Below are 117,001 nucleotides of genomic sequence, written 5' to 3' on the forward strand. Positions count from 1 at the left end.
CTCAATAGTTCTAGGCCTATAAATGGTTTCAAAGTTTCGTTGACGTGACTCATGATTCAATTTGTTGTCTTCTCAAAATCCCATTACAGAAGGGTTTTTGGCACTTTGCCAATTTCTCAAAATGGCAAAACTTTTGAAAACAAAGATTGTACTTACTTGTAGGCCCTAGACCTATATAAACTTTTAGGTTTCATTTTCTGCCATATCATAGAATAAATTATACAAACCCAAAGTTGCGACCAAATTCATTGGATCGTCTAATAGGCCTATTCCATGATGAAAACTAGTCTGATACGGTACACTATGATGACGGCACCAACAAAATACTCCACAACTTGAGGTCATCAATGAGGGTTAGCATGAACTTTAGCAGCTTTACCGAGCGCGAGATGGTGAACGGTACCGTACCAATGATGAATGTACAATAGGCCTATCTGGGACACCAAAGCCCCGGGGGGGGGTTCTTCGAAAAATTTTATACGGGGGTGTGCCACGCAGACTTTCGGATGCTGACTTTCTCTATACCTACTTTTTACTGTTTTTGCTACCCATCAGTATACCAATTTTCAAGAAAAAGCACCCAAAAAGCACCCACTAATTGGGCGCTTTAAAGGCACTTTTTCCAAAATGCGCCCAATTGGGCGCATTGGTCTCCACTCAAAACCCACCCATCGATATACCAAAATCGCTGAAAAGGTACCCCAAAACCGTGGCACATCCCCGTGTACCTTCAACCAGGAAGAACCCCCCCGGTACCAAAGTAGGCCTACCGGGTACGGTACCGTAGGCCCTATAGCATTTTGGTAGATAACTTCCGCTAATGATCAAATGTGATTACACTTTAGAGGTCATGAAGATGTCAAAATTAAAGCAGAGCGAGAGGCGCGTACGCTTCTCGCCGCCCCCCCAAAAAAACCCAGCTGGTATTTGTATTCAAGGTACTAGTAAGTCACGTACCCTTAATCTTGGACTGCCCCGGAGAAATGACGCCACCTGTCGCTCATTGAGCCACAGGATCTTCGCTCTATGTAATATGATAAACACTGACCTCGAAGCGTCCGTCAATCAATAGTGTTTTTATTTTAGTATTTGAGTTGTGTGACTCTGATTGTCTTTTCGTATTTTGTTATTGAAAGTTATATAACACTATATAAGTAATATGATATTATAAAAGCAGCATTAAACGTAATTATATCAACTTTCAATAACGACAATGGTATTTTAGCACTATCAAAGGTAAACATTTAGCAGGGGAACTAGAAACAATGAATGGACATTGCAGACGCCGGAAGTCTTATCTTGGCAGATTATTTTCAGGGATTGCCCATTCTGTACCTTCCACTACACAGTAGACTTTGAAAGCTTTGAAGTAGTGAAGTTGCACTGACTTCGGACAGTAAATTGACTTTAAGCCTGGACTTTGAGTGTCAATTCACTCGGACTCAGCTGCTGTGAGCCTGTGAACATATCGGCACCGGTCTGGAGCCTAGACATCATATATGATTCTCCATTCATCTGATTACTCTCTCTCGCCAGTGCCAGCCCAGACTCTGGACGCACTCACTCAGTCTCAGCTGAGACAAGATCTTGCTTTTTTTTTCTTGGGCAAAATATAAATTTGGTAAGCTGCTATTTTTAATATAGTGCTCTTTCATTTTTTTCTCGTATAAATCATGATAAATATCATATTTAGTTCCAGTAACTGCTCAGTATACTTATCTTCATAAGGCCAAGTAAAAAATAAAACATGTTTCACGTCCGGGTTTTCTAAAAAAAGGAGGAAGAGGGGGCTTTTTATTTTCTATTTTTTATCGCAAAATTGGTGTAAATACCCATACTTAGGGCTGTTTTAGCGTAAAATCCGTACATACAATAATGCCTGGAAAAAGGAGGAGGCCCTTTTTTATTTGTTGTTCTGAGAGTTACACCCCCTCTAATGATCACAAAACCTTCCTAAAATGTTTCTTGTATCTTAACAAGGCTATAGAAAGCATCCCAACTTCCTAGACATATTTTTTGAAAAGTTATAACTGAATTTAAAAAAATAAAAATTTATTTGAGAAAACCTCAAAAAAGGAAGCGGGAGGGGACGTGAAACATGTTTATTTTTTTATTTGGCCTAATATTGTTATTTCTTTATTAATCGCTTAATATCCAGGGGTGGGCCTGGGGGGGGGGGGGGGGTACTTCAGGTTATATAGCCTAGACTTAATCATTATGATAAAGACTCCTGTGATTCTGAAGTCTGGACAAACCCCAAGTACCAGATGGATTTTCAGGAAATGGATATGTTGCCAATTAACCTGATTTACATCCCTGCACGTATGTGACATATGTTTATGAATATCATGTACATGTTGACTAATATTTCCGTGAGCAGTAATTCATTGGTAGAGCACCAGCGCAGTCACCTTCGGAGCCTTATTTCACTCTTACAACTCTTACAGATGAGCACTCCATTATAATATACCGTAAGGCCCTTCGCACTTGATTATTAGTTTCCTGTTTAAGATTTTGAAGGGACGAGGTGACTTTTAATTATTAATTATCTTTTATTTTCTTTATTTAGTTTGAACTATTACAAGCAACTATTGACTCGTTTTGACTAGGGCGGGCATTTAATTATTTCACAACAATATTTGATTTTATAAATAAGTGAAGGTGGAGTTGTACTCTTTGTTCATTCATCATTATTGTTGCTATTAATTTAAAGTCAGAAAATGGCAAGTAGAAGTAGTTGAAAGTTATTTTAAAGGAGAAAATTAGAAATAAAAATAAAATAATTAATTATTTTGAGATTTTCAATTTTGGACGCGGGCGGTAAACAGGAAACTAATAATCAAGTGCGAAGGGCCTAACGGCGTAATGCCTCTTTGGTGTCTAGTTGGAAAGTATTTTTTGAGCTGCATATCTCCTTGTCTACTTGGGTAGGCATCAAACAATTCTCATGAATCACAATACGATGCGCCACCAGCGGATACTCTTGGCAGTCAAATTTTTGAATCAGAGTCGACATTGCCATTCTCGCTGCCATTGGATTTTCACAAGAGTGTGATATGAAAATGTTGAAAACAGCTCCACAAAGGATTCCCTGTCATCAATAGATAGAAAATGGATCTACTGTAATTGTAAGTTGCTGTTTTGGTGTGTATTTGCATGTATTTTTATATCGGTAATGACATTTAAACCCTACAATGACGTATGTTCCTGTGTTGTATTTGTATTTATATGCTGGGTTTGGATGTCGACATTTTCCCATGATGCACTGCGTATTTTGGCTGCCGCAGTGACCACTGGGGGCGCATCGTATTGTGAATCGACCGAATTCTCTGAGGTCTCTTAGGACCAGACTCTGATGGGTTAAACTGGATAAGGGGACCCAACCATCCCGCTTCCCTCGGAGGTAGATTTAACTAGAGCTAATTGCGCATACACATAATACGCGACCTTAGCAATAGCTATAATTAACTAAGCCTATAGCCAGTTAGCCCAGTTTTCTGGCATGCATGTAAGCATGCATGTTACAAATATTTTCCATAGTATTACGCTCTGTATGTGAAATCATTTTGTTTTACCAAAAATTATTCAATATTCATGTAAATATTTCTGTACAACTTTGGTCATGTGCTAATATAATTTGACTTAAGGTATTTTGCTTCATACTGGTACCAGAAGTAATCCCTACTTGACCTTTGACACCAATGACCTTTGACACCAATGGATGTATGCAAGTAATGTCATCATGCTCTATTATAATTTGTGGAATGACTTAGCATTTTTAGTAACAGAACTGAAAATCACATCAGCCATAATGACCTTCATTTGACCTTTGACCTCATGGCTAATGCATGTGATTTAAGTGACGTCATGCTCAGTGTTCGAAATATGCCTCAAAAAGTTACAGGCCAGTCAGAAAAGTTACCGGTGAGCAGGGGTGCAAATTGTGAATTCTTCCTCAGGAGCAAGGTTTTTAGGCTCAAGATTTCCTCAATCATACCATGCATAAAATAGGTTTATTCTGCACTTCAAAAGATGAGAATGTTAACATAGCCTTTATTTTAGAACAACTATATGTTAAGTCTTCGAGCTTCCAAAAAAAGGCTAGCGCGCAAAAAATTGTATTTTACACTAGTTTGGTGTCAATTTTGGTGGGATAAAGGCTCCTTTCCCTCAAGATTTCCTCAATCATACCATGCATAAAATAGGTTTATTCTGCACTTCAAAAGATGAGAATGTTAACATAGCCTTTATTTTAGAGCAACTCTGTTAAGTCTTCGAGCTTCCAAAAAAGGCTATAGTATGAGGACAATGTGCGCGCGTAGCTCGCAAAAAAATTGGTATTTTACACTAGTTTGGTGTCAATTTTGGTGGGACAGAGGCTCCTTTCCCCTTTTATTTTCCTTTACCCCCATTTCCTCTTTCATAGGGAGCACAACTTGTTCAGTGCTTTATGGTTCTTCTTTTTAAATTTCCTCAATATTTTCCAATTTGGCCTATTCTCAGTCTCATTAGTATTGATACACTGAATTCCTTCACGACTTATGTTCCCATAAAATCCTCATTGCTGCCTCTCTATAAATTTCCTCAGATATGATTGCCTCCTCTCTGTAAATTTCCTCATATATGTGCCCTGTTTCCACCTGCCTTCATCCAACTTCTTTTTTTCCTGTTAAATTACATTGAATACCTCCTATGGTGATGAATTGTAAATTTCCTCATATCCCATTACCACTGAATTCTAACACCAACACCTTCCTCTTTTTGTTCTTATTTCTTGAACAATAATGTGAATTCCTCCAAATTTTGCACAACCAGTGTCTTTAAAGATTTCCTCTCTTCCATTCAGTAGCTTCACTGCCTCACATCACAGCCCTCCCCTATTATCTTGTACCTCACTCCTCTTCTTTTTCTTTCCTCTTTTCCCCCTTCCTCTCCCCTTCTTTTCTTTTCTTCTCTCTCCCTCTTTTTTCCTCTCTCTCTTTTTTCTTCCCATGGCATTATTTCCTCAATTTTGACTTCAAAAGATGAGAATGTTAACATAGCCTTTATTTTAGAACAACTATATGTTAAGTCTTCGAGCTTCCAAAAAAAGGCTAGCGCGCAAAAAAATTGGTATTTTACACTAGTTTGGTGTCAATTTTGGTGGGACAGAGGCTCCTTTCCCCTTTTATTTTCCTTTACCCCCATTTCCTCTTTCATAGGGAGCACAACTTGTTCAGTGCTTTATGGTTCTTCTTTTTAAATTTCCTCAATATTTTCCAGTTTGGCCTATTCTCAGTGGCATTAGTATTGATACACTGAATTCCTTCACGACTTATGTTCCCATAAAATCCTCATTGCTGCCTCTCTATAAATTTCCTCAGATATGATTGCCGCCTCTCTGTAAATTTCCTCATATATGTGCCCTGTTTCTACCTGCCTTCATCCAACTTCTTTTTTTCCTGTTAAATTACATTGAATACCTCCTATGGTGATGAATTGTAAATTTCCTCATATCCCATTACCACTGAATTCTAACACCAACACCTTCCTCTTTTTGTTCTTATTTCTTGAACAATAATGTGAATTCCTCCAAATTTTGCACAACCAGTGTCTTTAAAGATTTCCTCTCTTCCATTCAGTAGCTTCACTGCCTCACATCACAGCCCTCCCCTATTATCTTGTACCTGGCCGTGTGTCCTGAACTCGCCACCCTTAGCGTTACATGACAAATATTATGAATGTTTACACTAACCGGGTTTCTAATTAGATTATCTTGACAATCATCAACCCTAAACTAGCAAAAGCATACATTTTTGGAAAGCTGAAGGCATAAGCAATTCAAATATATACATTTCAACTCATTATACAGGGTGACCTGCAAGTTATACAGGGTGGAATAAAAAAGATTTTGATAAAAAATGGGTCACTCAATGCATTGCTTATTACCAACTTACAGTAATAAACTGGAAGTAAACAACATTCATTTGGTTAGAGGATATGGAGAGCCAACTGACTTTGGAAGAAACCAAAATCACAGCTGTTTGGTAATCTAGGAATATAGGGTGTCCCAAAGTATGTTAGATTTTTTTACAATTCAACATATTTTGAACCTAAACAGTTTCCCCCTAACCCAAAAAAAAAAAAATATGTCCATATTTAGATTCCTCGTCAAATTTCCCTTCAGAAAATCTATACTTTGACTGTGATAGGATAAGTAATTACAAATTTACAGTAACTTTTAGATTTTGAAGACATCTGCATTACTTACTACAGTGTTTAATATGACAACGGGTAGTTTTGTATGGAAAAGTTTGTATTTTCTAGACTAAACCAATCATAAATTATTAAAAACAATTAGTAGAATTGTTTAGCTATAAGGCCATGAGTGTTTTAGATGCTAAATAGAGTCCAAATCCAATTTACAGCCTTTACAGAAGCAGATTACGCACTAAAAATACCAATCCCATAGAGTTTGTGTGTACCACATCCCCCACCACCACATCCCCCACCACCGCCACCCTGCCCATTCTGAATTCTATGAAGCACAGTGTCAGTATTAAAAAGGTTCAAGTATTTCTTTTTACAGGGTTGAAAGTGCATTTTATTTAGCAATAAAATGAGACCACAAGCATAACAATACCTTCTTGCTTGACAGAGATATCATCATTTGTTTTGAGTCGACTTTGGCAAAATGTAACGTCGCCACCTTTTTTTGGTGGCGAGCTCAAGACACACGACCACCTCACTCCTGTTCTTTTTCTTTCCTCTTTTCCCCCTTCCTCTCCCATTCTTTTCTTTTCTTCTCTCTCCCTCTTTTTTCCTGTCTCTCTTTTTTCTTCCCATGGCATTATTTCCTCAATTTTGACTCTCATTTCCTAGGAGCGGTGCTCCCCGCTCCCGCACAATTTGCATCCCTGCCGGCGAGGCCAAAAAGTTACAGGCCAATGGCCGGCTGACCGGCCCTATTTCGAACGCTGGTCATGCTATGTAATTTACGTAAGGAGTAGCAGGTTTAGTAAAAATAACAGGAAATCACATTTTTGGCCATGACATTTCCATGACCTTTGACCTTGTGTTGGTCACGTGACATTTGTGCCAGCATTCGAAATTTTGGTTGTCCGGTTGCCCGGGACAACTAAAAAAGTCGCCGGACAACCAAAAATACTGATTCGGTTGTCCGCCGGACAACCATAAATCTAGCCAAAAGTCACATTTGTAGGCCTACGGACAACCAAAAATTTAGACGGACAACCAGAAATTGTAATCTGGTTGTCCGTGGGACAACCATTTATTTTTCCCAAATTCGAACACTGATTTGTGCCACCAGCCATTGGTTCTGGTGACCAAGTAACATTGTTGTACTATATTTGCAACAGCAGCAGCATTTTAGGGTATTTGGTCATATACCGGAAGTATCCCTTTAAGGTTATACAATGGATTTTTCAAGGCTTGATTCCAGAGGGGCGTAAGTTAATAATAGAAACAGCCATGCAGAAAAAATGAAGCGTACTTGGTGTATCAATCCACATGCACAATGACTACGAACCTATGAAACCGTGGCACATGAGTCATCCTACATGTTGCAGGGATAGGGAAGGGGCAACCATGATAGGGGCTGCTGGGAGGCAGTTGGTTTTCTGCAATTTTCCTATGGTATTTTGACCGGAAGTGGTTGACCTTTGACCTGAAGTTGATCATGTTTCATTTGTCCCCCCCACCCAGTGGTCCTAATGACCATATGCTTTGAGCCATGTTGACCATAGTTGGTCATTAGGACCACTGGGTGGGGGGACAAATGAAACATGATCAACTTCAGGTCAAAGGTCAACCACTTCCGGTCAAAATACCATAGGAAAATTGCAGAAAACCAACTGCCTCCCGGCAGCCCCTATCATGGTTGCCCTTCCCTATCCCTGCAACATGTAGGATGACTCATGTGCCATTGTTTCATAGGTTCAGAGTCATTGTGCATGTGGATTGATACACCAAGCACGTCATTTTTTCTGCATGGCTGTTTCTATTATTAACTTACTCACACTCCAACTGATAGTAAGACTAGGTTCCTGTGACATTATCCTTAATGACATTGCACATTCCAGTTCCAGCAATGCAAGCTCTGCTCGGCTAACTAGCTCAAGGGTCTGCTGGGTAATATAGGGGCATTGACTTGGCACGATGGTTTATGCTACTCATACCAGCTGTTCCTAACCTGAAAGTAGGATGGAGTGCCCAATCTCTGATGATGTAATAATTTAGTTAAGAAAGAAAGAAAGAAAGAAAGGAAGGAAGGAAGGAAGGAAGGAAGGAAGGAAGGAAGGAAGGAAGGAAGGAAGGAAGGAAGGAAGGAAGGAAGGAAGGAAGGAAGGAAGGAAGGAAGGAAGGAAGGAAGGAAGGAAGGAAGGAAGGAAGGAAGAAAGGAAGGAAGGAAGGAATTAAACCATTAAATTATTACATCATCAGAGATTGGGCACTCCATCCTACTTTCAGGTTAGGAACAGCTGGTATGAGTAGCATAAACCATCGTGCCAAGTCAATGCCCCTATATTACCCAGCAGACCCTTGAGCTAGTTAGCCGAGCAGAGCTTGCATTGCTGGAACTGGAATGTGCAATGTCATTAAGGATAATGTCACAGGAACCTAGTCTTACTATCAGTTGGAGTGTGAGTGTCACAAGTAAGTTAATAATAGAAACAGCCATGCAGAAAAAATGAAGCGTACTTGGTGTATCAATCCACATGCACAATGACTACGAACCTATGAAACCGTGGCACATGAGTCATCCTACATGTTGCAGGGATAGGGAAGGGGCAACCATGATAGGGGCTGCCGGGAGGCAGTTGGTTTTCTGCAATTTTCCTATGGTATTTTGACCGGAAGTGGTTCACCTTTGACCTGAAGTTGATCATGTTTCATTTGTCCCCCCACCCAGTGGTCCTAATGACCAACTATGGTCAACATGGCTCAAAGCATATGGCTACTGTGGCTTGTTATAGGATTTACAGAAAGAAAGAAAGGAAGGAAGGAAGGAAGGAAGGAAGGAAGAAAGGAAGAAAGAAAGAAAGAAAGAAAGAAAGAAAGAAAGAAAGAAAGAAAGAAAGAAAGAAAGAAAGAAAGAAAAAGAAAGAAAGAAAGAAAGAAAGAAAGAAAGGAAGGAAGGAAGGAAGGAAGGAAGGAAGGAAGGAAGGAAGGAAGGAAGAAGAAAGAAAGAAAGAAAGAAAGAAAGAAAGAAAGAAAGAAAGAAAGAAAGAAAGAAAGAAAGAAAGAAAGAAAGAAAGAAAGAAAGAAAGAAAGGAAGAAAGGAAGGAAGGAAGAAAGGAAGGAAGGAAGGAAGGAAGGAAGGAAGGAAGGAAGGAAGGAAGGAAGGAAGGAAGGAAGGAAGGAAGGAAGGAAGGAAGGAAGGAAGGAAGGAAGGAAGGAAGAAAGAAAGAAAGAAAGAAAGAAAGAAAGAAAGAAAGAAAGAAAGAAAGAAAGAAAGAAAGAAAGAAAGAAAGAAAGAAAGAAAGAAAGAAAGAAAGAAAGAAAGAAAGAAAGAAAGAAAGAAAGAAAGAAAGAAAGAAAGAAAGAAAGAAAGAAAGAAAGAAAGAAAGAAAGAAAGAAAGAAAGAAAGAAAGAAAGAAAGAAAGAAAGAAAGAAAGAAAGAAAGAAAGAAAGAAAGAAAGAAAGAAAGAAAGAAAGAAAGAAAGAAAGAAAGAAAGAAAGAAAGAAAGAAAGAAAGAAAGAAAGAAAGAAAGAAAGAAAGAAAGAAAGAAAGAAAGAAAGAAAGAAAGAAAGAAAGAAAGAAAGAAAGAAAGAAAGAAAGAAAGAAAGAAAGAAAGAAAGAAAGAAAGAAAGAAAGAAAGAAAGAAAGAAAGAAAGAAAGAAAGAAAGAAAGAAAGAAAGAAAGAAAGAAAGAAAGAAAGAAAGAAAGAAAGAAAAAGAAAGAAAGAAAGAAAGAAAGAAAGAAAGAAAAAAGAAAGAAAGAAAGAAAGAAAGGGCACTCCATCCTACTTTCAGGTTAGGAACAGCTGGTATGAGTAGCATAAACCATCGTGCCAAGTCAATGCCCCTATATTACCCAGCAGACCCTTGAGCTAGTTAGCCGAGCAGAGCTTGCATTGCTGGAACTGGAATGTGCAATGTCATTAAGGATAATGTCACAGGAACCTAGTCTTACTATCAGTTGGAGTGTGAGTGTCACTTGGCATATTTAGGTCTGAGTGTCTTTACATAATTAAACATCTTGTTCAGCACCGGTAGTTTTATTCCAAATTTTGGATTTTGACAAAACTACACAATACTGTACCTAAAGTCTTGATTTTTTGCAGGGTAAGGTACATGTATATGTTAATGATTAAAGAGTTTAACTTCAACACTACACTATTTTTCGCTCACCTGGAGCGTTTTCACTAGTTCGACTAGCGTCTTCAGCAGATGGTGATGCTGTGATGATATCTTGTCTACAATCGGGATATCTCTCACTGATGACGTCATATGATTGACAGGATGACGTCATAGGATGTTACGATGTAGCGCCGCCCCCTGGGCATCAGCAAGTTATCCCAGATGGGGTCTATTTCTAGACCTTTGTCACGATTCAGTCTTGGTTTCTGAGTCCTTATGTTTATTGCTTCCAGAACTCTACGGGAATATTCCTTTTGCTCCCGTTCAAGAACTTTTACATTTTCCCAGTCAATCTGGTGTCCTTTTGATCTTACAACGTGCTCCCTGACAGCTGATTTGGAGCTGCCAGCGGTGGATTTATGTTCACTGATCCTTTCTCGAGCTTCCTGGCTGACTCGCCTATATAACTAGCATCACAATCAGCGCAAGTGATCTCGTACACAATACCAGACTGTTTAATGGGTTCTGTCTTGTCTTTAGGGGCTACTAAAGCACTCCTAAGCGTATTCTGAGGTTTGAAGCTGGTAGATACTCCTGCGGTCCTAAACGCTCGGCGTAGTTTCTCAGAAAGGCCTTCTATGTAAGGCAAGGTGACAAAACCTTTATTGGCCGTCTCCGAGTCCGGGTTCTGAGAAGCACTGTCTTTCTCTTTGGAAAAAAAAAAAAAAAAAGTCCAGTCTTTATAGCCACAGTTTTTAAGAGCGTTTTTCACATGTGCGATCTCCTCCTCCTTATCTACCGGGTCTGTGACAACCGTTTCTGCGCGATGGAGTAGCGTTCTTACCACACTGAGTTTGTGTTCAAGTGGGTGGTGAGAGGAGAAATTCAGGTACTGCTCTGTGTGTGTTGGTTTTCGGTACACTTTAAGTTTAACTTTCAGAGTTCCATCCTGTTGACGACAGACCAGGGTATCCAGGAAGGGAAGTTTGCCGTCTTCTTCTTCCTCACGCGTAAACTTGATGTTCGGATCAATGTTATTAATATGATCAGTGAAATCTTCGATATGAGCAGTTTTTATGACCACGAATGTATCATCCACATATCTTTTCCAAACACGCGGTGGGTGGGTGGCTGATGTTAATGCCTGACTCTCAAAGTATTCCCTGTACGCGTCTGCAGAAAGCGGACTACACGAACTGCCCATCGCACATCCATATCGTTGAAGGTAGAAGGTGTCCCGGAACACACAATAAGAAGTGTCTAAACAAAAGCTCAAACAATCCAACACTTGCTCAGGCTCAAGGTTTTCCGCCTCGCCTTTCTTCCAGCTAGAATCACTCTTCAATAGCTCACCGACAACTTCAAGTGTTTTGTCTACGGGGATTGAAGTAAACAGAGCAGATACATCAAATGACACGAGTGACTCATCCGATTCCAATTTCAAATCGCGAATGTCCTCCACGAAGGATTGTGTGTTGGTAATGTGATGTTCAGTGTTGCCAATAAGAGGAGATATAATCCCTGACACAAACCGCGCAAGTTAGAGGTGACCGATCCGATGCTTGATATAATCGGTCTAAGCGGGGCACCGGCTTTATGGATTTTTATCAACCCATAAAATTTCGGTACATCACAGACAGTAGGATATAATTTCCAATAAGTTCTTGAGTCAATGGCACCTTTATCCTTCAGATCTTTAAGTAATTTGATGAGTTTAGTCTGATACTTCTGCGTAGGATCTTTCTTAAGCCGTTCATAAACATTCACATCCTGAAGAAGTGCGTTAGCTTTCTCTTCATAAACAGCCGAGTCGATAACACATATTCAGCCGATTGTAGACAAGATATCATCACAGCATCACCATCTGCTGAAGACGCTAGTCGAACTAGTGAAAACGTTCCAGGTGAGCGAAAAATAGTGTAGTGTTGAAGTTAAACTCTTTAATCATTTTATCTACCACTACGTATGAATATCCACTCGTATATGTATATGTTAGTTTACTAAAGTACATTAGGCGACTGTTTAAATAAACATTTTAAACAAGCATTACAACTCGGACTCCTCCTCAGCAAATGTTACAATATAGCTTTAAAAGTCGATGTTGTGCTAAATCTGAATCTGTTTCATTTGTTCTTCACCACATAAAAGGCTGTGCAATATTTTGACCCCGAGATTATCTCATGTGGCAAGGCAAAGGGTACATATTATTATGGGAACACCTTTTTTTAAAAACATAAAATGCTTATGATTGAGCCCTATGTTTATGTGTGCATACATGCATGAGATAAACTACGAAAGTGGTTGTCACCATTTGAGGAATGAATTTTTTCATAGTACTGTAACAATAACATTGCTATCTTTTGCTGTAAGCAAGATTGGTATTTTCTGTTAGTGACATTGCTATCTCCTTAGCAATATTGGCATATCATCTGATAGCGATGTTGCTATCTCCTACTGATAGCAATATTAGCATATCATCTGATAGCGATGTTGCTATCTCCTACTGATAGCAATATTGGCATATCATCTGATAGCGATGTTGCTATCTTCTACTGATAGCAATATTAGCATATCATCTGATAGCGATGTTGCTATCTTCTACTGATAGCAATATTGGCATATCATCTGATAGCGATGTTGCTATCTTCTACTGATAGCAATATTAGCATATCATCTGATAGCGATGTTGCTATCTTCTACTGATAGCAATATTGGCATATCATCTGATAGCGATGTTGCTATCTCCTACTGATAGCAATATTGGCATATCATCTGATAGCGATGTTGCTATCTCCTACTGATAGCAATATTGGCATATCATCTGATAGCGATGTTGCTATCTCCTACTGATAGCAATATTGGCATATCATCTGATAGCGATGTTGCTATCTCCTACTGATAGCAATATTGGCATATCATCTGATAGCGATGTTGCTATCTCCTACTGATAGCAATATTGGCATATCATCTGATAGCGATGTTGCTATCTCCTACTGATAGCAATATTGGCATATCATCTGATAGCGATGTTGCTATCTCCTACTGATAGCAATATTGGCATATCATCTGATAGCGATGTTGCTATCTCCTACTGATAGCAATATTGTCATATCATCTGATAGCGATGTTGCTATCTTCTACTGATAGCAATATTGGCATATCATCTGATAGCGATGTTGCTATCTCCTACTGATAGCAATATTGGCATATCCTACTTGCTATCTCCTACTGATAGCAATATTGGCATATCATCTGATAGCGATGTTGCTATCTCCTACTGATAGCAATCTTGGCATATCATCTGATAGCGATGTTGCTATCTCCTACTGATAGCAATATTGGCATATCATCTGATAGCGATGTTGCTATCTCTCCTACTGATATGTTGCAACTATTGGCATATCATCTGATAGCGATGTTGCTATCTCCTACTGATAGCAATATTGGCATATCATCTGATAGCGATGTTGCTATCTCCTACTGATAGCAATATTGGCATATCATCTGATAGCGATGTTGCTATCTCCTACTGATAGCAATATTGGCATATCATCTGATAGCGATGTTGCTATCTCCTACTGATAGCAATATTAGCATATCATCTGATAGCGATGTTGCTATCTCCTACTGATAGCAATATTGGCATATCATCTGATAGCGATGTTGCTATCTTCTACTGATAGCAATATTAGCATATCATCTGATAGCGATGTTGCTATCTTCTACTGATAGCAATATTGGCATATCATCTGATAGCGATGTTGCTATCTCCTACTGATAGCAATATTGGCATATCATCTGATAGCGATGTTGCTATCTCCTACAGATAGCAATATTGGCATATCATCTGATAGCGATGTTGCTATCTCCTACTGATAGCAATATTAGCATATCATCTGATAGCGTTGTTGCTATCTCCTACTGATAGCAATATTGGCATATCATCTGATAGCGATGTTGCTATCTCCTACTGATAGTAATATTAGCATATCATCTGATAGCGATGTTGCTATCTCCTACTGATAGCAATATTGGCATATCATCTGATAGCGATGTTGCTATCTCCGACTGATAGCAATATTAGCATATCATCTGATAGCGATGTTGCTATCTCCTACTGATACCAATATTGGCATATCATCTGATAGCAGTGTTGCTATCTTCTACTGATAGCAATATTAGCATATCATCTGATAGCGATGTTGCTATCTTCTACTGATAGCAATATTGGCATATCATCTGATAGCGATGTTGCTATCTCCTACTGATAGCAATATTGGCATATCATCTGATAGCGATGTTGCTATCTTGTACTGATAGCAACATTGCTCTCTAATGCTGATAGCAAGTTAGCAACATTGGCATTTCCTCCTGATAGCAACATTGCTATCTTTTGCTGATAACAACATTGCTATATATACTGCAGCAACTTTGACATCTTCTGATAGTGTCATTGCTGTCATTTGATTGCAACAGCTGTCTACTGCTGAGAGCAACTTGTGCATCTTCCACAGTATCATTGCTATATCTTTTGATAGCAACAGCTGTCTACTGCTGATAGCTACTTTGGTATCTTATGCTGATAGTGTCATCAATGGTCATCATTGCTGTCAGCTGTCTACTGCTGATAGCAACTTTGGCATCTTATGCTGATAGTATCAATATTGCTGTCAGCTGTCTACTGCTGATATCAACTTTGGCATCTTATGCTGATAGTATCATCATTGCTGTCAGATGTCTACTGCTGATAGCAACTTTGGCATCTTATGCTGATAGTATCATTATTGCTGTCAGCTGTCTACTGCTGATAGCAACTTTGGCATTTTATGCTGATAGTATCAATATTGCTGTCAGCTGTCTACTGCTGATATCAACTTTGGCATCTTATGCTGATAGTATCAATATTGCTGTCAGCTGTCTACTGCTGATATCAACTTTGGCATCTTATGCTGATAGTATCATCATTGCTGTCAGATGTCTACTGCTGATAGCAACTTTGGCATCTTATGCTGATAGTATCATCATTGCTGTCAGCTGTCTACTGCTGATAGCAACTTTGGCATCTTATGCTGATTGTATCATCATTGCTGTCAGCTGTCTACTGCTGATATCAACTTTGGCATCTTCTGCTGATAGTATCATCATTGCTGTCAGCTGTCTACTGCTGATATCAACTTTGGCATCTTATGCTGATAGTATCATCATTGCTGTCAGCTGTCTACTGTATCAACTTTGGCATCTTCTGCTGATAGTATCATCATTGCTATCAGCTGTCTACTGCTGATATCAACTTTGGCATCTTATGCTGATAGTATCATTATTGCTGTCAGCTGTCTACTGCTGATAGCAACTTTGGCATCTTCTGCTGATAGTATCATCATTGCTGTCAGATGTCTACTGCTGATAGCAACTTTGGCATCTTCTGCTGATAGTATCATAATTGCTGTCAGCTGTCTACTGCAGATATCAACTTTGGCATCTTCTGCTGATAGTGTCATTACTATCTCCTAATAGCAACAGATGACTACTGCTGATAGCAACTTTAGAATCTTTTGATAGTGGCATTGTTATCTTCTGATAGCAATAGATGTCTACTGCCGGTAGCAATGTTAGCATCTTCTGTGGATAGTGTCATCAATTGCTACCTTCTGATAGCAACAGATGACTACTGCTGATAGCAACGTTAGCATCTTTTGATAGTGGCATTGTTATCTTCTGATAGCAATAGATGTGTACTGCCGGTAGCAACGTTAGCATCTTCTGTGGATAGTGTCATCAATTGCTACCTTCTGGTAGCAACTTATAGTGCCATTGTTATCTTCTGATAGCAACAGCTGTCTACTTCTGATAGCAACTTTGGCATCTTTTGCTGATAGTGTCATTGCTATCTTTTGATAACAACAGATGTCTACTGCTGATATCAACTTTGGCATCTTCTACTGATAGCAATGGCGGCACCAGGAATCTTTTTTTTTTGGGGGGGGGGTGAGGGCAAAATTGTTGCAAGAAGTGGAAATTTACTTAATTTTGGGTGTTTTGCCTCAAAAGTGGCAGGGGGGGTAAGAAAAAATTGGGGGAAAATGCGAGGGGTCGGGGGAAGGGGAGGGGGCATCTTTTGATAGCAACAGCTGTCATTGTTACCTGATAGCAACAGCTGTCTACTGCTGATAGCAACTTTTGTATCTTCTGCTGATAATGTCATTGTTACCTGATAGCAACAGCTGCCTACTGCTGATAGCAACTTTTGTATCTTCTGCTGATAATGTCATTGTTACCTGATAGCAACAGCTGTCTACTGCTGATAGCAACTTTTGTATCTTCTGCTGATGTCATTGTTACCTGATAGCAACAGCTGCCTTCTGCTGATAGCAACTTTTGTATCTTCTGCTGATAATGTCATTGTTACCTGATAGCAACAGCTGTCTACTGCTGATAGCAACTTTTGTATCTTCTGCTGATAATGTCATTGTTACCTGATAGCAACAGCTGCCTACTGCTGATAGCAACTTTTGTATCATCTGCTGATAATGTCATTGTTACCTGATAGCAACAGCTGTCTACTGCTGATAGCAACTTTTGTATCTTCTGCTGATAATGTCATTGTTACCTGATAGCAACAGCTGCCTACTGCTGATAGCAACTCTTGTATCTTCTGCTGATAATGTCATTGTTACCTGATAGCAACAGCTGTCTACTGTTGATAGCAACTTTTGTATCTTCTGCTGATGATGTCATTGTTACCTGATAGCAACAGCTGTCTACTGCTGATAGCAACTTTTGCATCTTCTGCTGATAATGTCATTGTTACCTGATAGCAACAGCTGCCTACTGCTGATAGCAACTCTTGTATCTTCTGCTGATAATGTCATTGTTACCTGATAGCAACAGCTGTCTACTGCTGATAGCAACTTTTGTATCTTCTGCTGATAATGTCATTGTTACCTGATAGCAACAGCTGCCTGCTGCTGATAGCAACTTTTGTATCTTCTGCTGATAATGTCATTGTTACCTGATAGCAACAGCTGCCTACTGCTGATAGCAACTTTTGTATCTTCTGCTGATAATGTCATTGTTACCTGATAGCAACAGCTGCCTACTGCTGATAGCAACTTTTGTATCTTCTGCTGATAATGTCATTGTTACCTGATAGCAACAGCTGCCTACTGCTGATAGCAACTTTTGTATCTTCTGCTGATAATGTCATTGTTACCTGATAGCAACAGCTATCAGGTTTCATTGCTGTCTTTTGATGGCAACAGCTGTCTTACTGCTGATAGTGACTTCAACATATTCTGCTGATATTTTTATATCATGCCTTAGGACAGGGTTGTCAACTTTTCGGAATTGCTTGGCATGAGACAGAGTCGTACCGGGATTTGCCGACTCCAATGTTCATTTTGAACCATGATTATTTGAGCCACGGCGCTCGAGAATGTGAAAAGCGGGGTAGGACCAACAAATTATTCATGATAATGTGTGAGATTTTACTCATTTTCCGGCTTTTTGCGTGAGATTTACTACCTAGGCGTGAGATTATACTACCTTGGCGTGAGACCGTGAGAAAGTGACCCAATGCGTGAGAGTTGACAGCCCTGTCCCGTACCATTCTCCTTGTGTGTCAGCTTTAGTTCTTTCAATATTTGAGTGCAAACATTGCTATGCCATATGATTCTAAAAGTCAACACAAACATTTGTTTTGGCCTAAGGTACTTGGGGAACATATCCCCTGATCTCCTCGCTTTAAACAAGTGTCTTAATACACTGTAATACTTGACTCTACATGGAATTGGAAAAACAAATTGGTATGAAAAGAAGGAGTAGTTTTGTTGCCGTTCTTCAGGCCTGTAAGTACTTAAAACTTAAAGTTGGTCTTAACCGTGGAATTATGGAACATTTTGGGCCCCATAACCATGATAACTGCCAAATTGTTTGTGTAAAGTCTGTAAATGTATACATATTTGGAATGGCAAAGACTTGACAAATCCATATATGTGAGACAAAAATGCTCAGTTTTTTCGAAAATCCCCCAAAATGTTTTTTTTTTACCCAATTTTTTTTTTTAGGAAATGTAACAAAATAATTCTTGAGTAAAAAGGACTTTTTTATTTTAGATATAAATACCTAGGACCTGTTTTTTTTAATTTTTTAATTTTGATCAACTTCGCCAAAACTTTGTGAAATTTGGGATTTTTAATGATTTTTTAAACAAATTTAGCATTTTTTAACCATATTTGGTGATTTTTTTAGTTGGTCAAGAATATTTTTGTAACTTTTCCGGAAAAAAATTGGGTAAATTGAAAACTGAGAATTTTTGCCAGAAGACAGCTGACAACAATGATGATACTATCAGCATAAGATGCCAAAGTTGCTATCAGCAGTAGACAGCTGACAGCAATGATGATACTATCAGCATAAGATGCCAAAGTTGCTATCAGCAGTAGACACCTGACAGCAACAATGATACTATCAGCATAACAAAGTTGCTATCAGCAGTAGACAGCTGACAGCAATGATGACACAATCAGCATAAGATGCCAAAGTTGCTATCAGCAGTAGACAGCTGACAGGAATGATACTACTATCAGCATAAGATGCCAAAGTTGCTATCAGCAGTAGACAGCTGACAGCAATAATGATACTATCAGCATAACAGCATAAGATACCAAAGTTACTATCAGCAGTAGACAGCTGTTGCTATCTGAAGGTAACAGTGATAAAACTTGTTCATTTGCAATGCGAATGTGCGATACTGACATTTTGACCAATTATATTTTAATATTAAAAAAATGACTTGACTTACTTACTTGACTTAAATGCACAGGCCGGTGTGGTCCTTTGCTCTCTGCCGAGTAAGCCTCCTCCATTCAGTTCTGTCTGTTGCTTGCATCTTTGCTTCATGTGGGGTCATTCCCAAGTCCCTCTGAATTTGGTCCTTCCATCTGGTTGGTGGACGACTTGGTGGTCTTTTCTTGCTGAAGTCATTAATGTAGGCTTGTTGGGGAAGCCGATGTAGAGGCATCCTGAAGATGTGCCCAGCCCATTTCAAACTTCTCCGGCAGATAACATCATTGATGGAGCAAGTGATGTTGAGACTCTGTCTGATGGAATTGTTGCGTATTTTGTCAAGTAGGGAAACCCCAAGCATTGCCCTAAGGCATCGCATTTCAAAAACATCCAGTCTGTGACGATCGGATTCACATAACCCCCAAGATTCTGACCCATAGGTGGCAATAGGGAGGATGAGCGACTGATAGATCCTTACTTTCAGCGATCTGGTGATGTCATGGTTAGACCAGATGGTATTTTTCAATCTACTAAATGCCCAGGCTGCCAACTTTGTGCGACGTTTAATATCCTCTTCTACTGAGGGCACACTGCTACCCAGAAAGACAAAGTTATTTACTTTGTCAATGGGCATTCGGTTCAGCATGATATCTCTTGGATCGTCAGACATGATCTTGCATTTTGTTGGGTTAATTTTCATTCCCCAGCTGCTGCAGGCTTTTTCCAGTTCATTAGTGGAGATTTGCAGGTTCTCAAAGTCCATGTCCATGAGTGTGGTGTCATCTGCATATCAGATGTTGTTAATGCACATGTCACCCATCTGCACACCTGAGCCTAGATTTTGGATGTCCTTCATATTTAAAAAAATGTTTAATATAATTTTAAAAAAGGTGAAAGAAAGAGACCCCCATTTTTTGTTGTCGTTGCTTTATAGTGGACATTGGCCAACAAAGGTGAGGAAGATTGTCATATATATATATATAATAATTTCTGATGGGAGTAGATTTCATCCTATATTTTATTGTGTATTGGACTTGACTCATTGACTGTCTGAATTGATAACTACATAATATGGTCATGACCTAGTAATTTGACCTGTGTGCATCTCTGAAAGCTCCATTATGCAATTATTATGTGCTGCAGTTTTTGAGTGCTCTTTAATAAATGGGTTTGACAGAATTAATTTAAGATAGCTCATTAAGTTTCCTCTGGCTCTAGTTTGTTTCACATATAATTGCAATGTTTATTATTACTTTTTATTTGGAAATACCCACAATACATAATTAATTATTGATAAGTACTGAAAAAAGAAGGAAATAAAAAATAAAGAGAATATAAGAAAGATTATACTTACTCATACTGCTAAAATTGTATTTTAAAATATCTAGACCTGATAGTGTAAATTTATGAAATTATATTTGATTTCTTGAACCATGTGAATCTCTTTGCTGTTAACCAGATTGCTACTGGCAATAATTATAAAGATATTCCTAACATTTGAAGTAACATTGTAAGTAAATATATGTGCTTAAGTATTATTTCGGATTGAAATGACAGTGAGTCAGTGATTTCAGCATCAGAATGTTTATAGCCCACATGGAGCTGACGTAGTTGTGTGTTGCATATTGATTTCTTGTCTAGAGCTGTGTCCCTTCAAGAGACAGCCAGGCTTTAGATGCATATTTGAATGGTTAGAAATTGCTAATAGCTGCCTTTATAAGGTTTGGCATTTTTGTGAAGAAACATTGAAGCTTTGTGACCTGTAAGCTGCCTTAACGGTTGTGTTGTGTTCTTTAAAAAATCAAACTCTGATGCAAGAATATTGTGTGACCATAAAGATGAACTGAAGCTGGCCTCAAGGAGTCAAGGTTTACTGTTGAAGAATCATTGCATATTTGCCTGTAAACAGTCTGGGGATATTATATGCAACTTTTGGTGTTTTCAGAAATCCTTTGAGGACCCCCTAAAAATCTGTGCAATTTTCTGAAGTCACTTAAAAATGGTTGATAAATTGAACAAAAAAAAAAACCTTAAGGGGTCAGTCACCCACTTTTGCACAGTAATGTTTGTATGGCCTGAGAGCATAGCAGAATTCTGCATACAAGGAATGCCCTTCCAATATCAAATAGTTTTTGATTTTTTGAAATTCATGATATAATACAAATTTTATGGCAAATAATTAAAAATTTATATTTTTAATATAAAACAAAAAGACCAAAAAAATTTAGGTCTTTTGGGGAAAAAACAGTATATATTTTCAATATGAAATGTCAAAATTTTCGTATGATGGACGGTCTTTCATCCCAGCTTCACATACTTTTAAGTATATTACATATCTTGTTTTATTTTCTTAACATTTCATAAAATTTGTATTGTATCGCGAAAGAAATGGTTAAAAAATAAAGAAATAAAGCAAAATAAAACCACATTCCATATTAACATTTAAATATCTGAAGAGTTTTGAGACTTGTTTTAAAAGTAGTTCAGCTAAAAGTAGTTCAGCATAATCAGTGTAATAATAAAACGTGTTTGCTAAACCACAACACCCACACAATATGGTGCATTGACATTTTACAGGCTAATTAAACTAGTGTTTTCAGCTCAAAAATATGATTTATCCAACGGATGAGCGGCATTAGTCATTTGAAAAACCTGAAATTAAATAAGAAAGAAACAGCAAAAATAAAAAACATTTTTTTTACAAATAAAAAATATGACTCTTTTTGGGAAAAACATTTAGCGTTTCTTCGAAGTTGAAACTTTCTTCTTTCAAACAACTCACCCCACATACACCTAGATGTGTAAACATGTGCTGCTTAAACCAGGTTCCATCATGACCCAAGTGTGTTGCTGAATGAAGCGAATGTTTAAATAAACCATGGATGCCAACCCAGTGCCTACCATAGTTTTTATTATCCAACTTTACTATACTTTGTAACCATAGACCTGTGTTAAGTTTTACAATCACCAAACATGTGAGACCTAACCCTACTGCCCTGGCAATAGTCTTATTCTTATGCGTTTTTACCCCAGGGGGGCCACTGAAGTTTCACAGTGTACACATTTGTGACCAGAGATTTTCAAAACACACTCTAAACAGGATTTGCCCTTTTGAAACACACCCCTAAACAGGAATTTAGCACTATTTCGTAACAAATTTTCGGAAACTTTTACCCCCTAAACAGGATAGGATTGTACCTAAACGATACCCCTAAGCAGGATTTTATCTGAAAGATACCATCCAGGCCCGTACGCAGGATTTTTTTTGGGGGGTGCTGATTTTGAAAAAGTGGACTTTTTTCCAAGGAGGGGGGGGCAATTTTGTGAAAAGTGGACTTTTCCCCCAAATGTGGACCTTTTTTGACCAAAAAACGTAAAAAACCTGATTTTTTTGCTTGCTACGCTCGCAAATTCTTAAATTTTGAGACTTTTTGTATACTTTTGCAAATTTGGGGAGGTGCGGTCGCACCCCCCGCACCCCCCCCCTGCGTACGGGCCTGATACCATCATTACAGGTTTTTGATAAAAGAAATCCTTACAGTACATGTTTTTGTTTATAATTTTCTAATATTTATGTTTGGGTGAGGTGATGGTGTTGATGCAAAACATGCCAAGGAAACAAGCTTTGTGAAATAGCGGGATCATTAAAATGACCCCTAAATGCACCAACTGGAGGTTTAAAAACAACTTTATCTTGAAAACAGGCGTTTTTTACCTCTAAACGAGATTTGTGTGATTCACATTCTTTCTCTGAAAAGGGCTCTTAATTCATGTTTTTCTGGTCACGGATGTGTACACTGTCGAAACTTGAGTGGGATCCCCAGGATTTTTACATTGTTTGCAATACACTGGAGAAGAAGAGGAACTGAGGATGTACATGATTGCTGGGTATCCATTGTTATCTGGTCAATGTCCTTGATTGAAGGTGTTTACCAATGCAAAGGCACATCCCTACTTGTAAAGACTTGCAAACAAGGGCCTATACTGTGGACCCATCAGACTTTTTGCCATTTGACTGAGACACTGGCATATGAGACTGTCATGGTCTTATAATGCATATTTATGTTGCTTGCAACATGCTGGTAGATAAAAGGAACTATGGATGTCCTCAGTTGCTCTGCTATTTTTCATGTGTGCATCCTCATTTGCAGATCCTTAGAAAGCACACACGCTCATCCCTCGCATGCACACACAGCCTTTCTCTTCCATCACTACACTCATTCCACACTATAAAAAAAACGAGGAAAAAAGGAGGACCTATACCGTGGACCCATCAGACTTTTCACCATCCGGCTGAGACATAATCCTGCACTGGCAAATGAGACATGGTCTTATATTTATATTTACTTTGCTTGCAACATGCTGGTAGATAGAGAGAACTGTGGATGTCCTCAGTTGCAGGGTGTCCTCAGTTGCTTTGTTATTTGTTATGTGTGCATCCTCAGTTGCAGATATTATAGAAAGCACACATGCTCACCCCTCACACACACACACAGCCTTTCTCCTCCATCACTATCACTCATTCCACACTACATTAACTCACACACAATTTTTCTCAGCTTTATTACATGTAGTATATTAGCTAGTTGACATTCAACTGTTTATGCAGACACATTACAAGCCAAGGCAAGTGTGCCCTTGTCACCATCGTCTTTCATATCCATCTCCCTGAATGAGCGAGCAAACTTGCTCTTGGCTCAACCACACAGCAAGCCAACTTAGCTACCTGCATATATGCACCATTCTATGTGATTATTTATCCCTTGCCACCTGTATGTAACAGGCTATGCAACTGAGGTGTGTTTTTTAACAGAGCACAGAATAAAATGTGAGTATTTTTGTAACCGATTGCATTTTGGTGTGTTAATTTTCTTGACACATTGCATAGCTTGCTTGAAGTTAATTTGAGTATAGCAAAAGAGGCATGTATGGTTAGGTTTGGTTGAAAAAATCCAGTGCATTCAGTGGGCTTGGCTTGGCAACAGCTGTGCTGTGAGTCAGTGTATAGTCTAGCGCAGTGCCGCAGTGTGTCTATGATGTGTTGCAGGCTTTATTGTATAACATATGGAACATATGTAGACGGTAGTCATTAGCTTACTGTTGCTTGAGAGGAATAATTCATTGATAAATTTGTTACTTGTCATCATGCTATTCCTTTCGGAAGTTATACAGTGAATCTGTGTTTAGAATCTGTGCGTGTAGGGTAAGTGGTTCTATTGGATTATATCTTGGTAATGCAATTTGTTATCAATCTTGTAATACCAATATATACTGCTAGGCAATAATATTAATATGTGGATGTGTGGGTGCTTTGCTATGTATGTATGATATCATTGCTCATCTAAATACTGTCAAAGTAGACATTTTCGTGCGATCAATTTTTTTTGCGGTTTAACAATTTTGAACCGTTTCACTTGATGTTTTGATTTTTGATTCTAAGCTTCCTTACATTGGCCTTTACACAAAAGGAATGTTGGTATTTTTGCGGTAGATGCTTGTCATTATAACATTAAAAGCACAAATATAAATGTAGCTTGCTCAAAAATTGCCACTCTTACAGTACCATCCCAATGTCAAAAAGGGATTGAAACATCAATTGATGAATTGTCAAATTTTCTGATATAATTCCAAAGGATGTTCAATTTTAGATACCATATATTCGTTCCATTAACCGCCCACAGTGCTTAACAAAATCAAGGTGGGTGCTTATTTTTTATATTGTCTACACAATTGCATGTTACATGCAATTGTGTAGACAATATTCACAGCATGTACATAAAAAAGGGCAAAAGTGTGGATTTTATGTGTAGATGAATCATGCACATATTAATGATGGAGGATCATTGTGTAGTTGGATCCTGTTCATAATGATGGAGAATCATGCGTATAGTCGCTGGGTAACCATGGGCACTTATAGGGGCATTGGCAGTAAATTGTAAATGTGGTACCAGAAATTCCATCCATGCATCTATTTCATATTTCTGCCTGTGATTATTTGGTGAATAGTTTAATTTTGCCCATTTTGGAAGTAGGGTTAATTTTAAATTAATAGTAGTAGGATTAATTTGAAATTCATAAAATAATCCGTAAAATATGTGTATAATCAGGCCCGTACGCGCGGGGGGTGCGACCGCACCTCCCCAAATTTGCAAAAGTGTACAAAAAGTCCCAAAATTGAAGAATTTGCGAGCGAAGCGAGCAAAAAAAATCAGGTTTTTACGTTTTTTTGGTCAAAAAAGGTCTAAATTTGGGAGGAAAAGTCCACTTTTCACAAAATCGCCCCCCCTTTGGAAAAAAAAGTCCACTTTTTCAAAATCAGCACCCCCCAAAAAAAATCCTGCATGCACGGGCCTGTGTATAATAATAATAAAAATAATAGTGTAAAATATATCTACAATACAAACATATTTCAAAGGATTTGTGAATCTTTCACATGCATAAAATGGTATATTTATAAATATTTTAAAAAGTTTATAAGTACAATGGTAAGAATATTTTCATGAGGTGAAATGGATGTTCCATGCAACAAGGCTTTGCCGAGTTGAATGGAATAGTTCATATTTCACAGACTGAATATCTGACACGATCTGATCCATGGAGGCCAACGGAGGCATTTTTGAAAATTGAGTTACTAATAATTATTACCTTTTACATTAGTCTATCATATACTGAAAACTCCAAAGGTCTAGCTTACTTGGTTCTAAAATTAGGGTAGGTCGGTCGGCAATTTTTTTTTACACACACATTTTAAGCTTTACATTGCGTACGATAAATGCCATGGAACTTTTTCTTCTTATTTTTCTAATTTCAATTTTTTTTTTTATTTTTGAACAATAAGAAAGAAAGTCTTGGATCAGGCCTTTTTTAGGGTCGGTCGGGTTAAAGCCAATCAAACAATTTTATTTTTTAGGCCTGAGTTATAAAACAAAATAAAAAGTTTTCCAAAGAACAATGTTTAGCAGATCTATATCACATCTTTGCTTTTATGCCATTTTCCCCTAAATATTTGGGGGGTGGGGGTGGGGAGGGGGGCTATTCACCCCTAGCTCCCCCTAGTTATGCCACTGGTTACTTTGCAACTGAATACAAAATTCCACACTAATAGTGACACAAAAAGCATATGGAGGTGTTTGCATTAGCTTTAACTCAGATCAATATTAGAAACCAAAGATGTTGGTTTCATCTCATATGATGCTACTTGTAAGGCAGAGGGATTGTCAAGTTGATCTTGACCAGAGGGCTGCAAATACTGTTGAGAGGCTCCTAGCTCTGACCGCAGACTGTCTTACTGACCCGTACTGACCATCAGAGACAGGTAATAATATATGTGGCTAGAGTTTGTGACTCGATTCTTATCTCGCAAAAACAAAATCTTGCAGAAAGATACATATAAAGTTGACCCAAAGTGATGTAGAGTGTTATGTTGTCAAATAACCTTTTTTTTTTAAGTTTAACATTTTCAAATTTATTGTTATAAAATGTAAAACACACAAATATCTAGAAGGAGAATTACAAAGAGAATGTGTCTGGAATTTCAGGAGATGTGTGTGGTTCTTAAAATTGGTTCAAAAACCTTAAATATACTGTATAAGGGTACTTGGTACTATAGTATTTCATCTGTAATATTTTGACATGTAACTAAGAACCTTGGGACTTAAGGGCTGGGGTATGAACGTTTGGACAGTATTTATTGTGGGACATTAGAGCACATCAGACATATCAATTGCATTCTGAATACTGAAGAATGGCCTTCTGATATCAAATAATTTTGATTTTTGAAATTGCAATGTAATACACATTTTATGGCAAATGATTAAAAATTGATATTTTTGATATTTAACAGTACTAAAGTAAACTTTATAAATCTGATGATTTATACTTAAAGTGTATGTAGGTGGGATGAAAAGCCGACGATCAATTGAAAATGTTGACCTTTTCATTATTGAAGATATGGATTTTTTTCCCAAAACACCAAAAAAAAATTGGGTCTTTTGGGAAAAAAATCCATATCTTCAATATGAAAGGTCAAAATTTTCAATTGATCGTCGGCTTTTCCTCCCAGCTACATACACTTTAAGAATATATCATTAGATTTATAAAATTACTTCGAGGACTGTTATATATCAAAAATGTGAAAAACATCAAATTTTAATCATTTGTCATAAAATTTGTACTATATCGTGAATTTCAAAAATGAAAATTATTTGATATCAGAAAGACATTCTTCGTATTCAGAATGCAATTCGATATGTCTGATGTGCTCTCATGTCCCACAAAAATACTGTCGAAATGCTCAAAACGCTCATTCCAGATCCCTTAACTGGATTAAAAAATTTATATATGAACATTTTACTTTCATGAGGTGTTCATCAGAATTTTTGAACATCATTTGTAACTTGACTTTCATATGGGCATTAATCTGTTCCCCACTCTGTGGCTGAGTGAGCCACATTTTATTCTTTTCATCCCCTTTTTGGCAATACAGATTATGTCCCTCACCTCCTGTATTTTCAAGATAAATTAAAGCTGCTGGTTATGGGTGTCCTTTTCATGAGAATTAGATGAAAATGTAAGCTAAAAATGTGTCTTAGAATACCAAAATGTCTCAATATATCCTGATGGTGTTTTGATCATTTTGCATGAACAACAACAACTGCACAACTCGTAAAGATCTCTTTAGCTGTATGAGAATTTTGCAAGAAAGAAACATGTAGAAGAAAGTCCCAAACTTTTTTCTGCATCCACAAAATTAATAACAGATTAATTGATTTTTCTCACTCTCTCTCTCTCTCTCTCTCTCTCTCTTTCTCTCTCTGCTTCTTTCTAGTATTTTGATGTGTAGACGGACTAGACAAACTACTCAGCTGTAACCATGGCAACCTTCCCTGGTGATGCGTTTGTTGCACTGCCTCCATCTTCAGTGAGAGGACATACTATTTTTGGTAAAAATTCTGGTCGACCAGCCAATGAAGTGCAGGAAGTGGTTTATATAGCAGCATCAGAATATCCATCTGGTAGCAAAGTTAAGGTATGTAGGATGTACTTCGATGGTGACATGTAAAAAAAATAATGCAAGGTGTAGCTAGAACTGCCCACCCAGGGGAGCACTTAACACAAATGGCCATACGTTTCATGTTCCTGCGGAAAGACCCCCCTCCCCCTTTTTTTTGTTGGATTTTGCGACTCCAAAAGGCCTGCTAAATTTGACCAAAATAAATCTCTGATTAAGACCCTTGATTGTGATAAATCAGCTTTAAAGGACCCTTAAATTGTTCATTCCTTTTTCTGGGGTTTTTTTTCAGGCAATTTTCAACCAAAAAGTCAAGAAAGACTCAAGTGGTGTTTCGGTTTATAGTACATGATTTTATCAGTTTCAGGATGTGAACAGTTATTGTGTTGAATCACAGTTCTTGTTTCTGCATGTTGTAGTTTTTGTGAATTTAAATGACCCTTTTATCACGGATATTATTTCTTGTCAGAGATGTTTTGTGTATTTTATTGCTGAATAGTGCAATTGAATAGTAAATGATACATGCATCTGTTACTTTAACTGCACATTCAACAAGACCAGGTGTTTTTTAAATGTCAATTCCATTATTTAGACAGTAAATGGCATGGGATTTAAAAACTACAACAACAAACATGCAAACAAAAAAACATACTTATGTAGCTTTAAAATCACGAGGTAGTCATCAGCAAATATTTTTCATTATCATAATCTGATAATCTGATAAAGGTCTTTTTTGATGTTGTTGTTTTTGCAACATGCTTTGCAATGTCAAAAGAAATTGTTGGCGATTATTGTGCGAATATAATAAAACCAAAGGAGAAAAAGATTTCGGGGAAAAGAGAAGAGGACATGCAAAATTATTTTAATAATTTGTTTGTAAAATTAAATTGAAATTTTAAATCGAATTGAATGTTTGGGATCTTTGTGTTCTACCTGGCTAAACAAGAGCTAACAAGTAACAATTGGAAATTAAAAAAAGAATCAATTCTCCATTGATTTCCTGCAATTTTCTGGACATGGGACTAAGGTATTGTACATGATCTTGCATTTTATTTCCCCCATCAATACAACTAGCTTTTCCCTTGAGTCAAATGTACACAAAAGATGTATTAAAATTCAGCATATGAAGCCATTAAGTCCATTCAATTGTAAAGAATAAATTATCATGTATAAATTCTGGGATTAATTTTACCTATAATTTTTTGTCCTCCATAGACTTGTTGTATTTAAAAAAAATAAATAAAATAGTGCTTAAAATATAAATATTGCTGCAGCTTTTTAACTTATCTTCATAAGGCCAAAAAAAAGTTTTGTTTCCTGTAGCGCGCATTACGTTTTTGACAGCTTATTTTGCGCATTAGAATTAGAAGTGAAAAAGAAAAAAAAACAGAAAAATCACAAAAAATAATATCAAACTTACTGGAGTAAACATTTACACATTACACATTAGGCCATATAAAATTAATATTTTGGTTCTCGTCCAGAGGATTTTCATGAATTGATGAGGGAGGGAGGTGTTTTTTTTGTTTTTTTTTTTCAATGTAAAATCAGCACTGTCAGTAGTTTTCGGTCTTTTCCAACAGTGCTCGAGGAAACGATGCGGTTTTTTTTTTTTTTCAAATGTGAGATTTTAAGGGATAAACCCCCTAGAGTACCACAAAAAGACTTGGAAGTGATCCTTGTTCTCTAATAAACTTATTTATATGTATGAAAAATTCATAAATCATCCCAAAGTCTAAAATAATTTAAAAATCTTAAAAAAGAAAAAATCTGACAAAGCCCAGAAATTGAGGAGGGAGGGGATGAGAACCAAAACATTAACTTTATACGGCCCAACAAACGAACATAGTAAAAAACTACTGGAGAAAACTTCGCACATTTTTTAAATACCTTTTTAATCTACATGTTGAAAGGAGATCATTGATATTTTTGAATATGTAGAAATGTGATTTTTTGTGTGTGTGTGTCAGAGAGACCCATTGTAAATTCCCATTCCAATTTGCCGCAAAAAATTTCATTTGAAGACATGGATTATAAAAAAAATAAATATACCGGTAAATAAAAAATTGCATTTGACTTTTTTGACCTGCTACAGGAAACAAACATGTTTTTTTTCCTTATAAATACTTTGTTCATTTAATTCCACTAAACAAAACAAATAATGAACATTGTGAAAATTGATCCGAAAGAGAGCATGAACAGCTGAATAATGCTGCACTCTAATGAGAATATTTGAATAAATTTACACCAAATTATTTTGCTGGCTTGCTCCTCATTTTCCTCTTGAATAATATTTTATAATGTTGTAAATTCACATTATGATTTTTTTCAGGGACTCTCTGTATTTTTTTATCCTCCCTATACTTTTAGACTTGATGCATTTTTAGAAACAATAAAATAGTGCTCATATAATTTAGTTAACATTTTTTTGCATGTTCCTCTTAATTTATATATTAATGTTCTGATGGCATAACTGTCGATATGTAGAGTTGTAGACACAATATTTTTGTGTTAGTGCAAAAATGTTGAATCAGCATTTTTTGCCATTTTACAGGAGAAGCATTTTTGCGTTTCAATTTGCTTACCTATAAATTGATTGTTTGTCACATCTTAATTATACAAATTTAATTAATTGCTTCTAACACTTGTAATTAAAATGTGTGCATTTTTTCCTATTTTTTCATAATTCATTTAAAACAACTCAATTTTGCCCAAAATGTCACTTACAATGCTTATGCACTGACCCGACCAGAGCTGTTTGCAAAAGTATACAAAAGGTCCCAAAATCTTTTTTAAAGCTTTTTCCAAATCAGCACCCCCGCCCCCCACAAAAAATCCTGACTACGGGCCTAGACCTGACAATTACTTAGTTTACTTAATTCAAGGCTTTGTTTTCTATTTCAATTGTTTAGACCCCAGGTAGCTCTACATTTTATTAGCGTGTTAGCGTGTATTGTAATTTGTTCAGTTAAGGAGAGTGGGGTAGCAGGAATCCACATGTTTCCTGTTTTAGCCATTTAACTCTAAAAGTGCTGTGCATCCGTAAATGTTATTACGTTGCATATAAAGGAAATTAGTCAAGGAAACCAATAATTGCACACAAATATTTCCTTAGGCCTTAGGCCTGAATTATAAACGCCAATAATATGTCCAAACAAATGCTTTAAGCTTTTTCCTCCTGAGAAAAAACATGCACATGAGGGCGGAAATGACACCCCTTATATCAAGCTTTGGGATCTCCTTTAATAGATCCCATACACTTCCTTGTGTGACAGCTTTATTTGTCTCAATGAATAGGTGAGTGCAAAAAACCAATAGGTCATGCTACCCTCTGACCTGCCTTAAATCATATCTTCTGCAAATTAAGTAGGAAAGCAATTAGTCATTCTCCTGACTGGTAATTGAGAGAAAATTAATTCTCAGTACCATATTGAATGGACATATTTTTGCTGTAAGAGCACATTGAACCCTGTAAGGAAGTAAATGTGGAATATTTTACACAAGCATGTATAATAATATACCGTATCTTAGATATTTAATTCATATTCAGACACATAAATGAATAGTCCCTGAGAGCCTTTCTTACATGGTTTCTGATTGGTCATTCAATTATCCAATATATTCATCTGAGTGGCAGATTGAAATACAGCTTCTAAATAGGCTCTATAGATATCCTTTTCAGCGTTACCAGTCTACCACCATTCTTACCATGTTGCTGATTGGCTCAATAAATCATAATAATCTTCCTGTAACCAATCAGCAGGTAGTATGTATTTCTTAGATATATCTAATTCATCTTCAGACACACAAGTGAACAACCCCTGAGAGGATTTCTTACATGGTTTCTGATTGGTCAATTATCTAATATATATCTTAGTAGCTGATTGAAATACAGCTTCTACAAGCTAACATTTTTAACCCTACCACCATTCTCAGTGGCGTGTCGGGGGGGGGGGGGGCCTTTAGGGGCTGAAGCCCCCCCCACTTTGTTAAAAATCATTTAAATCGTCCGTTTTGGGGTGATTTTAGCCATTAAGCCCCCCGCATAACTCTGAAAGCCCCTCTGACCCCCCTGCAGGAACAGATCCTGGACATGTCGGTGATTCTTATCATTTTGCTGATTGGCTCAATAAATCATAATAATCTTCCTGTAACCAATCAGCAGGTAAATATGTGCATCTCATCTGTTCATGATTTTAAACTGCGATTGAGACATATCACATTGAATAGTCTCTTTCATCTCAATTGGTTTGTTATCAATACTGAGACATAATTGAATTACCAGATGTAGACATTCACCCTGGATTGATTCTGTGTACGGTATGGATAATTAATGCTGGATCTGTGTTATCTGCATGTATCAATTACGAGTAGTTAAAACAATTAAAACCTCTTGAGGTTAATCAATATTTCATATAGTCAGCGATAACTATATTATAGGGTCTGTGGACTATATTAAGGCAGATATTTCCTTGCGGGATGGCTTCCAGCTCGTAAATTATTCATGTTTCCTGCCAACAATAATACGGCGTGTTAACAATTTAGACAAGCAGTTTTCAGCCATTTTGTGTCAAAATTAGCAATTGAAGTTCTTGAGGATAATCTTTTTAGTGGATGGCTTCTTGGACTCCTGCAAAACCAATTGCCCTCTCGTCCAAAATTTGAACCCTGTCCGAATCTGTGCAGTGGGTGGAGCTTGTGGCATGTTCCTTAATGGGGACGATGAAATTTCCTGGGTTCAACCAGCAATATTATATTTATATTTTCAAAATTCAAAATTACAATGATATGTCTGTGGTGTCCAGTCCAGTATTGATAGCATCATATACTACATGATACTTATACATGTAGCAACAACAATCTTCAGAGCAGTAACATCCGCTGAAGACGCCGGTTGACCCGGTGAAAGAGCTCCGGTGAGTGTACCAAATTTGAGTAGCATAGAAGTATTATTTTGCGTTCTATCATATAACACGTCTTGCTGACTCTGGTGTCAGAATTGTCGCGGGCTATCATTTTAGTGGCTGTGATGGTGATTTGGCCTAAGGGCTCACCTTCCATTTTCTAGCATTACTTGGATACAATGCATGTCGGCATAGGTTTCTGTATCATGTATTATTCATTATTTTCAGTGATTAGTGTGTGTTGCTTCATTTGCTTGGGTCGTTGCTTTTTACATGTACACGGGTGAAATTTACTGAAACAGGTGATCAATTTGAAACTAATTAATCATTCATTATCAATTAATTATCAGATTCAGTTCTTGTCAGCAGGTTTCCCCCATCATTGGCGATCAAAATTTTGATCGCTGCGACCATTTTTTGATTGTTACAATCATTATTTGATTGTTGCTTTTTCATAAGGGCTGTATGTATTAGTCATTATTTTTAGTGATTTAGTGTGTGTTGCCTTACTTGCATGGGTAATTCTATTAAATTAAATGAGTGATTGAAACAAGTGAACAATTGGAGAATAATTATTAATCATTCATTAGCCAGCAATATACAGTCCTTGTTAGCAGGTTTCTTTATGTATTATTCATTATTATATGTGCTGTCTTATTTACATGGGTAACTCTACTGAACAATTTGAGACTAATTAATCCTTCATTATACAATTATCAGATACAGTAATTGTCAGCAAGTTTCTCTATGTACATGTATTATTCATTATTTTTAGTGATTTAGTGTGTTTTGTATTATTTGCCTGGCTAATAATTCTAATTTACATGTAAACTGGTGATTGAAACAAGTGAACAATTGAGACTAATTAATCATTCATTAGACAATTCTTGGTAGGAAGGTTTCTGTCTCATGTATTATTCATTTATAATAAATTGATGATTTGTAACCTGGTGGTCCGTTCAGAATGAGTGTCTGATAGAAATTGTCATTTTCTTAGTGATAGGCTCTAATTGGGAGATGTTTTTGATATAAATTGGGTCATCTTAATTTGACTCAAAGCTCGACCTTCAGAAATGCATTTTCCTTTTTTGTTCCCTTAATATATTTATTTTTTTAATTTATCTGGACTCACTTTGGGCCAAGTTTGCCAGAAAAGCATGTACATTGAAAATTGTATATTGCCACAAAACTTAGCTACATACATGTACAAAGAAATTGACCTCAACCTTTTTTGTTTGTTTTGAAAAAATAAGCAATGTGAATTAGACTTGCGATGTTTTTCTTTTCAACAAATCATAAATGTGCACAATTTTACTTGATGCGAGCACAAGATTTGAGTCAATCTTATTTTTATTAAAATGCCCTCTCCTGCTTAGCCATTTATTTAGCAGTTAAAGCCATATTATAACATTTCTTTAAAAATAGATTAGTATTAATTTTCAATAAAATATTAGCATTTACTGTCAGATATGTCCCTTTTAATTTTGAGCCGAACAAGTGAGGTAAAGCAAAGAAAATCAGAATTTACAACTAGCGCCAATGCATGTCACACGGCGGTTGTAATATGGCACGCCCTCTGGGTGTGTGTGTGTGTCCCATGCGCCGTGTAAACGTAGTACTGTGTTGACATTGCATACGCGTTCGACTAATATTTCTATCGTAATAATAAAACGCTGATTCAGGCGGTTTATTCAAAATCTCGGATTTTGACAAAACTACAGCACCTAAAGTCTTGATTTTTGCAGAGAATCTTTGTTTACTAAAGTACATTACAATCGTGTAAAAACCTGAATTAAAAATTTTTTTGAGGGCGTTCTCCTCAGCAAATGTTATAATATGGCTTTAAGCGAACATATCAAAAGACCTCCCTCTCCCCATCTTGAAAAAAAACAAAAACAGAAGTGGGTCAAAAATATATTTCAAGTGCACACAAGAAATATAATCAACATTTTTATCTCCTCCTTCTCTAACGATACCAGTTTGTTTGTTTTACTTAGGGCATCATTGATTCTTTGGTTTATTCTTTAAATGCATAATTAGTTTTATCAATTGAAGGTCAGTAGCTGTGGTTTTGTAAATTAATAATAAGCGGGAGAATTTCTCTTTGGATAATTTCTGCATTGGTAGTTCATGTACTAATCATTTTATAGCATGCACTGTGCAGCAATCACATCAGTTCATATGGTTAGTTGCATGAGATAATAATATGAAGTAGTGATATGCCGATATCTCTTAGGAGTTGTGTTTGTTTGCGTTGATGAGAGCTGTATCTATGTTAATCTGCGAGTAAAGTGGGAATCAATTGCATAATCTTGATTTATTATAATTGTAAATAACAGATATTTTCTGTGATAAATACATCAATGATACAATGATTGCAACTACCGTATTCATTCCAATAAGCGCCCAGGGCGCTTAACAAAGTCATTTTGGGTGGGCGCTTATTTTCTTACCTGGCTTACCTAATTTTTTGTGAGGGGCGATTATTAGAGATGAATTTATGTATGTTATAAAAGGGTCCTGAGACATTCTAGTAGCTTTTCTGATGTCGAAAATGTATTGCAAGTTTACACCGGATGTGTAGTCCTCCAGCTATTTCACTATATCAACATCTATCCGTCACTTCAACATTAATGGTACCCTTTAGCAAATTGAATATACCCTGGGTGGGCGCTTATTGGGGCTTGGGCGCTTATTGGAATGAATACGGTATTTTTCAAAGAAGATTTTGAGCAGACAAGACTGAAAAATCAAAAATGCGACATAAAATTCATCTAATTTTTGTGTTCGTGTCTTAATTTTACAGATGTAAACATACAAGTTCTGGACAATTTTTAATCAGGGTTTATTTGTTGTATTTGGAAGAAGCAGGTTTATTTGTTGTATTTGGAAGAAGCAGGCTTTTCAATAAACATCAAAACTGATGGGTACCCATCATTTTGATCATATGTGATGCAATCAAGCAAAATCAGTCAGAACTCGGAAATATTGATTTTGAGATATCATAAATATAGCCAAACAAAGGAAATATTTCTTTTTGTTTCCTATTGTTTTGGTAACTCTTTAATTGCTCATATCTTTGGAATTGGTTGTTTAATTTCAATGGGGTTTTCTGCAAAATGTAGCTTTGTAAATGTTTGTTACTATCCATAAAAGAAACTGAAAATTTAATATTTCTTGAGTTCCGACTGATTTTGCTTGATCGCGTCACATATATAATGTGCATAGATTTGTCTGCAAGAACATTTTAAACATCTGCAAAACATACTAGTACATGTTTTGGCATCAATATACATCATTTAGGAGAGACTCGTCCACACATTCACATGAAAATCGTTTGTCCAAAACTAGAAGCTCCTTGCCTTGTTCCCAGGTATGTGCATATGTGTGGGTGGCCAAGGCACCTGTGTTATGCCAAACTTATAATCTTCAGGTGAGAATTATATTCCTCTTTTAAGACCCATGGGTTTGGTACTGTGATCAGAACCTCATTTCATTTCAACCCTTAGATATGTTCAAGTGAGCTTGAACTTCCAGAAAGGATAAAGCTTTAGATTAAGAATTGAAACTTGTGGTTGATCACAAAATGTTTTGCTTGTGTGAGTGCCAGGTGGCACCCCTCCCCGGCACTTGAGCTTCACATTGTACACATGCGTGACTAGAGTATAGAGGTTTTAGAATCACCCTTACATCAGGTTTTGATAAAATAAACCCTTAAAGTCCATTTTTTTGTTTTATAAGTTTCTAATATTTATGTTTTGGTGATGTTCCCGATGCAAAATATGCCAGGAAAACATGCGTTGTGAAATAGTGGGATCATTAAAATGACCCTTAAATGCATTAACTAGAAGTTTAAAACAACCTGTTTTCTTGAAAACAGGGGTTTGTGACCCCAAAACGAGATTCGGGCGATTCACATTCATTCTCTGAAAAGGACCCTTAATTTGTGTTTTTTCTGGTCACGCATATGTACACTGTGAAACTCGAGTGACACCTACCACTCTCTACATGTCAGATTTATAACACTACTTGATGTGTAGCCTTCACAGCAAGCCCACTACCTCGGCCCATGGAGGTAGTAGAGACTACCTCCATGCTCGGCCTACCGCCACACAATAAATGTGATCACAAAGTGAAACATGGCTGCTCTACACAAAAATCTTAAGGCTGTTTTTTTTGTAAGGGTAACCCCACAGCATGAATCACCTTTACTGACCCTCTAAGGTTTCAAACAACAGCAATATGAACATGGCTTGTTTAATTCAAAACTTGAAATTCCTTGCCCTGTTGCCAGGTATGTTTGAGTGTGGATGGCCAGGGCATGTGTGCTGTAAACTAATGCATATAATATAGGTGAGAATGATATAAATTTTAGCACCCGGCCATAGAAGTCTATTATATAGATGTATTACAAAATCCCAGTCTATTAAAACCAGAGAGATACAAAGAAGTGCACCTTTGAAGTAAAAATATCACAAAAAGTCAAGTTCTTTGCTTTTCAAAGGCAACTCAAACATTTGAGAATGTGTATTTTAATATAGGCCTATATAGAAAAATATGTTAAAAAAGACAGAAAGAAAATATGCCTTCAGTCCTTTTTATCAATTATTCTATTTAAATACATGTAATATGTTAATGTATGGTGCATAATATTCACAGGCGATATTTACAGCTGTTATTCTGAATTAATTTTTCTCAGTAAAAGCAATTTTACTGTGACATTTCATTCAAGCACTCCCTTATGCACTAAAATCCTCCTCGCAACTGCTTCCTCAATAAAGCTATTTTAATAGATGTACAACTAGTAAAAAGACATAGTTAATTAGTGTGTACACCCAAGGTCAAATTTTGGACTATAAATGTTAAGTATGGTAATGTAAGGTTCAAATTTTGATGTTGATATCAAATCATGGCAAGAAGTTGTTTGTAATCAGCAGAAGATAGCTGAGTTGTTTCCTCTCCAAAGCCCTTCACGGATTGGCCCCTGAGTTTATTACTGACCTTGTCCACCAATACGTACCCACCAGAGCGCTAAGATCTGCTTCTGAATGTCGTTTGGTAACAACGAATCCATCTACGAAATCGTATGGTGCTAGGTCCTTCTCATTCGCTGCTGCTAATTTATGGAACCAGATTCCAAAAGCAATCCGTCAATCTTCATCTGTCGGCGTTTTCAAGTCCAAGCTCAAGACGCATCTTTTTACCATGTATTTTCATCAGGATCAGTAATGCTGTATTTTTGTGTATCTATTCGCTTTGTGCAATTATTTAAACCCAGCCCACTTACCATCTTTGGGAGCAAAATGCTGTTGCCTTGATCTTGCTGAAGAGTGCACGTGCTAGTAACCTCTCCTCTCCTGGGTTATTTCTCGCCTCATGTGCCGGTCACATTCGCTTAAACCCCATGCTTTATATTATTGTTTATTTGTTACTTTATAATGTGCAATTAACACCCAGCCCAACTTACCATTCAATGGGAGCAAGATGCTGTTGCCTTTATCTTGCTGAGAGTGCACGTGCTAGTAACCTCTCCTCTCCTGGGTTATTTCTCGCCTCATGTGCCGGTCACATTTCGCTTACTTCCATACTTTGTATTATTGTTCATGTATAATGTTATATTGTGCATTTAATAACACCCAGCCCAACTTTTTTTGAGGTTGCTGCTCCTGTACTATTACCATTCAATGGGAGCAAGATGCTGTTGATCTTCGCTGAGAGTGCAAGTGCTGGTAACCTCTCCTCTCCTGGGTTATCATGCTTTTTCATTTGCCGGTCACATCACCAAATGTGTTTTGTATGATATCATATTTTGTATTTTAATTTGTACATTTTATATTACTTGCTACTTGTATTGATTTTAAAAACAATTTGCCTATTCTCATGTTATAGTAATATTATTGTATTTTGTATATATTATCATGTTGTATCATGTGTAAGTTTAAGTTATTTTTGGTAGTTTTTAAGGTTTTGCATTGTTTTATCTGTAAAGCGCCCTGAGGCTTTTCTGCATAGGGCGCTATATTAAATATTTGTTTATTATTATTATTATTATTAACAGTAGTATATAGCAGATGTATTAATGTGCTGTCAGTAGCAGTAGTTAAGCATGTTTAGCTTATACTTATAGAGTTATAAGAGATCAGCAGTTGACAACTGATGAAGTTAAATAATGAGTTATCAGCAGTAGATAGCTGATGAAGTATTATTAGTTATTAGGTGAAGCGGAGGTATGGTACGGGAAATTATCGTGCGCGAAGTGTCATACTGGGTGAAGCCGAAAGCTGAACCCAGTATGACACTGAGCGCACGATAATTTCCCGTACCATACCGACGCTGAACCTAATAACGAATTTATCATACCACTAAGTCATTCTAAATATTGAAATAATTACGTTATTAAACATGTTAATTCCTGCTAAATAGGAAAAATATTACAAAAATAGATGACTGTTCCGCGTATTACAGGTTGCGTGCATTTTACGCGCCCGGTTTGCGCGATTCGCCTTTATACGCGTACCTTGCCGTACATGCGTATCGGCTTGCGAAATACGCTCTCACTGACTAGATATAAAGCGTAAAATACGCACTCACTGACTAGATACGAAAATATATCAAGTTAGCGGTGTTCTTTGATGTTTACCTTTGTGGTATGATAAAATGAGATATTAGACAGCTTGTGAAGTATCAGCATAATCAGTATAATAGCTGATGAAGTAGGGAGATATCAGCCAGCAGTATACAGTTGGTGATGTAATGAGCTATCAGTACCATAGCTGATGAAGTGATGAGATATCAATATAGCTGATTAAGTAATTAGCTATGCAGTAGACAGCTGATGAAGTAAAGATATATCAGTACTATATAGCTGATGAAGTAATGCGCTATCAGCAGTAGGTAGCTGATGAGGTAAAGATTTATCAGCAGTAGACAGCTGATGAAGTAATGATTTATCAGCAGTAGAAACTGTTGAAGTAATGAGTTATCAGCCGTAAACAGCTGTTGAAGTAATGATATATCAGTACTCTAGCTGATGAAGTAATGAGCTATCAGCAGTAGACAGCTGATGAGGTAAAGATTTATCAGCAGTAGAAACTGTTGAAGTAATGAGTTATCAGCCGTAAACAGCTGTTGAAGTAATGATATATCAGTACTCTAGCTGATGAAGTAATGAGCTATCAGCAGTAGACAGCTGATGAGGTAAAGATTTATCAGCAGTAGAAAGCTGTTGAAGTAATGAGCTATCAGCCGTAAACAGCTGATGAAGTAATGATATATCAGTACGGTACTCTAGCTGATGAAGTAATGAGGCAAATGTTTATCACAACTGATGAAGTAAAGGTGTATCAGCAGTAGAAAGCTGATGAAGTAATGAGATATCAGTTGTAAATAGCAGATCAAGTAGTGAGCTAAAAGTATAAGCAGTAAATAGCAGGTACATTAAATACCCTCTGAACACTGAGTATTAGCAATGCAGTGAATGCACCTATAATATGCCTTTGGCAAGCCAATGAAGTAATATTTATAGTCATCTTTTGAATACTATGGTATTAACAAAATGCCTACTTCTTTAGCAATATACCAGTTACAAACAGACTTGTGTGTAGAGTATCAGAAAGCTCATGCTCAAGGTTTTCCATTTTATGAAATGCCACAAGCAGGAGAGAAAAGGTATAAGTTTAACAAATCTGATCAATCTAACATGGAATAGAAACGGCATATAAAATGGCTGTCAATTCAAACTAACTGACCGGAGATTTATTTGCTCATTCATGTTTTCCCAGATCAATATTTTTAACACTATAGGTGACCTCTGCTTGAATGTTTTACCGAGCAGCAGATTTAATTTGGTAAATTTCTCATCATGATGTGAATAGACGAACATTCATCCATTTTTGTTATAGAATTAAAAACACACCTTTCAAAGATTTCAGAAAGATGTAAAAGCAAAAAAAAATCTTGATGCAAAAAATAATTTCTTGCGGTGCTTTTACAATATTCAGTCCCAGAACAACGCCAAATATGGATTAAAAGACCTTTGACCTTGGATGTACAACAGCATGTTATGATCTAATGGGAAACTGTGCACATCAACAAACACCATTTCTATCAAAAGGCAACGTCTGATATAATTTGAAACCACATAAATTACTAGAGTTGGTTCTTCTCTTGGATTTGGACCAAGCTTTAGAATATCGAATGTTGCGTTTTGAAATAAAACAAAGCAGAAATTTATCACCCATTGTAAAAGATATGGCACATGTACCGAATACATGTACATACATTGGCTGACCTTGTGGATTTCCTGGCCCAGCCATGCTAACCACATAAGGAGATTATACGATAAACCTAGTGCAGCTATTGTCATAGCAGGGTATTATTATGTAATACTCCTGATCCATATTTGGCGTTCTCTTGGACTGATATTCCCAGTTTGTTAACCTTTCTAGATGTGAATGACAAGTCTGTTTTATATAAATTAACTGTTCCATGCTATTTTGTTTTTGTACTTTATTAGACATTGAAACAAGTCATTATTATTATTATTATTTTAAAGATATTTTTTTTAATAAAAGAGTTCACCATCGAATTTTAGAACTTGTCACTAGATCCCGAAAGGTATAACTTATAATATTCAAATGCCAATACATTCATTCTGATTAAAAATTGATTTTGTTACCAAATCCCACCAAGTATTATGCACTGCCAAATACTGCATGCATTACAGATGTGTCATTTTGTTTCATGAAAAAAATTAAATATATTTTGATTTAAATCAATGTGATTGTTTTGTGGCAATGTGCAATGTAAAGTAATGGGGAATATGAACCTTTTTATATATATAATTACCTCTGTGGAGAACTATTTATTCAGGTGGTGGTCGCCGTGCATTCTCTAAATTCAGTAAATTTTCATCGCCAACCGTGTAATTGAATGGGATTATTTTGAAATTTTAAAATGCTTGAAATATCACAAACAAATAGGCCTATGTTAATAAATAATATAAATACAAGCTAAAACCATTGGGGTTCGATAATGAAGGCCACAAAACTAACCGAGTATATGGAAAATGCCATACGGCCAGGCAGTTTCACACATTGGCGGCTCTATCATGCCACTCTCCGCCTGTATTTATTTTAAAAAGAAGAAAAAAAATTACAAAATTAATTTAAGAAATTCAAAAGGCAGGTCTTGGATATATCATATTTTGCATCTGAACTTTCATTTTGATATTAAAAAGAAAAATCTGCAGCATATTATGAATAATTGACATTTAAAGAATCAGTCAAGAATGGAAAAAAATTAAAATGTGTGACTTGGAATTGATATTTTTTACAATGAGTAGTAAGGCGACGAAAAAAAATCTGTTTTATGAGCAGATGGACTTTTCAATATATGGTCAGTCGGTCAGGAATTTTTTTTTTTTGAGGCTAAAATGACCCCAAAAGGTTGAAAATTTTGAAAATATTCTGAATTTTTTTCAAAAATTTTCAGTTGAAATCAATAAATTTTGGCCCAAAAATGGCTTATTTTACATGATATTAGCAACAAGAAAAAAATTCTCCCAAAATGCATATTCTGGGTCAGTTGGGCCTGTAAAACAACAGAGTGGTGTTTTTTTTTTGTCGTCTAAGGGGTGAGTTCACATTTATGTACAGTTTAAGATATTGTATTGCGTATTTCTCAACTTTCTAAAGGACAAAAGTCATGCCTCTTTCTTTTTTCATTAAAATATGTTACTTCCCCAGGTTCCATTAAAAAAAACCCTGTATATACAAGGATTCTATGGTCACATTTCTCATGTGGCTACTAATATAAATGGGTGGCAATTTATAATTATGACTGCAAGGCACCAGATGACTAATTGTTGATTACCATGCAACATCAATGTCTACATATTGTGTTTTGTGAAAGCCAATGCCAGGTTTGACATACAATGTTTATTTATAGACATCACATTAACATCAGACTATGTTGTACTGAATGTTTAGTTCAACATTTATGTTAAACTAGCAGGCTTTTATAGGCTTTTTAGATTTATTTTAGTTCAAAAGGATACATTATCTCTATGGAGTGTGTTATTCTTCAAATTACAATATAATGGAACTTGGAAGTAAACTTAAATTTTGTTTTAAACCAAATACTCATTAGATTTTTTTCCTCCTATATTATATGAAAATACTTTTGAACAAGTCACCATACATGTTTTTGAGTTGAAGCCTTTAAAGTTGATATTCCCATTAAAAAAATTAAAAAATTTGGGAATTCTTAATTTCATGGTATTTGACTGTGGGACGAAGTGGACTTTCAAATCATTGAAAGTACTTGTTAAAAAGAGGTTTATTTTTATCAATAAATGACAGTTAAACTATGATAGTCCCTATTCAATCCTGTGTACAGAAGCAAACTAATTGGCACATTACTCAGAATAGCAATTTGACAAAAATATCAAGGTATCATTTTCAAAATTATCCATATCTTGGAAAATATAATTATAAATATAATTTTGGTATCATTTTAAAGCTTATTGTTTAGTGCTTACATTTGTATTCAAATCATGAAATGTCAAAAAATGTGACTTGTTCCTGGTTTTGTCGGAGCGGGTAATATATATTAGCATGTAGGTATTATGGCATTAACTATTATATACACACTACACATTTAAATAATTTTACAAAATATTACATTAATTACTATCTACTTTTGAAGCGTAAATTTATATGTTAAAATTCATATTTACATTCTATAGATAGTGTCAAAATATATACTGGTTATGTGATTGTTAGGAGTACACGTTCATAATGATTTCAGTTACAAATATTTTGTCAATAATGCTGTCTAATGTAGCATTAATATTTGGTGCTGGTACACATGCTGTCTACCGGTGATAGCATATGATGCTATAAAATGTAATTTAATGCTCTCTACTGGTTTTTAGCATTTATGTTATGTTATATAATTATATTTTATTTTAAATAGAATTAAAACAGTCATCAATGTGTGTCGAGCATAGCATCAATATGGAAGTTTATTTGCCTTTGGGCTACTAGCTGCAATGAACCCTAAGGCTCATTGCAGCGAAAAAAAATGTTGGCTGTTGTTTTAGATTTTTAGAGCTAATTTTGTATGTTTTGACAGATTTATAGGTCTGCAGACCTTGATTTTCAATGGAAAAACAACAATAACCGAGGTTTGCAGACTTTCAGGGGTTATCGACCATAAAAAGACAACAACTTCAAATAATTTGCTAAAGAACATCTATGTCAATCCAAAACAATAACCAGTAACAAATTAATATCAAATTAATTGTGTAAGTTTCATTTAAAGCATGTTAAAATGCTTTTCTTATGGGGGAGGAACAGACTTATGACACACGGTATATAACCTTATTTGTGTGCTATCTACTGCTGTATAGCTTGGCTAACTTATCACTATACCTATGAATCAAGATGATTGGAAGCATTACAGATATTTCTGGGAAGCATAAATAATGCAGGTATATTAACTGAAGAAATCATATAAAGAATCTTATGAGATTTTCTTAAAAGCATCCTTTAAATTGATTTTTGATATATAATAATATTAAATCTTCTTCCTAATTGTTGTCAACGACCTTCAGGCGCGGGAAAAAGACGGCATTTGCTTGCAGTCTATATTGAGTTTGTCAAATCACACAAGAACAAAATTATCATATCTTATCAAATTTCATGTGTTTTTTATTTGTGTCTTGCAGTGCACTTACATAGAAATAGACCAAGTTGCTCACACATGTGCTGTGTTACTAAGCAAGCCGGCATGGATGTGGGGAGGCGAGATGGGTGCCAATGAAAAGGGTGTTTGTATTGGAAACACAGGGGTTGTAACAAAATTATGTGGACCTGATGATGCCAAAGAAAAATTGTTAGGACAAGACTTGGTAAGGTAAGTATAATATATATACACAGAAACTGAATTTTGAAGTGTTAGTGCAAAAATGTCCTATTAAAACCATAGTGTAATGTTGCAAGGGTTCACCATAGTTTGAGGTCACAATGCAGATTATCATAGTGATGTCACAATGGTTCACCATAGTGTGACGTCACAAATAATTCGGGTAAACATAGTGTGACGTCACAATGGTTCACCATAGTCATATCGAAACCTTTGGGGAACTAAGATTTTCCGAGCTATTCCACGCTTGAACTCCTATAGAAACACGGGCTAAAATCGGGTCTTTTTTTACATCTCTTGCCACCGAAACATAATTTGTGGTGATATAACCTGGATCTGCTAGTTACATGGAACTAATACTGTGATCTTTTGATTTTTAAAAAATAAACATGCACAAAACTTGTTTAGACTCGCGTATCTAGGGGTAAACTTTTTATTTTTAGTCAAATATCGTGAAAATTTCAGTGTAAATTTCGCGTTTCTTGAAAAACCGGGAGCTTCTAGTCAGCTTCTATTCACCAGAAAAATAAACAGCGCCATCTAATCACTTGGATCTCTTGAGTAAAATTTCTTCAAAGTGACCGCTTTCCATTGATGTAACATTCATTTTGGTGGCTTCAGATTAAGACTCGCGTGTGTTCAAGAAAGAAAACATCGTGAATTCAAGTCTGACTGAAATCTAGTCATCAGGCCGTCATATCCTAGTCTTTTGCACAGACCTAAACATTTCGACGCACTGAATGCATAAAGCCAATCGATCAGAAAGTAAACAAACAATCCGCTGAAGAGGTTAAGTGAGCTATTGTGCATAACGTGGACAAGCTTCTTCGCAAAGTTCGTGTAGATTCTATCATATTTGTGGCCAAATTGTAATTAAATTTTTTATTATTCTGTAACCACAGTGTTGTAAAATAAGTAATACAGAATAAAGGTGTGTATTTGTTTGCAATAAAACACAATATAAAATGGTTAAAATAGCGATAAACGAGTCGTATGTCAAAATAAAAAATTCGACCGATAGTATCATAGGTTTCAGTGCTTCGTTGACAGTATCGATCTGTGTTCACTATGCGTGACCTGTGCGTTCAGGCCAATTTTGATAGGGCCCTTTTCACTAAAAAGGTTTCCATATGGTAACGTCACAATGGATCACCATAGTGTGACGTCACAATGGTTCACCATAGTGTGACATCACAATGGATCACCATAGTGTGACGTCACAATGGTTCACCATAGTGTGACATCACAATGCGGGTAATCATAGTGTGACGTCACAATGGTTCACCATAGTGTGACATCACAATGGATCACCATAGTGTGACGTCACAATGGATCACCATAGTGTGACATCACAATGCGGGTAATCATAGTGTGATGTCACAATGGTTCACCATAGTGTGACATCACAATGGATCACCATAGTGTGACGTCACAATGGATCACCATAGTGTGACATCACAATGCGGGTAATCATAGTGTGACATCACAATGGATCACCATAGTGTGATGTCACAATGGTTCACCATAGTGTGACATCACAGTGGTTCACCATAGTGTGACATCACAATGGATCACCATAGTGTGACATCACAATGGTTCACCACAGTGTGACATCACAATGGATCACCATATTGTGACATCACAATGCGGGTAATCATAGTGACGTCACAATGGTTCACCATAGTGTGACGTCACAATTCGGGTAATCATAGTGTCCCAGCAAACACAAAAACGTTTTAAAAACGTTTTAAATAAGTTACATTTTGGCTTTTGGTTTAGGTAAAAGCGTTTTAATAACATTAAAATGTCGGGTTATATAAAGGTCATGATAACGTTTTAAAAGCGTTTTGTATGAAAACACACTACAACAATATTTTAAATGTTTTCAAAAAATGTTATTGTAAACTATTTTTGCAAACATTTTTTGCCAAATATTGTGTCAATACTTAAATAACATTATGTTAAAATGTTTGAACCCAGCAAACACAGAAATGTTCTTAAAATGTTTTTATCAAAACCTTTTAATAACATTTAAATGTCGGGTTATATAAAGGTCATGAAAACGCTTTTGACACGTTATTGAAAATATTTTGGGCAAACATTTTTCGCAAAATATTTTTTTCAACCCCAAAATAACATTCTGTTTAGAATGTTTTTGTATCAAGTTTTCAAGAATGTTTTTAGAATGTTATTAAAACGTTTTTATACCCTTTATATAACCCGACATTTAAACGTTTTCTGTAAAACATTTTTGTTTGCTGAGCAGTAGATTATCAAAACATGTTTTTAAGGTTATGAAAACGTTTTATACTCTTAATATACCCTTTATATAACCCGACATTTAAGCGTTTTCTGACAACCTTTTATAACCTTTTGCGAATGATGTCGAAAACGTTTTGTGTTTGCTGGGGTGACATCACAATGGTTCACCATAGTGTGACGTCACAATGCAGATAATCATTGTGACGGCATCACAATGGTTCACCATAGTGTGACATCACAATGCGGGTAATCATAGTGTGACATCACAATGGTTCACCATAGTGTGACATCACAATGGTTCACCACAGTGTGACATCACAATGGTTCACCATAGTGGACATCACAATGGATCACCATAGTAGTGTAACGTCACAATGGTTCACCATAGTGTGACATCACAATGGATCACCATAGTGTGATGTCACAATGGTTCACATAGTGTGACATTACAATGGTTCACCATAGTGTGACGTCACAATGGTTCACCATAGTGTGACATCACAATGGATCACCATAGTAGTGTGACGTCACAATGGTTCACCATAGTGTGACGTCACAATGGTTCACCATAGTGTGACATCACAATGGTTCACCACAGTGTGACATCACAATGGATCACCATAGTGTGACGTCACAATGGATCACCATATTGTGACATCACAATGCGGGTAATCATAGTGTGACGTCACAATGGTTCACCATAGTGTGACATCACAATGGTTCACCACAGTGTGACATCACAATGGTTCACCATAGTGCATATTCACAGTGGTTCACATAGTGTGACATCACAATGGTTCACCATAGTGTGACGTCACAGTGGTACAATGGTTCACCATAGTGTGATGTCACAATGGTTCATAGTGTGACGTCACAATGGTTCACCATAGTGTGACGTCACAATGGTTCACCATAGTGTGACCTCACAATGGTTCACCATAGTGTGACCTCACAATGGTTCATAGTGTGACATCACAATGGTTCATAGTGTGACATCACAATGGTTCATAGTGTGATGTCACAATGGTTCACCATAGTGTGATGTCACAATGGTGAAAGAGTGTGGGATTTCACAATGGTTCACCATAGTTCACCATAATGAAAGACAGAGATAAAAAGTATTTATCGTGTCTAACGTCATCTGTCAACAAACTCGAGGTTTGTTTACAAGTGTCGTGATGATGACTTGCTGAACGTGGCGGTATAACCGGGCGCCTTATTATTAATTTTGCACCTTTTGACATGCAAACCATGTGTGTGTGTCATCACAATGGGTCACCATTTGGTGATGTCACAATGGTTCACCTGAGTGTGACATCATAATTGTGAACCATAGTGTGTGATACCATGGTGGTTCATCACAGTGTAATGTCACAATGGTTCACGACAGTATGGTATCACAATGGTTCACTATAGTGTGATGTTACAATGGTTTAATATGACTTCCTTGTACTAGCAGAGCAATAATAATAATAATAATAATAAAATGCATTTATAAAGCGCATAAAACTAAAAGGTCACTATGCGCTGAACAACTTAATTACACTTAACTTACACTACAAAAAGCATGAAAGAGCAAAATATAAAACAGCAAACAAAATAAACGAAAATGATTTTAAAACCAACAGCCTCAGGAAACGAGCAAATGACACAGGAGGAATGAAGCAGTGGATTAAAAGCATTAACAGCATGGCAAGATTTAAAAAACAGCAACAATAATTTAAAAAACAGCAATTTTTGATTAAAAAAATTGGTAAGCAATATATACAACCAATATAATAATATACACAATTAAATCAAGTTCAAAAAACAGGAGCTGCAACAGACAAGCGGAAGACATCGGCAAGAGTTGTTATTAAGTGTCATACACAGATTTAAAAAGGTGAGTCTTCATGCGCGATTTGAGTTGTGCTGTAGTGGCAGAGTTTCGGACGGAATCGGGGAGGGAATTCCAGAACTTGGGCGCTACAACCGAGAAGCACCTTCCGTATGTTACAGTCTTGCTGGGAATTTCAAACAGCTCTCAAGGTCCTTGATGGAATGTAGCGCGACACAAGATTAGAGAGATATGCGGGAGCTTCACCGTTGAGTATCTTGAATGTCAACAGAAGAATTTTATAAACAATCCTTTCTCTTACTGGAAGCCAGTGGAGTTTGTACAAGACAGGGGTTATATGGTTTGATTTCCTGGTGAGGGTTACTACACGGGCAGCCATGTTTTGGACACGCTGTAGTTTGGCGATATCCTTATCGGGTAGACCAACAAGAATACTATTACAGTTGTCTAACCTGGAAGTGACGAACGCATGCACTAATTTCTCTGTATTGTCTGAATCGAGGTAACGCCGAAGTTTGCTGATCCTGTGAATTGCATATGATGCACGGCGACAAATGTCATTTACGTGGCTGACCATTTTGAGATTTTCGTCGAAAACAACACGCCTAAGTCGCGAACTTCCGGAGATGAAGCAATAGTTGCATTGCCGATGGTAATGGAGATATCCTCAGGCACAGATCTTGCATAGCGTGATTTGACATGCAGAAGTTCTGTTTTAGAGTCATTCATCATGAGCTTGTTCTCAGTCAGCCATGAGTGGATGTCACGTATACAGTCCTCTAGCTTCGATAACATGCTAGTGCGATCACTGGGCTTGATTAGCACATACAACTGCGTGTCATCGGCGATGACATGCTGCAAAGATTATGGCCATTAATAATGTCTTCAATTGGAGCAGAGTATGCAATAAACATCTCGGGGCCAACGACAGAGCCTTGCGGCATGCCCCAATCGATGGTCATAGGATCAGATTGTTCGCCGTCGATAAGCACAGATTGCTGTCTATATAATTGTCCAGATAGGAAGCAAACCATTTATGTACAGGACCTTTGACACCGTATCTCTCATGTAGTCGATGCAGCAAGATGTTGTGATCGACAGTGTCGAAAGTCGCGGACATATCCAATAAGACTAATACAGCCTCACCGTGGGTATCAACAGCTTGGAGCAAGTCATTGTTGACTCTGACAAGGGCAGTTTCAACGCTGTGATACTTTCGATATGCCGATTGATTTTTGGTGTACAAGTTATTGTTCATCATGTATGACTGGAATTGAGAAATAGCCGCACGCTCGACGATCTTTCCCAGAAAAGGCAAATTTGAGACAGGTCGAAAGTTTTCATTTCTTCAACATCAAGACCTGCTTTCTTAAGCAGTGGCGTGACAAGGGCTCGTTTTAGGCAATCTGGGAAAACCCCTGACTGCAGCGATTCGTTGACAATGGTGGTAATATGAGGAAGCAATTCAGCAAGAACATCCTTGGTAAGGCACGCTGGTAACGGATCTAGAGAGCATGTCTTAATCTGCGAACACTTGATGATCTTTAGTACTTCCTCACATGTAAGCGGTTGGAAATCGCTCAAATAGCTCTCACAATGACGCATATCGCTGATATTGACTGAAATTGTAGATGGAGTAGCCAAGTCCAGTGCAAAACGGATTTTTTTTGATCTTTTCATCAAAAACTTGCAGAATGTATTGGCAAGATCCTTCTTAGAAGTATGCGATGGAAGGGCATTAGATGGTTTGTAAACCGACAATCTGTTCACCAGACGAAACATTTGTTTGGTGTCACAACCAGATATTTGATCACAATAGTAATCCCGCTTGGCACTGTGGAGGTCATTCTTATATTGGCGACACTTTTCGCGATGGATTTCTTTGTCAACAGTCAATCGCGATTTCAGCCACTTGCGTTCCGCTTGTCTTTTCTCTGTCTTAGCCCTACGTAGAGACTCAGTGTACCACAGTGCCTTTGGTCTTAGAGACACTTCACGCGTTTTCTCAGGAGCATGAGCATCAATTAGTGCACGAAGCGTAGAGTCGTAAGATAAAACCATGGCATTCACGTCACTTGATTGATCTAAATCCAAGCAGTCGGAAACTTCTTTACGGAGAGTTTCCATGTTGATTTCACGAAGTTTCCGGATTTGAAAACACGTTTAGATGTTTCAGGTCGCGAAATCATGACATCAGATATCACCGCAGCGTGGTCAGATGGAAGTCCCCACTGAACATACGTATTGAATACATAATCATAGTGAAGGTCACGGGTAATCAGAAGATCGAGCATGTGTCCTTTGATGTGTGTTGGTTCTGTAACATGCTGAGTTAAACCCGCGGACTGTAAGATGTCATTCATTGTTCTGGTCCCAAGATCATCTGGGACATCCATATGAATGTTGAAATCGCCTGTGATTATCAGATGTTGGGAGGCACCAGCAGTAGATTCAAGTAGACAAGAAAAGTCACTGAAAAACTGCTTTGTAAGATTGGCTGATCCAGAACGATATATAACAATCAAGTTAACGACATCTTTTAGGCCGTTAGAGATGGATAACTCAAGGCATTCAAACGAACTGTACTTGTGTGGTGTAGTTTTGACGCCATACCCTTTGCGTAAGATGACACATATACCACCACCGCTCTTTCCAGATCTGGGCAAATAGTGGATTTGATGGTCAGGAATAGTATTTGTAATATCAGCAAGAAATGTATGATCACGCTCATCACCCTTCCACCATGCTTCAGTTATGGCAAGGATGTCCAACTTCTCATTTAAGATAAAATCACACACATCTGCAGCTTTTTCGATAACCGATTGAACATTCCATGTCGCAATGTCGACTTTTTAGAACAGGTTTTGATTTACTTATTTGAGCGCCCGTTTCAAGTTTAATAGTGACCAACTCCTTAGGACGATATTGTTCAGATTGAAATTGCTTGACCGGACGATTATTAATACACACAGGAATAGATCGTTGTTTTCCTTTACCGGCTCTACATCCTCTACGAGTTTGTTTGGCAATTTTCAGTTCTTTCAATAGATCCCATACTGGTTGCTTTATTCTACAACTTTTGTTCTTAATCACCGTCTTGCGTTCAATGAGTAGAGTGATTCTCTACCATACATGAAAGGTCTCATAATGTCAGTGAACTGAGATCAATTTTGATCGATGATTTCATTCACACACAGTTCAGCGTTGTACAGAATACTATAGCATAACATACCATATGAAAAATGAATTCAAGTCGAAAAACGATTTTACCACGCAATTTTGTAGCTTTCACAATATAAAATGGAGCATTATAACGACTATTACTCACATAAGTCCATATGAAAAATGTACACAAGAAAAGTTCGACGGAAACAGTTAAAATTCGTAACAATTCACGGAGAACGATGTGGAGTGCAGCCACTAGTGACGGGCGCTCAATAATTTAAAGTGGAGATACAACATTTCGTTGTAGAGCAAATTACAATGGAGATACAACATTTCGTTGTTGTTGTTTTTTTAATTTTTAAAGGCTTTTTTTTTTGTTATTCAAATTGTTGCTCAAGATTTTCTTATTTTATATCTTGTTTTGGTAGAAAATGCCATATTGCAAAATTATCTATGCCCGTGTAACGGGGCATAGATATTGTATTTGTTGTGTTTAGTTTTCGACTTCTCCTCCTCCTTCTTCTCACGCTTCCTTTGCACTCCTCTAGCTCAAGAACCAAAGTAGCCTCGGGGCCCATACTTGGTATAATGATGGCCCATGACCCCTAAAAATTTCCTGGGGTAGCCTCGACCCCAGAGGTCAAAGGTCATGGGCTACAGGGGGCAATATGTGTAAAATTTGAAGCATCTCTAGCTCAAGAACTATAGCGCCCTCAGGGTTCATACTTAGTATAATGATGACCCATGACCCCTAAATGTAACCTATGGTAGCCACGACCCCAGAGGTCAAAGGTCATAGGCTACAGGGAGCAATATGTGTAAACTTTTAAAACAGCTTTAGCTCAAGAACTATAGCGCCCTCAGGGGTCATACTTGGTACAACGATGGCCCATGACCCTTAGATATTTTCTGCAGTAACATCGACCCCAGAGGTCAAAGGTCATGGGCTACAGGGGGCAATATGTGTAAAATTTCAAACAGCTCTAGCTCAGGAACTACAGCGCCCTCAGGGTTCATACTTGGTACAGTGATGACCCATGCCCCTAGATGTATTCTATGTTAACCGCATCCCTAGAGGTCAAAGTCTAAAGGCTTTAAAAGGCACACTAGGTACGACATATTAACACAGTGTAGCGCAATAGGTAGTATTTTGTTAGCTACCTGTGTTTGCAATGATAAGGTCCGAATCGTACGTCAAGGAAATTGATCACTTGACAAAAACTCCCTTAAAAGGGAATGTGTAGGCATTTAGGGAATGTGTAGGCATTTTGTTTTTGGTTTCTTGGACCACCTCAAAAGGTTGTCATGATGGGACAAGGGGTGTGGTTGGTTAAGGGGTGGGGTATTACTATTAAAGAGAGAGTGTGGTCCAGTCTGGTGGTGTTTTAGAGAGAGTGAAGATCTGATGGGGGTAAAGAGAGAGTGTGGTCCAGTCTGGTGGTGTTTTAGAGAGAGTGAAGATCTGATGGGGGTATAAGAGCGAGTGAAGGCTTGGTAGGGTATTAGAGAGAGTGTGGGCCAGTCTGGTGGTGATTTAGAGCGAGTGAGTGTCTAGTGGAGCATAAGAGAGAGTGAGAGTCTGGTGGGGTATTAGAGAGAGTGTGGTCCAGTCTGGTGGTGTTTTAGAGAGAGTGTGTGTATAGTGGAGTATAAGAGAGAGTGAAGGCTAGGTGGGGTATTAGAGAGAGAGAGTATGGGCCAGTCTGGTGATGTTTTAGAGAGAGTGATGGTCTGATGGTGGTATAAAAGAGAGTGAAGGCTTGGTAGGGTATTAGAGAGAGTGTGGGCCAGTCCAGTGTTATGAGCATTACACGTATATCAAATGAAAGCTTAAAAAAAGTGCTTTCACATAGTGATCACCAAGTTTTCGTTTGTGAATAGGGGAAGGGGGTTAGGTGTGGTCACGGGCATAGATATTCGTGTTTGGTAAAACACATTACTGTGGCATCTAGTTCTAATTGTACCAATGACGTTCTTGCATTAATGTCTTGCAACATTTGAAATTTGACATCTTATTTATGTAGGCCTAATTGAAAGAAATAATTGACTGCTTTTCAGACCAGTAATATAGCTTAAAATTTGCGATAAATTATTAAAACTAAAATAATAAATCTAGTGAAATATGCCACATATTTGGAAATGATCTAGCTGGTAACAGCTGTTTTTGATCAATGCAATTGTTAGAGTTAATGATCAGTGAACATGAACACAGCTGATGTTTTTCTGCCGAAAGCAGTATGTATTCGAATTGGAACATGAAAAACGACTATTGGGCGAAATAATGGCCGGATTGCCATGACAAATCATTCTGTCAAGTACATTTGGGCTACGTTTTCCATGTTGCCACGAAGTTCTTACAGTACAAAATGCTCAATGAGTCTGCATTTCGGGCTAATGAATTATGCATTAGAAAAAAAAATGACAGGGACGGTCATAAATTCTTTATACTGGGTTGTAGTAAAATGTTTGCCTTGAAGAGTGATTATAAAATGTTTGACTTGATTCTGGACTTTGAAAAGAATATAAAGCTTTGAATGTGTAAAGTTTTTATTGTTTTAAAGAAGTTAATCTGAAATAAGGTATCTGTGAAGGATTTTAGGGATATTTAAAGGGCCTGCACCCCGTCTTACAAAAATGTCGAATTTTTTGTGAACGGTAGCTAAATAGTTCAGCCTGAGACGAATATTTAGGGAGATCGGGGCAAAGTGGAACACGGGCAAAGCGGAATCATCAGTCGGCTGCGGAGCAGGTGACTACAAGCTCCTATCTTTGGCTGCATCCTTTTTTGTACTTTGTGTACTTAACCTCTATCTTTTTAACCAAATATCCCACAGAGTCGCATGCGATATGTCAAACTTTTCCTCTGGTCATAAAGAACAAAAAAGTCAGTGGTCACATCTCTGTAGGATCATTGGTTGATGAGATATAGTCACTTTTTTCTACTTTGTGCATTTAACCCTCTATCTTGTTAACCAAATATACCACAGAGTCGTGCGATATGTCATACTTTTCCTCTGGTCATAAGGAACAAAAAAGTCAGTGGTCGCATATCTGTAGGATCATTGGTTAACGAGATATAGTCACTTTTTCTACTTTGTGCATTTAACCCTCTATCTTTTTAACCAAATATACCACAGAATCGCATGCGATATGTCAAACTTTTCCTCTGGTCATAAGGAACAAAAAGTCAGTGGTCGCATTTCTGTAGGATCATTGGTTTATGAGATATAGTCACTTTTTTCTACTTTGTGCATTTAGCCCTCTATCTTTTTAACCAAATATACCACAGAGTAAATGCGATATGTCATACTTTTCCTCTGGTCATAAGGAACAAAAAAGTCAGTGGTCGCATATCTGTAGGATCATTGGTTAACGAGATATAGTCACTTTTTCTACTTTGTGCATTTAACCTCTATCTTTTTAACCAAATATACCACAGAGTCATGCGATATGTCAAACTTTTCCTCTGGTCATAAGGAACAAGAAAGTCAGTGGTCGCATTTCTGTAGGATCATTGGTTTATGAGATATAGTCACTTTTTTCTACTTTGTGCATTTAGCCCTCTATCTTTTTAACCAAATATACCACAGAGTCGTATGCGATATGTCATACTTTTCCTCTGGTCATAAGGAACAAAAAAGTCAGTGGTCGCATATCTGTAGGATCATTGGTTAACGAGATATAGTCACTTTTTCTACTTTGTGCATTTAACCTCTATCTTTTTAACCAAATATACCACAGAGTAAATGCGATATGTCAAACTTTTCCTCTGGTCATAAGGAACAAAAAAGTCAGTGGTCGCATTTCTGTAGGATCATTGGTTTATGAGATATAGTCACTTTTTTTTCTTTTGTGCATTTAGCCCTCTATCTTTTTAACCAAATATACCACAGAGTCGATGCGATATGTCATACTTTTCCTCTGGTCATAAGGAACAAAAAGTCAGTGGTCGATATCTGTAGGATTATTGGTTAATGAGATATAGTCACTTTTTTCTTTTTTGTGCATTTAACCCTCTATCTTGTTAACCAAATATACCACAGAGTTGTGCGATATGTCAAACTTTTCCTCTGGTCATAAGGAACAAAAAAAGTCAGTGGTCGCATATCTATAGGATCATTGTTAATGAGATATAGTTACTTTTTTGTACTTTGTGCACTTAACCCTCTATCCTTTTAACCAAATATCCCAGAGTCGATGCGATATGTCAAACTTTACCTCTGGTGCGTGAAGACGTCTGGCCCGATTGGCGAGAGTTCATATTGGTGCGTATGCACCAAATATGTATCTTGTAAACCTTAAATTTTGCCTTGCCTTCCTTCGTAATCCTGATTGGGCCACAAAAAAAATGTGTTCCACTTTGCCCCGGTCTCCCCTATACTAGGTATATTCGTCTCGGGCTGTCTCCGGTTTTAAAGCATCGCTCGATGGGTTAAGCTTTACTGATTTTCTTTATTTTAATACTAGTATATTGTAAAAACCAAGTAGCTGTGGTGTTAGCTCAATATGCTAGGAAAATATTATAACCGATGACTTCATGTTCACTTTGGCTAAATCAGCTGTATTTTTGCTGATAAGGGTGCATAAATTGGCATTCGACATGTTGGAGAAATTCGCGTCAACTGTTTCACTATTGAAGTAGTAGCACTCACAACCCGGGGGTTCTTCCTGGTTGAAGGTATACGGGGATGTGCCACGGTTTTGGGGTACCTTTTCAGCGATTTTGGTATATCGATGGGTGGGTTTTCAGTGGATACCAATGCGCCCAATTGGGCGCATTTGGGCAAAAATGCCATTAAAGCGCCCAATTATGTCAAATTTGGGTGCTTTTTGGGTGCTTTTTCTTAAAAATTGGTATACTGATGGGTAGCAAAAACAGTAAAAAGTAGGTATAGAGAAAGTCAGCATCCGAAAGTTTGCGTGGCACACCCTCATTACAAAATTTTCAAGAACCCCCGGCTCACAACGTTCTTCTTCTTCTTCTACCGGTGAGTACATTCCTCTCTCGAGAGTATCGCGGTATACTACGATTTAAATGATTGCAAATTTACACATTTGTAATCATTTTGACCACAAAATATGATGTGAAAATACCGGGAAAATACAGGTACCCCGGTAGGCCTAAGCAATGAGAACAAGTGTAACTTTACTATGGAAAGTGCTATGAAAAAAAGGTTTCCAGTTTTGGCTTTCTTTACTCAAGGGCTTTAATTTGATATATAAAATGATGCAGGTTGATGGCAAATTTGAATTCACCTGGCATACCTACTTACTACAACCGGAGGCTGAGACTTTTGAATGAATTAGGGGTTCATTCATATATTTTCATGACTAAACGATTGTTTATGCCCGAGGGCTTTAGCTCGAGGGCATAAACAACGCTTAGTCATGAAAATATATGAATGAACCCCGCTCATACATATCGCAACATTCTGCTTGCTGTTATTTCCTCCAAAACTAAAAATACCATCATTTTAAACTAAAAACTACCAGTTCCTTATCATTTTTAACAGTTTCTCCATCGCTAATTGTAAGAAAACGTTTTCTTGCTCAGTCCATCGTGCTTGGACGCCGCACGAACATCGCGTACATCACTCGCGCTTTATGCGTAAATAGCTCGCTGAACATAGACGCGTAATATCCTGCTCGCGAAGCGCCCATCAGTTCTCGCTACGCTTGTTTATGACCGAACGCCGGGCATAAACGTTGTTTATGCCCGCCTATCGACCAATCACGCATGCTGTTATATAGCGAGTATGTATGAACGCAGGTTTCAACAGCTGCACTCGATCCAACCGCGATCGTATATCGCGTATTTCAAACTACAACGCGAACGCACGACCTTGGATACAATGCTAACCAATCACGAGTGCATTCCCAGACAAACGAGCACCTAGACCGGTGACTTTGACTCGCGTAGTGAAGCGGACACTGCTTAGCAACGACTTTGACACGGACGCATACCTGGGCGCAAGCAAGCAGATATGTTCGCGTCTACGGAACATGTTGTATTTGATGCGAGCGATAATGGCGCTGGAATCACACAAACCAGCGCGCCTTTCTCTCCAGTCGCGTGTACAGAACATGTTGCATTTGACACAAGTGATAATGGCGCAGCAATCACGCAAAGCGTCTTTCTCTCCAGATATGAACGCTTTTTTCTCCGCGTCCAACCAACCGACCAAAATCACCTTGGATACGTGGCTTCACCTACTGCCCTGGTTAGGGATGGGCACTCATAGGTAGGCTAGCACACATCACACACTAAAGGTGGCGCTGTTCGTCCATAGGGAAGTGGAATGTGCATGTACGGTCAAAAAATGTCTACTGTGGGGCTCAATGAGAAAATCACTAAAAATTTATTTTGACAACCAAAACCTAAGTGATGTTGACTTATGTTGGTACTGGCATGATACTGGATTCATAAACTATCACATAGTGCAATCCATGTTCCACCAAGTCGACGCTTTCGATTTAGCTCAAAAGCAATTTGTGTGTAAATCAAGACCATCCAACACAGCTTTCTTACAGTAAAGAATAGGAGGTCATCTGGGGTCACATACATTAGTGTGCATTGTACATGTGCCTGCTGTCACAATTTCACACACAAAATTTTGGGCAATTTGATGTCACTATTTTTGTCTGTAACTTCAAAAGTATACCGGTATGCACTAGAAACATGATTGACCCCTTATTGTTTAGGTAATTTAATTCTCTTTCAAATGAAAGAACTTTCAGCTAAAAATATTGAACTTCAAAATTTTATGAACATCCCTATCATAGGTCTAGGTGGTATGTCTATGAGTGCGTTGGCATGGTTGGATTCACTTCCGCGATACTCACACACAATCGCTGCGCTGGCGTATATCGCGCAGTGTACGCATAAAAAATTGGCCACGCTATTGAAAGTTCATTCAATTGGAATTCCCTCAGCGAATTCCTACTGAAGACATAAATCATCTACACATGTCAGATGTATATATTGTATTAGCAAATATCCACAAAAGCATTCATTATAAATTTATTTTGATGATTAGTCATAATTTATGCCATATATTATATACTTAAAACTAACCAGTGGATTTGCGAACAATTTGTCGACATAAATGACGTTATTTTTAGTAATATGCAGACGAATGGCCAAATTACCTGTTGTGATAAATTTATCTGTACAAATTGTCGCACTCTGAGTGACATATGGTGGTATATTTGCAACCCTGCTGTGGATATGTGAACAATTTGTCGACATAAATGGCTTATGGAGAAATTATTAGAAAAAAAGGTTTTTTTGCCTAGGCCTGTCCTAGGCCTATGCTAGGTATGATCATCAAATTTCGAAGTAGCCTTTTTAGTACTTTTTTGGTCCTGGTGACAACCCTGCAAGTAGGATATTTCACATTGAAATTGTTTTGTTTAGAAAGGTGATTATTTAACTTGGGCAAATGTATTTTTCCCAATTCTGTGACCATCATTGATGGTACCTTACAATGAATACCTGTACAAAAAAGCAAGTACCCATTATGCAACATTTTTCAGCACAGCAATCAATTTTACAGAAAGGAGATTTTATTTGAAAAAATCTTACTATCACTGTATGATAACTTCTGCTGTATAAAGGTGTACCAATTGACACTTTTTGACTTTCAACCTTAAGTTTCTGGTGTCCAAATTTCAATTTTTTTTTTTTTCCTACACAGTTATTAAGCTATTTCTGTGGTCACAAGTTGGGAGTTGAAGGAGGCCCTCTATTATATATAAGCATCCGGGGCTCATGATACGTGATTATAGCCTAGTTTCCTTGTGTGTAGCCTCAGTACGAAGGCTACAGCATCAATGTATTGAAAAATGCAGGGTCCATCGATCATGTCAGTAAATGAATAGGGCCTAGGCCTATTTTGTTTTGGGACTGATTATTCGGACTACCACCCGGCATGCAGGTATTCCTACATTAAATACAATAGAATTATTACCATTGCAAGATGGCTTAAAGCTAGCATTTCAAGTATCTCTTATAAGCTAATAACAAATGGTGCCCGCTGGAATCTCTTGAGGCATTGTCTTTTTTAAAGACATTTCTTGTTTGGTTTGGTTCAATCAGTTGATGGTCAAAACCAATGTTCAATGCCAATATTAAACAACCTAACTGATATTTGTGTGTTTTAATCAGTGTATGTGAACAAAATGTGCTGGTTGCATCAGAAGCATTGGTGACACCAGAATTTTTTTTTTCCAGGGGGAAAAGGGGAGGGAGTAGAGTGGAATTGGAGGATGAGGGGTTCTGAAAATTTGCTAAAAAGTTGGCATTTTCTGCCCCAAATAATGGGTTTTTTGGTGATTTCTTATTCTACTTGGGAAATTGTGGTGATGTAATGCCCAAGTTTAGGGGGCAATTCCCCTTGCTCAAAAGAAAAATGGCAAATAAGATGTATGATATACAGTTGTTTTCAGTTCCAGAAATGGCTTTACACATTTTTGTTGCAATCTGAACTTTTAGAGAAAAAAGGCTTTTTTTTTGCCTATTTTTAAAGGTTTACAAAGTTCAAAGGTCTGTGACCTGATCATTGTGTCAAACATCAAGAATGTTTAATCAGGTCATTTTGTTGAAGAAGACTGTTATTTTGCATTGAGATCAACATTTAATTTTCTATAATGGATTACCAATGCTAATAATTTGTTGTATATTTGTTTATTTTTCAGACTTGGTTTAGAAAGATCATCGTCAGCCAAAGAAGCTCTAGATATTATAACCGGCCTTTTAGAGACCCATGGACAAGGGGGTAACTGTCAAGAAGCCCCTTCACCATCAGTCACACATCATAATAATTTCCTTATTGTGGACCATAAAGAAGCATGGGTGTTGGAGACGGCTGGCAACCTCTGGGCTGCTGAACAGGTTACAGGTTAGTGTCATGAGGTGTGAAATTAGTAATGGTAGGGTCACAGAAATGGGTTATTCCTGTTGAAATCCACACTACCCCTGTGGAAGATTTTGGAAATATCTTCCACAGTGTGTATGTTTTTCAAATGTAATTGGTCAGGGCTAATCATTTTCTAGCTTTACCTATATATTCCACAACTGGTGTGAGTATTTCAAATGGAAGTTACCCAATTGTCTATTGTATTCAAAACTCATACTCCTTCTGTGGAATCTGTGGAAGACTTCAGTTAACTCATACCCCTTCTGTGAAAGACTTTAGCTAAATCTTCCACAGGGGTAGTGTGGATTTTAAATGGAATAGCCCAATTATGATTGGTCTTACAGGGATGTAAGTTTTCAGGATTTTTACAGAATTCAGGTTTTTTTGTAGTCCAGATTTACACAATTTCAGCCTGTTTTGGGGCTTTTTAGCTTGAATTTACACGCTTTTTCCTAATTTTCAGGGTTTTTTCTTCTGGCTTACTTACATCCCTGGTCTTACCTTTGAATATCAGGTAAATATTACTAATTATTCAATGGCCTCAGATCAACCAGAAACTTTAACATTTAATAGAAACAGTGTTGGTGCTATAATATTCTGCTAGGTGACAATATCGTAAAAAAATATTAATTATCGCAATTACTGCTTCACCAATGACCCCATGATAATTTCAAACTAGACTCGACAATTCCCAAATGAAAGCAGAATAAAGTCACCAATTTGGCAATAATATTCCAAGTTTGTAGTCAGATTTTACCTTTCTATATCTGATGAAGCATTTGCGATTGGAAATAATGTAATTGAAACTTATTTATATAGAATTATTTTAAGCTTAATAGCTTATACTACAATTTGTTTGAGTCTTAAAATTTATCGCAATATAATCATTATTGTAATAAATTTTGCTGCAATATCGTGACATGGAACACCCTGGCGATGCCATTTCAATATTGTGTACTGATTCTAGTACTGCATACATCCAGATCTTGCAAAATAAGTTTATTTCTTGACTATCGACCCATTATAGCCAGTCTATTCTTAAAATGAAAACAAATGGCACCTTTACAAAGTAATGGGAGTGTCATTTGCTGTAATAAGGAGATGTGGTCACACTTGCACTTTTTTTCTCAATTTAATCAGCTCCCGCAATAATGCATTGTTTGTATAACTGAAATGGGTAACTTGTTACTATGTAACTTGTGAGAAGTGTAAACAGTGCATGCGGTTGTCATGGTGTATTAAAAGTGGATCATCAAGTTAACCTTTTGACAACCAATTGGGTGCCTTTTGATGATTTTCCTGTGACTTTTGCCCGTTTCCTGTAACATAGAAACCAATGCATAAGGAAAAGAATTGGGTGACTTTTCAACATTTGTTCCCACGACTTTTCGGTAGTTTCCTGTTCCATAGAAACCAATGATTAAGTGAAAAATTGGGCTACTTTTTGATGATTTGACTTGCAACCCTGTAACTGCATACTATATAGTTCAACACAGATTGTAGCTGTTTAACAGTTACTGTTTAGAAATTTAAAGGACTAATTCAGCTGTAAAGACCTCTGGCAAGACCTCTGGCAAGCTGTTGATGCCGGTGAGCAAGTCGTAAAACACAGCCAACTCAATCAAGTTGTCAACTGGTCCAAGCTGAAACAGCAGGCCAGTTAATGAAATAAGAAGCCTCGAATTATCTATCTGAAAAAATGCACTTACAGAAAATATGTTTGATGAGTATTCACAACTTCATCTTAACCCTAAACCACACATGACTCACAAGTTGGTTGCACCTTTAAGGTGGTACTACCCCCCGATAAATTTTGTGACTAATTTTGCATTTTTCTCAAAAAAATAACTGCACACTGGTAACAAAAGTTATATGTCTTATAGGGGCATGGAATCCAATTGTATTTCACTGAAATTTCAGTGATTAAAGACAAGTGGTTCATTATATATGTTAAGAAATGAGGTACAATCTAGCGGTACCTCTTTTCTTATCATATATAACATACCACTTGTCTTGACCCAGCAAACACAAAAACGTTTTAAAAACGTTTTAAAGAAGTTATATTTTGGCTTTTGGTTTAGAGAAAAACGTTTTAATAACATTAAAATGTCGGGTTATATAATGGTCATGATAACGTTTTAAACAGTGGCTTAGCTGCAGGGGGCAATTGCCCCCCCTGGCAAAAATTGCCTATTTGGGCCCCCGCCCCTAGTGCAAGGAAAAAAGAGGGAAAAGGAGAGAGAAAGAGGAAAAAGAGAGAGAGAGAGGGAGAGGAGGGCAGAGAGATGGGGAATCCATACGATATGCAATACTGCGTCGATTATTATCAATAAGCCTGGCAAAATTGTCTATTTGGGCCCCCCCCTCTCACCCCCCCAAGTGCAGGGAAATTTGGTGGATTTGGGTCCCATACAGGCTTGCCCCCCCTGGAAAAAATCCCAGCTACGCCGCTGGTTTTAAAACGTTTTATATGAAAACACACTACTGTAAACTACAACAATATTTTTAAATGTTTTCAAAAAATGTTATTATAAACTATTTTTGCAAACATTTTGCCAAATATTGTGTCAATACTTAAATAACATTATGTTAAAATATTTGAACCCAGCAAACACAGAAATGTTCTTAAAATGTTTTTTCAAAACATTTTAATGACATTTAAAAATGTCGGGTTATATAAAGGTCATGAAAACATTTTAAAACGTTATTGAAAATATTTTGGGCAAACATTTTTCGCAAAATATTTTTTCAACCCCAAAATAACATTCTGTTTACAATGTTTTGTATCAAGAATGTTTTTGGAATGTTATTAAAACGTTTTTATACCCTTTACATAACCCGACATTTAAATGTTTTCTGTAAAACATTTTTGTTTGCTGAGCAGTAGATTATTATTATTATTATATGTTATTATTTTTTGAGAAAAATGCAAAAATAGTCACAAATTTACCAAGGGGTGTAGTACCACCTTAAACTATGAGTAGGTGAGATAGTGTGGACATGCACAAAATGCAGACTATCCTACCACAACACAAGGGCACAACTGCGCATATTGACTATTTTGAGATGATGACCAAAAACTGCTAAGCTAGCAGCTTCTATTTTATAGAATCTATAGACGAATCCAACGAGCCAAGTGATGGTCAGAATTCAGTCGGCCATTACTGGGTCCCGTCTGCACCAAACTGGTGTTGTTACTGCCCAATTGAGTGGATTAAATCCGCTTAAAAATCGATGTTGAATTGTATTGTGTTGTAAACTTCCATCATTCTTTTGTCTACGTGTAACAAGGGTGATGGAATGCAGTTTAATATCCTCGCCAAGGCCACATCATTTCACATTTTAGGTGGGATAGACCTAAGGGGGGACCCAGCTATGGCTGTCATTGAGGTGTAGGAATGCGTGAAAATGGATTCGTCTATAATTGACTTGTAATCAATTTGAAGGTGTTTCATCTGGGTTTGAACTTTGGCATGTAGCAATTACAAACAACCAAAAGGAGTAGCCAAGAGGGAAGGGGGCAGCTGCCCCATGTGAGAAGTCTGCCCACTGTGGGGTGCTGGCTGCCCTGATATTTAAGATTTTAGGCCTGTTATGTACATTTGAAATTTTAGTCCATTGATGACAATTTTCATCAAATATTACCCCCTATTGAAAGTTGCCTTAAATCCCCCCCCGCGAAAAAGTCACTGCCACTACAACAACCTGAAATCGTCGAAGGAGAAAACTAAAACAAAGAAAGATGTTGGTTATTCCCTTTTCTTGTGTATAATATATACCATACTGCATACATTCAGGAGCATCTGCAATAAAATACATGCTCACATAGGGTTAATTATGGAAGAGTCTATTCAGTAAAACTGGAGGTTATAAGTTTTACCAGCCATTTGCATACAAAGAACGCCAATGCATATGCTAAACCTGACCTGAAATTATTTACCAGGCTTCAGTAACCAACTGGGTTGCAATGACTTCCAATATGCATTGCTTTTGATAAAGATATTAAATGCATTACTTTGCCCGTCAATGTTTAATTTGAAGTGCTCCAGTTCAATAAATCCTTTTCATCTGCTAGCGCTTTGATGAAAATTTAGCATGTACATGTCTACATTTAGCCAGTCCCTGGAGTAAACTATCTGCATCTCTTCTTTTCTTTTTTTGTCTGCATAGGCTGACTGATTCTGCTGTTGCATCAGTCTTTTTGTTGTGGTGGATTTTGATAGAATTTCTGATGTCTTTATCAATTTGAATCTATCAGCATCTTTGCTCAGTGGCGTAGCATTATAGGGGCAAGTGGGGGGCACATGCCCCCAATCGATCTGAAATTTAAAAAAATGGCTTGTGCCCCCCCTCAGACCCGGTGCCCCAATCCCGGTGCCCCCCCAATCATGGTTGGTGCCCCCAATGTGATGACCCACGCTACACCACTGTCTTTGCTGGCTTGTAAAACAGACAACTTTTAAGATAGGGGAAATGCTGCCAAAGTGGTAATTAAAGCTCCCACAGCTCTGGATACTCAATTGGTTTACAACATCATAATTTAATATGAAACTGTTATTCTTTCAGCTGGAGAACGCAACATTTCCAACTGTCTTAGTATTGGATCTAAGATGGATGCCTCTGCTTCCGGATTAAGCGAGTCAGACTTTTCCCAAGCTTATTCAACAGATTCATGCAAAAGCAGATTTGATGCAATTAAGAGCACTTTATCTGGAGATTCAGGTTAGTAAAACAAACCACATTTTATGCATGTAAACAGTCAACATTAATGGGTATATTTTCACAGGAAAATTTTCTGGACACATGACCAATGCGTATCACTGTGAGTGTGACCTCGAGCCTGATCTCTGACCCCCGGCGGTGACCTCGCTATTCAAGTCTTAGTAATTTTGAATTGGAATGCTGCAATTTCGATAGAAATTTGTGTATTGCAAATTTATTGAATATCATGCAATCTTAATTTCTTCACAATATCATCAAAACGTAATTTCAAAAATATCTACCTACGAAAAAAAAATATTTATCTACGGAAACTCTTACCATAATATTATTAACTTGCGACAAGTCACTTATTTTGCATCAAAGGAGGAATTCTTCCTATTCAAATACATTGGTAGACCACCTGCTGTGCTTGGGTCACATTCCATAATGCTAATATGTCTGCGCCCATGGGTGTCACATGTCCAGAACATTTTCCCTGTGAAAATTTACCTATTAATTCTGACTGGTAAAGATGTTATCAGTGATCCCTAGAGGAGGAATGGACAATTCTTACTTACTTGGCTTATTTCCAGTGGTTTTTCCCTCACCACAACAGCTCTCCAAAGCTCTTCAGATATCAGTGTCCAAATATGTCAGTGTGCTTGAGCACATCTATACATATGCAAGGGGTTGTGCAAGGGTTGGTGTACCTGAGAACTCATCATTTCTGTGCGCAGTAACGATGTTCGATAAACGATGTGCGCATCGGCATAGATTGGCGTGACGTAAAATGACGAGTTCTCAGGTGTACTCGCAAAGGCTTATGGGATTTACCAAAAAGGTCAATTACTGACAAGTTCCTTCTTACACCTGACCCATTGTCCAACAAAGTGTGTCCTTCTTTCTTTGAGAGTGTAGGAAGGTATTCATACAGCTCTTTGGAACTTAAATGCTGTTTCCAGTGGATACTCTCCTAAGCATTTAATTGCATGAACCATCCAGTCCTCCATAAGTCAATAAAATTAATATGAAAATAATTGGAAAAAAGGAAGAAAATGGCAGTGCTGATAAGACTTTGATATGAAGCTCCGTTTAGTTGTGTGTACTTACAAGTATCCATACAAACATTCCTCCAACATTGTCTAAGGTATTATCTATTACCCTTATTAGGTCATGTTTGGTCCATCAACTGTATGGTATCCTAGCACACCTTTACTCCTCACCAAAATGCAAAAATCTGATTTTCAATGATATTTCAGATTGTCTGATTTGCAGCAAATAACTGATAGTGTCTTCAACACTTACTACTACTACTACTAATCTCTCCAGTATAATAGAGAACCTCTGTAACTTAAGTAAAATCAACTAGCTGCTTAGTGTTTATAATTTCCAGTCTCTTTCAAAAAGCATTAAAGAGTGTACATAGCTTGGGGTTAGAGTTAGTGAGCTTTAGTGGTTGAACAAGACCTACTTCCTAGAGCTTTATCAACACTGCCTGGTAACTGCTGGCAATGCCTTGTTTAGCCTTGACATAAAAGAATAATAATTCAAGTACATCAAACTCTTGAGAACAACTTGCTACAAAGTGACTTGTGTGCAAGGGGAAATGTAGATAAAAGAGCAGTAACTGATGAGTGTCCTAACTATCCTAAAGCATCAGTGCTTGAAATGTGGGGGGACAATCAGCCTGAACTGTCAACAAGTGGCTGAAAAGAACCAGAAATGGGTTATTTTGCCAAAAGGTGTATGTTAGGGGGGTCACACTCCCCTGGGATTGACGCCCCATGTCCTAAAGTACAAGTACTATAGAATCATTGAGTTTGTTAATTCAATTAACCAAATATTTGTGTGTGTTTGTTACCTCTCTTATACCACAGGATCAGTAGATGTTGGACTGGCAATGAAGTGTCTAAGAGAGGAATCTACCGGAATCAATCAAGGCGCTGAAACAACAGCAAGTATGATATCTATCTTGACATCACCAGATTCTAACGTCCCGTGCGTACATTTCATCACTGCCACACCCAACCCGAGGCACTCAGTCTTCAAACCGTTCATCTTCACCAAAACCATGGAAAAGTTTCCGGAGCACACCGTGTCGCCGTCCGGAAATGACCGCAAGCATAAACTCTATATAGCCCACGAGAGGGCGCTTGTCACTTTTGCCGCAGGTGGCGAGAAGGCTCGGCAGCTGAAGGAGATCATGACGTCTTTAGAAGACGAAGCCATCATGGGTATAGAAGATATTTTACAAGGGGAAGATATCCCTGATACTGAAGTGGATGAGTTATTCCTAGATTGTGCAGAAACAGAGATTAAATTTTATAATTGATGTTAATGAAATTGTAAAATGCAATATTAATTTAATTGTTTGTCTCAAAGCTCTTCAGCAATCAAAACGTTAATGTGGAATGCGGTTTTTATTTACTTTAATTTTTTATATATAATATTATTTTGACTGTAGAGGCAACGTGTGGGTATGAAAAAATGATTTTTCAGTTTTCCAGTTATATAACACGCATGATTTTTAAACGTGTTTAGCTTTGAGACCAACAATTGAATTAGTATGGCCTTACACATGTCTAATTTATGGTGTATACAGTCAGTCAAAACTACCACAAGTATATAATGTTCACATGTAGCACTACTAAAGTAAAAACTCAGAATATTATTTACATCTAGTCATCTACAATATTAATATTTTGTTTTACCAATATTAAGTTTAACCAATGTAGCATTATCTTGGGCAACAAGGTACAAGGTACAACTCATAGGTCCTGTGTTCAAATCTAGAACTTTCAACATGCAATGTCGTATAAAGTGCAGGTCATATCAAAATAGCTTCATTTGTATTACTGTAAATTTCAGAAATTCAAAATTGATTGGTCCACATAATGCAGCTAGTGCTAGCTGCATGTGTTGTACCCAGTGGTGGTGCCAAGGAGACAGTGGCATTTGCCCCCCCCCCTAAAAAACTACTTTCTGGGCTAATATTTTTCATATTTTCGCTACCCCAGATTTCACCCCCACCCCAGAAAAAACTCCTGGTGCCACCACTGATTGTGCCATTTCATACAAAACTGCCAGAAAGCAGTGAAATTGGTGTTTCAATTGTGTAATACGATTTGAGTTTGAAATTCTGTATTTTGTTGACTTGCACAATTAATTTCACACTGAAAATTGATAACTTGCACAATGATTCTTGATGTTATTGTGGTATTTCAGTTGAAATTCTTCCACCCCAATGGAAGATGTGACCTTAATCTCCCACACAGTGGGTGTAGATTTCAAATGGAGTCACCCATTCAGCTGACCCCATTTAAAACTCACACTCCCTGTGCATGTGTGGGAGGTGGTGTCTTCCATAGGAGTGCATAGATTTCAACTGGAATAGTCCATTGCTTTGGTGTCCTAACATACTCCAAAAAGATCATAAAATAATGAAAAGTTGTTAGTTGTCTGAGAACCATGTATAAATAAGGTAAATTTTCCAATATGCAATTATTGTAGCTATCATGTGTGTGCGATGTGCAAATACATGTACATTATGTTTACCAAACGTGACCATAATGTGTTTAAACATTGCAGCTTTTACTCAATGGACTATAGCTCTCTCTATGTAAGACCAGGATACATAAGCATGATGTGTACATATTCTAGTTTATTCTGAAGTACATACTCTATGAAAATTATCATCAATTAAGATTGTGGTATACATGGCAACGGTTGCCATGGAAATCTAAATCTCTATAGTAACAGAGCACAGTGTGGTAACAGAGTATGAAATAAAGCTGTATATTTAAAACATAGTTCATGAAAAAGTATGTCAGTGAGATTAAAGCAAATATGTTAGTGCCTGCACATACAATATGGATAAGAAAATTTATATGTACATATTAGATGTATAAAATATGTATAAATAAGAAGTAATGAATATGGATATGCAGAGAAAATACAACAAACGCTCTCAGAAGGATCCTCGACTCAATTAAAGCCATATTGTAATATTTCCATAAGAAATAGAATTGTAGGTTTTGTTCATCAAATGGTAGTTTTCACTGCCAGATATGTCCTCTTTAATTTGAGCCCAAACAGATGAGGCAATACAAAGAAAATCGCTATATAAATATCAGCGCATACGATGCCAAAGCGAGCCACTCCGTCGAACGTAACTCGGTCAGTTCTTTTGATAGGTTACGACTGTCCCGCATGCCATGTAAGTACTGTGTTATGAACATCACGTCTTGTTCAGACGGTTTATTCAAAATCTCACAAATAAACTACAGTACCTAAAGTCTTGGTTTTTGCAGGGTATGTAAGTTTACTAAAGTACATTATAAAAAAAAAAAAAAAAAAAGAATTTTGAAAATTATTGAGGGCGTTCTCCTCAGCAAATGTTACAGTATGGCTTTAAGAGAGAAGGAACTAAACTGGCCTCAAAAAGAAACTTATAATTTTTCACAAGGTCATATCTTAAAATCCTCTCCATAAAAATGAACAAAAATTGCACACAGGATTACTTCAATACTCTACTCTAAACACATGTCAGTAACCAAGCAGTTGTCCAACTGACACAACAGCAAAATGCACTGACATGGAACACCTTTCTGGACCAAAATTCACATCCCAACAGATTTCCTTTGTTTGTTTTTCCAGCAACTGAGCAACTTAACCTAATAACGGCATGGCAAATGAGATGGGCACTTTGGCTCATGGCCAGTGATCATTGATTGCTTCAGCGTGACCTTATATCCTGGGGAGGGGGTACTCAAGTTTGGTTTGGGTAGGAGTGTGCCACTGAGAATTACCCATCAGTATACCAATTTTTACCCTCAACTCAATATACCAATAGTCAAAATTGTTAGCCAAATTTAATACAAATTGCCTTATACTTTTTACAACTTTTTCCCCAAATTTTTGGGGAAATATCCAAAATTTTGGTTACAATAATGCAAATTGGGATATTTTCCAATCAAAATTGCAAATATTTTGAAAGAAGGTCCCAAAATTGGTCTAGAAAAGGAGGTCATTGATATAACAAAAGGCCAAAAATGCTACCCATGTTTGTGGAACATCCCTGTATGGTAATTTTACAGAGTATCCCCCTCTGCCTTATATGCCTAATAATTATGTGAAATTAGATATCAGATAGAGAAGTGTTTGTTGGAAAGTAAAATGGATTCCCAATACTAATGTTTGTTTTAATTTCTCTGCAAATATGGTATGCTGTTTATATATACCGCTATATGTGTAAAATGAGTGCCTCAGCACTATGTACAGGTCTTTTTAGCAGCAGACTGGTAGGCAAATTGATTACAGTCTATGTTAGACCCAGTCCACACTAGTATATTTTCGTCATCGTGTCGTAATTACCCGATTATGACACGATTATGATACATGAATGATGAGAGCGTCCACACGATCAGCACCTCGTCATCGTGTCGTAATAAATTCACGCTACGGTAGTTACGAAGCCCATTGAGTAAACATAAATACAATGACAAAATGCGTACACACGTGTAATTTTCATCATTAATTACGACACGATCATGCTAGAAACCAGCCCAATGATGGAAATTTTCATCATTTGCGAATGATGACACGATTGTAGTAGAGATGAGGGAAACTATATCTTAGCGAATATTTTCGACCAGCTTCTTGCCCAGCCAATGGCAGCAACTTCAGGAAAGAAGAAGCAAGGTTGCCAATCTGATGAAGTGCTGCGTAGCAGCATGAAACTGTAAATCATGTCACCAAAAAATGGATTTGATGTTATCAATTCCCATCAAACAGTTATACCTGTGTTGTTAATTATTTATTTAGTTTTAGCCAAAATGTCAATAGAGGCACTTAGACTTACCAATGTATGATTACAGAAAATTATTATATTATGTATAAACCAAAACTGGTGACCAAAAACTGACATTCCAATCTGAATAGTTCTAAATAAAACTCTTATATACAACTAAGAATGTTACTATGTATGTTGCTAACATAACTTGTAACAAATATATAAATATTGTATATAATGCAGTCTATATATTTTTTCAGTTTCATTTGGTGCAATATTTAAGTTTTAGCATAGCATAACATACATTACTAGCTTTGTATAATATATGGGTACCGGGTCCCAACTCGTTGATGTCCTACCCGGGCCTGAATTCACTTTAATGGGCTACCTGAGGGTCATTATTTAATATGTTTACGAACCTTGCCCTTGTTCTGTGTAAGCTTGTGTGAAAAATGCAATGGCACCAATGAGGTGCAGGGTGGTACCTAGCCACAAAATCCAATTCAAAGAGACCAGAGTTCAATTCCTGTGATAGATAAACTATAATTTAAAGATCAAACCATGTCAAACAATATCTTTACTAGCTGTAATATTTTGTAGGTATATATTTTCACTAAATACTATTGCTACTCGCTCACATCTGTTTGGAAGCAATTTCATTATAAAAATAAATTTGAGTGCAAATTTCTCATTTCACTTTGACTTGATCCATCAATTTCACTGTACCCATCCAAAAATTACATAGGGTACCCAGGCACACAATTACCTGTGAAGTCACACCCCTACCATCTACACATGTTTTAAGGATCAATGATGAGTATGACTGAATTTAAAGATATTTTATGACATTTTCATATAAATTATCAAGGACCAATTGAAAATAAGAAATGGGAGTCTGAAGAACTCAAGTTATATGTCTGATACTCACTGCCTTTCGTATCAAAATTTCACAGGTCATTTAGGCTCATCATGCTCACAGGATGACATTTTAATCCCCTGAGCACTAACTCCCAATCTAACGTTGCCTCTGATTGGTCAATTACATGATACCTTCACTGTAATCACCATTTTATTGTGTGGTGAAATTATTCTAACAATGTTGCTGATTGGGCCAATTTATAATGAAAACTTTTTTTGGCCAATCGGTAGGTAGTTCTCAAGGGGTTAAGTGAGGACACAGGGATTTTTATTTTTAGTCTGAGGGCCAGCCTTTGCAAGCAGAGAGAGTGAGCACATTCTGTGCTTTTAAGGGGGTACTACACCCCTGCCCAATTTTGTGCCTAATTTTGCATTTTTCTCAAAAATTATAGCGCATTGGTGACAAGTAAGATATGTATATTATAGGGGCAAGGAATACAACTACTGCACTGGAAATTTTATTTCAGCCCAGACAACAGTTGTGGAGTTACAGTCAAAAATGAGGGAAAACCAATATTTGATCAATAAATCAATAACTACTTGCCATGAGTTGCTGAATTTTCAGTGCAGTAGTTGTAGTCCTTGCCCCTATAATATACATATCTTACTTGTCACCAATGCGCTTATAATTTTTGAGAAAAATGCAAAAATAGGCACAAAATTGGGCAGGTGTAGTACTTCTTAAGCACATGGTGCTTGTTTAAAGTAAAACCTGCTTATTAGGCTATAAGTTCATTTGAAAAAAAAAAAACACACACAGTGAGGATGATTTTGGAATTCCTACCGAATTCAACAGTGGAATGTTTTGGCTATTCAAGATCAAGGGAGGTGGGTACTTTGTACAAATGTATTGTCTATACACAGGAATATGACGCGAACATGGGTAGCAGTTTCGGCCATTTGGTATATCAATACATTTAGGCCAGATTTGGTCATAAAATGCCCGAAAATTTCTACTTGGATTGAACATTATAGTGAGGCTAGAATTGCAATAGTAGTATCATCTTCTCCACAGGGGGTGTGGATTTCAAATGGAATAGTACATTTTGAGGTTATTGCCCAGAACTATGATTGATATATCAGTATTGTATCAGTGGACTTTGCGCACAAGCCATGCATTAGGCCACATAAAATTGAATACCTGAGTGGAAGAAGGGCCCAACTCCATCAAAACTGTTTTGAGATATTAAGAAAAAACTTAATATTTGGAAAAGTTTTATAGACAGAATGTTTTTGTCTTCAGGGGACCTTTAATACATTAACATACAATATTACATACATTTGAAATTATATATGATGTCTCCATGGCAACGGTACAGGTCTTAATACGAGCTGGAGTTGGGCCCTTCTTCCACTAATATACTGCAAGTGCCAGTTCCGTAAGCAGATGTGTTATAAATAGCTACATAAATTTGATATTTATCCGTTAATTGCACAAGTAGAAGCATGTAATTATGTTCTAGCAAGAAATTTTATTTTAATGAAAAACAGATTTCATAGATGAACAAAATTCCTCTTTTATCCAATATTTGTGGAAGAAGGGCCAAACTCCATGGAGTTGGGCCTTTCTTCCATGAAAATCATGATTAAGTGTGCGTGGAAGACTATTTAGAGAGTGGTTTTTGGCTCATCTTTCACACACAAGGAAGAACAATCTGCTGGCAATAAATTTCTGGGTCTAACTCATTTTTGTAAAAAATTGCAGTTCGGCCTTCTTCCACTCAGGTATTCAATAAAGAATTTGTTTCACATCCCTACCTTTTTGGAAAAGTGAGGAGGGAGGGAATTGTTTTTGTGATAAAATGACAGCAGTTGTCATGTAAAATTGACATTGCTAGCAGTTTTCAGCATCTACCAGGCAAACGGTGAGGTCTTCTTTTTAATTTAAGATTATGAAGGGTTATACCCTTAGGGCGAATTTCTCGACGGGTGGCTTATTAATTGGCTTGTCTAGCCTCAAGGCTTAAGAGGTCGTAAGACCAGGCTTAACTGAAAATGTATTTCCCAAGCACGGCTACCATAGCCTCGAGGCTTCAGTTAGCCCGTGGGCCAGGCTTGTAGGATTAGCCCCAGGCTTCAGTAAAATTTGCATTTCTCGAAATCAGTCTTCTGTAGCCGTAGTCTCATAAGCCTGTTAGACCAGGCTTACAGCGCCTTTTCTTGGCCCTGCCTCAGAGCAGGTCTTAGGTCGTAAGCCTTGGTCTATTTCAATTTACAAATTATTTAAATTGTAACGCAAAGTTTATCTTTCATATTTTTGACGGTCTTTCAATTAACATGAATAAGCAGTCGCGTAACTAGGGGGGTGGGAAGCGGGGGAGCTATTGCCTGGTTATGAATTAACCTCATATTTGGTCATTTTAACCTTAAAAACTCAATTTTTAAGGTTAAATAAATTGCATTTATCCCATTTTTGTACCATTGGCCTATATGTCACCAGCTTTAATAGCTTAAATATGGCATTTGTACCATATTTTTTTTTCAATCCCACCCCCCCATGTCAAAAAGAAATCACGCCAATGTTCGGGACACATTCCAAGCAGATCCCATAACTCCTCAGACCCACTCCACCCCTTACAAACCCAAACAGCATGAACGATGCCTGCCCCTCATTTATTATGTTTGCATCCGCTTTCCACCACCCCACCCACAAATGAAAATGTCTATAGTTACGCCACTGTGGGTAGGTAATTGTTCGATTTAGTCGAACATTTCAGCATTTTATTTTAGTGTTCATTTGAGTTAGTTGAATTTTTTTAAGTAGCTGTTGCTATCATAAGACCTACTCATTTTGAATGATGATTTTTTTTAACAACGGATATAATTTAAAAAAAATTCTTTCATGATCATCATGATCATCATGATCATCATCATCATCATCATCATGATCATCATCATCATCATGATCATCATCATCATCATGATCATGATCATCATCATCATCATCATCATCATCATCATCATCATCATCATTAAGACCTAACCACCTGTCCCTATCCAAGCCTTAATAGTTTGATACTCGTACTTTTCATAAGTAGGCCTATTACAATATTATTTTGGAGTGCCTATATTATACCAGGTTGGACATCAATTTAATACAATAGAAGAAGGACAAAATTGGTAAAGATATAGTAAATATTTGACACGAAACAATAATGCATGCAGTATTAAAACTGAATTTACGGATAAGATGCATATAATATTGCTATATCTTCTACTTAAATAATTATAAATATTGTACCAACAGATAACTTCATGTGAGATCTAAGAAGACTGGTGATATCAGCAGTAGATAGCACGTTGGTTGCTTTCCTTTTCATTAGGCTTACAGTTTTACCCTTTTTGGGATGCAAAGAAAAAATCACGAGTATAAAGCATAGACGTATCATTCATACAAGTTGGACTCATAAAAAGTCAAGTGGAAATAAAATAATACATAAAAGACACATAAACAGACACAATATTCTTGCATCAAGTTGTGTACGGTATAAGCCCAAGCACAAGACCGCTGGTCCAGGCTAGGCTAGGCGCCCGGAACATCACGATAATGAGACGGCAACCTTGTTAGTACGGTAAACCGTGAGGACCACAGCTTATGTACATCTACCTCCAACAGCCTATACAATTAAGTCGCTGGTTGAAAGGGACGAGGTTGTCAAGCGTTAAGCCTGCAAGGCCACTAAGACTAGGTTGAATTTGCGTTGAAGAAATCCGCTAGAGTTAAGACTCGGGCTTCGAGAGCGGGCTAGGCTTAGTAGCCTCAAGGCCACCTTAAGACTACGGCTTAATAAGACTCCTGTCGAGAAACTCGCCCTTACAGGCTTACAGATCCATAAAAACACTTGCAAGTGGTTCATACTCACTAATAAACTTCTTATCAGCATTAACATTTTTAAGTATTAAAAACTTAATATGAAAATTGAAAAAAAAAGATCGACTGATCCCAGAAAGTGAGGAGGGAGGTGGAAACAAATTTTTTTATTTGGCCTTACAATGTAATCTATTATAGCCTGAGTTGGGAGCACTAGCTACATGTAACCTCAGATCATGCATTGTCTAATAGTTTATTTTACATGTATGATACACTAAATGTACTTGTTAATGTGATTTGAAATGTCTGGTGTCTTCCGCTGAATGTATTTTTCCCATGCAGCTTTAATCTATGTACCAAGCAATGACAATTAAGTTGTATTATGTCTGTTCAACAAAACAACGATGAAACATTGTTTATTCAATGTTCATTTCACAGTGTGAAATCATCACACTACCAGTCAGTAACTTTTGTAATTTATTAAAGGTATTATTATAGTAATGATCTTTGTGATATCATAAAAATGTTCATAACATTTTTATGAGTAGCTTTAAAGTGAATGACAAGTCTATCAAATGTTTTGTCAATTTTTGTCTGGTGAAAAATTAACAACAACAAAAACAGCAATGCTGTAAAGGTTGTGGAAGCATCATTCAATTATTGTCAATCACATTACATACAGACCTACAAGTTTAATACCATTTTAAACAAAATCATTTCACATACAGAGCTATAACTTTAATACCATGTTATACAATGTTACTTGAAAGATTGGCATGTAGAATTCACCAAAATTAAAACTTTCAAGAGTCTTCTTTAGACTCTTTATCATTACTGTTATCTGGCCTTCCCCCCTCTGACCATGGGAGCACCATCTGTCCTGTTCTGAGCTAACAGCTAAATCTTCAACGTTGATGGCTCACTTTGAGAACTGCACCTGCTCCCCGGTTCTCGGAGGGAGCGTTTTGGAGTGAGCCACCAACGTTGAAGATTAATAGCTGTTGGATCAGAATAGGATAGATAGCATTTCCCATGGACAGAGGGGGAATGCAAGATAACAGTGATGATAAATTAAAAAGGGTCTACTAAAGTATACTACTCCAACATTAGTTCAGGCTCAGATTCTAATTCTAGAATCTAAGGTTCAGGAGGGTGAGGATTTGAAATAGGTTGAAATCCTACACATGACATATCATTAAACAAACTTCACATGGGTGGATTAATTTAATTCTGTGCATAATTTTGAGCTAAGAGTTCAGTCAGCACCAGATAAAATGGTATGATAAATGTATTTGGGTCAGTATGATAAATGGAAATTAAAGATAATGATTTCATATGGGCACTGCTTTGGAGATTGTACGTAGCCTCTATAGATTGGAATTATTTTGACATGCATGTGACCCGAGGTCCAGCTTTATTTTTAAATCCTGACGGGAAATCTATACTATAATAATAGTTAAGTTAATAAAAGTACTTATTTTACATTTTGTCACAACTATAATAATATTTAAAAGTTAGCCTAAATTAAGGTTTAATTCTTTAAGGGAAATAGGGGTCTTGGTAATTTACAATTGGGATATTTATATACAAATTGTCATCACTATTTTGTATCAGCTTTTAGAAAACCAAATATAACATTTGCAAAGAGTTATTTATTTATCTAATATTTATCTTTGTATATTTTTTTCAAAAATATGAAACATTTTAGAGTCTGAGGGAAAACTATATTTGGGTGTTTTCCTTTGCTTTATTTGGGCTAATACTGGATCACAGTGCAATGAGTATATGTCGCATGTAAATTAACCCACAACTCGATTAAGCCATATCACATTTTTGCATGAGATAACACTATGGTATATATAGTAACCAACTTGTGATGTAATACTTGATATTGTATATGTGCAATATGAAATAAACCTGCATGCTTGCCCAGACATGTGTACAATGCAAACTTGATTGAAATGTTGATTCTGTTTAAAAATAATATAGTCGGCACAGTATATATATATATATATCATACAGCGTTTTTCTATTGAACATGTATAATAAAGAATCATTCCGGTTAGAGATTAAACCGGAATATTCCTGCTCACCTTGATTTTCTACTGCGCTAAATATCGGGTAAATACCCAATGTCACTGATGTGCCGGTTGTAAGCCCCCACATCGTGATAAAACCTTTCAAAGCTTCAGTACTCCACTGTGGCGAACCAGAATACAGAGGCTGTGGTTTTCTACTGACGAAAACCGGCTCTTATCTCTGGGGAAAATCCTAGTTTTAGAAGGATAAATGCCAACGAAATAGCGGAGAAAATTTAGCCGGCATTCGCGGCCACATACCGGAGAACAGCATTTTCTACTGGTAATTTTTAGCTCATTGTGTTAGCACAATGAACTCTAGGCATGATCCATTTTTCTGTATGTTTTTTTCTTTCTCTTGCTACATCGTTTGAGCAATGGATCTGGTAATTTGAGGCGGCGATCTTTGCATGATGGTTCATGATTGTTACTTATTTAGCTAAAAAAATTCGGACGGAAAGTATCATTTTTGGAGCATTTTCTTACGAAAAGTTTTACCTAGTTTCATGGAATAGTCTCCTATGCAGACTGTTTGTGGTGCTTTTCATATTACAAACACTGTACAAACTCCTTGATCGTGCGAATTTGTAAAAGAGATGGTTGAACTTTACTATTTCAGTGCGGCTACAATGTCTGCTTTTCAGTGTTGCTTTTAGCACCAATTGGGTTTGTGCAGTCTATAGGCCCTTACTTCTGTGCACGAGCCATGAGCAAATAGTGTCTCAAATTCTCCCAAATCAGAACTAATTGGGCTACCAAATTGTTGGTTGCCAACCCTGATTATGAACAAACATCTCACTCATTTACACTTTATATCACACATCTTGACCCAATTAGTTATGTAAACATTTACTCAAGGACACAGGTGAAATGTCCTTTTGACTGGCACTGGCCTAGTATATCAGTATATGGGACCATGACAACCCCTCTCTGACATTACAAAACAGACAGCCAGAAAGTCTGAACAGGGAAGTGCTTGGGTAAACACTAGACTAGTGGCCTTTCCCTGTTCTGAAGATTGAAGGGAGCACTTGTCGCCAGCCCATTCGGGCTGGTACCTGTTTCAGGTTTGGGGTCAGTTTACTCAAGAGATTATATTTTAGTGGTATTGGAATGATTTTTTTTTTTTTTTACTTTTTGTGGTTAAATTTTTTAAAAAATATTTTAATTCGATTTGTTAGGAAAAGTAAGTATGTTTTGCCGTTTCAACGAATCTAAAACGAGTGAGTATTACCAAAGTTATGTTTGAACTAATTAATTATGACTTTAAAAGTTTAAAGGCCTAAATGTAACAATAATAGTTAATATATTTAGCATCATATGGTCAGCAGAAGAAAATCTGACATCACCTATGATGTCATATCAGTGTCCTTGACCGGGGTCCTTACTCCTTGACCACTGGACAGCGTGATAGCATGTGGATAACAGATCTATAGAATCAAAATCTTCATCATATCCTCGGATCATATCACAGATTCTCAACAATCTGTGATCATATGGACCATATTGATGTGAAAGTAGTTATCTATCATATCCTGTGTCGTTTTATGGATAAAAATGACTCAAAATGTTATTGATGAAATGGTTGCTATCATAAACATCAGTTTTGTCTTTTCAACGGAAAAATCCGATGCAAAATAAAGTTTTTAGGGCCTAGCTATAATATGGGCATAATTTATGCATATAGTATTGAACAATGTACCCCATTTGACATGCACTTATAGATAAATAAATTGTCTTACTTTATTAATTTAATAACTTCTTTATTATAAATAAAATGACACATAACTATTTGATTCATAAAATTACATTCAACAAAATGATTGAAGAGAAAACACACAAGGCACTAGGCAGACTGTTATAGAATGGAGTATGTAAGATGCCATGTCCATAGCTTCAGAGGAGTTTCCGACTAGCAATCAACATGATCAGCACATTCAGAAAAACACAGTTTAAGAGTGAAGATTGTAGTGAGTAACCAGTCCTTTATAAATGTGCTGGCCACTATCTATTATAATATAGTAGGCTTAAACTATACATTTAATTAATTAAGTTATTTTAAAATAAAATGTACATGTAAGTTAACTCAAACCGGCAGTGTATATATCGAAAAGCAGTGAAATCGGACATTCCTAAGCGAAGATATTGAGTTCGTAAGTTCTGGTATTACAAAATTGGAAATTGAGATATCGTGGGTAAAAAGCTGAAAAGACAAAAAAAACCCAACGACAACAACAACAACAACAACAACAAAACAAACAGACCAGAACAATTTGGAGTACATGTAATGAATTAAAAGAGTTGACATGAGATTAGGAATTAATGTTTTCTGCTGTTTCAGTGTGCATGTTCTCATCGTTGATGGTTTGGTGGACTGTCATGTAGATGTAAGCGTGATCCTAAAAATGCCTTTCACATTGACCAAAACTAATTACAAGACCTCTTCTACATTGAGGCTGGCTTTCCCTTTTAAAGGAATTTTTATTTGAAATATGAAGTCAGGAAAATTAGATGTGTGTGCAAAATTTTATTTATTTATTTCATTTACCATGAAAGTGTTGTAGTTTTTAAGTTTCAAGTTTTTATTTGGAAATTGCTTTTACATCAGTGGCACTCATCTATCCGATGGTGCATCCAAGACATTAAATATACAAACAAAACTGTATTAAACAAAATAAAATCAAAGGATACTCGACAAGCAAAAGGTACAAATAAATAAATGCCTTGAATAAATAAATACCTTGAGAACCGTAAGTATATTTTCAAAATGCTGATTTGTGCTTGATCACAGCACTATGGTGATTTTGAGAATACTGAAATGTGTTTTTCAAAGTTGGCAGCCCTGTATACATAGCTATACATGGCTATACATGGCCATGACATGGTTACATATGGCTATACATGGCCATACATAGCTATCCATGGCTATACATAGCTATCCATGGCTATACATAGCTATGCATGGCTATACATAGCTATGCATGGCTATACATAGCTATGCATGGCTATACATAACTATGCATGGCTATACATAACTATGCATGGCTATACTATGCATGGCTATACATAGCTATGCATGGCTATACTATGCATGGCTATACATAGCTATGCATGGCTATACATAGCTATGCATGGCTATACATATCTATGCATGGCTATACATAGCTACGCATGGTATTCCTGACCATAACCCATAACAAATGAGCTACAGCACCAGTGTGCTCTTGTTAATCCCCAAACCAGATAAATAGAAAAACGCTGATAGAAAGCGAGGGTCAATTTTGAAAACCACAATAGACTAGTTCTATTCTGAAAAAATTGTGTTCCTAGCGGCAAGTTTGCGTAAAAGTTGGCAACCAGCTTATTCGGGTATGCTGAATTCGAATCTGTCTGCCAAGCAATATTTTGAGACTGTGACCCTCAAAAAGACTCCCAAATAACCCCATAGGATTGTATAGGGGGCAAAATATTAATTTTATTCCAATAATACTTTCAAACATGTCAAATTGTGCATCTGGCCCCGCGGATCCCATAAGTGTAATGTTTGTTTATACACAACCAATAGTTATGAGGTACTAAAGGTCACGTGTCGATTTGCTTATTGTGCATGGGTTAAAATTGCTCAAATTTTCATAAAAGTTGCAGCAAATTGTTTGCCTAGCATAGAGGATTCAGAAAAAGAATAGTTTGCACTATCTGCGATGTCTAGTGAGCATGTTACACAGCAAAGAGTCAAAATATATGTAGGATTGCTATACGATTCAATAGAATTTGCATTTATTTATCATCTATCATCTGAAATTGACATCGCAGATAGCAAAAACTTTTCCTTTTTTGAATCCCTTGAACTTGAGGAACAGTTTGCATCCATTTTTTACAAAACCGGAGCAACTTTAATTTTTCACCCCTGTATAACATGCAAAATAACTTGGTAACTATATGTCCTATGCGCAAATATGTTTTGTGATCCTTAGACCCAGACAAATAATTTGACATGTTTTTAGTGAATTTGGAGCATGTTTAATTTGTGCCCCCTATATGAGCATGTAGGGGGTTGGGGGTCTTTTTAGGGTCAAGGGGTTCCATATAGCTTGGCAGACAAAATATTTGAATTCAGCATACCACATACACTACGCAAAAAAAGTTTCTTTATGGTTAGGAAATTTACCCACTATTAAAATCTAGCGAATAATTTTGTATGTTTGCTCAATAATTGCATGCGGGTGATTGTCCTGCGCATTTTGACACCTCAAACACTACTCTACGACACTCCTGAGAAAACATATGAATGTTTAAGTAACACGAGGTCGAAAAATGAAAATTGCAAAGAGGCCTATTCAAGTTTTCAGCATAAAAGAACACAAAAAACAACAAACATGCAGATAACATTTTTTGTTTAATTGCTGAGTACATTTCAGGCATCATACTGCCGTTTCCAACTTCACTTGAGATTAATCTCTTTCTTTACCCGTCTTTCAATACTTTGTGTGTCCACCGTTGGCTTCCCTTACAGCAGCCACGCTGCTGCCTCATGCTCCTACTGAGGCGTCGAATGTTACCTTGCTCAACCCCGCTCCACTCGTTGATAACGATGCGACTTAATCCCACCAGCGTTATATCTGCCTTTATCTTCTTGTTGACTCGTTTCTTGTGCTGATCCCAAAGGTTCTCCAAGGGATTAAGATCAGGGCTTCTGGAGGGCCACTCTATGTTATGTTATGTTCTAGTGTCTCAATTCCTTCTGCTTCCAGGAATGCAGCTGTAATCATGACCTGTTTTGAATCCCTTTTCCAAATCCATCTCTCAAAACTTAAATGTCTTAGTACCCACTCACCTTTGTCTTTGATCATTCATCTGCATAATAAGCAAAGGATTATCCAACATGCATCAAGGAAAATGCTTTAAATTAAAATTTAAAAGGCGGGAATAATGAAACCGTCTTGGATCAGTGAATCAGCTCTAAAACCGCTGAATAGGCCTCTTTGCAATTTTCATTTTCGACCTCGTGTTACTTAAACATTCATATCTTTTCTCAGGAGTGTCGTAGAGTAGTGATTGAGATGTCAAAATGCGAGGACAATCACCGCATGCGGTTAGTGAGCAAACGTACAAAATTGGTTGCTAGATTTTAATAGTGGGTAAATTTCCTAACCATAAAGAAACTTTTTTTGCGTAGTTTAGATGCCAGTGGTTGATGACAAAATTTCCTGAAACGGTTGAAAATTTCCTGAAAATTTATGTTTGTGTATACTTTTGCACATAAACATCTGAGCAAAATTTCCTGAAATCAGGAAATTTCCCGAAGTCCGGCATCTCTGATACATGAATTAACCAAATTGGTTTGTTTGCCAGCTTTTACGCAAACCTACCGCTTGATGCTTAAATAAGCACATGATTTCCAAAATAGAACCGGTCTACAAGCTATTTTCTTAAATTTGAGAATTATTTACTGAATTCTACAGATCCTGCTATCTACTGTAGATAGCATAATTTTATAAAACATTAATTAAATAAAATTTAAGTTTCAAGCTTCAAACTTCAAACTTCTTAAATTGATTCAAAACAGTCACTTCTATCTAGCAAAATTAATATAATTTGAGGGGAAATCCCATGACAAGGTCAAGGTCAATGTCTGGCACAGTCCACCTACAGATATTGGAACAATAGCTGTGGTCCACTGGTTTTGAATCAGAGTTGCTAGTGAATGCAATATCTGTACAATTGGGCTACTTCAATCAAGCGCAATTTACTCTGAAATGTACCAATTGAGATTCATATTTCAAAGTGGTGTGCATAACTCTTCCAGCATTCTCTAATCATTCATTTCCCTCATTTCAAAAGGGTATTGTACTGTTCAGTGGTGTAGCCAGTGGGAGGGGGGCCCTGCCCCCCTACTTTTTTTTAAAACTTCATCCCACTTCGTATGCAATGAGAATTTTTCCACCTGTTTAGAAGAGAATCATTTAAACTGAAAAGGGCATTGCCGTATTATCTGTAAAATATGCTTGGCGTTTTGCTTGGCATATTCTGGCAACGCTGTGAACAATTACGCCATTATACTACAATGTAGTTAGTTTTGTTACTAAAGACTGTAAATATTTCACTTGTCATCTTGTTGCTGTGTAGAACACAATTTATGCTTTCCACCATGGCTTCCATACTACAGTTAATATATGTTTTTTGTATGTACCAAGTGTTTTGTCCTCCGTGTATCCAGCCCACAAATGGAAAACCAACAGAACAGGCAAACTCATGCTATCCACAAGGAAGTATCGCTTGTAAAATATGGAATTCTACCAATATGGATTGTAGTTACAGGAAACTGATCTGTGTTCCACCACTGCAACATGCTGCTTCAATACAATCACTAGATCTAAGTTTTAATCAACTTGGTATTATCCCTGATGATGCATTTCACAGACTTAAAAAGTTGCAACAGTTAGATCTTTCTCGTAACGACATATCAACATTGCATGATGGTGCATTTACTGGACTCCATGAACTACTATCATTGAACTTATATTCCAACTCTATTTCCTATATACCAGCTAATATATTTAGCAGTCTTCACAAGTTGCAATATTTGGATATTTCTGGCAGTAATATATCATCCTTACATGATGGCGCATTCACTGGACTCAGCGAACTAGTAACTTTAGACTTGAATGTAAATTCTGTTTCTCATATACAGGATAATGCACTAAGCAGCCTTCACAAGTTGAAAGATTTAGATCTTTCTTCCAACTTCTTTTCGACATTGCATGATGATGTATTTGCTGGACTTCAAAATCTACAAAATTTGGACCTGTCTTTTAATTTCATTTCAACATTGCCAGATGAAGCATTTTCTGGACTTCAAAATCTACTGAGTATGGATCTGAGTTCCAATTTCGTAACCTTTGTAAGTGACAAAACCTTCAGCATGCTTAGCAACCTTACCCACTTGGAATTAAACTTACTTGGTCCTTTAGCTGGTTCCCCATTTCAAGGTCTCACCTCACTGCACACACTTACACTTGGTTGTAGTAACCTATCAAGTCTTGGTTCGACATCACTGTCTGGGTTAGAAAACTTACAAATTCTACATCTGTTATTTGATGACGGGTCTGGCAACATTACTGGTCCTGCTCTAGCTCCACTTTCATCATTACGCGAACCGTACATTGATGGTGAAATATATGACTGTGATAGCATTGAGAGGCTGCTGACTGGATTACATAACCTACAACACCTTGATATCTCCATTGGTGCATCCTGTCCTGATCTCATATTGTGCTCATCATATAAAGAGAATCTCTTGGATGCAAGTCATAAATGTAGCAAAGTGATTCCCTTGAAATATCTAAACTTTTATATGACAACTTCTACAACTGGTGTTCAAGCTTTCAAAGAACTCTATAATCTCACTAATCTGGAACTTGAACAAGGAGAAATTTATGAAGAAATAGAGACTTTGAACATGCTAGATTCAGCACCACTTGAAAAGCTAACTCTATATGTGTGGTCAGACGAAGTCCACCTTAATTCAACAACATTTCAATCATGGAGAAAATGGAAGGCATCATTACAGGTACTAACATTAACATCCTACGGTGCTACAATAAGTGTTGAAGGTGCACCATTTGAATGGTTTAATGAATTGCAAGTTTTAGATATTGCATGTGGATATCTCACATTGTCTGTGAATGCCTTCCAAGGTTTAAGAAGTTTGAATGAATTAAAATTGTCCGCAAATATTAATATGTTTCCACCTGTTGCAATGAATATATTTAGTAGCTATAACTCTTTAACTATGTTAGATTTGTCATACAATCATTTGAGTGATTTTGTACCTTTATGGGAGCAACTGTGTAACATTTCATCACTTACAAATATAAACATGCAAGGTAATCAGTTCAGAGATCATATAGATAATTGGCCATATTCTCCACCAAATTTAGAAGTACTAGACATTGCATACCAAACTGGTTTGGCATTTGGCATGTTTGGTGTAAATATAGGCCTATGTCAAGTTGCAGCTCAAATGATATCACTTGATTTAAGTGCATCAACCGTGTCCATCTATCGGCAAAGTTATACCTGTCCTCATCTGAAGTCTTTAACTCTTACAGATTGCTCAATCTCGTACCCACTTGATGGAATGCACTTGCCCATACTAGAAAACCTTCGCATGGATAATGTAGATACAGGTTTTTATGACATAGCGGATATAATACAGAACTTAAAAACACCTCAACTACAATACCTTGTTTTGAATAACAACAAAATTACAGAAATAGGTAATAATCTTGCTATGTTTTGTAGTAATCTAACAAATCTCGAATTAAGTGGAAATAACATTGAAATCATACATAAAGAACAAGTAGCTACATACTTTAATAAACTTGAATATCTTGATTTAAGTTTTAACAAATTGAAGTCAATAAGCAACTTAGAGTACTTGGTCAACATCAAAACATTGATTCTTAATGACAATGCAATTCCAGTAGTCTCCAAAGCAATGCTATCTCAATCCCACCACACTTACATGACTGAACTAGATTTAAGTAACAATCAACTTCAATGTGATTGCACTGTGGAAGCATTTAGAAATTGGGTTCTTACAGACAACATGGTTTTTCTTCAACAGGATCCACTTGGTGATTATCAATGTTATTTCCCCGAATCGAAAAAGGGTTTCAGCATAACAGAGGTTAACCTAGATGACTGTGAAACATCACACTTGCTACAACACTTTGTTATTGGTATTTCTTGTACTATAGCTGTATTAGTAGTAGTTCTTGTAATAGCTGTACGATATCGCTGGCACATTCAGTACAGATTCTTCTTGCTTGTCAACAGAAGAAGAAACCAACAACACTTTCTTGTCAATGATGATGACCGCATTGATGATGATGAGAATGGTGTCCCTCGGTATGATGCATACCATATAGAGGATGAGGACTGGGTAGATGGAGAACCAAATATCGAGGAAGGTGAAGAACCATTCAGACTTTGTCTTAAGACCAGAGACATACGCGCTGGGAGACCAATTTTTGGTGAACTGTCTCTTCACATAATGAGAAGCCGCAAAATTCTTGTAATACTCTCGCCCCGATTTGTTGAAGACAACTGGTGTTATTTTGAATTGAACATGGCATATCATCGAGTCCTGGAAGAGGGCCGCAATGTGATGATTCTTATTCTCTTGGAGGAGATTCCAGATAACAAAATGACTCTGTTGTTGAGACAATTATTCTGTAGAGTGCAGTTGCTAAAATGGCCAGGCAATGGACATGGGCAGTATATATTTTGGAGACGCCTTCGAGAGGAGCTTAAGAGGCCTGTGCCATTAGATCGCAGATTTGATATTTAACTGCAATTTATGTAGATATGATTGAAGAGTATTAAACAGTTTTGTGACTTGATAATCAAAAAGATTCCTTGCCCTTTAAAAGAGTCGAGACTCTGCCATGTTTGCTTGCAACTTTTGGAGGACAAAATAGTGTATTCCTGGAATAATTCTTTTAAAATGTGTTCAGAAAATGTTGATTTACAATGCTTGTCTGGGTTCTATGTGTTATTTGTTGTGCTGATAATGAACGCTATTAAAGCACAACATGTATGCAAACCTTTGTAACCCTCAAGCTTAAAGATACAAATTATTGCTTGATTTCTACTTTTTACACAGGTGGTGAACGCCATGCATTCTCTAAATTCAGTAAATTTGCTTTGTCAGCCGTGTAATTGAATGGGATTATTTTTGAAATTTAAAAATGCTTAAAATATCACAAACAAGTAGGCCTATGTTAATAAATAAATAATACAAGCTAAAACCGTTGGGGTTCGATAATGAACCCCACAAAACTAACCTTCAAATTAATTAAATACAGTAAAATTTGATTATTACTGGGTGAGAGTCGCTGTGATGGTTTTAAATTCGCCGTGTTGGTTAAGCTCCGATCACTTAGTGTGCAAATTGAATGGCGCGTACCAGTGATCACGGCAGCTACGAAATTCAGTCCAGATTTACTTCTGTGTTCCGATTGTGTGGAAAGTGCCATACGGCTGAGCAGTTTTGCAGTCTTTTTCTATCACGTCATCCGCCACCTGCTTTTACCGATAAAATGAATGAATCTGCACTATTTAGGTCTCCATAAGTGAACATCAAATGGCAGATTTACCAGTATTACACAGAGGCTTATTCTGAGTCCCAACTCTTTCAGTTTAATCTCTTTAATGAGAATCAACTTTTGTATATAATCATGACTAAGATGCAACCTTAATTACCATAAATTCAGGCCAACTTAGCATGAACATAATCTGAATGTATTTTAACGTAACAGATTAACTTGAACTTTGAATTCAGATTAATAAATAGGCCTGAATTCAATCAACTTTTGTAAATAATTATGACTAAGATGCAGTTGCTTTTTATTGCCTATATATATTTTTGGTTGTTGTTGGTAAGGCCTAAAAAAATTGTTTGATTGGCGTAACATAAAAAAAAATTGGGGTCGGTCAGGTCGGGTTACGCCAATCAAACAATTTTGTTAGGCCTGATGTAATGTATTAATTTATAGATGCTTTGAAAGTACTCCAGATGTCAGACAAATAAAACACTTTTAAATTGTTTTAATAAAAAAATATTATTCCTATTTGTCTGATGAAATGCTTGATCCATATCACTGACTTTGAACTCATGGGAAATATACGCTATTCCATTTCAAATCTACACTACCCCAGTGGAAGATTTTGAAAGTATTTTCCACAGGGGAAGTATAAATTTTAAATGGAATTAGCACAACCAATTCTATTTTAAACCCACCCTCCCTCTGTAGAAGATTTGGGGTGAATCTTTATCAGAGGGTGTATGAAATTTAAGTGAAGCACAGTGTCAACACCCTGTATTATAAATATTTTTTTCCATACAGCTCAATACTCCGTTGAAATCAATATTCTATTATTGACACAGATAAAGAAAGTTTAAATATGCATTGTGTTATAGGACGTGCACCTGAAACGGCTAAATGCGTTCCTTTATACCTATAAAGGATAATTGTCATTCTCAAAATTAAATATATCTAAATTTTTACGTTGGATTTCAAATTTTTTACATTAAAAATGCAGTAAAAGATATCCACAGCAAGCTGCAAGGCCCCGCTAATTAGTGTACTGCTTTTCGAGTGAGTGTACTGGAAACAAAATACACTAGTTTTACCTGAAAACTATTTTTTTTCTTGTAATAGAAACATCATATGGGGTACTAGAGCATGCACAAATCGTTATAATGTGTAGAATATAGAAACGCAGTGGTATCTCATATGATAGTCATGGTATGCTTAGCCTGAGTCGCTCGGCCTATCTCGAACAAAATCGTGATGCGTAACTGTTAAAAAACGAGAGGATTCGCTGTACTATCACAGCAATTTTTAACACAAAGATATAGGGATGATGACGATGTGTGAAGCTGCCTAATGTGTTCATTCCAAAATTCCATTTTCATTTCAAAATTCATACTCCCCTGTGGAAGATATTTCCAAAATCTTCCACAGGGGTAGTGTGGATTTTAAATGGAATAACCCAATATAAGAGTCAAGTTTATTCTATCAATTTATGGAAAAACTACAACCTGCATGTTTTGTGGTTTTTTGTTGTTTGTTTTCCTTTATCGGGTACACGCCCTCTAACTTAGAGAAATAGACTAGACTTGGTCACAATTCAAATGATATGCGACGTTCCATGTCAAAACCAGACACTTTTGGGCAGGTTATCAATTTTGAGGTTTTTACATATCTTAAAGAGATATTTTGCTCCACAACGTCATTCTCTCCAATGAAATCTGACATTCCTAAGCGAAGATATTGAGTTCGTAAATTATGGTATTGTAAAATTGGAAATTGAGATATCGACCTTTAAAAATATTACTGACAATAGTAGGAACTACCTTGAAAATGTCTCAAAAAATACAAGATGCCAGTTATATTCCGATCTGAATCTATCAGATAATATTTTAAACATTAATAACATCACAAATTCGCAACAAACCCAAATTATGAAAAAAATCATCCCGGGCAGATTTTTGGCTATTTCTCCATTTATGATCCTGCCCAAAAGTGTCTAGTTTTGACATGGGACGTCACATATGGTGCATGTATGCTTCTCCAACACACAGAATACAAATATATTTCCATTCAATCCATTTACATTAATCTTTATTTACATACCGGTACCACTTTTCATTCACAATTTACATGTTTGACAGTTTAATGCTCAGTATAAATTTCTTATTCTTAATTTCATAATTTAAAGGAATAATTAAGTGAATCATTTTTCTGCTTTGTTCCCCAAAAAACTCCTTCACTTTGTAGTACATTATTATATCACAGGTTTTTCACTGCCATCTTATGAAATTCAAATTTTGAAATGGAATAACTTGCTCTCTATTACCCTCAAGACCCATCATTGAAAATCATGCATTATTCAAAATTATTTGCTGTAATCGTGCATTGAACGCAATAGAGCATGCACATAACTTAAATTAATAACTCCCTCCTGAATAAATTAAACTATTTTCATTCACAAGACTTCAATGATCTTTTGGTTTGTTTTCTGAAGACTTTTGGGTTGCTTTTTGCCTCTAATATTGCCATATATTTTCAAATAATTTTGCACATAATTTCAAATAAAGGGCTTTCATGTGACATGTTTTGACAAATCACAGTGCGTGATTTTCAATGCTGGGTCACAGAAAGTAAGTTACTCCATTTTGAAATTTAAAATTTCATAAGATACCAGTGATAACATAGTATTCTATTTTGTAAACACTCCTGATTGACCCACAGGTTACAGGTAGCTTTTAGTTTAGTTTAATTAAGGAGAGTTTACATAGGCTGGACACTGAAGAATAGCTGTATAATGATAATATTCCACAAAGCTCTTCCACAAATTATGACAAGAATGATGAAAAAGTTTTCCAAGTCTGTGACATTGGTTTCAGAGGTTGAAGTTTACCAATCGACATGGGCAAGTCTTGCATGGAAAAGTTACCCTCACGCTTCACTCTCTCCAGCTATGTAAACAGTCCCATAAATTTAGGGCTCAAAATGTACAGGTTGACCACACTTGCTGAAAAAGAATCATGAAGAATTACCTATCCCGCCTGTGTTCTCTACTTCTGTCTTTTCTTCTATACTCTTCAGTCTTTCTTCTCTCGTCACATATCTCAGTCTTTCTGTTCCTATCATCCTCTGACTCGCTAGAACTATCTCTTCTTCGTCTGTGAGATTCATCATCTTTATTATGCTTACGTTTGTCATGTGACGACTGCTTCTCTGATCTGTGCCCGGAGCTAAACCCGTCAAATTTCCCACTCAGCCAATCATCTTTTGTTGCATCTCTATTATTTGAATGACTACTCTTTCTATCATCTCTGTGACTGTTCCTTTCTCTCTCTTCTCGTCCAGTGTCCCTTTCTCTTCGATCATCTCGACTATCTCTCTCCCTCTCTACTCTCCTTTCATTCCTGTCCTTTACATCATGATCCCTGTCCCTGTATTTACCCCTGTCCTCCCTTTCCATGTGTCTGTTTCCACTATGTCTTCTTGATTCATGATCTTGATCTCTACTTTTTCTTCTGTCAACATCCCTATCATGTCCATCTTTTCTGTCATGTTTTCTGCCATACTCATCATTTCTAGCATGACCCGTTTTTGTATACCTGCGTTGACCATCATCATCATCATCGTCAGATTCAGATGAGGAATCATTTCTCCTTGACTGTTTGCTCTTATACTTAGCTTGATGACTTGAACCATCATGCTTTCTTTTTATCCCCTTTTGATCCAAGTCACTATCTGACGTTTGGTGCCTTTTTCTGCTATCCTTCTGTGCTCTTCTCTTATTGTCCGAGTCACTGTCCGAGCTGGAATCATCATCTGATGAAGACTCATGTTGTCTCTTATGTTTCTTGCTGCTTTCCTTCTTGTGTTTCTTCATCTTCTTGTGACCGACTCTACCTCCTTGCTGAAGCTTTTCCAATTTCCTAGAAAACAACAACAAAAAAACATAGAACAAAACAAATAAATTAAGGGTAAACTAGGTATTGTTATTCAAAGCAGCCCCCCAAAAAAAATCAATATATTATCTAAATCAATATATTATTGAAAAATAACACTTTGATGTTTTGCAACAGTTCATCCTACAAATCATATACTTTGAAAACTTGCTTGATTTATTGTTGTTAATGAGTTATGTATGTTTTACAAAAATGTTGTTTCAGCCCTCTTTACAACATAACTCAAGAACTACAGGATCTACAAAAGTATATCTGTGATATTTGAATTCTTCTACATACTCGCGATGAAATGATCAATGCAATTTTACCAAATCTCACTACCATTTGCAAGATGCTGTGAACTACCAAATTGCAACAGTTTAAAATAGTTGCTAACCTTCAGCTTGTCACACCCAGAAATTAAAATTAGTAAATGAGAATGCCAAATTTTACTGCAATATAATGTAATATGCAATAGGCTGGGCAGACATCCAGGCACTGCATTTACTAAAAGTTAGGTTGGCCAGACACAAGTTATGCCCAGCAATTCATAGTCAGTGATGCCAACGCCACGCCTTAGGCGCACAATTGGGCTACTTGGCGATCACTTGCCGCTACTCAAAAAAGCATGCCGCTACTTGCCTAAAATTGTGCTACTTTGCCAGTCTCAGGCCACGGCAGTAATTTGATGTATTTTCCTTTCAATTTAGTCTCTGAAGCTCCAAATTTAAATTACAATGGGTTTTGCGACCATTTATTGATTGGTCAATAACTTCCCAGTAAGTACAAGTTATGCCCAGCAATTCATAGTGTTGATATGGACCGCAATTCCAGCATACACATACATGCCCTAATTTGCACTATTACGCGTAAGTTGTTTTCAAACATGCACCTGCTTGTGGGCTCCAGGGTCATGCCAAGCGCTTATAAGGATGTTTTAAACCTGAAGATCAGGACGAATCTGAAAGAACTTCACTCTTGGAAAAAAGAATTTTGTGAAATTGTGAAAGCTGCATGATCAACTTAGTAATACACACAAGTTTCCTTGTGTGGGTCACTGTAGTTGTCGACAACAGTTTTTTTTAAGTGTACAATTCTTTCAGACTAACCCTTGGAAAAACATTTAGACATTACATTTCCCAATTTTAAAATTATGAAGGATTAAATAATATAAGTGCCGTGTAGTACACCAGCTTTGACTTACTTGAGGAGTTTCTTCTTTTGTTTCTTTGTGAGTGTCTTCAAGAAGGCCGCCTCAGCCTCTTCATCATCATCACTATCTTCATCATTACCAACCATTTGCTGTAAAAAAAAATTGAACAAAATTGACAAAATCGCTTAGTTTAATCTTTCTTTGTTACTGACATTAATGTTTCCTTGTAACATGATAACATCCTTTGGTTTTCATGGTTTCCATAAACCCCTCCACCACCATCATCATCATCAGCTGCGGAGCTTTCTCCAACTATTGCGATCTTGGGCAAGCGAAACAATTTTGATTGGCTGCAGCATCCCTTCAGTATCTCCCAGGAGGTGCTGGACATACTGTAAGTACAGTGTGCGCGTCCATCCCGGTTTCATCTTCCCATGTGGTGGAATATGGCATATTCTTTCACAGGCTCATCGTCTTCAAGACGCAATATATGGCCGAGAAATTTGAGTTGATGAATCTTGACTCTGGCAACCAGTGGAGTGGTGTTGGTCCGATTGTAGATGGTTTCATTTGGAATCCGATCCACACGCTTGATGTTTAACATGACTCTGTAGCAAGATGTTGCAAAGGCATTGATCTTGTTTTCCATATCCTCGGTGATTACCCATGACTCACACCCGTACAGAAAAACAGTAACGCAAGTTGTCTCAAACAGCTTGATTTTTGTTTCGATTAGCAGGGATGGGCTTCTCCAAAGGCGTTCCAGTTTCCAGAAAGCTGCCCAGGCTAGTGCTTTTCTTCTTTTTAGGTCTCCTGCACTAGAGCCCATCTTGGGTCCATCTTGGAACCCAAGTACTTGAAGTCTGTGACATGGTTGATGGTACTACCATAGACTTCAAGTGCTCCACCATACCAGGGTTATTTAATGTGACTCTTGAAAATAACCTGGGTCAATGATATTTGTAGATTCTTAATTTTGTGCTTGTTTTTGCTGGTAGTGTTTTGATTGAATTGCAATAGACCTTCAGGTAGCATCAAGTAATCAAGGGCTACACTGGTCTGTTAATGTGTATCATGCAAGACATGGAAAGCAGAGAGAATAGAAACACAATTTTTTCAGTTTCAAGACTATAATGAAAGACAAAGATAAAAAGACTAGTTTGCATCTGACGTCGATCTGTCAATCAAACTCCGAGCATGGTTTGTTTACAAGTGTCGTGATGATGACTTGCTGACAGCGAATTTATAACGGGCGCCTTATTGTTAATTTTGCACCTTTCGACATGCAAACCATCTCAAAAGTTAGGTCTTTATAGTAGGAAACTTTCTTAACCGAAGGCACCATGTCCACAATGCCTAGAAAAGCTGCTTTTCGCCTTGTAAAAGTATGTCATTTTCGCCATCCTCGCCATTCACTGCTATTCCTTTTCTCTGATCGGCACCAGCCAGATGAATCGACCTTCCTTATACGCGCTATTAGCCTATCAAGGATCGTAGAGAATTTGATTGACAGTGACGTCAGACGCAAACTATGTCTTTCATTATAAGAATTGTTATTCTATCTCATTCCAACATAATTGAGTTGTTCATTCCCATCATTGATTCACAATTGGTTCATTTTTTGATCTCCCTTATCTAGGATGGGTCAAAAGTTCAATGTGGTAAAATGTTCACCTCTCTACTTGAGACAAGACACACTATAGCCTTATCTGCAATAAAAAGGTGGTGTTAGGGATGGCTTAAAAACTGCCAGTCGACCGCCGGTGGTTGGAACTGGCTTCTATTGTGCAAAACAATAGAACATACCGGTTCTACCAGGGCGTCGGCGATCGACTAGTGGTTATGGATTTTGAAGCCGTCCCTTCCATTACAGTGTAAACTGAAAAGAGCCTACAATTATCAGTCAATTCATCATACCTGATTCTGTGCATAACCATTATTCTTCCGTCCTAATACACACTGTTTCAAAGCCAGTCCATCTCTTCTCATTTCATCCATCAACTCCACAGGATTACTGCTTGGCCCAGCCAACTCTTCATCTGTAGCCTTGTCGTACATCGGACACTAATCAAAGTAGGAAATGAAACATAAAGTTTATCATTTGTTTATAAATGAATAATTTTTGCTTGGGTACTTCCAAACATGAATTTCTTTGGAGCAATAATGGTGAACATGGTTGAACCCAAACAATGTGACTGCAATTTTTTTATTATTTAAACAATTATTACGGTTGAAAACATTTCCCAGCCTTGGTTTCAGAACAAGAATAATAAAAGGAGGCAAACTATCATATTTGACATATTTAAACAAGTCACACTACATGTACATAATATTATTGCAAATTGTCCACAATTAGATGGTGAAAATTATGAATGTATATCCACTTGACTGCATATGCAGGGTCAGAATTTCGTTTCACAGTGCGAGAATCAATCTTGATTCTTGCAGAATACATTTGCGGGAATCATTTGATTCTTGCCAATCAACTTCTGTGTAAACTACAAAAGTTTGTGAGAATCAACTCTGATTCACGCAAATCTGTTTACGAGAATCTTTGCGAGAATCGATTCGCGGATTCTCGCCAAAATTCTGACCCTGATATGCATGGTTAATCTATTAGCTCATTTTGGACATGATAACATACGCCCATAATGGTGTGTGAGTATTCTGATTGTGGAGATGTGTATATTATACCAAATATTGTAAACCCGGCAGCTCCACGATTGGAGATTGTGTCAAAAAGAGTGTCTTTAAGCCATAGAGGGGGGTATAACACCTCCTAGTTTCTGATATGAACACCTCCACAATAAGTCGATTGTGTACAGATGAGTAAACATAATTTTTCACCAGACAAGCAGAAAAAGTGATCCCACCTGGGAATCGAACCCAGGACCTCAGGTTTACACAACCTGTGCCTTGCCCACTTGGCCAAAGGAGCTTTGTGATAAGGCTGCTTGAAATTTGATCCTATAAGCTGTCACTTATCTCCTCCCTGCAAATAGCCCATAGCAGCTAGGGCTGTAAACAGATGAGTGTGTCAAAAACTCTGCAGTTAGAATATAGGTAAGTGATACAGTGGTCAGTTGGATACTTGAACACAAGAATGGGTGTGTGCGATGGAGGGGTGGGCATGAGTGCATATCTACAGTAAGCCAAAAAATTAAGGTACCAGTTGTGTTCACCCCTGTATATCCTAAATAAAGACATATATGTAAGATTAAAATAAGCAGCCAATACCTGTACTCTGTAGCTCTGATTTAAGACCTTATTTGTTGAAATTGGTTGAGAATTAAAGAAACAGTGATCTAAAACCTAATGAAGAAACAAAATCAAAAGGTGCACTTTTGTGTCCTAATCAATGAAAGCACGACGCTAGTTTTAACGTGTTAATCAATGGAAGCACGGCGCTAGTTCGCTTGTTCGTGAACACGTTGTGTACAAATCAATAGGGCATCATATGGAACAAACTGCAACTTTTAAATTGATATCTTGCTTGAATTTTTGAATCGTCATGTGTTTATTTCTTGATCCATTTCAACAAATGAGGTTTTAAATTCGAACTAAAAGATGTAGCTATTGGCTGCTGGTTCCAATTATGACATATTTGTCTTTGTTTAGGATATACAAGGGGTGAACCTAACTGGTACCTTAATTTTTTGGCTTACTGTATTCCATGTACATATGAAGACCTTTGTTCCAAACCAAGTTTTAACACAAACACATGTTTCTGATTTACCTATTTTACATGTGCGATATTGCAATGGGTTGTGATGCTATAGGTATAGTAATTTCAGTTGGATGCACCATTACAAAGTAAACAGTGGATGGATGCATTGCACGGTAACAATACTGTATGAGGCCTTTGTTGCTAATGTCAAACTTGTAAATGAGAAACATGTGGTTGTGGACTTAACATGGGTTTGGAAACAAGCTCTTCATATATACAAAATATACATACCTCCCTATCAGTGTTGACATGGCCCCATTTGTGACACTTGATACACTTCACATTTCTCACAGCAATTCCAAATGGCTGATCCTGAACATCCATGTTCTTGGCATAGTCCTCCCTTGGAGCTTCACGCTGCCATTCAAACTTGAACTCTTGTTCCCCGTCTTTGTCCCCTTTCTCCAATCCTTTGGGTGGCTCATACATGAAGTGCAGTCCATGCTTGACTTTTTCATCACCCATCGTAACTCTGTGAAACATAACATTACAACATGAGAAAAAATATATTTGCACAACTTCTTGCATTTCAGGGTTAGCGGTGACCTGCCGAGGCCAGGGGTCCAAATTGGCAAATAAAGGGGTCCAGGCATCTAATTCTACACAGACGCACAAAATTAAGGGGTCCAAATCACGGGGACCTGCTAAATCAAGGAGTCCTGGACCCCAAGACCCCTTAAAACGCTACCCCTGTTGCATTTTTTCCACAGTGGATCAATGCATGTTTGATACAAACAAACACTTTCCTTGCCATAAAATTGACCTTGTTTATGCACTTCAGTCATATTTGAAACTATAAAATATCCTGATCTGTTACATTAAAAGGATTTGTTTAGTGATTTTAGGGATTTATAAGTCATCAAACTGGCAACCCAGACAATCTTTACCAGCCAAACATGACATCATGATAAATGGTTATAAACCTACAGTAGTCTAAACTGACTATATCATTTCATTATGGTTTCAGAAAACTCAGGCTTTGCCGTTTGAGGAGAGCTAGAGTGATTGCCCCCCATCACTCCCCTCAAATAAAGCTGAGGAGAGTTTTTTATTGCTCGCCTACCTTTGGTGTAACAATAATAACCACATATACAGTACAGTAAAAATGCTCTCCTAGTGCTCTACTGTGGCACTCAAGGAGAGCAATTAAAAGCTCACCTGCAAATTTCAAACGGCAAAGCCTGAAACTAAAAGCCATCTTAGAAGAGGATCGCCAGCTATAGCACCACATAATCACCCATTTGATAAAAGTGGAAGCACAATACTGTAACTCCATATCGTTTCTTGATAAATCTTTAATTTAGAGAATAAAGCTATTGTTTTTAGCCTCTATTACTACATTTATCTGTTATCATCTGATATAAAATGAACATACCATTGATTTTAAGTCGAAAATGGAGGCAGTAGGACATGTTTTAACAATTTCAGGTACTGAATATGATCAATTGTGGGGAAACTAGTAGGGCTGTTGTCAACAGGGCTGTTGTTGACAATATTGTAAACAAAGCAATTTTCCAGATTGCCGACAAGAATGGAACAATTGTCGACAAAAACTAGTCACTAAAATATTAGAGATAAGTTTAAAACATACCGGTTCGATATGCTTAAAATTACCATTAATTACCACAACATCTATATCAGTCGCCTAGGCTATTTCATTGGTAAGCGGTGCACATTATCTTATTATGCGTATAAGCGTATATATGGCAAGGTAATATTTTGGTGTCAATAAACGAAGCACAATGTGATCTCAGAACTTAATATTTTGACTTTAATGAATATTGATGTATTGCTTTGTTGACAACTTGTTGACGTCGGATCTTGCTTTTGACGATTGCCAATTTGTAAACTCTACTCGACAACAGCCCTAGGGGAACCAGGGTGTCCCTAAATGATTTTTGTACCGTACGGTCCGTACCAGAAAAACTCGATAGTTTAGCATATGTGCTTAGCGCTTTTGAAAACATGAAATTGTACCAAAGTCTCAGTGCTTTACTAACCGAGCTATTGAGACACAAATTTGCAGGTTTACTTGTTCATACCTATATGTATAGACGTGTATCGATGATTTGCTCAAAACCCTTTACACTTTTGTGGATGGGGCACTTCATGTTTGCATGTTTTAAAAGCGCTCGATAGTAAGCACGTTATGCTAACTATCAAGTTTTTAAGGTATACCGAATAGTTTTCAACAACATCCTGGTACAATTGAAGTTTGCTGTTTTAAGGCCTAGTACAGGTGAATGGGTACGGTATATTATCCCTACACAATTCCAGTCCTCTCACTCGGTACACTTACCTGTTGTTGTAGATCTCTTGTTCCCTCTCATACTCAGCTCGTAGAGTGTCTTGCTTCTGCTGCTCATTTTTAGTTCGTTCTTCTGCCATCCATACCTTTACAATAAAAGAAAAATTATAACACAGTTAATTAAATAAAATACATATTATTGAATGGCTTTGAGTATTGCATGAGATATGTAATAGTTATTCCACGAGTGGCCTTCAGGCCACGAGTGGAATAAGTTACTTGTACCAGCCCAGAGTGATACATGGCAAAAGAGACCACTGTCTGGCCAACACATGTTATTTATTACACTAAATGCTGTATTCTGACAATCTATGTTTACAAACATGCTGAGGTCATGGTTGTGTCCTTAAAGTATAGGCCTTCACCCAAATGGAACCCTTGTTGTGAGGTTACATAATGTTGTCTGGAAATTTTTAATTGAAAACAAGGACCACTCTCTGGGCACACCTGTTTATGAGGATGGTACAAGTAGTCTACCATGTCATGTGTTATGTCTGGAGCAGGACATCTCTTTGGGTGGGTCTGTTTACTTTTTGAAGTATATACTAGAGGGTGGGACAAGTAATCTCCCATGTGACTAGTTATGTCTGGAGTGAGACATGGGAGTGGTACATGGGTTTTGACTCCACTCTAGACAGAGTGGTACTAGGCAGTAAAATCACCAAGTATGGTACAAAAATATATATTGCATACATATATGCAAATAATATATTTGATGCCAGATGACGTTCACATTCCTTGCTTCAAGATCCGAGTAATTGTGATCAGAATAGGATCGGGAAAAGAGTCATAATGTATTTTTATGAATGAAATTGGCCATGTCAGGATTACGATACATGACGAAGGGTCATATTCCGAATTAAATATCTATATTCTACAGCGGAGTGCCAGAGTTTATTTATCCCACAATGATCGGTGGTATATTGCAATTTGAAAATGACTTTTTGCTGATGTAAAAATAATAATAACATTCACTAACTAAGGGTGTCACAAAACTTTGTCACACACATAGATTAAATACAGTCTCCTTTAGTTGTAGTAACTACATATTTCGGACGTTTGAGGACTTGTTCTCAAGTTGTAGGTACTCCCGTAGGGTGCCTCCAGGGTTTTATTTTGGCAAGTTTGCATTAGTATATCTAGTAAAATATGCACTTTAGAAACCTGTGTCAATGATGTATGTCATCTGTGATTGTGCAACTTATTCTACACATCAGCTTTTGTCCAAAGAAATATTCAAAAAGATGATTTCTGAGTGATTTTTACATGTATGAGCAGCGAAAAGGCCACTCCACGACTATGTACAATGTACATGAGAATATGGTGATGAATGCAGTGCACGCTAAATCGCAGCGCCACATACACGTAGCTCCTTAGAACTCACGGTCGGAGCCGTGAGTTCCAATTATTGGAACTAAGTCTCCTTTTCAGTCGGGTTTATGTCGTGCTGTTTCTTATTGTGGCAAGTGCGGGGATGAGACTACACTGCAATTTTCGGTATAATATAAGCTCATTTATCGTGTGTTATTTCAATGGTGTATCAAAAAAAGTCACAGAGAACCACCATTTGTCTGTAGGTTGTTTTGGTGGAATAGGGAGCACGCCTGCGGGCGCTGCTTAGGGGTGGTGCAATAATTATGTGTACCCGGGGGTGAATTATAGGGGGGCAAAGATTTTTGGCAGGCCAGAAGGGGGGGCAAGCATTTTTGGCAGGTCAAAAGGGGGTCAAGCGATTTTTGGCAGGTCGAAAGGGGGCAAGCAATTTTTGGCACAGATATTTTGGGTACCGTTTCTACATTAGGCCAAGGAAAGTCGATTTTGAGTTTCCCGTCACCCGCCCTCACTTCATTTTCTGACCATCACTTGAATTCATTATTGTGATTTTCAAAAAAATACCAATGAAAACTGGTTATATTTGCCAAAAAAATTATGAATATCCCTTTACTTTTTGTGGAAAAATCAAAATCAAAACATACATTTTGCTGTCAACCTTGCAGACTCTTTGTAATATACTTTTGAATCTCATTTGGGCTAAACATCCATCTTCAAGTGAGTGGCTGACAAATAACAACACATTTTACATGCGTGTTGGTCATATAATGAAAGGCAGACAAATAATGAATAATGAATAATGAAAAAGTTACCTCACTTGTTTTCAGAAATTATGTGACGGGAAACTCAAAATTGACTGTTAGGGGCCTTACGCCCTAAAAAGGCATAGGAAAACGTTAGGAACACATTCAAATATGCAAAATTTCCTTCTGGTGCACCAGAACGAAATTCAAATTTCACGATATCTTTGCAAAATGAATTAATCTGCAAGAAATATTTTGTACATAAACATTATGTAGCCAGAGGTTTCCAGTGATATAAAAATCTCAACTTTTTTTGAGAAAAGTGGGGGGGGATGAGGCTGTGGATCACGAAATGCCCCTTATTATTATTGTTATTATTTTATAGATATAATTGCCTATCGATTGGATTGATCATGGATAAACATATAAACCATTGATTGACAAGGTTACCCCTGCGTCCCCTAGCCGCTTGTCCCAGGGGTACACATAATAGGTATGCTAGGTGAATTCAAATTTGCCATCAAACTGCATCATTTTATATATCAAATTAAAGCCCTTGAGTAAACAAAGCCAAAACTGAAAACCTTTTTTTCATAGCACTTTCCGTAGCAAAGTTACATCTTGTCAAAGATTGACTTTCATCAAACAATGTCAAAAAGATTCAGCTAGCAAAATTCCCCAAAACGGCATTTCGGGGGTGTTTCCAGTGATGCCAACGCCGCGCCTTAGGCGCACAATTGGGCTACTTGGCGATCACTTGCCGCTACTCAAAAAAGCATGCCGCTACTTGCCTAAAATTGGGCTACTTTTGCCAGTCTCAGGCCGCGGCAGTAATTTGATGTATTTTCATTTCAATTTAGCCGATTTATAAAGGTTTTGAGTCTCTGAAGCTCCAAATTGAAATTACAATGGGTTTTGTGACCATTTATTGATCGGTCAGTAACTTCCAAGTATTTTAGTACCGGAAGTTTTAAAGTCAAGTGCTTTTCCGCCCAATTGGGTGTTTTGCGTTCTAAATTCGGGTAAATCCGCCCAAATATCCGGTATTGGGCGCTTTTGTGGAAGCTTAAAAAATTGGGCTACTTGAGAATCCTTTACCGCGGCCTGGCGAGTCAATGCGCCGCACCTTGACGCTGAAAAGTTTTGGCAACACTGGGTGTTTCTAGATCTTAGTCTCATGATGATAGCAGCTTTTTAATAATGGAACTGCTATCAAAATCCCTCTAAAATTCCATGTGCGAGTGACTTATCACCATAAAAATCATATATTTGGGTCAAGTGAAGTATAGAAAACATATTTATGTAGGTTTCTTTCTTGACCAGTTGTTTTAAATTTCTATGTAAAAATGCATTGACATTGTCGGCGAATTTGGCTGACTAGCAAATGTGTTTGCCTGGCATACCTACACATAATTATTATTGCACCACCCAGGGCATGATTTTTGACTGGTTTAGGAAACTGGAAGTTGTTGCGTTTTAGCAGTGAAGCTTGAGTGGACATCACAAATTCATATGTTCTCAAGTTGTAGAACCTTGGGTAAGTTTTCTGTAATACAAAATATGGCAATTCTTCCAAATTCCGCAACTTCCGGATTGAAATTTTAAGCTTACCAATAATCAATGATTTACAAATTACAATTCAGTATTATACTTACTCGCTTAATGTTTGCAAATGACGCTGGGTGGAAAAACTTCTTGCACATGAAATTAGCAAATGATTTCCCCATGATGGAAAATTATTTTACAATCAAATGACTCGAAAAATACAAAAAATATCGACGATAATTTTACGTTGATCGCCGCTTCCGGTTTCACGAAGATGGATGAAAATTGAAAACAACTGACTGAGGTCAACGACCTTTTTTGTTATTGGCGAGATTCCTATTATTAGTCGAGCACTATAAATGACAAGTAAAAATTATCAATCAATCAATCTACTGTAGATCTGTAATGTTGATGAAGTAGTAACATAATTATACCCAAAAAATAGTAATAGGCCTACTCTATTATCATTATTAATTTCATCTGAATACATGAGACAGATTTTTTTTTTTCTTGGTTTTTGGTGACAAAACCCCAAAAACCACGATGTGCGATTTTCAGCCACAAAATCAATAATCAAGTCATTCAATAGGCGTTTTCAGTATTAATTTAATTCAGCTTGTGGTGGCATTTAGGCCTACAGGCATTATATGCAATTTAACTTTTTGTTATTTTTTGTATCAAAAATTAATTTTAAGAACCACTGTCCCACCTACCCAAGTGGATGGGGTAAGTGGGACACCATACTAAATAGGCCCTAATTGGCTAAATTGCATGATTTCATCATGATTTTCTGCTATCAGGCTTGTAAAAAGCGTTCTTTTTTCATGGTAAATGAAATAGGCCTATATTATCTCCCAATTTCTCCTATTAAATTCTCAGTAAAGACTTTTAAATATTTGGCAATAAATAAGTATAATTCCTCAAAGTTGGTCGCCACATCAAGGTAGTGTTGGTCTCAAGCATGTCCCGCAGCTAAAATACCAAATAAACTCCAATATATTGAACAGTGAAATTAAAACATACATATTTGCAATGGGGTAAGTCACCATTCGGTATATCGTATTGGTGGATTTAGTGCTGCAATGAAGTATCTAGTATCTAGTAGTACGGTATAGTAAGTGTCCCACTTACCCCATCTTACCATAATTAGGCCTATAATGTAGATCTGTGTAGTATAGGCCTAAGTTAAGAAGTATAATAAGTGCTTACGTTACTGTAGGCCTATTGGTGAAGTAGGCCTACCATGCTTAGGGGATGTGCAACAAAATTGCTTGCCCCCTCCCATCGGCCTGCCCAAAATCGCCCCCCCTTGTACATGCCATTTTTGGGATCTCCCCCCCCCCCCCCGGCCAATTTTACCCTCCCACAGGGCTCATAATTATTGCGCAGCCCCTGAAGTAGTGTGCCTATACATCCGGACACACATAATATTATTATTCTTTTAAACCGGGCTTTTAAATCGCTGCTTTACATCTACTCACACTCCCGATCATGTCGATTCTAAAAAATACACCACTAATTGTTTTGGATTAAAACATTATAATCTTCCACTACCATGTCTCTTGTTGAGCTAGTGTGTATTAATGAAGTAGTGCATTGCTTACGTCTACTGTACCTACCGGGAGTGCTTGCTTTTATGTCTATCATGATGCAGTCATGTCTACAGTAGAATTCACTTCGACCTTTGCAGGACTTAAACCCCATTAAAAGCTATTAAACCAAGATAACACTCATTGAAACAGCTCAACTGATTAAATCGGATCTTCTCTGGTTGTGCACATGTGTCTGTTTTATATGTGCGGTATCGCAATGAGCTGCTATAATACAGCTTCAGTTGGGTAACCGATTATAAAGGAAACAATGGTATGTGGACCTTTGTTCACGAAATGAGACAATGGCCTGCTTTTTGTTAACCAGCATTCTTGAAAATGAGCAACATAATGATTGTTGACTTAACACGGTTTGGAAATAATTTCTTCATATTTTTGGTGTTATCTGTCGTTTACATATCCTTCCTAAAACACAAAAGTGCGACTATTTCCAAACACCTAAATTAGCTAAAAATTTAGGACATGTTACAAAACTATATTTTCTAGAATTTCATAGAATAATGTAAATGTAGCTTGTACCGTTTTTTTGTGGCATCCTTCAGAACTGAGCGGTCCGTTACCAATATAGCTCAATATTTTGGGTCAAATCTCCATTCAATTAACACGGGGAGTTGGCTAGCTATGAGCTAGCTATGCCTTGCCCTCACTCATATTTTACGAAAGTGCGACTATTTCTGAACATCTAACCTAGCTGTAATTTTAGGTCATGTTAGAGAAATATATTTGCTAGAAGTTTGGAGAATAGTTTAAATATTGGCTGGTTATTTTTCACACAGTGATGTTAACTAGACAAATGCAATATACTTCTAACATACGCTATTTGTAGAGGTCACGCGTAAATGGTGAGAGCACTGTGTATTGTGTATAGGAAAAATGGACAGTAACTGCAGTATGTACTGCAGATCGATATAGGGCCTAGGCCTATTTGATGAAGTAGTGCATTGCTTACGACAACTGCTGATCGGAAAAAGTAGTACATTGCTTACGTCTACCGCAGATCGGTGTATTGATGAAGTAATGCATTGCTTATCGTCTTCTGCAGATCGGTGTATTGACAGTGGCGGCGCCAGGAAATTTTTTCGGGGGGGGGGGCATTAGGGGGGAATAGTGAATTTCAGGGGGGGGGGGCAAAATCAACAAAGTTTGCGCAAAATTACCGTAAAAAGTCAGGAAATTTTCGTAATTTTGGGTTTTTCTGGGGGCAACAGGGGGCAAGAGTTCTGACTGGGGGGGCATTTGCCCCCCCATGCCCCCCCGTGGCGCCGCCACTGTGTATTGATGAAGTAGTGCACTGCTTACATCTACTGCAGATATGTGTATTGATGAAGTAGTGCATTGCTTACGTCTACTGCAAATCGGTGTATTGATGAAGTAGTGCTTGCTTAATACGGCTACTGTAGATCTGTGTATTGATGGAGTAGTGCATTGCTTACGTCTACTGCAGATCTCTGTATAGATAAGATATTTTATTTTCCCATAATTCACATGAAATCACACAGTATATATTTTAAAAAACAAAGGCAATATCAAACAAACGAATTATGGAGGGGATGACCAGAAGGCCAGTAAGGCCAGAGGAAGTCACCCCCCTTAACAAAGAAATGTTACCATCAAAAAAAAAAAAAAACAAAACAAAGCATAACAAACAAACGAGAAACACAATGCTCAAGAATTAATCATATTTTGAGATCAAGTCACGTTTATATATCTTACGGAAATGTTTCAATGAATTTGCCGTTTTTATTGAATTTGGCAATGAATTCCATAATATTGGACCAGCAGTACGAATGGCATGGTCAGTAAATGTTTTGTTGTTCTTCATTAAGTTGAATTTATCTGCGTTTCTCGTTTGGTAATTATGAATATTGGAACGTAGTGTAAAGAAGCCATCAAATACGCCCGGTAATTCATTATTACTGTACTTGTACATAAATACCCCCAATTCAAGTTTGTAGGTGTCTGCAAGAGTTAAAATATTGTATTTGGCAAATAAGGGAGCAGTGTGGCTTCTATAATGACTATTTGCTATTGTCCTCACAGCCCATTTCTGTAATTTCATAATTTTATCCAAGTATGTTTTACACGTATCACCCAAATCAATATTCCGTAATTTAAATAAGGTAAAACAAGAGTACAATATAGAGAATACAGGATACGATCAGGTACATAAAATTTAAGTTTGTTCATAACTCCAATATTTCGCGAGATGGTTTTTGCTATACAGTTTATATGGTATTTCCACGTCAAACATTCATCAATAATCACACCCAGGAATTTTGTATTAGTAACCCGTTCCAGAACTGACTCATCTAAAATGATCTCAGGAGATACATCACACACAGTTGAGTTTATTTTTGATGTCATATGTGGTGTACCCAAAACCATGTAATTTGTTTTACTTGCATTTACCGATAGTTTGTTCGACTTGAACCAATTACTAATTTCTTTCAATTCATTATTAATTAATTGATATTTACTTTCAATATCTTTATGTGAGTACAGAATAGTAGTGTCATCTGCGAATAATATAAAGTCTAATACATCTGATGTGTTGATAATATCGTTTACATAGAGAATGAATAATAAGGGACCCAGTATAGAACCTTGAGGTACACCACAAATAATATCTTTAAGTTCTGATTCACAAGAGTTGTAATGTACATATTGTTTTCTGTTGCTTAAATAATTAGTGAACCACTGAAGTACGATACCACGAAAACCATAGTGTTCCAATTTATGAATTAATATGTTATGGTCGATGGTGTCAAAGGCTTTGGAAAGGTCTAAGAAAATTCCAATTGTGGTTTCGTTTCTTTCAACGGCATAGTTAACTTTGTCAACTAGTTGAGTTATGGCCATGTATGTAGAATGGTTGTTTCGAAAACCAAACTGCTTATCATTTAGTATTTTATTACTATCTATATACGCAATACATCTATTAAACACTAGTCTTTCAAGTATCTTCGAAAAACAAGGTAGTACCGAAATTGGGCGATAATTAGAAAATACTTCAGAATCTTCTTTTTTATAGATTGGTATTACCTTTGCTATTTTTACTTTTTGTGGCACAACACCGGTTGAAATGGAGAGATTAAAGATTGAGGCAAGCGGCTGAACAATTTCCTTTGCAACTCTTTTTTATAATAAAATTTCCAATATTATCATGACCAGCACTTTTATTTTGATTAAATTTATCAATAATTTTAATGATTTCCATTTCAACAACTGGCTTCATATACATACTGCTAGATGCTGGATTTTTAGGTAATCAAAATAATCTTTACCTGATTTGTGAATTTGTGATGCTAGATTAGGACCTACATGTACAAAGAAATCGTTAAAAGGTTGGAAATATCATGGGGATTGGTAATAGTATTGCCGTTGTCACTTCTAAATTTCTTTTGAGCTTGTCTTGTTTTACCACGGCCAATGATATTATTGATTGTTTTCCATGTTTGTTTCATATTATTTTTAGAACGCTCAAACTTGGTAAAATAATATTTCCTCTTAGATTTGCGTATCAAAGCATGAAGTTTATTTCTATATATTTTAAATTTGTGAAGGCGTTCAGCACTTGGGTTTTGCAAATGCTGTTTATATAAAGTATTTTTAATGTTTATACTCTTTAGTAACCCTTTGGTTATCCATGGCGATTTCGGATCCCTTTTCCTTTTATTTGAACATTTCTTTAATGGAATACATTCATCATATATTTTATTAAATATACTGATAAACTTATTGTAGTCATCATCTGCATTTATATTATCTAGGTATTCTTCCCATTTGACATCAGCTAATCTTTTCTTTAACATGTAAATATTTTCGTTACTATGAACCCTTTTATGTGTCACCGTTGGACTTGGAATGTCAGTTACATCTAGATTTGTTGACAAGATTGTTGGAAAGTGGTCACTCACATCTGTAACTATGATAGCAGACTGAATTACAGCTTCGTTATTCGTTAATATATTATCAATTAGTGTAGCGGTTGTTTCAGTAATTCTAGTCGGTTTGTATATAGTTGGCATTAATGAATAGGAATAAATTAGGTCTAAATAATCATGGTATGCTTTATGTTCCTCAACTTTTAATAGATCTATATTAAAATCGCCTAAAACATAGGTAAGCTTTTTTCAGCATTAATAGTCTTTAAAATAGGATCTATTCCTGTTATGAAATCATTAATAGATGTATGGGCTCTGTATACAGTACCAACAATGATATTTCGTTTATTTACATTTTCAATTTCTATAAAGCATGACTCAAAGTTTGGGGTTGATTTACTTAAGTCTTTGCGTACCTGGTATTTAAGTTTGTCCGAAATATACATGCCTACTCCCCTTTCTGTCTTCCAACTCTGTGGACACATTCAAAGTTATATCCAGCGATTTTGTAAAAATCAGGTGGCTTATCTCTTAAATGGGTTTCAGAAATACCTATTATGGTAAAGTCGTGGTTAATAGCTTTCATACATTCCTTGAGTTTGTCAAAGTTCTCTTTTAGGCTTCTAATGTTAACATTCATAAAATTTAATTTACCATTTTTTAAGAAGGAACATTGGTTTGGTGTTACATAGTTACATTGGTGGATACATTTGTCATTAGTAATATTATCTTTATCTGTAGTACTATTTTCAAATTTCAATGGATTGAAAATCATTTCATCGTATTTCTTAATAAAGTTGGCATCAGTAATATCTGCTGTTTTAAGATGATGTGTGATATTTATATCATCGCTATCATCGTCAGAACGTGTGTCTTTATTTTGAGCCATCGTACAATTGTTACAAGTCCATTCATTGTGTTTTATACGCTGTAGTTCTTTTGGTTTCAATTTGGTACATTTTTTATGAACAAATCCTTTGCATATTTTACATGTTATATTTTTATGACAATCGTAAACTTTTTTTGAGCAAGACACACAAGCATCATCACAAATAGCAGACATTAAACGAAAAGTATATTAAAAAAAAAAAAAAAAAATTAAAAAATCTATTAATATACCAGGGAAAAAGTTTATATATATAAATCAACCGTTTCCCTTGATCATGAAAATATTTTAACAGTTAAATTAAGCTATTTTTCAACAGGCTACGAAAGTAACGTATTGATGAAGTACCGGTAATGCACTGCTTACGTCTACTGTAGATCGGTGTATTGATGAAATAGTACGTTGCTTACATCTACTGTAGATATGTGTATTGATGAAATAGTACATTGCTTACATCTACTGTAGATCTGTGTATTGAAGAAGTAGTGCACTGCTTACGTCTACTGTAGATCGGTGTATTGATGAAATAGTACGTTGCTTACATCTACTGTAGATAGGCCTATGTGTATTGATGAAATAGTGCGTTAATTGCTTACATCTACTGTAGATCTGTGTATTGAAGAGAAGAAGTAGTGCATTGCTTACGTCTACTGTAGATCTGTGTATTGAAGAAGTAGTGCATTGCTTACACCTTTTATAAGAGGACCGTGGGATTTGGTTGCGGAGAGGAAGTTTGGCCCATTTGGACAATTGTGTGTTATTATTTGTTCTTTAATATCATATTTATTGCATGTTGTATTGTATATTTTTATATGTGAGCTTCACAGCAATTCAGCTTTTAGCTGCGAGTGTGTTTGAATAAACCATGAATAATAATAATCTTACTATAAATAGGGGAATGTTGTATGTATCTATCTATCTATCTATCTATCTATGTATGTATCGTGTATAAAGGCTCCGTCAGTTTCGATCCAAATGTCGCCAAATTCATACGGGAGGTCGAGGAACTTACCGAGACGGCTATGCGAAAATTTGGTTGGAAACGGGCAAGAATTGGCTGCAAAAACAGTGAAAATATGGGTAAAAACGGGGTTTTTGTTTTGAAAATCGGTTACCAGCCTACGCGTCACTGCAGCTGGCCGGCAGCGCGTCGGCGTCGCGTGCGTAATGCGCATTACGCCAATGCGCGCGTAAACGGCGCAGAGCCACACGATTTGCGAGCAAGAGACCAGTGGACATGATAATACCACAGAATTAAAGAAGGAGAACCGGGACTCCCTATACCGCCACGTACAATCGCGCCGTCAGCTATGGGGAGAAAATTGGGGGTATTCGGGTCCTTGCCGACGGTGCGCGGAGACGAACGAAAACAATTCTGCGTCTCATCTTTAGCGTCTTGGGATCGCGTGCAGGTCGCATCAAGTGCGTCTCTCAAGTGCGCCCATGAGCCATGTCGCTCTTGCATGACAACGATTGCCTCGAGCGCATTCCGAGGGAAACCGAATACCCCCAATTTTTGCTCCATGCCTGTATCAAGATGGCGGTCGAGTCCCGGTTCTCTGGTTTTAATTCTGTGGATAATACGGAAAGAAGAAAAAATAATAAAGGACGAAAAAGGAAAATGGACGGGTCACGGGATACCGGGTGAACACGTCCGCAGACACGCTATGAAAGGACGTAATAAATACGGGAAAAAGACGTGTGTTACTATAAAGAAAAATAAAATTAAAATGAGGACAAAAAGATACGAGTATTAGGCCAACGGGTTAAAGTAACTAAATGAAACGGGAAAGAAACGAAGAAGGAAAGAAACTAATCAGGAAATGTAAGAATGTAAATAATGAGAACAGAATTAAGTAAAAAACATGGAAACGGGAAATCAAGCAGCAAATAAAAAAAAAAAGATGCTAAAAGGGAAATGTAAGAAAGAACAGATTTAGAAAATAATGGGAATGGGTTAAATAAATAAATAACATGGAAACGGAAAATCACAAGCTAAGCAGAATAAACTAAAAAAGAAAATGTAAGAAGAGACAGATTTAGATAAATAAAAATGTACCTTTTCAATGATTCTACCTGTTCAGTAATTCTTCCTGTTAAAGTGAACGCTCCCATTTACTCATCTCCCGCTAGTAATAATAATAATAATAATAATAACCTACTGCAGATCTGTGTATCGATGAAGTAGTGCATTGCTTGCATCTAGCCTACTACAGATCAGTGTATTGATGAAGTAGTGCATTGCTTGCATACTACAGATCAGTGTATTGATGAAGTAATGTATTGCTTACGTCACTGTAGATCAGTGTATTGATAACGTAGTGCACTGCTTATATCTACAGCAGATCGGTGTATTGATGAAGTAGTACATTGCTTATGTCTACTATAGATCTGTGTATTGATGAAGTAGTACATTGCTTACGTCTACTGTAGATCGGTGTATTGATGAAATAGTACATTGCAGGCGTTCACGTCTACTGTAGATCTGTGTATTGATGAAGTAGTGACTGCATGCTTATGTCTACTGCAGATCTGTGTATTGATGAAGTAGTGCATTGGTTACGTCTACTGCAGATCGGTGTATTGATGAAGTAATGTATTGCTTACATCACTGTAGATCAGTGTATTGATAACGTAGTGCATTGATTATATCTACAGCAGATCGGTGTATTGATGAAGTAGTACATTGCTTATGTCTACTATAGATATGTGTATTGATGAAGTAGTACATTGCTTACGTCTACTGTAGATCGGTGTATTGATGAAATAGTACATTGCTTACGTATACTGCAGATCGGTGTATTGATGAAGTAGTGCATTGCTTACTTCTACTGCAGTTCGGTGTATTGATGAAGTAGTGCATTGCTTATATCTACAGCAGATCGGCGTATTGATGAAGTAGTACATTGCTTACGTCTACTGTAGATCGGTGTATTGATGAAATAGTACATTGCTTACGTCTACTGTAGATCGGTGTATTGATGAAGTAGTTCATTGCTTACGTCTATTGTAGATCGGTGTATTGATGAAGTAGTACATTGCTTACGTCTACTGTAGATCGGTGTATTGATGAAGTAGTTCATTGCTTACGTCTATTGTAGAGCGGTGTATTGATGAAGTAGTACATGGCTTACGTCTACTGTAGATCGGTGTATTGATTAAGTAGTACATTGATTAAGTCTACTGCAGATCGGTGTATTGATGAAGTAGTGCATTGCTTACGTCTACTGCAGATCGGTGTATTGATGAAGTAGTGCATTGCTTACGTCTACTGCAGATCGGTGTATTGATGAAGTAGTGAATTGCTTACATCTACTGCAGATCTGTGTATTGTTGAAGTAGTGCATTGCTTACGTGTACCGCAGATCTGTGTATTGATGAAGTAATGCATTGCTTATCGTCTACTGCAGATCGGTGTATTGATGAATTAGTGCATTGCTTACATCTACTGCAGATCTGTGTATTGATGAAGTAGTGCGTTGCTTACATCTACTGCAGATCGGTATATTGATGAAGTAGTGCATTGCTTACGTCTTCTGCCGATCGGTGTATTGATGAAGTAGTGCATTGCTTACGTCTACTGCAGATCGGTGTATTGATGTGCATTGTTTATGTCTACTGCAGATCTGTGTATTGATGAAGTAGTACATTGCTTACGTCTACTGCAGATCGGTGTATTGATGAAGTAATGCATTGCTTACGTCTTCTGCAGATCGGTGTATTGATGAATTAGTGCATTGCTTACATCTACTGCAGATCTGTGTATTGATGAAGTAGTGCGTTGCTTACATCTACTGCAGATCGGTATATTGATGAAGTAGTGCATTGCTTACGTCTTCTGCCGATCGGTGTATTGATGAAGTAGTGCATTGCTTACGTCTACTGCAGATCGGTGTATTGATGTGCATTGCTTATGTCTACTGCAGATCTGTGTATTGATGAAGTAGTACATTGCTTACGTCTACTGCAGATCGGTGTATTGATGAAGTAATGCATTGCTTACGTCTTCTGCAGATCGGTGTATTGATGAAGTAGTGCATTGCTTACGCCTACTGCAGATCGGTGTATTGATGAAGTAGTGAATTGCTTACATCTACTGCAGATCTGTGTATTGATGAAGTAGTGCATTGCTTTCGTCTGCTGCAGATCGGTGTATTGATGAAGTAGTGCATTGCTTACGTCTACCGCAGATCTGTGTATTGATCAAGTAGTGCATTGCTTACGTCTACTGCAGATCGGTGTATTGATGAAGTAGTGCATTGCTTTCGTCTGCTGCAGATCGGTGTATTGATGAAGTAGTGAATTGCTTTCGTCTGCTGCAGATCGGTGTATTGATGAAGTAGTGAATTGCTTACGTCTACCGCAGATCTGTGTATTGATCAAGTAGTGCATTGCTTACGTCTACTGTAGATCGGTGTATTGATGAAGTAGTGAATTGCTTACGTCTACCGCAGATCTGTGTATTGATGAAGTAGTGCATTGCTTACCTCTTCTGCAGACCAATAAACTTTCTATCACTTCAATCTGTTAAAGCAAAAGATACACTTCAGCAAACAAAGGGGACAACTGCGACTCGGGGAGATTTCTGCATTCACCATTCATATGTAATAGGGATGCATTATGCAACATCTTAATTGCTTATGCAAAAGGGTTTTTTGGCTAAAAATTCTATGTTCTCTGAGCATGTGATTTTCACTGAAATTTCTACAAAATATGAAAGAAAATGCCTGTTTAATATTTACTCTACCTAGTAAAATATAATACTTTGACAAGAGCGAAATGGATTTCACTGTAGAACCAATGATGGGCCTTTTTTAGATGGTCATTCCTACCCCCGGCCCGGACCCCCGGCTAAGGTGCTGGGGTAACAATAATTTGTTATCACAAAAATGGGCGCAATGGGTGGAACTACTAAATGATGTGGTTAAACACTATTACACGGTTTTCAATGAGGAAAATAGCTCATTTCGGGCGGAATTTTCTCATATTCAGAACTCTCACAGTTAAACGCCACCAATATCAGGTGAAACTAGATGATTTAGACCCCAATGATCAAAACAAAAACTCAACATCGGTTGACATGAGACTTTTCTTGTTTTAACGCACTGAACCATAAACCCCTTAAAATGGCAGCGCGCCCTCGAAGCTGAAAATAACAATTAGGCAGGGCGAATATTTACTAAAAACCGACACTGTGCGGATGAATTTTGGTAATATTATAAGTCTCATATAATGAGAGAAAATATACCATTTTGGAGAATCAAAACCCAAACCTTTTTTGGCTATATAACTTGGTCAATTTCAGTGATTTTAAAGTAGTCTTTTCAGATGCCACGCAAACATATAAATGTCTAGCTGCAAATGATCACAATTCTTTTATTAACAATCAAAACTGTGGATATGGAACAACAATCATGACAATACACAGAAAACACTCTTTGTTTTGTAAGATATCTACAATCAGACAATGTTAAAATAATCATAATATAGGCTACAAGTAGCCGTATTAACCTGATAATAATATTGTGAAACTTTAATATGCGCATAAAATTGCTGAAATTTTGATTTGCGCATAACATAATATGATAAATATATTTGGAATAAATAGGGCCCTAAATCGGACCCCTGAGGTACTCCACAATAGAAATTGACATGTAAAGAAAAGCAGTATTTAAAAAAAAAGTATATCGCGGAGGAAAGTTGATGCATTAGTTACTATTACTCTCGCCTTTATTCTCAGAAGCATACTGAAGTACTAATGAAGACGATTGAAAACAGAGAGAATATGACACAAATACAAGCTGCTGCATTACGCTTTTTTTCCAGGAATTTCTTAACAGCCCCATTTTTAAAAATAGTAATAAAATTGTTCAAGAAGCTTACATATTTTACAGGCTAACTCAGCAAATACAAAAATATTCTCAACACGTTATAAACGTGTTATAAGCGCGTTTTGGTTTTATCAAGATGTTTTAACGTTTTAATGTTTTAACGGTTATGAAAACGTATTTTAAAAGTACTACAAAACATTTGTAAAATGTTTTCAAAATGAAATTTTTAAATTAACTGCAACAATGTTTGCACAAAAATATCTTAAAAGATATATATCTTAAAATATCTTAAAAGATATTTTAAGATATCTTAAAAGATATCTTAAAATATCTTAAAAGATATTTTTGTGCAAACATTTTTGCAAAATAGGACATAATTATTTTATACTTAAATAACATTTTGTTCGAATGTTTTGTATCAAGTTTACAAAATGTTTTTTGAATGTTATTAAAAGCGTTTTATAACCCGACATTTAAACGTTTTCTTGAAAACTTTATGTGCCTGCTACTGCAGTTGATGAAAATTATCATTCAATATCTTATTTTCCATAGAAAGAACTAGAATTCAAGAACAATGTCATTAGCAACGTAATAAAGACGCGTACATGACGTTCCTATTCTTGCAAGTCTCGGTCTTCTGTTGCACACCTTGAGTTATGAAAGTGACGATTTTGCGATTGGATTTGCTTGTTGTATCATCTGCAAATTTAAGGAGCTTTCAAATCAAAAGAAACAGTACATTTATGTTACTTTCAGTGGCGGCACCAGGAATTTTTTTTTTTCGGGGCATGGGGGCGGTGAATTTCTGGGGAGGATCGACAAACCTTGCGCAAATTTACGCAATTGGGGGGGGGGGGTTGCCTCAAAACTGGGGGGCAAACTGGGGGCGGACAAGAAAAATATTTGGGGTGGCAAATGCCCCTTTGCCCCCCCCCTCGTAGCGCCGGCACTGGTTACTTTCCTGTCTCAATACGAAAAAGATAGGCCGTTCTTTTAATTTAAAAATTAGGCATGTTCGGATAAGAATTCAGTTGCATTACTTGCAAATAGCTGTAAAATCTTTTCGTTTTTCGTTTCTGTCCTAAACTTATATAAACAAAAATAAATCTTCCACGTGTGTTCGCTGTAACATCTCATTCGTCCATAGATTGCGATTCCTTCACTTTTCCTTGTCCAGTAATTTCCCTCATTGGGATGTTATCTTCTTGACGACCAGGTTGACGACGTTTACAACATGAACAGTTAACTTTATCAAATAAAAACCCACCAAATGTATACAGGAACGGGTTGAGGGTAGAATTGATCGGCAACATAAAGGTTGCTATCCAGGCATAAGCTTCAGGACTAACTTCAACCGCGCCAGTCTGGACAAGAATTGATAAGATTCCAATCGGTACCCAACACAAAAGGTCCGTAAGGACGAGAAGAGACATTTTGATAGCCATACGCATTTCTCCACTGGATCTTCCAGAGGCTATGCTTGTTTTCCTAGCATCAATAAAAATGGCTATATAACAGAAACCAACTACTGAAAAACA

The 117,001-nt window shown here is 37.0% G+C and overlaps 2 protein-coding genes across 2 annotated transcripts; one reads left to right on the top strand and one right to left on the bottom strand.

Annotated features, from left to right (window-relative positions):
* The first annotated feature begins 23,826 nt into the window (after positions 1–23,826).
* Positions 23,827–68,239, top strand: LOC140150496 (secernin-2-like). The gene is made up of 6 exons (XM_072172518.1): positions 23,827–23,914; positions 27,914–28,114; positions 44,732–44,919; positions 60,890–61,092; positions 65,677–65,832; positions 67,689–68,239. The coding sequence occupies exons 2-6, from the start codon at positions 27,959–27,961 to the stop codon at positions 68,141–68,143; spliced, it is 1,158 nt and encodes a 385-aa protein (XP_072028619.1). The 5' UTR covers positions 23,827–23,914; positions 27,914–27,958; the 3' UTR covers positions 68,144–68,239.
* A 23,298-nt stretch (positions 68,240–91,537) lies between these two features.
* Positions 91,538–103,531, bottom strand: LOC140149648 (uncharacterized). The gene is made up of 6 exons (XM_072171728.1): positions 103,363–103,531; positions 99,624–99,718; positions 97,556–97,796; positions 95,515–95,661; positions 93,649–93,746; positions 91,538–92,432 (listed from the first exon to the last, which is right to left on the bottom strand). The coding sequence occupies exons 1-6, from the start codon at positions 103,432–103,434 to the stop codon at positions 91,538–91,540; spliced, it is 1,548 nt and encodes a 515-aa protein (XP_072027829.1). The 5' UTR covers positions 103,435–103,531.
* Between the last annotated feature and the right edge of the window lie 13,470 nt (positions 103,532–117,001).

Source organism: Amphiura filiformis, chromosome 4, assembly GCF_039555335.1.
Source record: "Amphiura filiformis chromosome 4, Afil_fr2py, whole genome shotgun sequence".
NCBI lineage: Eukaryota > Metazoa > Echinodermata > Ophiuroidea > Amphilepidida > Amphiuridae > Amphiura > Amphiura filiformis.

Bases quoted from the DNA above. Each gene is read 5' to 3' on its own strand.
- LOC140150496 (XM_072172518.1), top strand. From the start codon at position 27,959: ATGGCAACCTTCCCTGGTGATGCGTTTGTTGCACTGCCTCCATCTTCA. The intron at 44,920-60,889 runs GTAAGTATAATA...TTTATTTTTCAG, and splicing joins TTAGGACAAGACTTGGTAAG to ACTTGGTTTAGAAAGATCAT. The intron at 61,093-65,676 runs GTTAGTGTCATG...TTATTCTTTCAG, and splicing joins GGCTGCTGAACAGGTTACAG to CTGGAGAACGCAACATTTCC.
- LOC140149648 (XM_072171728.1), bottom strand. From the start codon at position 103,434: ATGGGGAAATCATTTGCTAATTTCATGTGCAAGAAGTTTTTCCACCCA. The intron at 99,719-103,362 runs GTAAGTATAATA...TTTATTGTAAAG, and splicing joins CATTTGCAAACATTAAGCGA to GTATGGATGGCAGAAGAACG. The intron at 92,433-93,648 runs GTAAGTCAAAGC...GTTGTTTTCTAG, and splicing joins CAAAAGAAGAAACTCCTCAA to GAAATTGGAAAAGCTTCAGC.